Source organism: Styela clava, chromosome 9, assembly GCF_964204865.1.
Source record: "Styela clava chromosome 9, kaStyClav1.hap1.2, whole genome shotgun sequence".
In the NCBI taxonomy this organism is placed as follows: Eukaryota; Metazoa; Chordata; class Ascidiacea; order Stolidobranchia; family Styelidae; genus Styela; species Styela clava.
This window is the reverse complement of record NC_135258.1, coordinates 13,075,939-13,197,834: the sequence shown is the minus strand read 5'-3', so window position 1 is coordinate 13,197,834 and position 121,896 is coordinate 13,075,939. Positions and strand designations below refer to the sequence as shown.

Sequence of the window (121,896 nt, the reverse complement as noted above, 5' to 3'; positions counted from 1 at the left end):
GCCGATTGAGATTATCGTGTTTGATGTTTATCGATTTTACGGATTTTACGTCATACAATAACTCTGACTCTGACTTAGTGAACCCAAATTGACTATAGTCACTTTGAGTGAACCCGAGCAGGATAAATACGGAGAGGTGGAGCGTGCGCTACACCGCCCAGCCGGCGGCTAAGATAGATTTATTTCGTGCCTGAATAGTTGGACTCGATCCATTTTTGCGGCTTATTACCATACCGGTACAAAAATGGTCGAGGTCTTGAAAAATTGCACAGCCCGACTTGTAGGCACCGCAGGTTGAAGGCGAGGTACCGGTACCGGTACCGTACGAGGAAATGACTAAAAGTAAAAAGAAACTAAATCATTAACGGAAAATATTTGAGGAGGACTAATTAATCATGTACCGTACCGGTACCGTACGGTACGGTACCGGTACCAGTACGCAATATTGTGATATTCCGACGATGAGGCAAATTATATGACCAACGTGTTTTATTAGACTATGTACCGGTATACCTGTATTACGTTAATGTGATATTCAAATTAATTAATCAATGATATACCGGTAAACCGTAACTACGGGGTACCGGTACCGTGCATATAATGGTTATATACGGTACTGGTATAATTATATATATAAACAAATGTGCTGATGCAGTATTTTTCCTTCCTACAGTCATACGGTATGCTGGAATGTGATATATGGCATGTAACATATTGACATGGGACAATTAAAATAAAAATTGATTTGGTATACAAACAGAAAAGTACAAAAAATGCGAAAAAGTGGCGAACCCTGGCCTGTCTGCCTGTAGCAGCTCTAGAGTCTGTCGTTAAAGTGTTAGGTCTGTCAACTCATATGTCTGTATGTAATTCCAGAATTCTGAAATTTTGACAATATGCCTGAAAACTAGACCTAGTTTACCGGTATGTCATAGGAATTGTACCGGTATGGGTAAATGAATTTCAGTTGGGTCAAGTTCCAAATTTCTAGCTATTTATACTTGGTATTTTTGGGCGCATGTTCACTAAACGCCGTAAGTACTTCTATTTGGCGCGGCACAAACATTTTTGCATTTGTTATTCCTAATCCGAACCTGACTACAGCATCAAAAAATTATGTCATTACGGCGTCACAATCACGTCATAGAGCTTGACAAAAAAAGTTACGTTTGGAGGAAATGGCATCTCTGCCAGCAATATTGAACTCGCTAACGCCTGTGATCTCTCTCATATCGGGGTCGTTACAACGGGAAAACGAGAGAAATAGCTTGCTTGATTTCGGGTGATCGTTTGCGCGTTTTGGACGGCAAACCGTATACTTTGTCGGACCTTATTTCGTCACTGTGACATTGTAGTGACATAATATTTGGATGATGTAGTCAGGTGGCGGTTAAAAATGACATATGCGAAAATGGTTATACCACACCAACTAAGATGTACTTGACGACGTTTCAGTACGGCACACTATACAGATCGAGAGAAATTGTCTCGTTTCAGAGAAACCCATTTTACCGATGATCAGACACCCCTCCTTTGGGAGACGTCTGGACATTGTTGTCCCTCAATATCAGTAATAATACAGTATAATGAAGTTGCGCAAAATACTACAAAAAAGCGCAATCGAATAACATCATCATTGAATGCCTCAGGAAAAAATAATCCGATTTACCGAAGGAAAAAAATTTTTACCGTTGCATTCGAGAGTTTTTAGAAAAAAACGGCAAGTTTGGTCACGTGACGGCCGCGATTAATTTAGATTATTATTGAGACAAGCATGGCGCGATATGAAGCATCTGACGTGGGGACAGACACCCCTCGTTTGTGAGACACTTGGAGTGTTTGTTTTATTGAGCCAAATGGAGGGAAATTCTTGGAATTTGGTTAGTGTGCCATACTGCATTTAGTAAACTAGCCCCCATTTTTGTACTCAAATCATATATATTACTCAGTGTTTCTCAACTCTGAGGTCGCGAACAGGGGTCTCCTGAAGTATGCGCCGCAAGTACTCCTAGTTGGCCTGGCTCAACAATATTTGCATATGTAATTTCTAACCCCCACATGACTACGTCATCCAAAAATTACATCACTGCGAAGTCGCAATGACGTAATACCGCCCTCCAAAGTATACGGATGGTTGCACAGAAAATCATTCGAAGTCGAGCAAGCTATTTCTTGTCGTCAAAACAATACCGATACAGCGATAAGAGAGAGATCGCTGCACAGATGCCATTTCGGACGATCATAACTATACTTTAGCAAGCTCTATGACGCGATTGTGATGCAGTGATGTAATTTCTAGATGACGTATTCATGTGGGGGTTAGAAATTATATATGCAAATACATGCAAATATATGCAAATATGCGGCGCGTACTTCAGGAGACCCGCGAACACAAATGAGTTTTGGTTAAAACGCTAAATTACAGTGCATGGAACATCATGATATCTGACAAACAAATCATGTTATAATTTTCAAACTACTTTCCATTCGTACCTTAGGCTCTGGTTTCTCGTTGAGCATTAAGAAGGTCATTTGTCATTTGACTTAGCCCACTGCTCAAAGAATACTTGATCCACATTTTAACATTTATTTTAATAAATATGAACTAAAAATATATTGATTATATATAAGCAGTTGATCATTTTTCAAATTTTAAATTTGTATTATTCAGACCAATTCTGAAGATATGTTTTGTAATTTTTATTATTGATAATCGAGTATGTGCGATGCTACAAATTACCTTTCTTACTTCTAATTGTGTGTTCAAAAAAATTTTTTTCCAGATTAAAATGGATAAATTTACCATAGTTGAGTATTATGGCTATAATGAAAATTTCCATTGTGGTTATTGCAATGGTACCTCAGAAAAATATTCACATGGTATGTGGGCACATGCGATGACTTGTCTCGACTATCAAACGTTGATAGACAGAGGTTGGAGAAGAAGTGGTGTTTATTGTTATAAACCAGATCTAGAGAAATCGTGTTGCCCACAATATACCATCCGATGTCGAGCTCTTGATTATAAACTGACAAAGTCAAAAAAAAAAGTTCTGAATAAAATGAAACAATTTTTGGAATCTGAAGGTGATGATGAGATTGTAAATTGGAAGGCAAAGAATGCTGCCAGAAATGCAGAACCTGAAATGGAGGAATCTGTTGACAATAAACCAAGCGAAATAAAGGCTTCGAAAGTTCCTATGGTTTTGGTTGATGATTCACAATTGAAGAATCATCAAGAAGCATCTGATGAAACGAAAAAATCTATCAAAGCTGGTCTTGGTGCAGATCCATCTAAACCTATTTGTAGGAAAGCCAAAGTTTTGAGGCAACAGAAAAAACAAAAAAGGGATTTAGCCACCGCTTCAGGCGATGCATCTTTCACAACCACTCCGTCTTCTCAACAATCGAAGTCTAAAACACTTCAAGAATATGTTCCTCACTTACTTAACTCAACTGATTTCAAGAGAAAACTTGAAGTCCGAATGGTTCATGCAAAAATTGGCAACAGTGAATTTGAAGCAACAAGAAAAGAATCTTATTCTCTATATAAAAAATATCAACAAATTATACATGGCGACGATCCATCAGATTGCTCAGAAAAACAGTGGATTCGTTTTTTAGTAGATTGTCCCCTTCATCGGGACAAAGAAGGCCCAGGGCCAGGATATGGTAACTACCATCAACAATATGTCTTAGATGGTAAAATTATTGCTGTTGGTGTCGTTGATGTACTACCTAACTGTCTGTCATCAGTATATTTATACTATGATCCAGATTATGGTTTCCTCTCACTTGGTATCTATACAGCTCTTAGTGAAATAGCCTATACTCAAACACTGTATGAAGAATCAAATGATCTCGAGCATTATTATATGGGATTTTATATTCATTCATGTCAGAAAATGAAATACAAAGGTGGATATCAGCCATCTGATTTATTGTGTCCAGAGACGTATAAATGGGTACCATCAGAATTGTGCTTCCCACAACTTGATAAAGAAAAATACTGCAGACTTAACGAGTTGAACGGTGGCTCTGCTACCGATGTCGATCAGCATAGTGGTAGAGAAGATTTTGATATGAATGAAATTGGTATTCTACACAGAAGAAGTTTAATGAGGTATGGTTTATATACAAGTCTTAAATATAATGCTCTTGTTGAAGCTGAACAAAACCACTGTGATGATATGAATGAAGACCTTTTAGAATCTCAAAAACAAGCAAAGAATAACGAATTGGAAAACCTAAAAGGTTATGTTTCGGCTGTTGGCGCCGTTTGTGCAAAAAGAATGTTCGTTTATAGATCTTGATTTCATTGTTATATTTTTATACCACTGTAGTTATTTAGTGAATATTTTTAGTACACTAACAGTCAAACAATGGTGATTGGTGAATCTTTTCAATAGTCTAAATGTAGCAAAAATTTTACTGTATCATTTGATCATTTCTAATGTATTCATAATCTGATTTGGGTGAATAATTCTGGCTCCGATATTGCAAAATTGAATACCATATCTAAATGAAAGATTTTGTTAATAGACAGATTTCATTTGAAACTATCTATATCTGGATTGGAAATAATATCTGCCATATTTCCCAGCTTGTTGGCAAAATACATGCAGCCCGAACCCCTGAACCCACAAGAGTGCAGTGCGCAAGATTTATATGCTGCAATGAGTAATGGTTCTCTTCCGACTGACACAACATGTCATCAACCCTGTCGAGTCAGTAGCGGGATGTGTGTAATATCCAGAGTTCGAGTAGTTACTCAAAGAGTTTTTTTTTTTTAAAGAGAAATTTTTCAAGAAATAATAATTGAATGCTGGGGTCAACTCAACTGAATCCTAGCTCAAGTCAAAATATCATGAAAATGGTAAATGTAGCACTATTTGTGAAAGTAGTATTGTCGATTAAACATCAATAAATTTCCTGAATAACAGGAAAGGATTTTGTTGATGTTTTTTTATTATATTATTATACTTCCATCCTTCCAATGTCGTTTTTTTTACGCTTAGTTCCAATTCATTCTTCAATTTTGCAGAAGACTATTCATATTATTGTGTAAAAATTTCAAAGCTTATTTATTGAAATTCTGCAATCATGTTTTTTAGCCATATCACTTTGTCAGTTTGCGCAATTTATATCAAATCCAAATACCACACTTTAGAATTTATTTGACAATTATTGGACATCAAGTTAGGTACCAGTTGGATGGATTAAAATAAGATATTTGTCCTCGATTTTGTTCTATTTTCAATATTATTTATGGTTAGGGTAATAGGGTATTTACAAGGAGTTATTTGCATTGGAAGACAGGAGTTTTCAATTTTCTCAATACTCAATTTCTTAGATTTAGAAGCTCAAGATTGTAGGCTATCATGCTTTACCCCTAATATTTCTGGCTCGAAACAAATATGACAATTATTGAGTTACTGAGTACAAAATTATTTTTCCAGCTATGTCTGTTGTGCATAATGGTTGTTTTTCTCGAGAAGGTTCCAAAATTTTGTATTTGTGTGTGCACATTTAAAGCATATGCCTATATTTTTGAATCAGACTTTTGAGTCATGATTGACTTACTCAGGAGGGATAGAAATCTGATGCTGGTATAAAATTGGCACAACTCCATGTTGATGAAGTATTAAAATTTTCAAAATGTATTTTTTAGTGGATTTGATGACTAATATACTCGCACCTAATAATTGCTTGTTCATTGGCAACATTATTGGTAGTGCCAATCACTGACTGCAGTTGATCCTTTTTGAACTTTTTCTTATTCTACTATAAGACTGAGTTATAACAAAAAACACAATCCTAATACATGCTTTAAATCAGATAAATAACGCCCTATATGGAAAACACCTATTTGCAAATATTCAACCGATATTTGGATTTATAGATTTGGAATATTCTAAATAAATTAAATGGGGCAAAATTGTGATTTCAATACACAAACGGCGAATTTTACATAAAATAATGTCATTTCATCTTTTTCGAATTGTATTTATTTTCAAATTTTGTTTACGGTTTATTGAATTTTTGAGAATCCGTAATCTAGGCTATCCATTTTACTAGTAAAATATGACTTGGATCAATTTTACCGCAAAATTAGCAAATTTCTGAAAATGAAATGTCGTAGTCTCATAAAGCTTTTCCGGTCTTATTTACCATATTAATTTCTTTGCACAAATCTATCTGAAAACACGCTCTAGTAGTAGTTTATCCTAGTATTCAACTACATATTGGTTTTGGATTGATTGATTGATTTATATCGTTCACATGCGTAATAATCAGTTTATCAGGGGGGGGAATAAAAATCGGGCTTCTAATCAATCTTTGTGTTACAAATATCACTAAATACTTTGTTAGTCCAGCATTCAAAATGATCGTAACAAGTTTCAATTTTGATTAACCTGATTCTATGCATTGTGCATAAGAACCTTCGTATATACTGAATTACGGTATACATTGTAAGTCACTTTATCATGGGAGATTTTTTTATTCTATATTGTAGCAAAGGGGTTATGAAGGCCAATTTTTGCTCTGTCTATATGTGAATTGCAATTTTTTTTGCACAATTATCCCCTTTTGTCTGTATTCTTGTGTTCTAAATTATTTTTTCGAATTTCGTTTTTTTTTTGGTTTAGTTAAAAGTTAGTATTATTATTATACTCCATTGTATTTAACAAATGATGTAATTTGTATCTGTTATTGATTTTTTATACCATAATTAACAATATTCCAATGTATGTTAACTAACTTTGATTACAATTTAGTCAATATATTGATGCTAGGACTTATCAAAAATACTCTGTATTAAAAGATATAGTGACATGAATTATAAAACTAATGGATAACATTTCAAATGGCACAAGACGATAAACCTCTGAATGAATTTCTTGCGTATGTCAATGATCTGTATCAGATTGTTCCTCCAGGAAGAATTACAGGATTTGATGTTGATTTTCAGGTATGATTTATAAATTTACTTAGCAATAAAATACCGAAACCATCGGACTTGTTTTTCACAATGCATTTGTAGATATTGTTCTCCTTTGGACTGCTACTAAGTTTAATGATTGTGTCTGATACCGTAAGTGTATTTAGGGTAGCTGAATGAATTTATGTTGTTTGTCTGAAAAAATATCTTGCAGATACTGCTCGAATTATCTTTGAATGTAATAAAATGCCAAATTTGTTGTTCATAATGGTGGCTCATAATACCCCAATGAACTATCCAGAGCCTCTAGGAACCCCTGTGAAATAGTTTGATTGTCTGCATTGTATAAGTTATTAATATATATAAAAGTGAACCAAATACTGACGAAATAAAATGATCTTTGGAGTGTAGCAAAGTTCAATAATAGCATTATTTTTGATCGATACACATTTAATAATGTAGACTATCTAATGTAGATTTGAATGGAAACTAGCGGAACCCCTGGACTGCACTCACCTGGGGTGCCATGTAACATGTCCCGGTTGAAAACCACTGGAATAGACAATTCAACGGGTCCATCTATTACCGTAATTTTGAATCTAGTTTTTTAATATTAGCATTTTTTAATTTGCTCAGCTACAAATATTAATATTATGAGTTTTTAATTAAATATAACACCTTTTCTGTCTAAACATTATTTAATAATAACCTGTTGATAGTTTCAACATATGTCAATACTTATTGATAATGAATTTTTAATCGATAAGATTAAGCTTTGCGAACTTGCAACCTATAATCTTACCTATAATCTTACCTATTGAATATAATTTGAATGTAGTATCCCAAAACCATGATATTTTAATTATATATAACAATTTTGATTCTTCTTGGAAGAAAATGGTACAAGCCTATATATATATATATGGGGCAATATAGTGTCATTAGTGTGATAGCATATTGCTAAGTATTGATGTGGTTAATAGCGGAAGTTTTATCTATTGTCCCGCTACCTATTGTTTTGCTAAAGTGGAGATGCTATGCATCATATTATATTGCTACATATTATATATGAAAAAAGTAGAATTTTTATTTGGTCGAAGTACATGTCTCAAGCAATACATAGAATACGCAAAGAATGGAATATTACATTGCATATGAATTTCAGGTTTATTTTACTAATTTTATTTCACTACTTTCAGAAATTGAAGCAACTCAGTGCTGATTTGAAGCAAAGTCCTGATCATGAATCCCATGCTGGACAGATACCAGAAAACAAAAAGAAAAATCGATATAAGGATATCACACCATGTAAGATTGTTGTACAATATTGTATTATCTTTACGACTTTACGAATTGCGACTAATGAGCGAAGTTCTATGATTAATAAATTGTGGGGTTATGATTACGTAACAATTATGAAACAATGTAACAATTAGAATTATGCGTCGTTATCAGATTTGATCGGATAATATCCAATATGCAAAATCAAGTTTCGCAACTATAGTAAATTGCATGGGAATACATTGTTTCATTCTCGTATGTTAAAATCTCATTGTGGGTCGCATAGAAAAAAGTGGGTGAAGTGAAAAGTGGGTAAAAGTGGGTCACGAACGGTTGGGAAGCACTGATTGAAAGGCTAATTTAATTATCCAATGCCTAAATAGAAATATTATTGTTTAATAATAGAAGCATTGGACAATATCACAATGATTTTTTTCAATGAATTTACCTTGTAATTATTTTTTCATGAAAATATTTACCTAAATTTAGTTTTGCTATTATTTCTGGACAAGTTTGATAAATATATTTGAATTCTATTATCCCAAAACTCCATTTATCAATATAGCTTTATTAGTAAAATCCAAGCACCAGATAAGAAATCTATCCTGAAATTGCCAATATTTGTTTTTCAAGGACTTTCTGTTTTAAAATCTACCGGTATCCTATTTCTTCCTCTTAGTTAATAAATAACAGCCAGCTTATGAAATAGGCTGGTATGCCACTGATAATAGATCTTTAATATTTGCAAATTGCATTCTGTTTTCATCCACAGTAGATTTTATTCTAATTACAGAAATATTTCCCTCATTTTAGTTGATTTTTCAAGAGTGAAATTGACAAATACGAATGATGATGTCAACTCAGATTACATTAATGCAAGTTTTATTAAGGTTTGTAAGATTCCTGTTTTTACTCAATTTCTTCCCTTGCTATTTATATATAGCAGAATATAATGCATTATGCTGATTCTTTCATTGACAATGATAATAACACTATGTTTTAGTTATTGCAGTCTTACAATTCTTGACTTATTTATGATTAGGATCGTCCACGATTTGATGTTGTTCATATTTTAATTAATGATTGTTGTACATGCATATGACAGATTTCACCGATGTAGAAACATTTGAGGATTTGCTGATTGTGCTTTATATGGAATATTGTGAATGAATTGATTCAATTACTTTGTTATAATACTTCAAACATTATCTTGCTTTGTGCAATGAAAAACTAAAAGACTATAAATAAGGCAACCCAAATGAATTTAACATCCCATACCTATTGACATATATACAGGAAGGGATATTGCTTTTTATTTCATGCTATTCTTTTTTAACATAGCAATGGTGTTTTCATGTTGTGAAAATTATAACAGCAACTTATGATTTAGAGCAGGGGTGTGCAAGGTTTTTGGTACAGGGGCCTAAATTGTAAGTGTGAGGGAAAAGTTACATTTTATGAACAACATTTACTTTGTTACAAAAGCAAGAGTGGAAAACAATAAGCCTCTTGCCAAAACTAAATTTAATTGCAATCTCAACAAATTCTGTGAGCTATTTCGTTTTAGTTATGTTGTGGCAGGCAGGCAGGCCAGATAGAATTACCCAGCGGGCCTGATTTGGCCCGCGGCCCACAGTTTGCCTAGTCAGATTTAGAGGTTTAGATATTTTCAAATAATATTAAATTTCGAGTTTAGGTAATGAGTGCAGCTTGATTATAATATATTTGATTATAATTGTATTTCATATCTTTAATTTTTCATACACTTCTATAAATTCCTTATAACAAGATATTTTTTATATGTGCTCATGCTCATTACTATAATACATGCCGAGATCGTTTGTGATTATATTGGTAACATTGTTATATGGGATTAATAGCCTGACTTGACCTTACATTAGGTCGAATAGCTGGCGGCAATGACTTATTCATAAAATATTGTTTATATCGTGAAATAGGAACAATTGATGGGAGTGTACCCTGTTGGTACAAATTGCTGGCAGATTATACGGCCATGCATAGCAAAAAGACATGATTTGAAAATTGTCATTTTGAGCATTCAAGAGTCTCACAGTTACATCAAGAATGTCTTGTATGGTTTCATAAAATTGAATTGTAGGATATGGAGAACAACTATTGTTTATCTCGACATAACTCCATGAATGTGAATACACTTCCACATATTTTATGTTAAATAATGCCCCGTTTAGAATATATTCTATATTCGATCGTTGAAATTTGAAAATTATTGAGAATATATTTGAAATAGTGAATTATTCGATTTTGCTGATTTTTAGTAAGACTAATCATTTTTGGTTAATGAGTCTAATTATCAATGTTAGTAAAGTATCAACATAGTGGAATTGAATTTTTTCATGGTTTGCTTTGGGTTTATTTGTCAGGTTTCATAAAATAGCCCACCTTTTTGGACCAGGGGTCAAAAATTTTGCCTCTTTGACTGGAGTGCCATGTACGTGTGACGTAAAAACTTACATTTCATGAACAATATTTACAGTGTTACAAAAGTCAATGCGGAAAACAATAAGCCTCGTGCCAAAACTAAATTTCATCGCAATCTCAACGAATTCCTTGTGCAGTTTTTCAGCTTAAACATCGAAATTTGGTTTCAGTTGGGCTGTGACAACATCAGGCGGACCAGATTGATCTACCCAGCGGGCCGGATTTTTCCCGTGGGCCAAAGTTTGCCATGTCAGAAATAGTCTGTTATGCATTTCCAAACAGTGTTACCAAGCTTTCAACTTCATTGCTGTGCTAATCTGCTTACAATTATTTTCAATTTATCTTGCAAAACGTAGTTTTCTTTATTGGCCGTAGCACTGCCACACACATATATATTATATGTATTCTTTATTCACATTAAAGAGTTGCTTTAATAATGTGTATTTTGTTTCTTCTGTATAATGATTCATTTGTAATAGTAGCAAGTAGCAACCGTATATTCTCCTAAGACTGATTTTGCAAGGAAGTAGCAAGTCATGTCATTGTATTGAGTGGGAATATATCAAACGCTATTTCGTTATAACCTCATCAAAGTGTTTCCATTTTGAATATTCATTGGGAAATGATTCGTAATATCATGGAATACAAATTAGGTTAAAGTCTTGAAGATCAATAATGCATTGTTCATTCTTTTTAAAATTTGTCAGTTACCGGTATGTGTTGTTTGATTTCTACTAATAGCACTTTTATCCGTCTTATTAATGAATATTGCATTGACAATTGGCATTTTACCAAATATAGGCCTACTTAGGTTTAACTCAGGTTTCTTAGATGTTGGTTGGGAAATTCAAAGGCAATTGAATGACATATGTATAGGGATGGGCAATATAGAATACCGAATCCGGAGGATTCGAATCCCAAAGTATTCGAATCCAACGGGATCCTATAACAGGATTCGGTTTCCGCCTCTCCGGCGCCAAGCGTCAATTTTTGTATTTCGGGTTTCTAATTTATCAATTATAGACGAGCGTTTTTCTCGCGTGGAAATCTCTCTCGTTTAATTAAACTTGCGTCTGCTCGCAAAGAACCCGTAAATCGGTAAACATCAAACACTGTAATTTCAATCGGCATATTCAGGACAAGAAGTCGGTAATATAACCTCACGGCGAGGACGCGTTATTGCACCATTTTTGCGTTTTCCTCCTTTGCTATCTAGCTAGCGTTATTTGTGCCGACTTACTGGTGATATTCCGATAATCTGAATGCAACAATCTTTAATTGTTTACAGACGTGCCTTTCCTCATTTTAAATTAAATGATTTTTCGTGACCTACGAGTTTTCTCAAAAAAATGATGCACGTAAACCAAAAGCCAGGCGTTAAATGTTATAACATTACTCGCCATTAATTTAGATCAAATATTATTTACGAATAATTTTATTATACCATTTTCCGAAATACAAAGTTATATCGCAAAACGCGAACAACTGTCACATTTAAATTTCACTCTCAAAAGATTACATATTTTTCGGTCCGTTTCTATCGTTCAAGATAGACGCACGTTTGATCGAGTGTCTGTAGTATTTTAGTCGCCGATGAATTTTGAAAAAAGTTGCCGCATCAGGCGAAGATAGTGACGTATTGAATTTGAGTAGGGCTAAGTCTGGGTAGATAATGATTAATGATAACATTTCTATCGTTCAAGATAGACGCACGATTGATCGAGTGTCTGTAGTATTTTAGTCGCCGTTAATTTTGAAAAAAGTTGCCGCATTTGGCGAAGATAGTGACGTATTGAATTTGAGTAGGGCTTAAGTCTGGGTAGATAATGATTAATAATAACATTTCTATCGTTCAAGATAGACGCACGTTTGATCGAAAGTCTGTAGTATTTTAGTCGCCGATGAATTTTGAAAAAAGTTGCTGCATCTGGCGAAAATAGTGACGTATTGAATTTGAGTAGGGCCAAGTCTGGGTAGATAATGATATGTAACGATAATCATAGAAAAGGAGTTCGTCTTCAGATGTTATAACCTAATAACTAAGTACGAAATCGCGTTTAACTTTACGGGAACTTGGTTTTACGTGTCTTGCTCTCACAGAATAAAAGGTTGATTTTAATTAATAGTGGTTAAATTTAATATTTTACAACGGCGCACAGGTTGCTTGCAGTGGCCACATGCTGGTTCAGCATCTAATTAATTCTCAGCGGGTATGTTTTAGTATACTCGGCAGACTTGCATTAATAATGATTTAACGCCGTTTCATGTCTATTTTGTATTTAACCGCTTACTATTAAAGTGTGTAAAGCGTGTCTTAATTTAGCATATCAGTATTTATTAGTATTTAGGGATTACATACATTTGGAACAATTGAAGGCAAAAAATATTGTAATATTCCTAAATTTTATTGTCCTGGGAACTGCCTGTTTAGTATCAAATGAAATCCAATGTTCAGGACATTTCCAAATAGATAATACATTTATAGTAAGTAATACATTTACAATTTTTTACCATCTAAATCCAGCAATGTAGAAATTCCCACTATTTGAATAAGTATGAAAATAGAATAGGATTCGGTATTCTGGATTCGATTTAACTATTCTAGAATATTCTAGAATAGTAAATTATTCTACATTGCCCATCCCTACATATGTATTTGATTTAAAAAAAATTTTCAGTACACATAACATTATAAAATATTGTGATTTGTTCTCTATTAATTCGCTCCTCCCAATTTCGAAGAATAATATGATCTAATATTTAGAAATCCCTCCATCTATTTCCTTTTTTACGTAGTTCATCTTTCACAATAATTTACAAATTGATAAATAGACTAGTACGGCATATCCCACCATATGTTATCATGTTATTTATATTCTGTTCAGAGGGCCAAAATGATTCCTAAATTAAGGATTTTGCAATTACAGACATTCCTCTATTTTCAATGCATTTAAACATTCGATTCGTTTTGAATTCTGTTCATTTTGGTATTCAACTTCTTTTAACTAGCAGTTGTCCTAGCTAGCAGATGTCCGAACTGAATGTCTGATATTGTATTTCATAATTTATCTCCATTTTGCTTTTGGAAATTATTAAATGCAAATCCTGTATTTTCCACTTTCATAAATACCAATTTATAGTGTTTCCCAAGTCTATGAATCTGAAACATAACTTACCAACAATTCGTTCGTATACATGGACTGGTAACCAGACGAGAGGCCATGGTTTACCATAGAATTAAGCCGTCTAATCGTCATTCCTTTTCCTCGGAATAGAGAGGAAAATCCTATCCTAAATCCCAAGATCTAAATCTCTCAATTCGTAACGTTATGTTTGTTTATGTTTTTCAGGGTGCAGATGGTCATCAAAACTACATCGCTTCACAAGGACCTCTGCCTCACACTATTCTGGATTTTTGGCAAATGTTGTGGCAGTATAATATTAAAGTAATCGTGATGGTTTGTCGAGAAATTGAGCTTGGTAAAAAGAAATGTGAAAGGTTAGATTTATTAATAGTTTGGAACATGCGCTGGTTTTTGTTTTGGTTTTAGAGGATTTTAGAGCTTAAATCAATTATCATGCGAACATGCTTTTAAAGTTGTTATATTGTAAATATTATGGTCCTTTTATTTTACTTCATATGAATACTTTTTACGCAAAGTATTTTTTCCCAAGTCATTTCAGAATAAAGATACAGATGCTGTTTTGTTTGTTCATTTGTTTCTTACTGATCTAACTAATTGAATGTAAATAGAAAATTCTATATGCCATTATTTATGACCGAAAATATGTAAAAGATTAGCAAAATCCAATTCTCTGCAATTGTTTTTACAAGTTTGCTCAAAGCAAAGTGCCAAGCTGTCGAACAAAAGTTGTCACAAGTACTGCAAGCATACCCTGATACATTAAACGCTATAGATCAGGGGGGGGGGGAGCCGCAGAATTCGTAATTTTTTTTATTATCAAAATACCATGAACAGAAAAGAAATTCGCACAAGAGTCTAATAACAATAAATAGATAAACAAAGCACCTATGCTCAAATATATGCACAATTTAAGCTCATTTAATTTGTGTTTCCTTGTAGCTGATTTACGAGGGTAGTCTCGTAAGAAGTTTTCATGATTTGTTTCATGGTGCCGTTTAACATTGCTGACTTAGTAGCTTATGGCAGGTTAAACACAAAGGTTTATTCTTCTGACTGGTAAATGCGTATTCTTCTTCCCATTATGACTTGACAACTGTTTTTATCTTCGTACTTTCGTTTCTTAATTGATGACATATCGCACAGTAACTTAGACTAACTAACCGCAATCAAGCTGCAATACCGCCATCGCATCAATAAACATTGACCATTGTGACGAAAGAGTTGCTGACTTGACTGACTTAAATTCAAAATTCAACGCTACAGCGATTTTCATACTAAAACATAATTTGTCTTAATCATTGACGAAAACTTTATTACAACTTTTGAATAAATTAAAAAAGTTTACTTTAAAGTTTTTCTCATAGTTAAAATTTTGATAATAATTTATGTTAGCGAGAAGAGCCGCACAAAAAGTCTCGTGAGCCGCGGTGTGCCCACCCATGCTATAGATAATATTTCTGTATAGAGATCGTTGAATTAAGTTTCATTTCGAGTGCTTATTTCGTTATAGTAGTGTAAATATTTAACTCAGTTAAAGGTTTTGTGAAGTTTTTTTATTTAGACTATGATCCTTTCAGAGGCTTACTAAACATATACTCTTGCACGTGTCTGTGATTAGTTTATTTATTTTGTGTTTCAGGTACTGGGCAGATAGAGGAGAATCGAAAACATTTGGTGACATTGTCGTGTCTTTGGTAAGTTTCTCATTAGTCTCTTTATTAGAGTTATATAATTTGTTATCATACCAATCATAATTATTCAGTATTCGTTACTTGGTGGCTGGTTATGACTTGTTACATGCAAATGACTAGGAAGTTTTGTGTCATGCATTTCAATACAATTCTCAAACTACTTTATATTAATATGTATATAGGCTATAGCATTCACATTCAAAGTCAATGCTATATATAAATTACATTCTCATTATTTTGTATTTCAGTCTGCATATTTCATATAATAGTGTTAACTGTTAATAATTATGGTTACCATAATTACACATTATATCACTCCATTTGAACTCTTTTAAATTAGTATGTTCAAATATATTAAACTTACTTTAAGCTTATAATTCACTAGTTTTAAGATGGTTTTATTAAGTGGATTAGTGGCAAAATCATTGACACATTATCTTTCATATTGCTCTGCTAACCTAACCATAATCAAACCTAAAAATAAGTGGGATGATAATTATTATATATATTCATGTGTGGGTTAAGTTCAAATAGTCATGCACAAAGCGATGTATTACATATTCCTTTTGTTTATAGTTATAGTATATTGGATTGATATTTTGTCTATGTTTTGATGAAGTACCAGCCCATTTATATTTTTTGTAAAATTCAGTTCAACAAAATTCAATAATGATATTTTTGTTATTAATATCATTTTTAAAGGAAAAGATTTGCTTATAAAAAATGTGGTTCCATTAAATTTAAAAAGAATTTTTTTGTTGGTAATATTCATACATCGTTAAATTTCATACCAGTGTTAACTCTAAGCGAATTATGAGTGCGAAAGTGCTTCGCAGTCGAAAAAAAAAGTGCGAAAGTGCTTTTGCCGATTTTAACAAGTTAGGTGCTCTAGCTTTTCATATAACCCATTTAAAATGGCATAGATACTCGGAAATGCGCTCCTCCGGTCAATATTATGAATTAAAGAGAAGCCTTTCCGTTAACCGAGTTCCCGAGAATTCAACTTTTCGATTTATCCCTAAACCTAATCTGATAATTATTAATTTGTGATTTTGAACCACTTTGAGAGTCGCCACCCGCTGTTTTAAAAGGTAGGTTAACCTACGTTCTCTCCCAAATATTACGCAGGATACTCCCCTGTTTTAGGAGATAGGTTGACCTACTTTCCTTTCAAACTTTTTTCTCCGAAATATTACACAAGATCACTTTGAAAATCCTCCCTTTCGTGAGCTAGCGTGACCTAATTTCTCATTTACATTTATATTATACTATTTCAGAGCTTACCCAAAGACAAGTAATTTTTAAATGTCGACATGCCTTGGTTTGTGTGCGAGTTAGTTTAAATCAGGCAGAAAGCATCATATATTGGCAAAATGTTTAGTAATGCCATGTACTTTCAGCATTCATAAATAGCACTTTTGTAATGCTGCTGACCTAGTATCAAATATTCGCATCACAACGCAACTTGCGAGGTTTCCATATATTTCAATTACACTAATAGGAACGATGACGAAGAGTTTTCTTTTGCGAAGGTACACGAAATATAACGAGGGTGATTCTTGCAAAAAACATGAATATAAAAAATAAACGAATGATATGATAGTGGATCCCAAATAATTTTGAGAGTGTCTCGAAATACCAATCCATTTGATAAATAATTTTTATTCGACCACATGAACGCTGATATACGCATTCTCAGATATCGGACAGCCAGTCGCGATATTCAATCGTTCATATGCACAAATCTCACATTAATAGTAATTGCTACCCACCTTTGTAAAGTTTAGAAACCAACAAACAGAAAATAACTTATCCTAAAACGCAATCAAAATTCAGTCGGCAATAAATTCGTCGCCAAGACGATGCCATACAAAACAAAAAAGATTTGGTCGCGAGATTTACGTTAGACGACTGCAAAACGACATTGTTTTTTGAGCAGAATGTAAAACAATCAAATTAAAAAGCGGGAGTTACGACGCCATTAACACATTGTGTGTATTAAACTTCCCTGGTAAGTACTTTGGTAAGTACTATTATTATTGTACTTATACACCTGTTGGAGTATTTCGGACAATTTCGAATTTAAAATTAATGAAAACCCGGACATATAATAAAGACGCAAAAGTAAAATGAACATTTATTGAAGAGGTTATTATTTAAGAAAGACAACATGATCGTACAATTCCGCCCAAACTTCGATGTTCGCAAGTGAGATGATAAATAAATACTTCCCTGTATTCGATCAATTAACTTTAGCGTATCGTTGTTCTGCCAACAAACAGCCGGGTGCAAAATATTTCCGTGATATGCTCACAAATATTCTCGATATTAATATCATACCCTCGCGTATGTACTTTCTATTAGCTCTTTAGTGATCCCTTCCATCCTTGGCCAAGTCATGTTTCGAATATGTGAACATTTTATTCGACCATACATGGCCGGCGGGATGTTAAAATTGTAAACAAGAGAGAGGTAAAATCAATCGCGAATTTCGTTATAACGGCTCGTTTACGAATTGTTGCGCCTGTTATCGTCGAAAATGATTACATTTGTTGTATTTTGAGGTATTTAAGCAGTAATAATTAGGGCATGACATCATCAAAATCGTCAAGTGCGATCTTGAAATTGCAAATTCCGTAAATAAAATTGTGAATTACTCGGTAACGAATTCAGCTTCAATGACCTTCGGGGTATTGTTTTGTTGTAAATTATAATTATACCGATGCGACTGCAATTTATATGGCCGCACTTGGTGTGGCGGGTTTATTAATAGTGTAAAATAAATTAAACGAATATCAATTATAACCAAGCCTGTCAGAGTGTTTATTTTCTGTGGGCAAGAATCGTAAAATACCATCTTGAGACAAATTCACTTCCATTATAAAATCTAATTTTTCAGTTATTATCGTCATACAAATAACGTGTGGCAACTTTTTAATTTATCGTCGACCAAAAAACCGCCCCACACTCGTCCAAACGTATGTCAAGCTTGACCGACAGGAACAGATTCATCGACAACTTTAATTAGGGAAAATATGTATTTTATCGGGAATGCAAAATAAATGTAACAAAACGCATTTTTTTTGTGATATAACTTTGTATTTTCGGAAACGGATTGCCGTGAAAGGTAAAATTTGATCTAAATTAATCGCAAAAATGTTTTATTTTAAATGTAACAAAACACATTTTGCGATATAACCTTGTATTTTCGAAAACGGGTGTCCTGAAGAATAAAATATGATCTAAATTAATCGCAAAAATGTTTTATTTTAAATGTAACAAAACACATTTTTCGCAATACAACAGTATTTTCGGATACCGGGTGTCATGAAGAATAAAATATGATCTGAATTAACCGTAAATAATGTTTCAATCCAAATGTATCAAAACGCATTTTTTGCGATATAATTTTGTATTTTCGAAAACGGGGCGTCATGAAATATATTCATCTAATGTTTTATCTATCGTCTAACTAACGTCTGGTACACATCATTTTCGGGGAGAACTCTAGTCCGCGAAACGTCATTTAATTTAAAATAGAGAATGTTCAACGCATTCCAAAACGGAAAATCACCAGTAAGTCGACAGGGATTGAACCCTCCGGATTCAGTATTCTATATCCCTCCGTGTCAGAAATTTCTAAAGCTTGGAACAAAGAACAAGTCAAACCGCCGCAGAAGAAGGGGAGTATTTTTTGCACTAATAATTAGGGCGTGACATTATCAATATCGTCAAGAAACTGGTGAATTTTCAAATTCCATAAATAAAATTGTGAATTGCTCGGTAACATTTTAGCTATAATTATCGCCTGGGTATTGTTTTGTTGAAAACATGTTGAAACTTGAGGGAATCAGTTACAATTAGCGCCTGACCTCTGTCCTCTATTAGGCACTCGAGCACTCGAAAAAAAAAGCACTCGAGTCCAATCTTTTTAGCATTAAGTCGCTTACGTAAAATATCCCGTATAAGAAGTGCTGTTCATTAACGTCATCTCGGCTTATGACCACGCAGAAATGCCTTTATTGCCGAATTATTCAATCACTATTTTAAATAAACATTCAGGATTGGCACAATTTCAGATTTGTGAAGTTTATCACCATAGAAAAACATGAGAAAGTTAGTTATCGTCTTAAAATATCAGCATCACGGTATCGACAATAATATTACCATTCGCATAAAATTGGGACCGTAAATTTACAAATCTTGATAGGTAATATTAAAGCCAACGCAAATGTTAATTTGAGTCCTCAATGTCTTCAACAGCTGTTGCCGATGTGAACAAACGGGTAAACCTGAAATATAAAACTTCGATGTCCGCCGGCCCGCAAGAATTTATATTTCTAAAAAAGAGAGAGTGCGGGAATATAGATTAACAAAACCTGGATATCGCCGCCAAAGGGATCGGTGACAAGAACAATTAGCGATTGCAACGGAATTAATCAGTAAAAAGGCTTAGTTGCCGATTTTTTAATGTTTCCATCAACGTTCCAAAAATATTTGTTATTCGTTAAAAATATTCAATTCAATAAAATATTGAATTTTGCCCACCGGTACTCGCATATCAATGAAAAATAGTTGTGTAAATATCGCAAAATGTCTCATGCTTTCAACATTGTGATTACAATAAAATGGCACTTAATGGTATTTTGTGAATTCGGTGATTTTGCAAATCTGTGACATGCTGCTAAAAGTTTCGTCTGATTTGAAAATCGTGCACTTTGGTCACAATACATCCAAAGTGACTATAACACTTTACTAACACTTTTATAGTCGTTTTGAATTCAACGATATCATTGATAGTCACATGACCACTCTCCTTGAAAGAAACGCACTGTGTAGTATTCCAACATCTGGTTTCAAAGACGCGGAGCGTTTTTTGCGGGAGAAGCGGAATCGGTGTGCTTGTATAATAATCATATTATAAACAAGAATTTTGCCGTTAATGCAAAAGCTTTATCTACTATGTCTGCATCTCATAGGTTAGAATTCCGGTAAATATCGTTATGATATGCAGAATTGAGTTACAAAAGTACTAGTATGTTACTTATTTGTCACTTTAATACTCGAAAATATTTGTTAACTTTGAATTTTTATTCCATTCAAAATCGGAAAAAAGTGCTATTTCTCTTCAAAATCGGAAAAAAGTGCTATTTCGCAGTCCCTAAAAAAAGTTGCGAAAGTGCTTCGCAATTTTCGCAAAAAAGTGCGCTAATAGTGAACACTGTTTCATACCAAAATCTTGAATATATCACATATGCAAGGAATATTTCATTTTATACCTTAAATCAGTACATTTAAATATGTCTGTATAGATACAACATAAATTTGATTCCTCTTCAATAACTTCAATTTGTTTCAATTGGAAAAAAAAATTAATGATGCAAATGTCAGGCAATCTCCATTTTCATGCCATTAATAAATTTGATTATTTCACCATATTAACTGAAATAAATTTGAAGTTTTGTAAATTTTCCTAAAATGAAAATATGAGTGTATATAGTGACTGAATTCACTGAGTATAGTATACACTGAATGAATCTAATGCAGCCTACCAATTTCTTCAGATTGACTCACTTTATTATGTATTTATGTATATATATATATTCCACTTCATTTTATATATTATACTAAGTGTATAATATTTTAAGAATTAGTCATTTTGTTGCGGTGCTTTTTAGCATGAAATAAAATAACGAGATATATCCTGTGGTAATTTTATTCATTATAAAAATATGTTATTTTTTTGACATCACAGAGTCAAAAAGATGATCTTAAAGATGGATATTGTCTGCGAACCATTAAAGCTGAAAAAGGAAATGTATGTAATGTATTATCATCACTGTATTCATTATGATTGTATTCGGTTGGTTAATGGAAATGTAAATTTTTTTGATTCCTTCAAGAATTCCATTATTTGTGCGATTTATTTTAAATTTCTAAATATGATTGTATGTTTGCCTCGATTGTTTTCTCTACTGATTACTGTTTGTTTTAGCTGTCATCAAAAGAATGTCGACAATTATCTATGAAATTCTTCTACGTAATGCAGCAGATGCTATCTTGTTGACACAATCGTTTATGTGCCACAAATGGTTCATGTTGCAAAGCAGTGGTTCTCAAATGATGGGGCGCACCTCACAAGGGGGGTGTAGACAATTTTTTAAGGAAATATTTGTTAGATCAGATTTTAGATATTAACATCCCATCCACAGATTTTCAACGTCTTTTTTTTTAATGAAACATACTTTAGCCTCACGATCTGTTATTTGTAGCTAGGTATTTTTGGCACGAGACTTCTAAAAAAAATTCTAAAAAGGGAGCACGACTTAAGAAAAGTTTGAGAACCACTGTTGCAGTGGATTGGTAAAGTACTGTTCTATCTGTTTGTGCTATATTACCATTTACTGTACTTAAAATGAGCCATTTTTTGTTTGTTGTAACAATATGAAACTGTTAGTTTGCACAAGCGAGTGTACCGTGAGATAAAATTGATCGAAAGTAGTTTCTGTTGACTCAATTACGTAAAAATGCTGTTTTCTTAAAAATCACTATATATATAAATTGGGAATCATTCTATCATTCAGAGGTCCGAGACCTCCCCTCTAGGGGAATGTAAAAAAGTATTTTCCTGTATCATACATCAGCCCTCCAGAAGTATGTGTACCAATATGGAGGTAACTAATTTTGTTCGCCTACTTCACATCAAGTTGTGTAAAGGGACTTAAACCTATGGGTAGGGGGTATATTCACTTGATCATATTCACAGACAGTCCCAGACTCCTAATGGAACTATCGTAAAATAAGGAAAAAATTGTGGCCTAGCCCTAACCTGGTACACATAATACGGGAGTACCGTAATTTTTTCATAGCTTGACACGCTTTTTAGACCTTCAAGACTTGGAAACCCACGTTTTTCTGCCCCCGGTTTGACCCGCTACGGTTTTACTTGGCAATAAGAAATTTCAGAACCCCCCTTCGTAAATTTCAGGCTAAGTTCCTGGATATTGTGATATTTAATACATTTCTAAATTCTAATACACTGGTTGTTACTTATCGATCTTAAGATCGGTAAGTATATTGATAGGTATTTGTCTGTATGTCTGTCTGTCTGTGTGTGTGTCTGTTAGATGCAGGTGATATCTCACGAAAGCGAGATTGAATCTGCTCCAGATTTTGCATGTGCATTCATCTTATCTCGGACCAGAAGCCTATTGATTTTGGGCGAATTATGTCGTATAATTAGCGAGTTATCAATCAATTATTGATATAGTGATCTTGATTTTTGTAAAGCGAGAGAATTTTGAAACCCGCCGAGTGTGTGTGTGCGATGCGCAGTGCGCAAGTTACAAGAGCGGATGAATCGAAACTGCAGTTTCTGTTTTGGGGGATCCCCTAACTATCGATCGATAAGTCTTCGGTTTCCAACCGATATTCTCGTTTAGTTCTTGAGGCCATCTATCGTTTTTTATTATTTCATATTGCCGTAACCTATCCAATTTGTTGCCTTTTGTGTTTCAACACTCAAAATTGAACACTATAATTGACAATGGGATTTCAATATTTTCATTCATTCAGTAATCACAGGTTCCTTCCTTCGAATTTTGGATGAAGTTGATTTTTTTTTTTTAATTTTCAGGAGGTTCGCTATATTCATCAGTTCCATTATGTTAGCTGGCCTGATCACGGAGTTCCTAAAACTTGCCTCGAGATTCTTACTTTAATTAATCATGTTCGAGATGTGCAATCATACAGGTAGAGTTTTCTTGTTTATCAAATATATCACTGTGTAAAGTGTAATGATAATGGATTAGTGATATTTAGAATAGTTGAATAAAACTGAATTTATCCGATTGAAATGACAGTTCAAAAATCGTGGTTTGAGTTATTTTGAGTGACTTATTTGTCTTGCATCACACTTTTGGATCTCAGCTGTAGGGGACCCTCATTCTCGGTTGTTCTGTCTGTCTGTGTGTCGAAGCTTTAGCGTCTTGACGGCTTGACCGATATGGATGAAATTTCACACTTGTTCATTCTGTCACCCTAGTATTGTGCGCTTTATCGAAAGTCTGGATCAAAGTTTCATTCCCAGGGGAACAGCCAAAAGCGTGCCAATCGTGAATAAAGTCTGGTTTTGTGACCAGATAAAATGTTACATGATTTTATATGTGAAAGTGTAATGGAGACATTTGAGCTACTTGGTATATTTGTTTAATTTTTGCTATGGTATGCTTGCAGTCAGTGTATACGGATTCACTGGCGCAAAGACAGAGCGAAAGAAGAACTAGTCCATTCAACCACTTTAATTTTGTTTTACAACAAAGTTTGTATGAACTTCAAATTTTATGAAGTTTATACCTGTAATATATTTTTGTAATTTTGGATGTTGCTGTTGAGATCAGTTATTTGCACTTATTGTGACTGTTGTCCAAGTTCAAATTTGGTTATACAAATATTTTGCAGTCAAGATGAAAGCACTCCACTGTGTGTACATTGCAGTGCTGGTTGTGGAAGAACTGGAGCTGTATTAGCAGTTGATTATGTTCGGAACTTGTTAGAATATAAGGTAAGATGCTACTACTATTTATTGTATAAAAAAAATTGGCGCTCTAGAAGTGTGTATACCTATATGGAGATAGATAACTAATTCTGTTCGCCTACTTTACATTAAATTGTGTAAAGGGACTGAAACCTATGGGCAGGGGGTATATTCACTTGTCTAACACAGACAGTCCCCGAACGCATAATGGAACTAAAATGAGGAAAATCGGAATAAAATTATTGCCTAACCCTAACCTGGTATACGTACCAAAAAATTTGCAAAACTTTGCTATAATTGTGACAAAAGGCAGGACTCACAGTAGTACAAGAGCAACAAAAGTTTAACACCAAGATTTCCTTCTACTTATGAGTGGACATAATACGTTCTGTAACACGTTTTGCCTGTCCAGTCTAGCTGGCGACTAGTCAACACAAAATTCCCCTAAGTAGAAGATAATTGGGAGATTGAGCAAAACTGATTAGACAAAAAAGCATATGTCAATATTGTACAACAAGATTTTCCAACCACTTCGAATGTTTGAATATTGTTTCCAACTAAGTTTGGTGTTCACATATAACCGTAATTAATATACGTTTCAGAGGGTGCCAAGCGGACTGAAGGCATTTAATATTATATCAGATATGAGAAAACAAAGACCAGCAATTGTTCAGACAAAGGTATGCGTCTATATATGTATTAAATTTTTTGAAAGTCATAGCATGACATGATCAACATGAACATATGAACATCTCAGGTTCAATATTTGCTATTCAAGTTTTGACATACTGTTACACCCTTGTTATCACTTATACTGGGTTGTGATGAATTGGATAGGCTTAAAAAGTTTTTATTTGGTCCTGTGATGTTTATTAAATTGAATATTCAAATACAGGCGGAGTAGATTATATTAGGTTTAGTCAATTTTTAATTTTGGTAGTAATTCAGAAACTGACTCATTTAACTTTTATTAGAAAAAAATTAATAATAAAATCAGTGAGATGATCAAAACACTATTTTTGTCAACTTATAAACATATGATTGTATAACAAACAGGCCTTTCAAATAAGCGAACATTTAAAATATTCTTGATATTCCATATTTGATACTTTGTTCCAAATGTAATAGTACTTTATTCACTTTTGACTAATCTTTATTCCAACTACTCGATAGTCATATTTATTTACCGTATATTCCTGCATATAAGCCGACTCTACAAATCTTATCGTGAGAACTCAGCATGGTTCAAGTTGTTGCTGTTGGAATTAAGTTAACATAATGCCATTTCGTTGTAGTGCGATCAGAGTTATGCACGTATAAGCCGCCCCCTTAGCTTGTCAACTTTTTTTTAGTTTGAACTCGGATAGTTTGAGAGGATATACGGTACTTGAATCCATGTTTGAGGGTTTGTCAATTTAGGGATTGCTAACTTGTTGTGAAATGGAATTTGCAAGATTTCCATATATTATCAGTATTTCATGTTTGTTAATATGAGTGTTCATTTTTAATTCTATAATACAACCACAATCTATTTTGCAGGATCAGTATGAATTTGTCAATATGGCAATAGCTGAAATGTTTCGAGTCTATATGCAGATCAGGACAGTTTCATTTAAAGAATTTAACAATGGTTATCAACAGGTAATATTTGTTGTAATATTTTTTCCCATCATTGAAAATTGTTAAAAATAAATAATAAATTGTAGTATTGTACTTATCATCTACTTTTGAATCTGTTTTGGTGGTCCTTTAATGACATTTGTTATTTGTAACTGAGTGAATTTTTATCAAAAAATTAAATATAATAATTGACGATATCTGTATATTTTTAGGGCGACTATGTAAATGTCAACATTTCTTCAGCAACGTCAAATGGCATTGATAAGAAAAATGTAGCTGAATCTCAACGACCTACGGCACTGAGTTACGAAAACATTGATTTTCTCAGGAAACAACAAAACAAAATGAGAACCCTTGATAGGGGCCAAAAATTCAGCCATTCCCCAACAGAAGACGACACCCCCCCTGCCAAACCTAGTCGACCGGCTTTGGGTCGACCCATGTCGCAAATAACGGTCAATAATTCACAATCTACGTATACTAATCTCAACGACAGAAAACAAAGTGTTCCAGTCGTTAGCTCAAATCTAGCTAATGATCGGAAACCACCGTCACCCACAGTTACGCCAGTTACACCGAAACCAAGGGTGATGCAAAAAAATCAAAACTTGTTGAATAACTCGAATGTAAGAAGCCCAGCACATCCAAGAACTACGTCTGGTTCACAAATTCCAGGAAAAGAAATTGTTAAAGCTCCCCCACTGAGTACGAAACCCAAACCAGTAAAGTATGAATATTTTTTGTGTACTTTATACTGTCGTATGGTTACTAATTCACAAAAGAATATTTTTATATAAATAAATTGGATTTTTTGTATAATGAAGTAATTAACAATGCAAATAATGGATTTCTCGGAGCTGGAGATGAGCCAAAATATTCTCCAACCAAGCGTCAGAGTCAAAATTTTTGTCAATCAGAAAGTCTGGAGTGAGTCTGTAGCGGAGTGAGTCATTTTCGACTAGCTCAAAGTATGGTGCAGAATTCTTTCAACTCCACAGACCTATTGGCAATAAAGTAACTCTCAAACACAGACCAATTTGATCCACAATACATTATTTATTCCGATCGAACCTTGGTTACCTCTTTCTTCAACATTGTCCCTGATTCAAGCAATCTTCTCTATTTCAGACCTGAACCATCAGCTAGAAAGCCAAATGCGAGTCCACCCATAAAGCCACCAGGTAAACCGACATTACCCAGTCAAGTGCATGTAAAAACTTCGAATGATTCTTCTAGCACGAAATCAAATATTTCTTTTTCGTTGATTTTGCCTCAGAACAGTGATCAGAAATCACCAAAAAGTCCTCACCCTCAACCTCCGAAAAAACCGCCTTTGTTGAAAGCCCCCAAATCTCCCAAAAGCCCAATTTCTGATAAAGTACACCTTTTCGAAACAAAGGATATTAAAACTCCAAATGTTGCCCTGAAACCAGTCCCTAAAAAGCCTGCGATGAAAATTCAAGAAACTATACTGCACATCACAGAAGAGGGTGATGTTGACAATGATACAGACAAAAAATCTCCAATCTCAGATAAGGCCAAGTCTTCTCATCCTCTGACAAAAAAAACACCACCTGCTGTAATGCCAAAACCAAAAGCTACAAAGGTCATCATACAAGAGTTCGAAAATTCACAAGACCTGCCAAAGAAACCTATATTTAAGCAAACTAATCATGCCATGCGAAGCTCTTTGAAAGGCCGAACTGGATTACGACCCTACAGTCAGATTTTTGAGCAATCCGCAAAGGTTAATGAACAGAGTAAGTCTGGAATTTCAAAATCAGTTTTTGACTTGAACGAGACGAAAAAAACACGGTCAACTGTGCCACAAAAATCTACCATCGTTAGATCAGCCTCAGTAAGTGAAATGGATTCAAAAGTGCCAAAGTCATATGAAAATATTGGTCCGAATAGATCGAAAAATAACCCTAATCGTCACAACGAAGACGTTGGAATCAAAATGTTTCCAATCCAAGGTAAAAGCTACACTCAAGCTGATGCCAGTTACGGAGCGGTCTTTGTTGCAACAACAAAACCTGAAACAAAAGACTCGTCAGAATTTCCACCAACTAGAAGAGAGTCGGTTAACCTTAGAGTTGCGACTCCCAAGCCTTATATTAAGCAAAGTCTGTCTCCTCACAGAGGTGACTTCGCGAAAAATGTCGACTCATCTGCGAAAAAAGCATCAGAAAACAAAGTGACGGCGTTACCTCCTGCTTATGAGAATACAATCATTCTGCAACAAACTAACAAACAGATTTCAACAAATCATATTGTTTCTAATGACGCAGATCATAAATATGTTAATACTCAGTTCGGCGATACGGAAACTGACAATGACAGACAGTCACCAGAACAATTGAGTACTGTGATAAAAGTCCTGCCCCAAGCCCCTGATAAAAACCTTAAACCTGGTAGTACTTCATCTATAACTCCCCCCAATGCCCCAACTCAAAGTAACAAACCAACCAACGTGGCAACGTATGAAAACACTGAATTGCATGGTTGTGTTCATTCTACTGATAATGAAGGTCAGGTTTTATTTTGCTTTTTTTATTCTTATTTTGCTTGTTTGCTAGCCACCTTTGAAAAAAATTATACATGGTGACGCAAAAAAAAAGAATCCGTAAATTTCTGTGAAAATAGGTAAAATTTATTTAACATTTGCATACTTATGTGTGTGTATGATTGTACCCATAGATTTCAGTGATCTAGGACGCTTTGCATGAAAGTTATTTTCTCTCTAGAATATGTTCAAAATAACCTGTTTTGTTCTTTTGGGTCACCATGTATGTTTCCAAGCATAGGTAAGTAAGATGGATGTAGGGATTCAAATACATTCGAAACTAGTTAGATTAGATGTTGCTCAATTTTTTTGCATTTCGATTTAGAAAGATTTGTTTCTGAATTTGGTCATTTTGACTGTCAGTCAGACGACAAAAAAATAAACTTTGTTTTCTACACTGTAAAAAAAGACAATATTGATCCCAACAACATTCTTATCCCAATGATTCTGTATCACCAAAATTTAGTTTTCATGAATTTGTGTAAATGTGGCTTGTGTAAAATTCTACAGTGAATCACCCTGTTAAAGCAATCTCTAAATTAACATATATTATCGTATTTATATATGTAAGCTCTTGTTCTCATAAAACTCTTACTAAAGCATATACCGCCTTTGATTTACGGCAGTTTTTTTGTTAATGCTTAAATTTGCATGAAAAACTTTAAAATGCTTTTTTGAGTTGGTTGTTATGCAAGTAAAACTTTCTGACCTGAACTTCTTGATCTATCCACAAATAGCCTGTAAATAGATTTTTTTGTTTGCTTGGTTGTTTTTTTTTGAAACAATTTTGTATTGGTTATATTCTTGGATTGAAAATCATTCTACTTTTTTAAAGAAGTGATTGTGGGTTGGAAAAATACTAGCACATTCTGTCTTCTTAAGTCATTACCAATTTCTTGTTTTTTAAGTTTTAATCATAGTTACATATGATCCTATAGTAAGATATATAGCTAGGGAGCTGGAGGGAGAGCCTCTAGCCATGACATTTTGGTGGAGCCCAGCTCAGCCTCAGAGCAGGAACTGGAGCCGGGGCCACTGTGATTTTGACCCAGCTCTTCAGCCCTGAATATGACATACAGATACATGCCTTATTTTGTTTTGAAAGGCAATCTGAAACTGATTGATTGATTTTGTATGAGACCATTTTCTCTGAGCAAGTCTTTGTAAGGCGCTGGCTTTTGTGAGGGACATAATTTTTTTAGTACAACATTGCTGACCTAATTGACCTAATCTCGACCTAATTTTATGCTTGATCGGGGAAAATGTTAGGGGATGTTGACGAGGGCCACACTGAATGTTTTGCGGGCCGGGTCACCTGTTTAACCCCCCTGCTTTATCTTAACCAGTTAGGCTTATTCGGTGTAGCAATGTGTGGTATACCTGCTGGAAAACCCTTAATTTTACTTAATTCTTACCTATATATCAGGGGTGGGCACAATTTTTTAGTATAAGAGCCGCATGCTGCAAGTCAGAACTTTAAAAGAGCCGCAGAGTTTAAAAACAATAAATAGATAAACAAAGCAGCTATGCTCAAATATATGCCCAGTTTGAGCTCATTTAATTTGTGTTTCTGTATTGCCGATTTACGAGGGTAGTCTCGTAAGAAGTTTTCATGATTCGTTTCACGGTGCCGTTTAACATTGCTGACTTTATTCTAATTATTCTGACTTAGTAGCTTATGGCAGATTAACCACAAAAGTTTATTCTCCTGACTGGTAAATGCGTATTCTTCTTCCCATTCTGACTTGACAACTCTGTTTTCATCTCCGTACTTTCCTTTCGTAATTAAGAACATATCACAGAGTAACTCACACTAACTAACCGCAATCAAGCTGCAATACCGCCGGCGCCAACGCATCAATAAACATTGACCATTGTGACGAAAGATTTGCTGACTTGACTGACTTAAATTCAACGCTACAGCGATTTTCATACTAAAACATAATTTGTCTCAATCATTGACGAAAACTTCTTTACGACTTTTAATAAATTAAAAAAGTTCACATTAAAGTTTTTCTCTTAGTTGAAATTTGGATAATAATTTATGTTAGTGAGAAGAGCCGCACAAAAAGTCTGGCGAGCCGCGGTGTGCCCACCCCTGCTATATATTTACTACTATTTTTTTAAAGTCAATAATATTATATTATAATATTAATTTAATAATATAAATATACTCAGTTATCCTTTGTTAAAACTTTTTTTATCCAATTTTTATTCAATATATAGGGTCAAATTCGAAACCAGAAGAAACGAAGAAAAGAGCTCCACCTAAACCTCAACGCTCAATGAGGAGGCAGAACAATCCACATATTAAAAATGTTGTAAAAGGTGATAACTGTATCTTTAATTTAGATTTATGTTAAGGCCGAATAATATATTTTCCCAAAAAAGTTTATTTGAAAAATTATTAGAAAGAAATATGTGCTCCATAACATTTAAAAATTTACGTTTTCTTCACTGTCTTTAAACAGCTTTTTCAAGTTTAATAACCCTTTGGGTTAAAATCCTATATATAAGCTACTATGCATATTTTGTAGTGATGTGAGTATTTCACAATAAGCCCAATTTTAATTCACCCGCATACTTTCACTGGTGCCTAAAATGTGTAGCCCGCACTTTCAGGATGTGGGCCAAAATTATATATTTTCTATGATATAATTCAGGGCGATCCAAACCTCGGCTCGCCGACACCTTCCGTGCGGCCCGCAGAACAATTATAGCGTGCACTAAATTATTGGCCCTTTTCCTAATCCCGATGTCGGGATTCATGTTTGTTAAATTCACAGAATTTCAATGTTGTATCTATAAACGTCAAGGCCGTGCCAATATGGGAATGACATCCTGTGATCGGTACAAGGAGAATGGATTGTCTTGTGTAGACAGAACCAAGCCGATGGGATGGGTCGGGCTTTTTATCTAAACTTCGTACCTTAAGCTCGCGATACGATAGCACCAGGCCTGCTCACGCTACAAGTAATAAAATTAGTCAAATATAACAATTCATCATACAATGAGTGTAAAAAAAGGTGACAGAGGTAAACTGTGAGGAAACGTATTTCCTAACTCACAACAAGTGTTTTCAAGTAATATCCGTCACGAAAGAATATAATTTAAAATGACATTGCAAAACCAAACTCGAGAAAAGATACCGAAAATACCACAGAATTTCTTGGGAAGGAATATCAAAATAACTAAAGGATTTATATATCTTCCCTAAAAACTGATTAGAACTGCAAACTCTCATTTCTAAATATATGTAAAGTGAGTAAACTCGCGATGTTTTGATCACTTTTGGGTTCTCTTTGACTGCGGCCCGTGAGACATCCTCAAAAGTTTTTGCGGCCCGCCAACCTTGGACCGCCCTGATCTAATCCAAGTTGGGCTGTTATACTGATGATGCTTCAACCGAGGAAGTTGAAAGTTCTCAGTCTTAATGAAACAAACCGGTCATGTGAATATTTGGTATTTGAAAATTTCAATTGTTTTATAATTAACGTCTTAGTACATAATGTTGCTAAATTGATAAAAGCATTACAAATAGTACAACTCCCAAGGATATGAGTCTGATCCCAACTGAAACATCAATAAAAAACATGTGGAATTCTAATTCCACATCTCTGGATCTCTGTGTATTTCAACAGAAAACTTTTTTTGTGTTTTAGATGATCCACCATCGAAAAATACAGCGACTAAATTTCAAAAATACAACAAAACTAATTTGTATAATGAAGTTGTGTTGGGTGATTCTCCAAGTGAAGGTATGTGCATTGTAATTTTTTATGATTTTTTTTTTGATGAAACTGTTAGATAAAGATGTCTAGATTTAAATTACCCTCTGCAGTTATTTAAATTTATCTTTTTTTTAAAAGTTGTTTGAAACATTAAAGAAAGCATTTAAGGTTCTGATACAAGGAAGTACCAAAATAGAGTTATGTCAGTATTGAAGTGAAAATAAGTGTCAGTATACAATGGAATTTCATTACATTCCGGGAAATTTATATATATACCATACATTTACAGTTTGAATTTTTAAAAATAACCTCATTGCATATATATCATGTGCCCATAAAGTCTTTTCATAATTTAAAAAATTTATCATGATCAGATCAATTTTTTTTTTAAATTAAAAATTTTAAATCTTTAAATTGAAATAGACTTTATGGACACCTTATGTCGACGCATGAAATCCAAATTGGGCTAAGTCCATTTTTCTAGTTTTGAGAAAAACGCAAAAAACTTTTTTTATTTTTCCTTTTTTTTATTTCTCTAATACCTTACATCGAGGATGTCTAGTTTTTATGGTCCACCAAAGTTACAATGAAGGCCATATTTAGATGGTAGATGGTATATTTAGATGGACACCTTATGATTTTTGTAGCCTATATATAATTTCAATGTCCTTTAAGTTTAACATAATTCTATCCCGTCCAATGTCTGTTTTTCCATTGCAAAATGAATGGCAATGTCTATCTTTATCCTCATTCTTCAGTCTACATGGTATTTTCCTCATTTTTATTTACATGAAACATCATTATCTTCCTTCATTGTTGTCCGCCATGAAATTTGAATTTGGGTAATTTGTATGAGTCAAATCATTTGTCGCCTTCATGATTGAAGTGTTTACGATTTCATACAAACACGCAACCGCTTTATCATTAGTCTAATCTTTGGCAATAGGGTATACAAGAATATAGATAGGAAGGATTTGATAATTTTACCTCAGATCTCATTAAAATTAATTCTATTCAGAGAAATTTTTTGACAATTAAAATAATTATATAAAAATTTCATTCTTGCAGCAAAATCAATAGTTTATGTCTTATTGAAAATAAAATTTGAAAAAATAGGAAGTTAGTGACTCATTATAAGAAAAGTCAATTTAACCAACTGATTTGAAGTATGTCTGCTTTAACAAGTGCCTATTTATTAGGATCATTCTTGCTGTATTATATTTTCTGTAACAAGAGAGCAATGCTCAATTATATGGACATGAAGGCCAAAACGAAATACCTGTATAATTGATAATGAGAGAAAGAACTTGGATTCGAATCACCACCATCAACCACAATATAATAAGAAAACGACCCATAGGTCCACTTCGTGTCCAATGAAGTAGTATTAGAATCTAGATGTTGGCATTGTTATTATCTATCAAGCAGTAGGCAATTATTCATTTTCAGTTATTGCTGCCAGTAGTCAGTTTCGGTTTCCCATTACCATTTTTTACATGTTCTGACAAAATATCATTAACAGACAGCGTTGAATAGCCTGTATGTATGTAATTATGACTAATTTCAATTTCTGGAAGCTACCCCGACAAGATAGAAATTTTGATACCTACGGTAATTAATGTGTCATTATTAGTTGCATATGCCTTGTGAATAATACATTGGACAAGTGATCAGAATTAGAATAGTTCCAGTACTGAGAAACAGCAGAAAGCAAACAGTATATGAAGCATTGTTTTCTCAGATTAAACATGGTTTCAGAAAGTTGCCTATACTTAATTAAATGCTTTATATTATTCAGTATAATACATTACATACAGTACATAATAATACATCGTCATCATAGTAGATCTTGGTAGCTGTTTGTTGTGTATTTAGATCTATTTTAGTATTTGCAGATTAAAATTTCAACAGCAGGTGTCAAGGTTCTTACTGTCTGTATGCGGGTATTATAAGATTATATATTGTGAAATAGAAAGCAATGTAATGTGTTATCTAGGATTGTTTTTCATGGATTATATAAATGATATTTGAAGAAAAGGATTGTGAATTTTAGTAAATTGATAAGATATTTCATTATTTTTTAAAGCATTGCTGAAATTGTATTTTCAGTTGTTATTGTTCAATTCTTAACCCATTTTTTATACTACTTATTTATATACTTTTCTCCGAACAAGGCATGCACAAGCAGCCACTGCTAGTTTTTAAGTCACCCATTCTATAACACGCTGGGTTAATAAATTAACCCTTCAACCATGTTTAAATTCTAAATTGCTGAATCTATGAAGTTCATCTTCCTCATCTTAATTCAAGCACCAAACTGATTTAGTATTTTACAAGATAATTAAAAGTTTTCAATAATTGCGCTCCCATCGAAGAGTAATTACAGTTGCTTTTTACTTCCTTGTATTAAATTTGAATTTTTATTGCCAGTTATATTAAATTGTTTAAATATTACTGATTATTTTATTTCCATGATGCAGTGTTAGGCACCATACAAATATAGCAGTTATATAGAGATATAGATATAGAGAGTTTTATTTTATAGCTGTTTAATAATATGGATGTATATGCGCATGTAAACAAGAATCCTGTTCCAAAATATTATCAAATTATAGGTATGAACGTATGAAATATTTTATGAAATTTACAGTCGTTAATTTGGCATTTTACATTTCAGTAATGTTTGAATTATAAATTATTACTTTACGTGTGCATTCATCATATCTCGGGCCAGAAGCCTATTGATTTTGGGCGAATTATGTCGTATAATTGGCAAGTTATTAATTAATTAGTGATGGGACACAAGGTGTCCCTATGGAGTAAGAGCGCTGTTTTGGGGGATCCCCCAACTTTCGATCAATAAGTCTTCGGTCTCTGACCGATATTCTCGTTTTAATATTGATACTTATTTATGTCGCATAATTGGTTGCGTGCATGGGATTAAATTGTATGAGGCAAATTGAATTTCATTTTAACTAAAATATTGTGGGGAATTGATTGGTAAATCATGGTTTGTACAAAAACAGTGGATCAATTTTAGATACTGTCTGTATTTTTCCGTTTGTTCGTGACTTTATTCATATCTTGCAGAATATAGAAACTCAATATATCAAAATTTGATCAAATTGTTCGTTCATATACTGAGAATTATATCTTTCATGAAACATTTTCATGAACATTTTCATTTTTGTAACAACTAAAATATTGCAAAAATAAAATCAATTTTTCAGCATATACTGAATGAGATCTGACGTGACCATAGATAACACTTTTTAACATTTTTTGGGTCAGAATACCAAATTTGTGTAATTTTATTTCAACCCTATAATTTTCAAATTTTTAGTTCAAACTGTATTTATCGTTTTTTTTTTTTTAGAAAATTCTCAATTTATTGATGATGCATATGGAGAAATAAATGATGACGTTAGTGTGCAAAGATCTAACTCAAATACAAGTGGTAATGTACTTAATAATATTATATTACATTATATTTTGTTTGGTGTTAACAAATATCAAGATAAACTTATGGGAATAAGGATAGGTTATAGGTGTGGTCTAATGGTTGGCTGGACTTGAGACATATGACATATCCTACTGATCATGTCTATAGCTGTTGGAATATTACACACCAATACTAACTTGTGGTTGTTAGTGTTATTTGCTTTGAATCAAAAGATACTAATGATACCTATATAATTAATTAAGATAGACATCTTAGATTCAAACCGTCTCATGCCTGCCACATCACTCATGGTGTAACCAGAGAAATTTGAACAAAAATGCGGAACGTTGACATTTTCTTCATTCAATATGTTAATATATTTTATGATATGAAAGTGCTATTATGTTAAAAGTCGAAAGAAAATGTACCAGCATTTTCCCTGCACTATTTATGATTTTGTGTTTTTAAATTATTAAGGATCAAGTTGATATTTACATTTATAACTTCAGTCATTTTGTGAGGCACATTGAAGGATATCAACTCAACTAATACTATTAATACTAAATCTCTTCGATTGAATTCAAATAATCAGATACGATTGGCTTTCAAATATTTTTCAACTCGAATGAACTGTTTTCTCCTGCACTCTTGGAACCGGCTTCTCCTAAAACGTTTTTTCAATATGATACATGATGTAGAGCTCTCAAACATTTATTGTCAGAGTATCTATCAATTTTTTTTGCAAATCCTTTTTTTTCCAAGTTTTCCAGTTATGTGGAATTCACTAGGCTATTCAGTAGCTGTTTTCTTGATTGCGTTGACATGAGCTGCTATTGTACACTATAACTCCTTATCATCTCGGTATCTCTTGGCATTTTAGTGTTTACCCGTAACTTTGCTCAGAGATAAGTCCCCTTTGTATCTGAGCGGGTGCATGTGACCTTGTTATGAGTAAATTTCCTTAGAACAAATTGAGTCATCGATACTGATGAGTTTTCCTAATGAGGTTCCACACAATCAAGTGTGATAATGTCACAAGCAATCAGATAAGGATTTCTCATTGAATATTCTGTATGTTCACACACAGTGAAACTGAATAAGGGCCTGAATAAACATCTACTGATAATAAGTAAAAAGGTAATATATGTTTTGGAAGGACTGTAAGGGCGCCTCCTACCCAGCACTGCATACCCAATATATTACATTTTGGGTGTCTGGTAGGTGATTTCAACCAGTGTTGGTTAGTAGCCATGTCGAGTCACAGGTTGTCCAAGTCTGAGTTCAAAGTTGAGGTGATCACTGGGTTAAAACTCACTCGCAGTTAGTTGATGACTCTTCGCTAAGTGGGGTTTAGAGTCCAACTCGATTATTGTGGAGAACTGGCACCGTCTCAACACTGATTAAAACCCAATTCGAGTGGATAACTCACGCTGTCCCAAAAATGATCAAAATTCGATTCGAGTGGATAACTTGCGCCGTCTCAACACTGATTTACGTGAAATTTTCAGCTTGGAACACCAGTTTGGTTCGGCCCAACTTTCTCGCCTTTCAATAACTAAAATTATTTTATATTCAGCTGATATCAGTCCATCTCCGCAACATAGACGTTCTGCAACTCCACCAAGACTTCCTGTTAGAACAGCTGAATCTCAAATCGTTCTCACTGAAGCCGCTCGTAAGTTTATCTTAACTGGAAAACTAAATTGGATTATAGATGCTTTTCCATGAAATTTATTTAAATTTGAAAAACATACTTCTAGAGCCAAAATGACTATGAATTAAATGAAGTTTGATTTGTCTTGAATTGATTGTGAACAAATTTCAGTTGAAGAAAAATTTTGTCAGAATTCGGAATAACGAAAAATTTATCTCCAGTTATTCAACCTCCAATATATATTTTGCTCTTTAATTTCCTTATTAATAAACTGTAAGATATTAAAAGCTGTATGTGATATTACTCATTTGACTTTAATCAAATTGTCATCACACTACCATATTGTGCGTTCACATATCAAAGTATTTTAAGATCCTATATGCAACTTTCTCCTTTGTCATTGCTTGCATTGATATTGATTGTATGTATTTATTGTGGAACTTACGTCTTTATAATTATATTAGTAATGTATAAATTGAAAATTTATTGATTGAAATATGATATTAGGTTGGCCAAATTAATTTAAAGCATCCAGGTTTCCAGTGCATTTCATTTGTTACATGCTCAACTCGAATGAAGAAATGCCAAAATAATTGGCAGCTGGCAGGCAATGCTGAATTGGAAAGATTACAGTTTTCAAAATTTACCTAACAGTGCCTGCTTGTGCGGAGCCTTGTTTAGAGCTGCAAACTTGAAAATCAATTTAAATATGCAATTTAATACAATGCCCTATTTCCCCATGCTCAAAGCATACATGCTTGAATCATACCACTTGATATTATATTCAGCACAAAATTATGTTTAGCCTCAACAGTGTGGTGCATCACGCTAAACGATAGGAATACGCATACCCTGTGATGGTTGCAGCGTCGAATCACCTTGGGATAATTATTTGCGAGAGGATTTCTGGTCACCTCGCTCGCCGACCAGTGGTGATGACTTTACCTTACCCACCATCAAGTTCATGCATCTGAGACTAATAACTGGCCAACCAGTTCAATACCTGCCATGGGATGGCAACTGAACAAGAGGCCATGGTTCGCCATATGAATAATCCGTCTTATCTCCTTCCCTCTCCCCGACGATAAATATGTAAATTCGTCACTGACTGATGATCTTGTCTGGCATCAAAGACTTCTCTTTTGATATTGTTATTGTTAATGCTCCTATTATCATTATTTACAGCTGCTTTGCCAACAAGAACAGCAGATTCATATGTGACAATTGAAGGTGAGCTATGAAATAAGTATAATTCGTTATTGTTGTTGTATTGGACAGATCCTAAGTAAGAACATTAAGGAGTAAAAATTGTATTGTATGACATTCCATATTAAGTAAAGAATATAGTTTGAGAAAACTTTCCGCTTAATTCACACAAACTCTTGCTATCCTTTTCATTAACCACTTTCCAGAAGCAGAAAAAAATATGATTTGTTCAAAACTTTTTGCTCGTAGCAAAGTTTGCTGCGAAAGTTTAACATTCATGATAGTTACCTACTTTATGAACTTACAAACTTATTTAGATATTAGACGAAGGCGACTTCCACCGAGACCTTACTGGGGTACATGAGTGTGTTGACAATTTTCATTTGTGTGCATTTTATTGTTTTGTTGTAAATTTTTCTCATTAGCTTTAAATAAAATAAAGAGACACCTGCCTTTTATATTAGCTCAATTTTTCCACAATATGTCTCAATTAAATTAGTCCACATCATACTTTTTACAGAATCACTATTCGAAATCTTAAAAAAATTTAATATGCTAAGAAAGAAATATTCTTTTGATTGTTAAAGTTGAATGAAATAAATTAGGAAGGTTATATTGGAATAGTTTTTCACTGTTTCCAAAGATAAAATAGAATTTGGGCTTTCTGTTTGAGCATTTTTGTAAAAAATGATTGGTCAAGTTCAATTTGTTGATTCAAAGTTTTCAATGAACGTTGTGTGTACATTTTTGTTCTTGAAAATTGTTTCAAGTGTGGATATTTTGTAAAATTAAATTTTTTTCATCGCAAGTACAAAATGTATGTTACTGGCGTTATTTAAACCTATACATTTTTGTAGTTGGAATTATTGTACAATTCATTTCTTAGAAATATTCTTTACTTGTTTTGTAGTGCATGGGAGTTGAACTGTATATTTAATTTTTGGTTCTGAGTATGTAGATCATTGAATAGAACATATAAAGAAATTAGGATTATATAGAGAAAATAAATTTATCTACTTATTTTCTTACGTGAAAAAGTTTGCATGATGCAACACTCTTTAGCTGTTCACCCTTGTTGACATAAATCATGTAGCATACCTTTTGCAATTGTCCGATAACAAATGAAAAAATTTATACATAAATAAAAGAAATATACAGTATTTTACAGTTAATTTGAAATAATTAGGTATTATAGAAATATTCAGCCTTGTCCTCTTGCATTTATCACTTAATACTTCTGAAGTGCAACTTTCAGATCATTCAGTCCCTGATTATCTTATGGTCACTCCAACCTCCACCTGGCCCGGATATAAAAAATTAGTTTTCCTGTTCAGCCTATCTTGGGTAATTTTCCTATACATATTTCAAATTCGAATTTTAATAACATACTTCTTATAGATTCTGAGGAACAGCAGACTTATGAAGCTGTTGAGCAATCAAGTTTATCTTCACCAAGTCCTAAAGCTCCTCAAGCTGAGTGAGTATTTTTTTGCATTTCAATTTTTCATACCACTGGACCTTTAAAAAGTAGTTTCGATTGCTTCATTTATTTTGAGGGAATAGAACTTTCATTACACGAATTCATACTTATTTTTTTCGATTTCAGTTGTATTTGATTAAATTTGAACGAGCAAATAAAACAAGAGGTATAGAAAACAAAGTTTGATACCACGTATCTATCGGTTTTTGTATATTAAATACTTGTGGAGATTTCATTTGAATGTACACATGGAGCTTCTGGAAACAGTGTTCTTTTTTTTAATTTAGTTCGGGAAGACGACCCAGTGCTAATGTAGCTTTAGGAACCAATATCATAGCAGCCAAAGCAAAAGGATTAATGGAAAAGGTAGGTTGGGAAATTATTTTGGTTTTTGTTATTTTTTGCGTTCAATAACACTTATCAGAGATATTTTTTGAATTTGATGCGATTCTGTCACGCTAAACTTGAAGCATTATCACATGCTGGAATCTCAAAATACCAAAAAAACTCCTAATTTCAGAATATTATTGGATACATTGCATGCCCGGTGTTGTTGCCTGTGTTTAATACAAATTGTTAGCTAATAATGGTCGGTGATAACTGTACTAACTAATATATCCATATATTTTGTAAGAAATCTTGTAGTCCATTGTCATTTACAATGAGTAGATGTGCTGATTCAGCGATACTTATTGAGCATTGATCATGTGGTCCTGTGTTTAATACTTCAATAAATTCAATTCATAACAGTATGTAGAATCCCGAGCATTTGTTGTAGGTGCGAAAATGGTGATTTGTTATATAGTGAATGTGCTGACTGACACAACTTTAGAGTTAAGATGATTTTTTCGAATTTCACTATAATAATCTGCGCTGAAGCGTAATCAATTATTTTAGTATGAGGAAAATCTATATAGACCCAATCACAATTTTAACGGAGTGCCTAATAGAGTTAAAATGTATACACTTTGGCCTCAATGCTATCCTCCTCAAAACCCTTTTTGTAACCTATGATTACTGATTGATTCAAATGAAACTAATAAGTAACATCTCTCACACATGCATGTAGACGAGCAACGCTTTTTCAAAAGTTGGTGCAACAATAGGGAAATCAAAAGAAGGTGAGATAACAACTTACTGAATTGTAACAGATAATTTTTAAAATTGTGAAATTATGATTTTTTATAATGGTAGTAGTAGTCATTGAATGTACTAATTTGCATGAATTTGTTGTCTCATGGCATGAAGTTGTGTATTTTGTCTGAATTCAACAAATGAATTCAATCAAGTGATTGGAGCGCCAGACTCAACTGTGTTGCGTCGCAGGTTAACACATTTCGAGTAGAAATCTCTTGCCCTTGTTTGATGCCAAAACATAAGTGCTGAATAAAAAATATATATTTTTCAAGCGAATGCATATTAATAAACTTTCGAAGTATATTTTCATTAGTCTTCCCAGTAGTGAACTTGTATCAGCTCACATCACCCTTCTTTAACCATTTATTAGAGTATGACCCCCACCTGTCCCACGCTCTGGGGATAAAATTCAGTGACCTTTAAGATTTCTGCCATTAATTCAGATTACTAGTTGCTAGTCTCATTTCATTAACACCACATTTTGTATTTTATATGTCATATTTATTTCTTCACTTTATTTTGTATTCATATGTTCGCTACCATATTTCCTACATTTTACAGAAGTGAATTCTTTATTTCCATGTTGGAATCTGATTCTAGGAACTCCTTCTTTTACTGCAATTCTGTCATCTCGATCTAGATCTGTGCTACTGTCGTCTTTTTTGAATGATACTTTCTTCTTTTCCTTCCCACTTTTTTGTCTGAAAAACAGATCGCTCAGTTATTCAAGTGGGGCAGCCTGGTGTTCAAGGGTGGTGGCCTGCTTGTTGAGAGCTTGGTTCGGAGCGAAACAAGTACAAATATGTTGTTTAAATATGTTGTGAACTCAATTACTATGTGAACCATTGCCATGAAATATATAATATTTTACTGTTGTTAAGTAACCTGGCATTTGATCACAACAATATAGTCAATCTGATAGATTATGATATATTTCTTCGAGCTTGAATAATAGGCTATACTGTTCTATCCCTATTATATAGAAAAATCTTCTGTCACTGGGGGAGGCAGCATTTAGGGGGATATGTTCTTTTAATAACCTCTAATGTACATCTATAAGCAATATATATAGGGTAATTTGAATGAAAGCTTATATAAAACTTAGAATTGCAAATTTAATAAGCATGTTCTCACTTATCAGCAACTGAATATCTTGTGTTTTCTCTATCTTTTGTTGGATTGCTTTTCAAGATTCCTTTCTTTGCCATCCATTTCAAAGCATCATTCAATTCTCTGGATAGAAATATGATTCATATTGAAATTGATTCATTTGTTTGTTACGTAATTTGCTGATGCCAAGACATTTTTTTTCTATAAATTTTCACATCTCGTTCAAGCGTCCTTGCAACATGGCTCAGATATAGATTCAGATTTGAGAATTGTGAAATCTTGTTGTCTTTTGTTATTTTTTTTAGTTTTGCGTAGACTTCTCTCAGCGCTTTATTGAAGAGCCTCATTATGACAACACATTGTGCCTTCATTCAGATAGCTGTTCAAGTTGTGTGTGTATTCAATTATACAAAAATTATGATCAATTAATGTGGTTATCTGCACTCCATCAGATGTTAACAAGCACACTTTTACACAAAATACCTTATTCTCATATTATAATATTGGACAATTTGGGAAAAATCTTACACTAATGTCAGTTCTTTTTGTCCCCATTTCTCTTTTACGGTCTTCAGTATCGCAAGTGGATATGGTATACCCTTTTCCTCTAGTAGTTTTATGGATTGTAAAATTGCCCATGCTAAAGATGGCTTCTCTGTAGAAAAAAAATATGTGAATTTAATTTGGTAATGAAACAAGCCACAGAACTGACAAATGACAATATACATCTTGATTGTTGTGTGTTAGTGTTGATATTGAATTCAGACTTTGGAGCATTCCTAGATTCAGTTATAACCGATTCCAGACACCTATCTGGGACACTTAAAAAATTTAGTTTACAATGACTCACAATAAAAATGCTATCGCTCAGCCTCACAGTAATAAAGGCACTGGTCAAAAAGGCGAACGATTTAAAGCAGCGATAAGAGCAAAAATATTTATGGATTTTTACCTGTGTCTGCGTCTTTTTAAAAAAAGACTGTTGGATTGGGATTTGATGCTTGGTGGAAAAAAACTTGAGTGTTAACAAGGGCCACACTGAATGGCTCGGCGAGCCGGGTTGTGGCCCGTTGCTCACCCCTGCTCTAAAATACTTGTTATTGCAAAAATTTCAATATTTGTATGAGCTTTCCGCAATGTACTTACTTTTTTCTCTACTGATGAAAAGCCCCGGTCTATGTTTTCTTACATAAATCTTTTTTGAAAGATTGCACTTCGGCCTGTTTTTGGTTTTTTCTTTCATCCAGTGACGTATTTTCTTCAATTTTCTGTCAGTTTTCTTGCTTCTTTTCTCTAGTTTGCGGAATGAGCTTTTCCAACGACTAACACGATTTTTTTTCATTGTCTGCTTTTGTCGACGTTTTTCCTCGGATCGTGTCTGGACTATATTGTCAGCTCGTAGTTGTAATGACTTATAACCGAGATTAGTTAAGCTTTGTTCGTGAGCTTTATGTGCTTCATCCACCATCCACATTTTATATTTTTGGCTTCGTTTAGGCATTAGTTTTCCTTTGTTGTTAGTTTCATGATCTCGGTTTTTCGTTTTGCTGCATTTTTTCGCTTTGTGATGTCTGACTGGTTGTGACCATACCTTTCGTACTACTTGCGCTGCTTTTCTTCTCATTTCATACGAATCTTCCGAGCAACTGTTCGACAATGTCCTTCGATTTAATTTTTCCACGTCAAATTTTCCAGCGCTTGCTGCAGGATTGACTTTCTGCAGAATGCTTTTCCTTTGTCTCTTATGTTTTCTTTGATTTTTCTGGACATGGTTTTTTAGCATGTTCATTTTTTTCTGCATTATCCGCTTCATAAGAAGCGATCGTTGAGATGATTTTTCCGTCAAACGGTGCCTGCTTTTTTTCTTTTTGTGTCTTTGTGAAGGCACAGCAGCTTGTTTTTTCGAAGTCATATTGACCATGTCATGACCGGATAAGGTGTGTTCCCTCACCCATGTACTTGAAGGTGGAATATTTCGGACCCATTGTTTGCATCTGTAAATAGGTATTTATCTTTATTAACATAACCTAGTGTATACAAATCTCATTAAAACCTAGTAAAACTTAAATGATTCATGATGGTGAACTGATTTTTTGAATTATAATGGTTAATAAAATAATATATCATCTTTATATTTCATTTACATAATTTATTTATCACTTTTTTACGCTTTTAAATTTGCCTTTTTTGTGTGATATGAATGTTATTTTGATTCAGTCTAGATAAAAGTCGCAAAAAAAACTTAATATTACTAGATTTTAACCACGTGAATTTTGATAGAACCGAAAAAAATTCTTGTCACATGCCATTTACGCAAAAATTATGTCTCGGGGGAACTAATAATTGTTATTTACACAAAATAATTTTGTCGGAATTCACTTGCCTTGTACTTGGTGAATCTCTTGCTTTAATTTTAAACTTCTTCAATAAAGTATCTTTCTTATCATGAAGTTTTCTTCTATCTATGATTGCTTGTTGACTTGGTGTCCTCATTCGACCATTGCAGATATTTTTTCTGGACTTTTTTGCCAACCTGGATCTACTTTCGTATGTTGCCCTAGTAGTCCTTCCTGTTGATTTAACGTTGTATGAACATCGTTGTCCTGGCCATCTTGCATTGAACCGTTTAGCCATCATGCGCTGTTATTTGAAAAATTTGTGAATAGCTAGAAATAGAAGCAAAGGAAATTTTGCTGACAAAGTTAATGTCACAATACTTCATAAACAAGAAAGCAATGCAATATGAACACGGTGGTCTCACACGGTGAGGTCTGAGAGCACAGAGTTTGCAAAAAAGTTCTGTGGCCAAGCAATAGGAAGACAGTCGAGCTGTTTGAAATGAAAAATGTTCCTCTTAAATTGTAGTAATTCAGTAAAAAATAAAAATAATGGCTCCAGTACTTTACTGAGTAAATTCAAAAACTAAAGTTATGGCCTTCTAGAAACCATCCGAATCCGAATCCATTTTCGATTGAACCAGTGTTTAATATATATTAAACCACGTGAGAAATCTGATTTAAAATTGAAACAATCATGATCTTGCATTATTGCTTATCTTTTGTTTTAGATTTTCAAAACTATAAACATGTTATTAATTTTACCACACACTCATAAATAACAACACCCTAGCAAACCCGTTGTGAATTTGTGTACACTGATTTGTCCATTGCAAAAATTAAAATAAAGAAAACATAAATAAACGGTTTATAATGCTCAAAAGCACATTTTTTCCTATGATCAACCAAAAAATGTTTCTCAAAAACCTATCTTTTTAATATTCAAAGTATTGTACCTTTTGCGAATTTGATCTTGTTCTTCCAGATCCTCTTGATTCCCAAGCTTGTACTGCTCGTCTCATGTTTACGGATTTCGAAACACCTGCTTGTCTTGTTTTGTAGTAGTTAAACACTGTAAAAAAATAAACATATGTATATAAAATATTGATATAATAATATACTCAACCAAAATATTTCGTTCATATCTTCTCACCAGGAATATTACATATCTTGCGATAAATGCAGAACAAAAAATTTCAGATTTTCTATCTATGTTTATTTTAAGCATTGTATGTGAGAATACTTATGTCTTTAAAAAAGTGCAGATTTTCTATCTATGTTTATTTTAAGCATTGTATGTGAGAATACTTATGTCTTTAAAAAAGTATCAGCAAAAAAATCTAAACTAAAAATCAAACAGAATTTTGACTTTAATTGCACTACTGAATGTTCCACATACCTGGTGACAATGATTTAGTTGTTTTGCAAAGTTGAATAGTATTGACAATATTTCCCATCTATAGAGCTCTCTAACATTGCAGCCTACTTATCACATCTATTACCTATCCCTCCAAATATTAATTTTATTGACCTAAACTTTTTAACTCCCACTTCTTATGCTAGCATTTTGTTAACTGATTTTTCTTTTTTTTTGCAATTTGCAAAAATGTGATTATGATGTCATAGATGCAGTTTAATATTTGTGATGTAATAATTGTCATCTTGTGCATGCAGCATTTTGTGATTAACACTGTTTTTGCGATATTTCTCATTGAAAATTAAAATCAAACTTGGTGTATTTTGTTATGTATGATGTAATAATTGATTTTCATGCATGCTTCATTAATTCATTATATTATCAGTGTGATTTATTTGAGACTAACATTTTATGAGTCATAATGTTTGATTATTATTTGTGTGTTAAAATTGACTACATTTTGGTTACAATATTTCTTATTGGCTTTGATTTCCATCTTTCTTGTCTATGCTTTAAATAAATTCTTGACTTTCACAAATTGTGTATGGATAAATAATACATGTATAATATCATCCAACCGATGTAATTGAAGGTTTTCAACAATTACAGGTATGGTCAATGGCCATCACATAAAAAATCATGCTAGCAAAGTCATTCGATTTTTGCTGTGACTGAATGTTCTATCTACCTTCATTTATTCACCTTATACAATCTTTCAATTGAATTACATCTCTGGTCTGGAACTATATTAAATAGCTAGGATCATATCATTCAAACTTTAAATTCAGAGGATAGCCACGGATCTCCTCCCACCACAATGACAGACAGAACACCAACTTATGTTGCTACACCTGTGATTCATGGTGGCCAAGATATTAGTGAGTAGTAGTGTTTTTCTTTTTATATTCATTTGCTAAATCACCAAATTAGAACTTTGAATTGTGCAGGAACTCGTGCTGAGACTAAAAATTAACACTTTGGGGCAATTTTTCTGTAAATAAAGTAGGCAAGATCTCGACAGAACATTGCCTTATAAGTTGTTAATTGACCCACTGCATTATCAACATTATATCTCAACGATTTCACATATTTGTTGAATATTACGTCTATTATCATGAGTTACCGACAACTCCTATATTTGAATTGATAACGTTAGTTTATTTTGTGACTCCTTCCAGCATAAGATGAAATGTATTTTTTTATTATTGCGTTTTTTAAACATTTTCTCTGAGCGAGCTTCCGTATGCAAGCTGGATAAATAAAGTAGAGTGGTTCTTAGTTAGAAACAACTGCAACATTTTTGTTCGGTATTTTCCGAATCTAATTTATTATCCCTGGGTTAGGTAGTGGGCTGAAATCTTTACAGAGGCACCCAATGTGTCAATCACTGGATCATAATTTCCAAGTTCAAGTTAACTCTTTTTTATCTTCTACACATTATTTGATTCCAGGTTTTGGAAAACGTCTAAAAAGAAAAATCAAAGGAGCAAGAAATCAGAAATAAAGCATCCTAATGTTTCAAGGAGTGTTATTCCCAATAATTCGCTGTTTTTATTTTATTTTTTGTTTTGTTTTTATTTACATTTCACATTCTAAATCTATTCACATATTGTTAGCTTCGTTTTCTTTTGTTATATATTTGACCAGTAACAGATATCATGTACTAATTTATCGCCAGCCTCTTTCTTGAGGTTTTGTCCAGAGGTTCCATAGTTACTCATAAATCTAATTCAAGTGATCTTTCAATATCCATATTTCATATATCTTACTTAAGAATCAAGTGGAAGCAAGGGATATATAAAACAGTGAAATTAAAACTTATTGACCAAACTAAAACGACTCAAAGTATGTATGGATATAAATTTACCTGTTTGTGTTTTTATTTGTATTTTCACTCTGACATCTTCCACTTTTTAAAATTTCATCTTATGGTGATAAGCCAGTCGAACTTGTAAAACATCTTGCCATCTGGATTATTTTTTTGACCTGTAACTTGCCCATAACTTCATTTCTGGTCTTGTGTTAGGTCTAGTAAAATGAATTTGGTTTGTAATCGTTCTTCCACTATGTATTTTTTCTTGAATGACTATTTGATATGTACCTAATTATTTTTTTCTTGCGTCTCTGAGTGATCACTGATGTATATGAGTAATCAGCTGTATAAAAAATAGCTGCTATAGCTGAATCGCATTTAATAATTTTGACTCTACTGCAAGAATGTCAGCGTTCATTTATTTTGAATATCCTACACATAATCATAGGTGAAGTGTTCCTTGTTTTCTCAAAACAACTTTTTAAGTTTTGTCTATTTGGTTAAAACATATGGAAAAAATAAAATAGGATCAGACAATGTTGTCTGATGAATAATGTTCTGTTAGGGCATTCTTACATTGACTTAGTGTTTGTTTTTTGAAATACTAGTATTCAATATAAAATTATCAATTCTATATTGTTTGTAAAAAGCTTGTGGTTATAGTTCCTATATATAGCTAAAGAAAATTAGATAGTCTATATCATTTTTGCGTACTGCTGTCTTTTAAATTTTATCATTTTTTTTTTATTTACTTGAAAATTATTATTTCATAATGCTTTTACTTTAATTAGAATGTTTTACTTATAAAATAAGTTTATATTAACACTCAAGTCAAAATATAAAAAATAAATACAATTTACTAACATTTTACCATTATATACATAGGATATGGTGTCTCCAACCACTGCTCGTTTCTCACTGTTTATGTCTCAGTGAATGCGTATGCACCAACTGCAGGGATACTGCAACAAGAATCAAAACAGCTATATTGTTCAAATATCTTGCATTATATTTCTGCAAATTTATTCTGTAAAATTCCATCTTACCAAAGTCTGACTTTCTCGGACAATAAGATTACATAAATGACAAAATGAGTCTGACCTTGGTAAGGCAGAACAGGGCAGAATAAAATTTGTGAAAGTTTGATGCCAGATATTTGAACCACTAAGTATTCTTCTATATTTCTCCAAGTCTTGAAATGAAAAAAATCCTCCTTATTCATGTAATTTCATATTAAAGGGTGCTAATGTCGCTCATGTTATTACCAGGACACTGTACAACCTACAATAACAAATTTTGTTGAGTTGCAATAAAAATCAATCTCAAAGCGCAAATTGTGCTCGTCTCATTCTCAGCAAAGTTACAGTTCCTAATTGGGTTTATTACAAAATCATCAACTGCTATATTATTGCTATATATCATTGGCTTTTGTGCATTTATTCTAATTTGTTCAGTCCTATTTTGCTGTACTTTTTTTAATTTCAATTTACTATTTAATAATCCAGATATAAAGCTATATATATGTATGAATTTAACTATTGTATTATTGAAATAAGACATGCTCAGTGCAAATGGTATCCATTTAAAGATTTTTTCCCAAAGACTCGTATACTGTATTTAGGAAGTACTAGACTGCGCTACCTGTAACCTTTTTCTTATTATTTCGACCCCCAGTCCTAGTGATGTATAGAGTCCGATGAAAAATACTATACTAGTATTATTTTCTGGTTATGATAACTTCAAATGTTCACAATAGTTTAACTGTAAATTACATGTTATTAATATTTTCTATATAATAAATTTCTATATTGTATTGCTTGAATATGCATATTTTTCACTTTATTAGTCATCAAGTGGAACATTGTCGCATTGCATTTGAGCAAATTTATTTTCATTTTATATATGCTGTATGAAAATGCCAATTCATTTTATAGTTTTTTTAACTCCATTTTTGACTACTGGCCCACTTAAAGTTATAATTGTGTTCGAATTTCTAGAAAATGGAAAGCTTTTTTGTGGGTACTCCCGTAGTATGTGAGCCAAGATGGTGGACACCGTAACATGGTATGTGTACCAGGTTAGGGTTAGGCCATAATTTCAGTTACAAATACTACGGGAGTCATTTGGCTAGTCCCAAAACTCGTAATAGAACTTGAAGAGGGAAAATTGAAATAAAATTATGGCCTGATCCTAACCTGGTACGCATTCTACGATCCGGTGTCCGCCATCTTGGTGCACATACTACAGGTGCGCCTATTTGGGACTAGAAATAATCAAATATGTAACTTTCTCATTACATTGGATTCATATAGTTGGCAAATTTCGTATAATAATCGTCGTCTTCAAGTTTGTGAAACTATTTTTCCGCTTGGAATTTCTCTAAAAAAGAGCACGCACTGTTCCATATTTGGCAAGGATGATTTTACAAGAAAATTTCTTTTTGCCATAGATGTTTTAAGAGAATATAAACTACTTTTAAATTGAAAATTGCTGTAAATTTACAATAAACTCTCATTTCTGGTTAAATGAAAAAATCATTAGGCTTCATTATGCATTTCTTGGCTTTTTTGTACAATCATTGACTTATTAGTCTATGGTTCTCTATTTTATGGATGATGGTTTCACATGAACTGAAGATATAGTGTTTTATATTTCTAATATTCTTTTCTACTTTTCAAATAGTTTCTGGACCAAGATCTTGTTGATCTTTTGAAATATTCCTCTAATGTGTTTCTGCTTTATCATGAACACGACTTGATTCCACTGAAAAAATTATATTGTTTTGTCGAGTGTTAAAGATTTGTTCTGTAATGTATTGATATTTTAATTAATTAATAGATAATATTTGTTTCATAGAGGAGATATAGATAATTTGAATATTGTTTTATGCTAATATTGTGCAGTAACATGACATGCAATACTATGGTAAATTTTGTTTGGTTTTTGCTAGACCAGTTTATAGGAACGATGAAGGATAGATTTGAGGCATTATTCGAAGGCTCTTTCACTGCACTAATAATTGTATATGGAACTTGAAATCTTGATTTGCTATCTGTTTTTTTTTTCAATTCTGTCCTGTGGTATGAAGTTGGAAAACACATTCTTGTTGTTAGGTATGAACATTTCATTTATTTTTTTAGTCAATTCATGAATATCAGACCCATTGCACTACCACTCCTATACACAACACGGGTCTTTAACCTTCATTAATCCCTCCTCTACACCCTTTGGCAATTATAGGGTAAAATTGACCCCCTCATTCTCTGTGTGGAAACTGTGGAGGGGCACTAGGCTAGGCGGTTCCATCACAGCAGAAGCATGATAAACATTAATTGTGCAATAGAGTTTTGGCAATCTTGTCAACTACAATATTCGGCCATGTACATTCTGGCTCGCAAAATTCACCTGCGATGCGGGTCAAAATTATACACAAGGAGCAAATTTACCCCCCTTCGAATTCGGCCAGTTTTCTAGAATTATTTGTAACCCTAATCAAACAAAGAGTTCATTTTGTTAATTTTATTGAATATGTCTAAAAGTCATCAAATATTACTAAAAGCAGAATGAGGGATCATCGCAAAACAACACAGTGACAAATTACAAACAAGGTTAAAAACGATTGAAGCAAAAATTATATTTCTGCTTCTAAAACATTGAAGATATTCCTAAATTAAAGCATGCATACAAGGGCTGGGAAAGCTTGGCATTCAAAATAATATCATTAAATGGATTAGATCGCAAGTGCTTTTAAGTTTGTTTGTTTTTTGCAAGGTAAAATACAATTTTACAGTAGGTAGTACTAACTTTTAAGTGGGTCAATTAACTAGGAAAGTTGAGATTTATCCAACTGACTGATCATACTTCTTGTTATTTTCGAGTGGAGTACCATTTCATGTATTGTGACAAGGAGTTATATATCTCTCTCCTTCACATTAAAGTGGTTGGGAAAGTTGACAATTTGCTCTTTTACATATTCTTGATGATGGCACAAGCGTGGTTTTTTTTTTGGAGGCAATATTATTATTAAAAAATTTCTAGCAATGATGGCAAATGTGTAATTTCAGTTAGGGGATACAATTGTAAACATTAACAAAAAAGCAAATGAACAAATATAGTGGAATTGAATGACGCTACCAGCAGTGGAAAATCTGTGTGTGGTGGTGCATTAGTTGAAAATAAGAGTAATTTGGGGTGGAACAAATGAGGAGTGCCAGAAAGCAACATTGGTAGTTTGCCAAGAATAGATAATTTGTATTCTAATACATGTGTTTTTTTGCTCCAAGAGTGATATAACAAAACATGAGAAGTGCCCTTGTTTCCATTTTTCATAAACTGATATGAACATTTCAAAAATTATCTACTCTCGACACAATCAAAAAGTGGAAAATTGTAAACCTCAAGAATAAAAATACTATTAAACCAAGATATATACGGTAGATTAAATAATACAGTGGAGAAATAATCACTCACAATACATGATTAATGGAATATTTTAAAAATAAATCATATACACAGAGTTGGTATATTTTCGGTGCTCCCAAAGTATGTGCACAAAGATGACGCACAACCTGAACATGGTATGTGTGGTATGTGTTCCAGGTTGGAGTTATCAGGTAGTGCGCCATCTTGTGCACATACTTCTGGAGCGCCTATTTTTCTACAAACAAAATACTTCGATGTAAAAAAGCGTTGTATAGGTTTTTGCAAAACATGGATTATATCTATTGGTTTCTAAGAATTATACCATTTCTGGATATCAATTCTATGCGAAGTGCTATTGAGTAATCGCCAAAATCGTGTGGATGGAGATTCACGCAAGCTCTCTAGATCTGGATGAACGACTACTTTTACTTGAAACTGATGAAGTTTCAGATGAGGTTCCTTTCCGCGATGTTCGATGTGTCCGATGTTGCTGTTGCATCAAATTTGCTGCTTGAGCAGAGGTTTGACATAGTTCTTGCTCTTGTGAGCGCAGCTTCTGTTTCAGCGTCTGTAGTGAAAATGTTCAAATTGAAACAACTTCACTACATTGTCTTGATCTTAATATACTCATAGGTAGCCTTAAAATTTCGTAAGATTGATGAATGCATATTTAAAATATTAATAATTCGTATTTGACACTGAAACAATTATTTTGCGATAGCCATCACTAAAGTTGCGAGCTATTCATGTAGACTCCATCATTTTATACAGCATGTTGTTACCTGTATTTCATATTCCTTTTTCATCATGTTTGATTTATCTTTCTTTCGGCGAACTCGTAATGCTTCATCTTCAAATTCTGAAGTTATACATTCTAAAAATATTTTTTGTGAGTTTTAATGTTTCGTAGGCGATACTGACACAAGCATACCCAGTATTATTATATTAGCTCATTATAAGAATATATGGGGATAGCTGAGGTTCAAGATAAGTGTATGTTGTATGTGTAAAATATACAATAAAAAGCTTATGGCAGTTTGAGTGGTCTCAAGTGGATGCTTGGGAGTACTTTGCTTTATTCCATTTCAGCTAACAGTTTACAAATGAGTTTAGCTGGTCAAAAAGTGTTATTCTATCGCTTTTTCATCGGTAAGTATTTGAGTAAATTTGGATACAGAAACTTATGTATAGAAATACTGACAATATGCGAAACAAAAAGAATACCCAATCCATCTGAAGCTTAGGAAAATGTAAGATAAAATCTGATGAAGCGATGAAAGTAAAATCACATTGAAAAGTAATGAAAGTGGCCATGTGATGCAACAGAAATACGAAAAGTTTGGTAAACAACTGAAAGAAACAAAGCAGATTTGGGTCATGAACACATTTTAAGAATATTAACTGATCAACGAGCATCCATGTGTTCAGAGTTTAGTGGGCTTGGTACTGCAACTGCAGTGCTGGGACAATGCTCATTAACCATCAAGGTAGCTCATGGATTTCACACTGTGTTGCATTGGATATATTTTTATAAAAATAACTATAATATATGCTTAAATACCAATAGTAGTAATAGTTAAATTGAGCTTAATTAAAACGCCTAGACAGAAGCTCCACTTTTTTGTGTTGTTATTACCCTTATCTTTATGTTTCATTGGTGGATATCTTTGATCTAAATTCTCGAGATGATAAGTTTTCTTCTGTTTAATTGCTGTATTTAATCTTTTTTCCTGGTTAAGTCTTTCCTCTGTTCTCCTCAAAGCTTCTCTTAAATGTGCATTTTCTTCATTCTTCCCAGTTATTTCATCAAGTAGCACGCTTACCTGAGGAATGTATAAATAAACTGGAATTTTTCTTACTGCTTGATAAATAGTAACCTATATACCATACAAAACACATGATTGTGAACTTTGAGGTACATTATTACAATTTTTATAAAAAGAGACACCTATTCATGTTTCATAAAAATTTAATTTCTTCAGAACTGCTTTTTCTATATTTTGTCATATTTCGTTACATATCTGATAATTGCTTTATATGCATCTTTAAATTTACGAATTTTTTGAAATCTATTTACAAATTTGGGTCATTAGTAAAGTTCATTATTAGATTTTTGTTATCAGGGACATACCATAATACAATACTTTCTTTGTTACACAACGAGATGAAAGCGCACTATAAAGTAAACAAACAAAAATTACCCATCATTGTCATCGCAGAGAACACAGTTTTATGATATTGAATTATGGTCAATATTTACAAAATATTAAACTCGTACAGACTCGTCTTAAAGACGCCTATGATGCTATCATTATTTGGTCAAAGTTATAAAACAGCTTACACAAATATAATTTACTGCTATTGTGCAGGATATCGCATCATACTCAAACTTGCATCAATTATTTAAAAAATCATTCATAATGTATAAACTCGTTTCAGTGATCCTCGCCCTCAAGGTCAGTTTGCATGTGGCTTTTTACCAAGTTTTATATATGGACAATGCAAATGTAAAAAGATCAATAATTCATCATAATCATAATTTCTGGATCAATATGTAGGCATGTGATTCTGTTCTGAAGTCAGTTTGTAATCTGGGAAGACAGATTTAGTATATTTTACCTTACTTTTTCAAGTGGAAATAGTGTCATAAAAATACATTGAAAATTTTTATTACCTTCGCTGTTTTTTGTGTTGCTTTTTCTTCAGCTTCTCTTAACTTAGCCAAATCTTTATCGTAATTTTGTAACAAATTATCTTTCCGTTCCAGGCGATTCGAGATGGATTTAATGTGCTGACTGATAGATTCAAGATCTTGTCTACGTTCATCCAGAAGTTTTTGACGCTCATCAACTGGAAGATGATTTGCAGATCTCATGCCAGACATGTTACTGATGTTGAGTAAACCACCAACTACATTGCACATGTCCATGTACGATTGTTCACTCATGTTAAGTGTATCTTCTAACTGCATGCGAGCTGTTCTCTCTATTTCTGCATCAATTGGTTTGAGGTGAGTAGGAGCCATATCTCTTGCACTTGCATCACCACTGTGTGAAAAAGACAACTGATCTCGGAAAGCAGAGTCGTTTTCCATAACCTGACGTGCTCTGATTTCTGCCAATTCCTTTTTCAGCAGCATGACCTGTTGGACAAGTTCCTCATTACCAGGGCTGATAGGTTGTACACTGTTGAGAGCTTTGACTCGAGCTCTCAATTCTGCTAGAGCTTCTCTTTGTCTATTTATAACCTCTGTGTGTCGATCTCCTTTGCATTCTGCGCCCAAGGATGTAAGTTCTGCATTGATTTTACCAATGCGGCTATCTTGTGTGCCTGTTTCAACAGTTGCAATTTTAGGAATTGTAATAGGTGGGCTTGGTGATCGCCTTTGTCTTTCTTGTTCATCTTCTCTTGGGACAACAGCCTGTCTCAGCTCTTTCAATTCTCTCTTTGAAGCATGAATTTCTGCTTTTTGTTTGTCAACGACCTTAGATAGTTTGTTGACGCTTTCTCGTAGCTTTGCATTTTCTAATTCCTTTTCTCGAATAATCCTGTTTCCACTTTCAAGTTGTTCTTTCAGTGGTTCACTTAGTTCTCCTTTCATGTCTGATATACGAGCCTGAGAACTTGCTAGATCTCGTCGCAATGCCAATATTTCAGTTTGTTGTACATGGAGTTGAGTTTGCGCTCCGACCAACTCAGACCTAAGAGCTGCCATTGTTTGCTCATATCCATTTATGTCAAAAACTAGTGGTGGGACAACCAGAGGTGGACTTGGAGCTAGTCTATGTTTTGCTTGATCAGATTCGCGTAATTCAGCGCGGAGTCTCTCTGTTTCTTTCTTTGCATGCTCCAGTTGCTTCATAATGCCTTGTATTCGTTCTTCCATTTTGACGATTGTTATGGAATGCTGTTTAATTTCTTCTTTATATTGCTGAATTTCGTTTTCAAATTCTTTCTTTGTGGACGATGCTTCCTCGTTAAGCGCTTGCTTGTTTTCTTTTTGTTGCAAAAGAACTGTTTTTAATTCTTCGTTGACTGCATTTTCATTTTGTTTGCTTCTTTCTAATTCGTCTTTGGTATTTTGTAATTGAGCATTTAATTCTTCTATCTCCGCTTGCCCCGTTGCCAGTTCTGCTTTAAGACTTTCAATGGTTTGATTAGCTTCTGTACATTTGTCAAAAGCTTCTTGTAATTTAACACCATGATCAGATTCTAATTGGTTTGTCAATTCAGAAATGATGGCTTCTCTCTCTTCTTTTTCTTGCTCTCTTACTTTATCAATTTCGTTTGAAATGTTGGCTTGGATTTCATGCACCTTATCTTCTATTTCCTTATTATGTTTGTCCTCAGTCTCTTGTAGTGCATTTTCCATATCTTTGATTTGATTTTGTTTGTCTACGAGATTTTGATGAAGTTGTGAAACGAAATATCCTGGGGTTTTATCCGTTACTTCTACATTGTAACCGGCTTTTTGTAGAGATGAATATATCTCTGAAACCCACTGCTCTTCACTTTTTATGTAACCAATTAGTGTTCTTCTCATTTGTAATAAAGATTTATCTAATTCCAAACCAGACAACTCCTCCCTCTTGGTTCTTAATATGTCAGTATGATGGCCATTCTCTGTTAATGTTGACAATATATCTTCCATTGTTTCAGTGAGGACCTGCAAAGATGCTTCTTTTTCTTCTCCTTGTTTTCTTATCGAGTTTAACTCTGAATTTAATCCTCGTATATCTTCCATATCTTTTTCTCTCTGATCAATTATTGTTTCCAAATCGACGATAAGTCGACTGTCTTCTGCATCATCTGGATGATCAGGTGCTCTGACACCCGAAGCAGAATACAATATTTTTGTTATTTTGCCTCTGAAGCGCTTCAACCTACTTTTCGCTTGTTCTACATCGACACGTAACAATCTTTCTGCTCGCTGTAACTCTAAAAATTTCCCCTTTTGTTGTTCCATGTTTTTGATTGATGTCTCTTTTTCATTTTCTTGCTTTTTTATCATTTCATTCAATTGTGTTATCTCATTTTTGTACCTTTGTATTAGGCTTGTATGATCACCTGAACGAGATTCCAATCTTCTTATCTTTTGTCTAAGTGTTTTCATATCTTCATTCACTGTGTTTATCGCTTCATCTTTGGTTCGACAGTCATGAACTCTTACAAATTTTGCCGAAAGAGATTGAAACTGGATATCTTTGTCTCTAAGATTTTTCTGAAGCAAGGACATTTCGCTTGTTTTTCTTTTGATCTCAGCTTCTTTCACTGAGAGTTCTCTTTGAAGAGATTGGACCAAACCATGTGACATGGAATACTCCTTTTTTGCCTTGTCTAAATCATGCCGTAGTTCGTGTATTAATTTGTCTTTTTCTGCCAGTTGAGTTGTCATGGTCGGAGATGATTGCATCACAGAATCCAATTGTTGTCGTAATAAAGATATTTCAAGTCGTTTGTCTTCTAATTCTCTTTCTATATGATACAATTCGTGTGCTAAATTTTGATTGGCTGCGATTTTATTCTCATCCATTTGTTGGCAAATTTCTGTTATTTGCTCTCTTAAACCACTTAAAATGCTGTCTTTTCGGTTATATTGATCATCAATTTTTTCAAGTGAATTCATTTCATTTACCATATGTAAAAGATTTTGTAACTTGGGTTTAAGAAGTGCATCAAAATGTTGATTTTCACCCCATGCTTGTCGTGAAGGAATTTTGCCAGTTGTTTTATATTCCGCTGGTATTGTTTGTAATCTATCCATTTCACAAGCTGATCTTGGTCGCATTGGTGGTCGAGGAAACGCAAATGATTTAATGTTTTGTCTTTTAGAGTGAATCTCAGGTAAGGAACCTGTAAAAGTTGTATTTTCTAACAATGTATGTGCTGACATGGGTCGTTTTAAGCCACCAATTGTCGCCATTTCACTGCTTTGAGTGCTGTTGAAACCAGCAAATTTCAATTCATATGGTTTACCACCTTGTCCAAATCTTATGGTATCACCATTGGTAACATATACTGCATTGTTTTGAACTTTGCAATCATTGACGTAAGTCCCACTAGGCGTGTTTAGGTCTCTTATGACGTAACATTGTTTGTCTTGGTTATATTCAACCACAGCATGACAAGATTCTACGCGGGGGTCATCTATATTAATATCGCAGTCCTGGCGTCCTATGGTCATAGAATTTCTGCTGAGAGCGATAGATCCATCATGACTACATAAATATCCTTTCATCTTCATAACAGCATGAACCGCTCGACTCTCTCTCACGATTGTTCCAACAAAAACCTGCGCATATAGATAGGGTTGTACTCACTAATCGCGTCCAAACAGAGACTATTGAACGTATCAAGGCGCTTCTGATATAGCTATGGATACCGCGCCGATGTGAGTAAACATTGCCGTTCAAGCATAAAATGAAAGCGCCATCTATTGTCAATGAAACAATATGCTGAACAATATACACATTTTAAACGGAGGTATACATGATTGTTTATTTTTATTTATTTTTTAATTGAGGATGCTACATTATTTCCAGTGGTGTCCCAAAAACAAGAATACTCGCAACATAAAATGAAATATTCAATATATTTCCGTATGGTCCATCGTTTTTCTGAGACCGATGTGGATACAATAGAGGTATAACGGATGTAATAACATAAAGCTTTGAATGGCACAAAAACAACAATTTCGAGGATTAGCTCCACTTGACCCCGGAGATTTATGAGCCGAATCGGGCTTCGTAATAACCACTCAGAAATCGTTGTCATTCTACCTTGAAAATGGTTAGGTGTTGCGACTCCAGTCTTAGGATAGAAATTTGATATTTTTCCCGAAGGGGAGAAAAGTCGAAAAGGTGGCTTGATCATATGCAACTTTTCTATCGTCGAGTCTTAATTTTTTTTCCAGATGATATGTGATAGATTGATTGATTCGAAACTTTTGGCTGGTTGAATCTGCTTTGAGTAGTCATATTGCTTCTGCACGTTCTGCGATAAAACGCTTGTCATGAATTGCTTCAAATAACAACAATGATTTAATATCGTGGACGATCGATTTGAATAGCTCTCTTGTCGATGCGTTGTGATAAAATTATTCTTACGAGATTTTTGCACTTCATACTAATACGAAGGGTTAGAAATTGTATTAGAAATATCAAAATCATTGAGACAACATTACTTTTTATATTATAGCATTTTACTTCCGCTACAAAAAAATGTTGACAAGCATGTTTTCAATCGTTACACACGCCATAATAAAATTGTGGAAACTCTTTAAACTAATTCCAAATCCTAATCATAGAATTTGAACCAGGGGAGGGCGGCAATGAGCCTATCTTAACATCTAAACCTGAATCCTTTCTCCGTGACTCACTCGAAGCCAAGGTTCTCAGCTGAGGGTTAATTTGATATACATTGAGTACATTTTGCAAGCAAAAAACTGCATGGACAAATGTGGCCATTGACCACGTAACGCAATTGATGCTTATTGAGCTCCCACCGCGGAGAAAATGTCTAGCCATGCAACCCTTTCCCTATTTCACTCTGTCACACGGGAATAGGAAGTCTACGCAGTTGAGGAGGTAAATTTTGTTTTTGAAATTTACCGTGAGTTAAACTAAAGGATCAGGGTTGAAATTCCCCTCCCTTGCGCCAAGCTAGGTTTTAAATTTGGTCTTCCTTTTCGATATAATATGTACTTCATTTATTCTCATCAGTAGTATAGCGTCACGCTAATAACCAAATTGCGTAAGTCATTTTTGGCGACTTTGAGTTTTTTATAAAATAGGTATTTATGTAATGCTGCGCACCTGTCTGTTAACTCAGATTTTATTTTAAGAATTCCGAAACCCATAAAAATGAAGATTTAGTATGACATGCACATTTGTGCAATTGTTTCGTCATAATGAATTATCATCGTTACCACATTGTTAGTTACATTGTGGTAACTACATTGACTATTGTGACGTCACAAAGGCAAAATAACCTCTGCGAAGTATTTTCGAGTTTTTGCGGATTCTAGCTTAGCGGGTATTAATTTGAATTTATACTACAGTATAGGAAGGCGTGCACTTGTGATATTCACTGTCCGAGTCCAATTCACCTTGGTTGGCTTTTATGTTGGGTGTATTGCTGTTTTATTCTTTATATATATTTAATCTTAGTCTTATTTCGGTGGGTGTACAGAACGTGTTATATTATTGAAATATATATTTTTAAACATAAAAAATAATGTAATTGAAACTGATTATCTATTTTGGGGATTAGACATTGTATTTCCTAAAAATTACATTCGTTTTTAGAATGTTTAGTTTTCAGGACTGGTGCATATAGTAAAGTTGCAAAATTGCGTATGTCCCCAAGTCATAGACACATTTCTGCTCAAGTCACAGTGCGTCATTATGACGTCACTCAACTGCGTCATACAAATTAACTTAAATCCGGCTACGATCAAAAAATTGAACCATGGCGAATTATTGACTCTCAATGGCATAACAATATCATTAGGAAGTTTTTTACGTTTTTCTCAAAACTGCTAAAAATGACTTACGCAATTCGGTTATTAGCGTGACGATAGGCTACATCGAGAGCCCGCGCCGTAAAGCTTTTTCGTACAATGGCTTTCTGCACAGGTGGTCCGGAAGCATATAATTCGAACATAATGCTATGTTGTGTATCTGCCGATATCCAAGAATACAGTCTTTATTCAAAAGTTTATTTTCTACATATTCATCGTGACAAGCGGAAAATTAAAATTTCAGTAAACTTGAACTAGCGATTTCCAACTTAACCTTTGTTGACTTTGAACATATTTTTACGTTCTCATTTGACGTGATTGACTTGATTCGGCCAAGTTCATTATTTGATCGTCACTAGATGGATGGGCCGCGTCTGATTGGTATATTCCCAAATGAACTTATTTCGAACGGAGTACAATGTATTTCTACACGCTGTTTCGTTTTTTAGAACACTGTAAAGCTTGAACAGGACGTGGCATGCTCCCTAACACTTATTGTCCGATACATTTCGGCTTATAATAATATGGTAATAAAAAAAAAACATATGTCTATCTGAATTAAATATAAGTGGAAAGCGTTTACAATACGGTGATATTACGCAATATTCGTTTCATGATTGGCTTATTTTTAAAACCCCGTTTACTGAAAAATTGGTTTAAATGAAAACAGAAGATAGCAGACTGAGTGCACGACTTGAACACGTACTGGATACTAAGTCAGCAGGCTCTAAAAGACACTATGCTGTAAAGCAGCGGTTCCCTACCCGTGGCGGCTGGAGAGGCCACACTGCTAGGCGCAAAGTCGATTTCACATTTTCCTTTACAAGAAAACTTCGTTTCTCCTAATTTCATTGCTTGATAAGATTATTTTATGGCGTATTTTCACTTTGTTGAGCATGAATTATTTGAACATAATGGGGTTTTCGAATCTACTAATCATAATATGATGATCAAAACTAAGTGAGTGCTAAACGCCTCCGGGAGGGGGCCACGAGCCGTAAAAGGTTGGGAACGACTGCTGTGAGGAGTAATAATATGACGAAGTGAGTTCTAATAAAATCTCTCTTCATAATTACAGAATAAGTTGCCACGGTAGTCTCTGCAATACATTTAAGCAACTGTAAACTGATCAAACTGTAAGTCTCATCTCTAGTGTCTCATGCTATGATTTTTTCTCGCATAGTTTTCTAGAAGAGATATTTGATATATTTTGTGGCGTTAGTCTAATTTGTTCAAATTACTTCATGGACGAGATAGTTTGTTATACATGGTATTGATATCTACTCCAATTCAGGGCGATGTGCAGAGAATTGCTTTCGCCCGGACCACGAAAAAGCTGGGTGGGACGAGTATCGTCCTCCGCGCGATATGATTTCTCTCAAATTCATTTCTGATGTGTATGATGACATCTTTTTGCAGATAACACCATCTTTTTCATATCCCGGAAGACAGTTGCAGACATAAGATCCGGGTGTGTTTAAGCAATATGCGTTTCGTCCACATAAGTGTTCTCCTGTGAAGCATTCATTGACGTCTGCAAAAAATGAACTCAATTGATTCCGATAACTTCGTCTGAGCCTTATATGAAAATTCATTGAATGTTATCGATGTCAGCCTTAACTGTGTATCTCTTTAAGAGTGTGCAGGAGTTTTCCGTGCATATGGTATGTTAGGCTCATCAGTGTAATACATCACTCAGTGACGAAAAAAAATAAAATTTCAGTTGATATAGCTGTATATATAATATTCTGGAAACTTGACAACGAGTATTCACAATTACTGTGTTGAAATGTTGCTGAATCCCTTGGATGATATTCAAAATATAGGAAAATTCAAGTGTAGTTGCCTATTTGCATTAAACTCGAGCTAAGCAATATACGACTTGTCGAAATATATTTTATACCTTTACTTCCAATTTAAATTCTTCTAAGATAACAGTCAAAGATACCCCCACACTAACCAAGTAGATAAATTAATACCGCTCGCTTTTCACTATAAATTTCGAAAACCATTTACCTCTGCACGATTTTCCAGTAAGTCCGTGACTTATAATGTAACCTGGTTGGCATTTACAGACGTAACCCCCGTACGTGTTTCTGCATTCTTGATTAGCTGGGCATACAGATTTAGTGCTGTCGGAACATTCATTATAATCTGAAAAACACACACCATTTTTTACATTCAAACAGTGCACAGCTATGTACTACTATCTGCTTTAATAGTAATTCATTTACAGCGACCGCTGTAAAACAGTAAGTTGGAACATTTCTTCCCTTGAATAAAAATTTTCCACTACTACCTATACAAGAAATTCCATCCGCTGCTATTGTTAACCCACGTGGGCAAATGCATCTCTCAACACCATTTTCTGAGACACATTGGTATCTGCAGCTTTTCTTGCATTCACCTACAACAAATAACATTGTTCAGAAAAACAAGTATTTAGTCTCAAAGCATATTCCTTCGACTCAATGTGAAATAGTTTGCCTTATGTAAGCGGTAAGCATTTCAACCGGTGAATATCTTCAACCGACTCCGGATTAATGGAAATTTCGACTCCAGGTCCGAACTCGGGCATAAATCAAATTTTGATAATAAAAACAAAGCAAAAAGGCTGCTTAATCAAATTGATTTCATTTTTTGAGTTTCTGTAAGACACCAGGAAAGTGTGAAATTTTGATTCTAGGCATTCTCCATTTTGACTCCCAAGTGTAATATACGACTCCTATGAAAGAATGCAAAAGTCTCGTCACAGCTCTGAATTTGGCGGCGATTTGCACGTTTTCAATTCGTGTTGACGACTGTCTAGTTTTCTGCACAGAATTATATTCGGAAACAATGAACCTAGATTTTTGAAATGTTTAATGGTCTGGTGCATTGCCCTATGGCCTATAATGAATCTAATAATGAAAAAATTGATCTTTTATGAAATAAGTAGTTTTAATAAATTTGTGTTCTAATGAGATGATATTCTAATCTGTATTAGAGATGTACCGATACCACTTTTGTCGCCGATACCGATCCGATACCAGCTAAAAACGCCGATACCAATACCGATACGCCGATACTACAAAAAGGCCGATATTACCGATATTCCGATACCGATACTATGTAATTATTACTTAATTAGGTGTGCTGTGTAGGGCAGACGGGTTAAAACAATGGTCTTTGAGCGTTGTTCATAGTACACATTATTTCAGATCGGAAAAAAAGATATATATATATATCACATAATATGAAATTAATGTTTGGTGTTTGCTTCAACTGATTAAGATACATTGTACAGTAACGCTAGTAATCTCGGTGTTCAATTAATAAACTCATAAGCCCGGATGTCCCATTTGAACTTAATATGAATATCGCGACCTTCGAATATCGTTATTCGTGTTTAAAAGAATATCGAATATCACCCACACATTCTTGCGCCGCCGTCCTACGTTCAAATTAAAAGCATTTTACAAATATAATATTTCGTGGCTAATCGTAATCGTCGACGCAATAAGTCAAAGCCGAAATGAAAGAATATCAATCAGCACCGACAAAAAGAAGTCCTACCTATAACCGTCGAGGATGTTTTTTTACTTTACTATTTTATAATATAAAATATTTTACAATTGCTATCATATATTTTGAATTTCGGAATTTAGTTTATCGATGTCGACGGACTAAATGACACTCGTACTTGACGACAAACAGTCAGAATTTATACCCGTGCTAAAAGTCCATGTGCCGTTGATAAGGACCCCAATTCCACTGTATGATTTGAAACTGGGCGCCTAGTTGCTTTTTGTTATGTGCTGTGTTGATATATTTCTTCATAATTACTATAATAATATTAAAAATGTCAATATTAAAATTTGACAGCGAAAAAAGCCAAATTAGTTGAGCTAGTTTGGCTGATGAATAGCTAAAAACACGTGAATCCTATTCTCTCGCGGGGGGGGGGGGCATGTATGGCTCATAGCTCACGATCTCTCCAGACAAAAAATAAATTAAAAAGTAGTATTCCAACTTATCTTTTAAAACTTTCTGGACCATATCAAAAAGATAAATATATCGGAAATATCGGCCTTGATTTAACCGATGCCGATACCGAAAAAATTACCGATATTGCCGATACCGATACATCGGTACATCTCTAATCTGTATATACCAAAAAGCATTGCCGTTTGTTACCAGCGACAAATATTACGGATACTCATAATGCGATAAAAGTTTGTACAAACTATTAGGTCGTCGTTTTTATGTATTCGTTCGTTCTTAGTGTTATTTCTTTAAAAACCCATGTAGCCACATAAACCCGATGAATTGAGTTAGTTTATATAGCACCGGGCGAGTGTTGTAGTCCTATCCTTTATACACTAATATTAGATTGATTTTTTTTATATAGTTGAAGCCGTCAGTACATAATTTTAAGAAAGTCAGCAACAGGCGATGGATGCCAACAAAATTACATTTCTCCAAACTTACGTTTCACTTTGGCAGATAGGTACCATCTAGATAGAACAGGATAACGAAGAATGGGTTCTTTGATAGATGGTACGACAACTGGTTTCCTGGAGAGTACAAAAATATAAATATTTCAAAGTTTAGTAATTTGCATAAATAGGGCAAACATACATTGATGAGAGAGAGACCCCCGAAAGGGTAGAAAGATCGCAAATTTGGATACCGAATTCCGTTCCTGAATATTATTATGATTTGATGATAAATTAATCTGATTTTTTACCACTTTGAAATGCTCATAATACTTTTTGTACCATGGTATCTTTCTAGTTCAAGATAGAACCAAACAATTTATTAACGCCGAACTGTTTTTTGTTATTATGGAACTCAATTTCCTCAAAATTTTGCTGTTTCATTTTATTAAAAGAAAAATATTTTTCATCCATTATTTCCGTTCCTTTGGACTTCATGTTCATATATTTGAGCATTTTTTTTTTTGTTAACAAATGAGATTTCTTTGAACTAACTTTTTACCTATCTTAGTAGTTTTCCTGAAATCGCTGTAGTATAAATGCGGGAGTTCGGCGTAATCTGTGGTTGTTGAAATATATCGCAAAATAACGGAAATGTAGGTTTATTGTTCTTGGCAAAGCGTTGGAAGATTTTATAGCATGACGCCTTTATATCAAATGGTGTTGTTTATAAATTTACAATTGCGATTTCACGATTCATGGATTTTAAACCGATAAACCCAATTAAAACGTGGCTGATAATTATCAGTGTTATTAACATGACGTTTAAGATAGCCAGACAAGGTAGGGTTATCAGTATATATATATAATACTTGATCATTAATAAAATGAGATGTCGTGAAAGCGATTCATACCTGTTTTGAATATCAACGTCGTTGTTGTTCGAAGCCACATATTTGAGACCAATCGGAGGGTTTGGCAAATTCACGTGACCTTCTTCGCGGATGACAAATTCCTCTACCAAACAAGACTTTCCGTTTGAGTGCAATTGGTAACCTGGTCTACACGCACAACGATGGCTTCCCAGTGTGTTTATACAAAGTTGTCCACAAAAATGGAAATTCTTCGCACATTCATCAATGTCTTTCAACATGAGAAGAAAAGAATTTTTTTTTTTTAAAAACACTTTAAGATCAAAACATACAACATAACTATACCAGTACTTATTGTTTTACAAAAGCACTTCAAGGACAATCAACCCTTGAGCTGACATACCCACGCAAATGTACCGATAACACGCCTAAGAAAGCACAACAATAGGCTATTTTTGACAGGTCTTGTGATATTCAAGCCTCCTTAATCCATTAATGAAAGTTGTGAAAACTGGTCGTAAACATGAACGCAAATATTTATATATATTTCAAACGCGGCTCGCTGATAAGCCAAGTTGTAGCCCATTTGTTTACCAATTTCTGAGTATCCTATAGCATTCACAGGTTCTTTTTGCTGCCCCAGAAACTCAAATCATAGTTAATTTAAAAAGATGGAGTTATATATATATATTTCAAACGCGGCTCACTGATAAGCCAAGTTGTAGCCTATTTGTTTACCAATTTAGGAGCATCCAATTAGCTGCCTCAGAATCTCAAATTATAATTAATTTGAAAATATGTAGTTTGACTGTGTATATTATTTTGGATCTCGGTAAACTTATTTGAGTGAGAAAAGTTGTTTTTATGTGCATAAATAATCGATTTGATTTTAGAATATGTTGATCTTTCCTTGTCGAAATTTCAAATATATATATATATATTTATAAAATTATTGAAGTACCCATTGATAGTTGCAATAACAATTTTCTGATTTTGCTATGTACGTTCACCCAAACGAATTTTTAAAAGGTATAACATAAGACCTATTGTTGTCTGTCGTGGATTATCGGTATCACGACACCTGAATGCACAAAACATTCTCACGCGCTGTGCCGGAAGTCTACCACGTAACCCTAAATCACTATGAATAACAACAGAAGGTCAATATTACAATAGCTTCTCTTCTTTACTTCATGATTTTTTGCGAATTTGCAGGTAGACAATAAATAAAAAAAAATAGTAAAATTTTATAGATAATACTTTGTTCTACACATTGTAGATTTTATCAATCGTAGCCATATGATAAAGCGTTTTCCTTGTGAGAGCACAGCATGTGGGGTGTATGTCATAAATTGAATTACAATGGGATGCCATTATCTGTCATGTATCATAACTTTGTGTTTATTTATCGTTTTTTGAATTTTACATGTGAATTCAAAATATTACTCAACTTGATACTTTTATTATTTTGTCGTATATTTTTGTGAATCCGCTTTCATTTCAATAAAGTAGCCAAAATGCGGGATTGTTAATCGTAAGGAATGTTTACCTATTTTTAGCCTTTCCCGTAATACAAATACATCAAGCCACAAAAGTTAATCTCGTATAAAAAAATTTGTGTCCATTTTTGTAATTACCTGTGACTAATGTTGATAGGATTAAAATGACTTCATTAAACTTTACGCCCACGCAAGTAAAAATGATAAAACTAGACTCAATCGGTCAAATATGAAGTATGTTATGTAAACTAGTAGTACCGTATTTGTGTATAGTTAGTTCATAATTGTTTGCTTGTGTTTTTACGTGAGTACAATATATTAGCAACCTCCGTTTTTTTGCCAGAAGAAGGCCTCGCGTTCGCCAATCGCCACTATCATCAATGCCATAGAACATCATTTCCAGGTGCCCGTTTTTTCTCATCAAATTTGCATTAAATGATATATATTGTGTGGGGTGATTTCTCTGCTTGGCATATGATTGGTAGATTACATTATTTGTAATAATTATAGTCATTTTGCCAGGTTTAAGACTCACCCTCTGTACAACTCTTTCCCGTCCATCCTTTGTTGCATACACATTTGTTAGAGATACATTTCCCGTTTGCGCAGTTGCGGGCCGTACACACCTCTGAAATAAGAGCAACATGAATTATATAAAGCCCATTTGTTCCAACCTGGTAATTTTGCGAGTTCGGGTTTTGCATTTATATATGCATTTATGTATGCATTTATACCACATTTTACCCAAGGCCCTATCCTAAGAAAAGCAAATTTCGATATTGGATCATGTTCGAAAGTTATTTTTATTTTATTTTTAACTTCGATTAAGTCACAATCACACTCCAAAGTTGGGTAAAAAATTAACCCAAGAGATAATATTGGTCGGCGTTTCGGTTATATATAAATAAATCTCACGTGTGAGAGTAATGAGTAGCTTTTGGTGAATACGAGACCTATTCAGAACTCACTTTCTACATCGCTCACAATACAACTCCTCTACTTAAAAAAAACTATCGCTTACTCTATAGAAAATTATGTGAATATAATCTATATATATAGGCTACATACCGGTAACTAAATATAGAATGTGTGTAATCAATTGACTTGAAGCGAGATGGATTAAACTAAAATGTTTTGTGTATCAATAAAATCAATCCGTTACCTTTTGATATTGTCTTTGATCTGGCTTTCTGAATGGTTTCTGACTTGGTGCCCTTTATTTTATTCCGTCGGCATATTGCGAGTTTTGCTCCGCGCCTGCAATACCAGTACATTCGTCTTCCGTCGACAATTGCACGATTTCCAAGTCTATTGAAATATCGAGATACCAGCCGACGGGCCCTGGAAAATATTGAATTGAAAAAAAAACTTTACCTTAGAAATATTACTCAAATTTTTTTTGTGACAGTTATTTGGTCAAATATTCAAGAGCTTTGGATAATCGGTTTCCGTAATAGTTAGAGAAGCTCCGAAACGTCGTCGCGAATGATTTGTAATTTTTATATATTATTTACCGTGTATATATATATATCAAACGAAGACCACCCAAATACGATATTTCAAAAAATAAATGTATAGAAAATATGTACGCCGCAATTCTTTATAAATCTGCGAATATGTCAGTGGCTCATTGCGTATCTGAAAACCCTATCAAAACCTCAAATATATAATTTTAGAGGGAAGTTAGCTTTTCACTTAGAGTGGCATTATCAAACAATAATACTTAAAGAACAACAGGAATTAGTATAAATAAAATGTATGCGGTATGAGCTATGTATAACCGTACTGATTGTTCACACACCCCTTCAGTGAAGACGTCCATCTCTTGCGAAATGTTCTAGACATAGAGCACAATTTTAGTTGTTTGTTCGAACAAATTTAATTGAAAAACAACAACAATGAATTGCGGGTTTTACAGCGAACATTGAGCAACTAATCATGCAAAGAAGACTCACCTCGACCTTGAAGCTGGGGTGTATCCTCGCACAGCAATACATGCTATGCACAATAGAAAAACAAGATGTAATACAAAACTTCTACAGATCATATTTAGATTTTGGAAGATTTCTATGTAATTTTTCCTGAGTAGATAAATATTATTTAAATCGATATCATAACCGAGCATTATCATAAATAAATTATCGAAAATGCGAATGAAAATACCGGTAATGAAAAAATAAACTATTATATAGACGACCCCACGTAAAAATATACACTTCACGTCGAAAATTTCAAAAGCACAAACTATCGAAAACTCTTTTTAAAAATCTTCTGACAAACCTCTAACAAACTCGAATGAAATTGTAAATATCTGATTCTAAGCAGTCATTTAAACTTGTGCTATACACAAAGTCACCAAATGAGTTTGCTAATTTGATACTTGAAGCTGACGTCCTCTACTTCGTACTTGAACTGAATAATAATACTTCATTCTTGCTTTGCTCCGAGCGGCAACAATAGCGGAGAGGGCCGTTATAAATATCGTTCGTTAGATTTTTTTCGAAAAAAAAATGCTTGAAAAAGAGAAAAATGTGGATTATTTTATATCTATATCACAAAGCTAACGAAAATGTCATGGTTTACTATACAGAACCAGTATACGTTAACTCTCTCGCCGCTCGTTAGTCCATATGGGATTCTCAACGCGATTAAGTCTAGCACATGGTAACCTACTGTTAATATCGCTCTTAACTGTTTATTGACGTAATGCCCTGATATGAGAGAAGCGATAAAACCTTCCAGCCGTGACGCAAAGTGCGAATCGTATAAATAGCGTGGATTTCAAAATCGCCTGTCAGACGTCTGAAAATGTCGACTCAGCTCAGACAGAAAATACTCCTTTATAACGACTTATTATTGCTTTAGCATGTATTTTCAGTCATACTAACTATCCCTGATCATTCCTGGCGCTGTGTTGTTTTGATAAATATGATTTCGACTGCTCCATAGTTGGCAGAGGTATGGAGATTTTTTGTATGTAAAAAAAACGTAAAATTATTGGTAATTTTAACGCGTGAATGCGCGTATGAGATTGTTTACGTCGTTCTACGCGCATTTCCGTCGAAAAAATTTAATTTTTTTGCATTGGGGGTGGTCTGTGCAGTAATAATAAGAGCTGTGACGTCATAAGTATCGGTAATTTGACCTTGAACTTGACAATACTGTAAATACAATTGTGAATTTCAGAGTAATAACCATTTATGCTATAATAGTCGTTTCGGTATTGTTATGTTAGGAAAAACTTGACGAAAACGTTGAAGAAAAAACTAATTAATTAGGAATTAATTATTAACCCTCTACTGTACACAGAATATCTCAAAGTCCAATTTTTTTTTTAGAAATTTTTGAAATTTTTTTGCAAAATTTTTTTTTCGAGGAGTGTGTTTTAAAGATATATTGCTGAATAGTACTCTAGCAGACGCTTTTAAAAAGCCATGATTGAAGCTTAAGGGCTTAATGGTTGACAAAAAAAATAAGTTTGAAAATACCCATAAAATGGTCAGGGATTGGAGCGGTCGGAAGGTTAAACATGTCTCGATTCGCTTGTTTTCTGATATAAAGTATTACATTTAATTTTTCTAAAATTTACAAGTTTACTCGCACACAAGTTTTGATATCAACATTTTTCTAAATCCATCTGTAACTTATGCCATCATCCGCAAATAACTTGTGGCTATGTAAAACTATAAATATTTACGGTAGCTAAACTAATGAGAGGTAGCAGAATATCATTTTCAAATTCCTGATTAAAGCTTGAGGCGTCTATGGTAAATGTCGACCAAAATAACAATAAGCCTGTGACCTTGTGTCACATTTTAACGCTAGTTTACATGGAATACTTTCTGAGTTGAGGGACGAATCAAAGGTGCATTTTCCTGTTCTACACATTTTATACTTCCATAATATGAATTATAAATAAGATCTTTACCTAGTTACTAGCTTTTTTAATTTCATTGCGTGTTGTGAATTGCTTCATTGACATAGGGATAGGGATTTCTAGCTAATGATGCAAAGCGGATGTTTGAAAACATTTGAAACATCTCAACTCAACTAATGTTCAAACACCAATGATTCTATTGCCAATTATAGAGGAATTTGTATGTTTGTGCTTATGCGACTGGAATGGATAATATTTTGTTTCGAGTAATTCAAGAATTTCAAACTATTTAGAAATTGGAAGATTCCATCTTTTAATAGCACATTAAAAAAAATTCATATTGCCTTCAATAGCTTAACAATTTGTGTAATTCACGGAAAAAAAATAATTGCATCGTATATTTACGTTAGTGGGGCGGAGGTGTGACCGAGAAAAAAAAATCTGTCAAAATCTTAGGCGATTTCCTCCTAGGAACTTTGTAAGTTTATTTGCTTTCGGACTCTTGTAGATATTATACATTATCAGTATTATGCGTTTAATCATATCGAAAAAGCTTCGGAATATTGCTTGAATAAATACGTAATTATGAACGGGTTTCAGTTAGTTTTCTTCCTTTCCTTTCCTCGTCATTTTTCTCTTATGAAGTTGTCCATATATATATACCTTCATTTAAAGTGCTAGTAATAAAACAACCATAGTGATTCATATATTTATTTATTAGTAATCATAACAAGATTAATGATATTGCAATTGCCACGTACGACAGTTGATATTTTGAAGCCCTGTGAGAGTTTTGTTATTACCAGTCTATATTTTTCCGAGAGCATGCAACTACCGAAATAAATCACGCTCTGTTGTACAAGATGGTTCATAGTTGAAAGCAAAGTAATACTATATAGAAATAGCACGAAGAAGACTACATGTAAAGTTATTACAATAAAAATGACAATAAAGGTCAGTCTTGAAAAACTTGGTAGTAAAATGGGAATATCAAATTCATCTACCTCGTCCTCACGGTTCAAGTGATAGTTGCCTACTTAGTCGCTCTATTTCCGAGTATGATTTCTCGTATATATTTTTCAAATTAATAAATTAAAAAGAACAACTCTTTCAGTTTTTGTTGAGTTTCTATTTATGGAAATGATTATGAATTATTCCAATAATTCTGCATTCGTTCCTATGGAACGTGTATCATGAATTTTGTTCAATTCCTTGTTTTGCCGTTTGCTGTTTAATGCAGTAGTATTTAAATCAGTCTTATGTCTTTTATAATCTGGATTAACCATCAATATGGCAACCATCGAAACCACGAGAAAGCCAACTGTCGCTAAAGTAGCAGTTGGAACTCCACGTTTTGTCATCAACAGTCTGGTAATGGACGTGAAAATAACAATGAAGGTATTCGAAATCGACGTATATAGTGACATCAGAAGCAATTTGTTAGCTGGATAAGTAGTTTCAACTAATAATTCAATAGCGGAAGGTAAATACACTCCACCTGCTGTGTTAATTGTTGTGTATAATATATAAAGAAGAGTCATTTTACGACGAGAATGTGCAAAGAACAGTCCAACACATGAGAGTATCATGATAATTACACCTGAAAAAGATATAAAATGTAAATAATACAATTTCATCTATAGTAAATGGTTTGTACTTTCTTCCTAACGAGTGGACGTTAGATACACACATGGCGTACTTTAGGTTTTAGAGTTGTACTCTGTGGGTTTAGAACTTTAAAGTGATAACATTTTATTCAGCAACTCAACGCAGTATTTATTTTAAGAGAACCAACATCTCTAGAACTTTTTGACGAGATGAAAAGTATACACAGTACTTCCAACGAAGTCGGTCATTGTCCCATATCCGGACAAGAATGCTTTCTTGAAAATTACATGGATCAGATGGGGTAGGTCATTAGTAAACCTCCTTTCAAACACCCTCTGTACGTTGTTATATCGGACTAAAATGAATAGAAGTATTAAAATCCAAGATGTATATATAACAAAATGTTTTCAATGTACTGAGCTGGGGTCCTCTAGAACAGGGCTACTCAACTGGCGGACCGCGGTCCGAATCCGGACCTTCCGAGTATTGGATTTGGACTGCACCTAATTATTTATTTTGGATCATTAGCCCCACTTTTTGAATTTCCTATTATAAAATGACTTTCATAGTTTTGAATATATACAAAAAGAACTATAACACCATAATAAACAATTTTGATTTGCTACTAATCATTAGTAGGTCGAGGAAGTTCTCGTTTGAAGATGCCGAAATATCATTTCTGGAAAGCCGGACCCAAATAATTTTGAAGTTTTGTTTGCGGACCTTCGATAAAAATAGTTGAGTAGTCCTGCTCTAGAAAACTCTGCATAGACTCAAGTAACTTACTTAATAAAACTGCTTTCTTGAAGGTCTTAAATCGATCAAGCAATTTGCCGGCTACTGCAACACCTGCTACTTGTCCAATGGTCGATATGAGGAATATTTTTCCAGGAACAATATTCTCAATCTCAGGAAACGTGATTATTATACAAGATGGCATCAAAATTATCCCATATACCAAGTAAGACTGAAAAAACGACGTCGCCATGGTGATCAGAACGAACTGACGTTTGCCAATAATGCTCCAAATGCTTTTCAGGCGATCAATACAACGTCTCCGTTCTTCCTTTTTCATTAAAATATCATGCTGCGCTCGGCTTGGAAGAGAGGGAGGATTGTTTTTGCAGTAAATTAATGCTAATATTAATGATAATAACGAGGAAATACACATGCTACCAAATGTCGTGCTGAACACTACTGTTACTCTGTGAGAACCTTCCCATTCCGAATTATTTATATTTTTGGTGAAGTTAAGCGTTGGAATGGCGAGAGGGTAAATTACGGATGATGCAATTGAGCCACCCATAGCTGTCATCAAAGGGAAACTAAATGCCATTGCTGTCTCATTAGAAGGAAACCAGCCTGCTGCCAACAAAACCTGTGTTGTAAACATTATGCCGAATGTGGATGTCATTACGAGTCGACCGATTGCAGTGACGTAGAACAAATCTCTGAATGAAACAGATAATGTAAATCAGTATTGTATATTTTGTAAATCTTTTCGTATCGCTTCCTATTTGACATTATTCATTATGTCTAGTTTCAATACTTAAAACAGCACTCTTAGTTTACACATTCTATTGATATTTGTGTAGCAATATTACTCACCCTGACAGAAACCCAATCATGCAGACAAACGAACCGCCCAAAAGTGCCAAAATGAGACCTAACATCATCGCACGAAGGGATAAGACATCGCTGTAATAAGCAGAAAGCAGCCCAACTGGTAAGCCAATGAGATTTCCTATTACAGCCAGCAAATCAGTTGCATACGGCGAAGTTTGGTAGAACATCGTTACAGCATTGTTCAGAATGATGAAACCGGTAGTTGAATACATTTGCCAAAATGTTACGAAACAGAGAATCGCAAGGAGAAAATATCGTTTAAGATATGCTTTGTATACTATCTCCGCCATAGCTGCTGAGGACTAACTGCACTGCAGACTTAGGTAAACCTTTGAGAGATTGTAGAACGCATATACTTAAGACTGACAGGTGCTTCAAAGAACGTGATAATACAATAAACAAAAAGAAGAGTACGCTTACGTTATATGTGATACTTCAGCCACGAAATACGATCGATCAATTTTGCTTTGACTTTTGCATTAAGCTTTATAGTTTGTAATGTATTCAAATTCTAAAGTCTCCTCAAGATATAGTTAAACGTATATAATCTGAGACACATACCGAGTAAATAGAAATTCATTCAGCTGTTATAGGTGCAAATAACAGGCTTTAACTCAACAGCATATCTTCGTCCACTTAAACTATTTGGTTATGCCGATAGAATAATAACAATTTCGTGTTGATATTTATCGCGGTATATGAAACTATGGGTTGTGAACATCAGGGCTGTTAAATCGTGTATATAATCCTTGAAGTATATATTCGATGCCAATTGCCGAATTCGTATCATTCAGAAACAAACTGACGGCTTCGGGTTGACATAAATTTTGTGCTCGGCTCCTGGTTCAAAACTAATTCGACTGCGACTGATGCCACACACTTCAGAAACATTTTGACCACGGAAACTTTAGCGTGTGCAATCTTTTTCGCTTCTTTTGAAAATTTCGGAGTTTCATTTTGATTATTTTAGTAATCTTTTGACTCTGACTGCACCGTTTAGATGTTTGAAACTGGCCTAAAATATGTGCCAAACCTCAGATCCACGGTTCTGAAAACTTATGTTAGAAAGGCTTTGTAATTTTGAAGTGTTAGATCGCGATTTTTTGCAAAGGGGTGCTTGCAGCAAAATTATAGACTAGAACTAGATAATAAATACTAAATAGTACCGTGAAATTAGAAAAAAAAAATAGGAAAATGGAAACCTATAGTATGTTTGGCGCCATTTAAACATAAACTCAAAAGAGTATACTTGAAAACAAAAACGTAGTGGTTCACAAATTGTCGAGTGCCGTATTGATAGATGGTATATTCCAGCAAATCAATTAAATAGTATTATAAAAATTGATATCCAGTTGGCCACATATTTCTATCACTATCCAAATGTAATTATAATTTCATTTTTAAGCAATATAAAGAGGGGACCAGGATACTGGAAGTTTAATACGGAACTTAATGATTTGGAATATTTTGCGATGGGAATTAAATCTATATTGAAGGCTTGGAATTTCAAACTTTCTAACATAGATGATGCCGAAAAATGGTTCTTCTTGGACTCCTGCAAGTCAAAAATAAGAATTTTGGCATTTCACTTTAGTAAATTAAAAAGGATCCAAGATGATTAAAAGGAAAACAAATTACTAACACAATACAGAGACGCTTATATTGAGATGCAAATGAAATGAGAGAAACTTGAAATAGTAGAAAATACAGAAGTAGAAATTAAAGATTATTATAAACAAGGAGCAAAAGGTCCTGCAAGTCAAAAATAAGAATTTTGGCATTTCACTTTAGTAAATTAAAAAGGATCCAAGATGATTAAAAGGAAAACAAATTACTAACACAATACAGAGACGCTTATATTGAGATGCAAATGAAATGAGAGAAACTTGAAATAGTAGAAAATACAGAAGTAGAAATTAAAGATTATTATAAACAAGGAGCAAAAGGTCCCATAATTGGAGCCAGAGTTAAATGGACAGAAGAAGGGGGAAAATCGAGCAAATATTTTCTGAATTTAGGGAAATCTAGAGGAAGAACAAACATTTTTAAATCAATACGAAGATCCGATGGCAATTTAGTTTTTTCATGCACGGAAATTCAACAAGAACAAGTCAAGTATTATCATAACCTTTACCAAGAAGTGAAAATTTAGACATAGTATCCCAAGATACACTTATAAATAACTTGCAACAAAGATTATCGAAAAAACTAGATTTCGATTGTCATGTAACAGAAGAACAGTTAGACAGTGCTTTAAAATTAATTAAATTGAATAAGTCGCCCGGCTAAGATGGCTTCACATGTGAATTTTATTTCAAGTTTTTCAAACATTTACGTCCGATTCTAATATTGCTGTATATATAATAGTTACCATAAACAGTTACTATTGTCTCACTACACAAATCAAGGCCTAATAACGTTAATATGTAAGAGTGGGGACAAAAAAATTTTTTAAAATGGGAGACCAATCACATTACTAAAGTTTGAATATAAACTAATCGCAAAAGTTCTAGCCATAAGAATAAAAAAAAGTACTACCCCATATAGGAGGAAGAATTATTTATGAAAACTTGTTCACTATTCGGGATGATATTTTTGGGCTAACAAATAAAACCAACCTTTGATCATATTTGGCATTGACCATGAAAAAGCATATGATACAGTAGACCGATCTTTATTATTCAAATTAATAAAAAAACTTAATTTTGGAACATATTTTAGAAAATGGGTTTATGTGCTGCTTAACAATACAACGTCAAAAATTAAAACAAAGTTCAAAGAACAACAAGCTCAACTACTTGATAAACTGCCAAGTGACAGAGACTCTTCTACCTCCAAGCCAATTTTGGATTATAACACCGTCACCTCAGCATAAGATGTTAATTTTCGACACTCAACTTCAGTGAGTCAGAACCTAATTGGAAAATACAGGTATAAGTTTTTACCTGAATTCGTCTGTTAATGTTTTACAACCATCATATTGCCCTTTGTCCACTGTTCACGCGATTCAGTCTTCAACCCCATGCAGTTTTGTGGATTCTAATCAATTTACTAATGCAAATGTTTTACAGTTACCAAACAGTGCACCTAATTTTGTTGACAATAGTTTTTCTGCTATTATACCTACGAGTGTACGACCGTGATTAGCACAGCAGCTATCACTGTTCTCGATAGATTTACAGGGCCGGTGTATTCACAACCTATGATTTCTGTCCCACAGCGGCTTTATGCTGATGCCATGTCTTTTGCAAATAATAGGCCAGACGTATTTTCTCATGTTAATGTGACTTTGCCTATTGTATCACAGGCCCATACTAGTTCTTATTTTCCACCATTGTGTAGTAGTTTTCCACAGGCTGGGCCAAATACTTTTACAACTGTTAGTAGCTTGCCTCCAAACCCTGTTTATACAAATTCGTTTCAGCAGCTAACATCAGTTTTACCTCCCTTATCAAATCCTGTAAGACCATCTTTTACTCAGCCAACTATTTCAAATGCCCTGTACACGAATACTTTCACAATTCCATCCTCATCTTATATGTTGAGCTCACAATTGCATCACTCTATTGTCACGAGACAACCTCCGTTACCTCCCCCTAACGTTATCCATCACCAAGCTGCTAGGAAAGATGTTTGTACCTTCTGGGAAGAAATATTCAACAAGAATTCCGCTTGCCTGTATTGGATAAAGTTGAATTTGCTGGCGATCCATTGGAATATTACGCATTTATATGATCATTCTATACCACAATTGGACGTCTTACATCTGGTCATTCTACGTTATTGGCACTATTGTTTGCTTACTGCAAAGGTGAGGCACATGAAGTAATTAAGCACTTGCGAATGGCTGATGACACATTTTATGGTCGGCAAAATTACAACAAATTTGATAACTCTGCCAAGAATGGTTCATTTTGCTATCTTTGCAAAGGCAATCACATTCTGATGCGCTGTAACAAATTCATAGAAGAATGTATTTCTGATAGACAACAATTTGTAAAGAACCAGTCTATTTGCTGCAATTGCATGCCATCCAAGAAACATTATTCCACTAGTTGTTCATCAGAGAAGAGGTGTCTAAAGCAGGCACATGGCGGAACTCATTGGCTTGGGCCGCAAACGTTTTTACCAAACTTAAATACCAAATCAATTCCGATTTACGTTAGAATTTGAGCGTCGCTAAATCAAACGCCTGGATTGCACAACACTTTTGCGGATTTCTGAACACAAGATGCACACAAAGACCATGAACCATGAAATTCAACTTAACTTTTATGCAAAATGGACATACATAGGCGTAAAAAATGAAGGAAAAAAATAAAGTCAGCATTTTTTCTAGTGCGAAACTTGCCTTCGATTGTCATTGGTCAACTGTTTAATATCAAAGGGTAGTTTTGATACCGCACAATGTAACTGGCTTGTCAAAATTTTGTTCGTCATCGTACTCCTATGCTTCGACTTCATAATTTTCAAATTATAACAAAGCTCGAAACGTATTTACGGCATCATAGGCATACATCGTTGTATTACAACTCTTCCCAATCCTTTTCCGATTTTCATCCTCAAGCTTCATCATTTTTGTTCCAGACATACCGGTGGATTTGTTTTTGTGGTTCAACAACCATCAATAAAACAAGTACCGATATGTGACTTCAACCTTGATAACTTCACAATGGATAGCAAACTCATTGTATCGCCACAGATGTTACCCTTTGCGTGGCCCTCTGTAAAATCATGTTCTATGGCGCTTAACAACGGTTTTCTTATGGCGAAGTCGCGTGGCATTATAGCCTAAATTCTAGTAAGATTTGATATCATACCAGGTAATTTTTATGTTAAATATGTTTATATGTTCGTATTTACACAAAAACTTCAAGTGGGCCGCACGAATTCTTTCTGTGGGCCGCATGCGGCCCGCGGGTTGGTCATCCATGGTCTAAAGCAGGGGTCTCAAACTCGCGGCCCGCGGGCCAATTGCGGCCCGCAGGACGAGAGTTTGCGGCCCTCGCCTTGGTATGAAAGCTTAATGTTAGTGCGGCCCGCAAATCAGCACATGCGGTAACTTGGGATGTCCCTACCGTTTTCGTTTCCGTTTAGAGCTGTATTTCAATAGCTTTTTCCAATTTCGGTTAATCGTAATTTAAAGTGTGCAAAACTTAGACATCGCCGCGACATTTTTTTCGGCACGTCGTTAAGTGGAAGTGCTGAATCGTCCGACGAATAAGCTCTGCGTACTGGTACTACTGCGTACTGGTAACCCCCATCGAGACCAACAATCATGGGTGAAATTCACAATTAAAGTAAGTATTAGGATTGCATATAAGTTACGAAATTCATTTTCACCTCCGTTGGCAAATTTGGAATTTTCACAGCGCTAATTTTGTTATTAGAATCGCCGATTGTTTTCGTCAGTGTGACGTGTTATTTAGGCCTTAATGATTTCTATTTCTCCATAAATCACAGATTTCCGACGACATATGTCCTGTGCCACGAAAAAGATGAAAATTCCCTTTCTTTTTTTCGCACTGGACTGTGACTCCATAGAGAAAAAAGAGTTATTCATTTTATATAATCATCGGCGATAAGATGCTAAAGATAAATATGAGTCCGTAAATATAAGGAGCGAATCCACAACTCCAATTTTCTAGATTGAAAAGCGACAATATAAAATAACGAAAATAAAACGGAAAACACCATAACTTGTGTTTTGAGAGGCCCGCGACAGATTAAAACGCTTTGCTAGACATTGTAAATCGCAAAATTTCACTTTGTCAGACATGCAGTCATTGTGAGCGAGAGGCACTTTTTTCTTTCTAAAAGTGCCGACGGTGTCTGGCGTGATTTGTTTCCAGATTATGGCGATATATAACAAAATTTTTGTAAAGTATATTCAATAAATTTTTAGAAATAAATTTTACTCAGTGAAATTTTATCACACACTCAGCGATTTTTCTAACGGCGCTTTTATTTTGTTGACGCTATACCGCATCTCACATTATTATGTCCAGAGATGGCCGTGGTATTTTAGATTAGGACGGCAAACTTTTATTTTGTCCTTGATCGACGCAGCCATGAGTTACCTTGAACACAATTAAATTAATATAGAAAGACAATAAAATTTTTTGTAGTTGTCTGAATTGAATATTTTACACCGCAGAAAAGTCAATGAACGCTGAAAAGGTCGACTGTTTTAACAAACGCATAAGCACGGCGACCGTTTCAGAATTCGCTGCATGGGAATTTCCGATCGCAATCGGCCATTTTAGTAACAAAATTATTGCTGTGAAAATTGCAGTCGATGTTACGAAAATTTCAAAAGAGGGCGTTTCGAACCCGACTTATGTTGCTACGACACTGCTTTTAATACGATTGCAAATAGTTAGGTTAGTTTAATAGTTATTACTTATCGATCTTTAGATCGGTAAGTATGTTGATAGGTATTTGTCTGTCTGTTTGTCTGTTAGATGCACGCGATATCTCACGAAGGCGTGGTTGAATCTGCTCCAAATTGCATGTACATTCATCATATCTCGGACCAGAAGCCTATTGATTTTGGATGAATTATGTCGTATAATTAGCGAGTTGTTAATTAATAAGTGATGGGACACGCGGTGTCACTATAGAGTCATGAATCGAAACCGCAGTTTCGATCGATAGTCTTCGGTCTCCGACCGATATTCTCGTTTTAATTTTGTGGAAAACCTGATGCGGCCCGGACTCACTCAGACTCTGCTCCAGCGGCCCCTGGGTAAATTGAGTTTGAGACCCCTGGTCTAAGGAAGGGTGTGGCGGACTTTCACCACATTCTGTTACATTTGGAGCAGGTAGCATGTATTGATTGCATCAGTCGCGTTCTAAGGAACCATTACATGCACCTAACCTGAAACAACTTCTGTGAATTCTATGTCTGTACTCAACACTTTGTACCCTGTTCGACTCAGGCTGTTGCTATTGAAATACATTTACCTGATGCAAGTGAAGAGAAGAAAACAATTGCTTTCTCGGATTTAGGATCTTAAAGATCATTTTGCTCTACTCGACTAGTGAAATTTATTGGGCTTTCTGGTAAACCACAGCGTTGCATGATACGCACTACAAATGGCGTTGCTGTTCATACTGGAGAAAGAGTATCATTTTGTCTAAAAGGCGTGAACAATACTAACATCGTGGAGGAACATAAAGCTTTAACTTTTGACAAAATTCCTGACGTCAGAGATTTATTGACAAAGCCAGATATAATTGACAAATACACATTTGAATAGTTTGAAGGTCCCAAATATTGATGGCGATGTTGAACTATTAATTGGGATACCCAAGGTATCTGCCCTCTGCCATTTACTGATTCCTGGCTCTCCAGGTGCCTTGGTTACATGCCTCGGATTGTGTCTTTTCGGCAAAGATTCATCGATGAAATCTGATAATAAGTCTCTGAATTATATAAATACTTCTGTACCCATGATATCTGATGTACAGAGTTCTAGTGATGTAGCTGTGAATTTTATTTCTACTCCCCTTCCATTGCTATCATTCAATGACACTACTTGCGACACCTCATCAAAGTCTTTCAGAAAAAGATCACAATTTGCGGGAAAAAGAAATTGCATTTGATATTTCACAGACATCTACAATTGACAACCATAAACTATACTGCAAAACCATTACAGATTAGGAAGTGGCACATTGTCAGATGACCGTGAGCAGCAAACTGAATAGCTGTGGTTTTTCTCTTTATTTGTACCACCTTGCATGATGATATTCAAGCTCAGGGGTCACCACACTACGGCCCGCGGCGTCATTTTATCTGGCCCGCAAAAACACGCAAAAATGGCGAATTTTTTTTCCAAAGGAAATTTCCCCCGAGCATCGCCTTCCTTGTTTATTTCGTAACATTGGCCAATCAGCAAGATGCAAAAAAGTGACGTAATAATAGGCCTTTTCGCATCTGCTTAGATACTTTTGTTTTGTCACCCTGACAGATTTTCAGTCTTGGTTGTAAACAATACTTTCTTTTTTGCGATTTTGAATGCTATTCGTTAGTTTTTGGTTGTGTTTGGGAAATTCAAATATGGATCAAATACGTCAATTATCATTTGCCTCCTTAGGAGTTGTAGTTTTAATAGTAGGCCTAGTAATAAAAAATAAGTGTAGAAATAGCTGTGACAAAATAGGCTAAAATTCTCTACCGGTACGCAACGTTTTCTGCGAAAGATGCACTCGTGGCGCGTGCTTTCGACGAAACTGTTTACGTTTCTTGTGCTAAAATGAACGTCGAATGTGCATGATGCGCTTACAGTACTGTAATCCCTCGCGTACTGCTCCAATTTCACAAGTCACACTAACTTTTGTACTGCTTAAATGCGGATATTCATGTAGGTATGTTACAAAAAAATTAAAGTATATCCGATTTAAATAAAAACTGCGCCAGTGGATCTGAGTGAAAATAGGAAAACAATACCAAGTTTATAAAAAACGATCAAGGAATAACGAAGATATCGGAATTTTTGTACCACCAGACAGGCCAATTTTTTCCAAGAGGATTGTATTACTTTTTTCATAAGAACTGTAATAAATATGATAAAGGAACACATATCAATCACTAGTCTTTCGATCTGCGTCACATCTATGGAATATTGAGACTCTTTCAAGATTTTATTCTGGCAAAGATTTTGATACCGCCGAAAGATCGTCGCAAATAAACGCTGGAGCTGTGCACGTTAGTTTGACAGTGATTCATTGTCGGTAATTATTAACGATGTTCTGATTGTACAAATTTCATAAAAATTGGTAAGTATCAAGTTAGGAAAGAAATACACTCGTCCACATAAATTTTATTGGTGTCCATAGACTACGTATAAATAGAGCGTAATTTTTAAATGCTCCGAATGTTGGGAAATTTATGCGCTAATGAAAAAAATCAAATACCAGATAATAGTTGTTTATTTATGTCAAAATTTCATGGAATTCCATGCTACAGTAGGCAGTCCGTAGTCGTTTTTATGAGCGGTAATCCGACACGGCGTAACGGTACTTAGCAGACGTGATGCGTACATTTTTTGAAGCGATAAAGCGGATTTTGTAACATTCCTAATTCATGACTACAACGTTTTGATAACAGCTAAACTCAGGTTAATTGTCTAGATATAGAAATCTAACAAATCTTGTATTATTGTTTTCCTAGTATGTTCTCGATATATATTCTGCGATACCGGTATAGATAGAATTTAATATTCGAGTCTTCAGAAATATAGCATATATATTGTTGGATAAATTGAATGGATTTCCCAACTTTTGTGAATTTATTGTATTGCATTGACAAAAATATTTGTCCGGCCCGTTTCAACACAGTTTGAGTCATGTCCGGCCCGCGGTCGAAAAAGTTTGGTGACCCCTGTTCTAGCTAGTTAAGAATGATATTAATCGTGAAATAGCTGTCTGTCAAACTTGTGGAAATGATTTTTCTGCCATGAATGCAGATCCATTAGTAACACAACGTCACAGATTACGTCGTCGACGACTAATTTAATCCTGAGACGGATTGTTTGAAATTCCCTCTGGTCTCAGATGACGCTGCAACTGGGTTGAAGGTGATCGATATTTATGAGGAAGACCAAGTGAAATGCGCTTCAAAGGAAGGAGCCATTGAATTATGGAAAGCATGCCAATGAAAAAAATCTCCAATGTCAAACGAACTGCGTCTAGGCTACTATCAAAGGTTGGTTCAACATACGTCTGCGAATCTGTGTTTTCTACTCTAAAACACTTGAAATCAAAGCATTGATGTGTTCTGACTGACACCCATGTGAAAAAACCGCAGGCCACATTTAAAAAGAATAAATGTCAATTGTAAATTTTTTATAATCGTGTTGGTTAGTAATATTTACAATGAACAATGAACTAGCAAGTCTGGATAAAGGTATATATATCTGATGTTCTTGTTTATAATGTGGCTCTTCGCCGTAATAAAGTACTTTGAGAAATTGGATGAATATGTAAAGAATGGATATGCTGAACAGATACCAGTAGATGAATTGGCACCTACAGGGAGAACCTGGTTTATTCCGCACCATGCAACAAGACAATCGAAGTTTCGTGTTGTCTTTGACAGTTCAGCATAGTTTGAAGGAAAATCACTGAACAATAAAATAATTCGTCATATGTTTCACAGAATGTTGGTGAATTCGGAAGATACACAATCTCGTTTTCTATTGGTTCCTACACATGATCTTCTAACAAAACCTGTATCTCAATTTAGAATGCTATCGCATGCCTTTGGTACCCCTGTTCATCATCTGTTGCAACATTTGCTTTGGGAAAGATGGCAGAAGATAATTTATCTAATGCTGATCCGACTGCTGTTCAATGTAATTGTTATAATTTTATGTATATGATGACTTATTTTCCGAAGATACTGTGGAAGAGGCTTCTACATTAGTTCGGCAGACTATTGATTTATTGGCAACAGGAGTTCTTGGGTAATGTACCAGAAGTTTTACAATGCATTGCTGATGAAGACAAAGCTCCGGTGGCTCATGCTCTGGAATTAGGCGATGATACAGTGAGTCGTACTTTAGGCTTGAATTGAAATGTAGCAACTGACCAATTTGTTGTTATCGCCAGAACTCAGGAACGCCCTCCTACTCGGCGTGGAATATTATCCACGGTGTAACAAATATTTGACCCTCTTGGGTATGTTGATCTAGTTCCGGGGTCGGCAACCTTTTGTCGCTCGCGGGCCAAAATATTGGTTGCAAGTCATTGGCGGGCCGCACATATTTTTACAAAGTTGAAAATCAAACGGATGATACTTTTTATAATAAAAATGAAGCAGTGATACATCTCTCGAATAGAATATAGATTTATTCCCTCATTGCATTGCATTTTTTGCGCCATTGAACCTTTTGCACTTAGCATCAACTTTTCAGCGTTTTGTTGCCAATCGTCTAATTATAATTAAATTATAGGTTTATTAAACGAGTAATTGTGAATTTTATACTTGTTAGATTATAATATAATGAATTGTGTAACGTGAAAAATATAATCGTCAAAACAACTGTTTTCTTACTATAATTCAGGGAAGCGTCGCGGGCCGGATTATGTTACTCCGCAGGCCGGATCCGGCCGTAGGTTGCCGACCCCTGGTAGCAGATCTAGTTGATAGCAAGAATTTTTTTTATTTCGGGGAAACACGATATATATACATAGAAATAGGGGGGGAAACTACATGTAACGCTATTGCACTATAAATGACAATAAAAGTCAGTGTTGAAGAACTTGAGAATGAGAATATCAAATTTCAGAAATTATCTACATTACTGGTTCAAGTGATAGTTGCTTACTTTGTCGCTCTATTTTCTAGTATGTTTGCCCGTATATATTTTTACAATTAATAAATTAAGAAGAACAACTATTTCAATTTTTGTTTCTATTCATGGAAATGATTATAAACTATTCAAATAATTTCTGCATTCGTTCATATGAAACGCGTATCATTCATTTCGTTCAATTCCTCGTTGCGACCTTTACCGTTCAATGTAGTGGTATCAATCTTATGTCTTTTATAATCAGGATTAATCATTAGTATGGCAACCATCGAAATCATGAGAAAGCCAGCTGTCGCTAAGGTAGCAGTTGGAACTCCCAGTTTTGTCATCATTAGTCTGGTAATGGACGTGAAAATGACAATGAAGGTATTCGAAATCGACGTATATAATGACATCAGAAGCAATTTGTCAGCTGGATAAGTATTTTCAACCAATAATTCAATAGCGGAAGGTATGTACACTCCACCTGCCGTGTTAATTGTTGTGTATAATATATAAAGAAGGGTCATATTTCGGCGGGAATGTGCAAAGAACAGTCCAACACATGAGAGTACCATGATGATTACACCTGGAAAAGTTATAAAAGGTAAAGATTCCAATCCCAGCTACTGAAAATGGTTTTTTACTGTACGCTTAAAATGCAGTTTCAGCTTCGAGTGGACGTTAAATTCACATATGAGGTACTTTAGGTTTCAGAGTTGTGCTTTTAGGGTCTAGAATAATTAGCTTTTATTCAGCAACTCAACGCAGTATTTATTTTAACAGAACAAAAGTTTTAAGTCAGTCACTATCCCATACCCAGACAAAAATGAGTTCCAAATATAAATATTGCATGAAACAGATGGGGTCAGTCATTAGTAAACCTATTCTGAATACCCTCTTCTCGTTACTATACCGGACTAAAATGAATAGACGTAATAAATTCGAAGATATATATTACAAAAAAGCTTCCAATGTAACGAGCAGGAGTCACATAAAAAACTCACTGCATGGAAACAACATTGAAACTTATTTCGGAATGTATGAACAGATTCCCCTGTAGATTATTTATTTGCTATTCCAGACTCAAGTAACTTACTTATTAAAACTGTTTTCTTGAAGGTCTTAAATCTATCAAGCAATTTGCCGGCCACTGTAACACCTGCTACTTGCCCAATGGTCGATATGAGAAATATTTTCCCAGGAACAATATTCTCTATTTCAGGAAACGTAGTTAATATACAAGACGGCATCAAAATCATCCCATACACCAAGTAAGAGTGAAAAAACGACGTCGCCACAGTGATTAAAACAAACTGACGTTTTCCAACAATGCTCCGAATGCTTTTCAGTCGGTCAATACAACATTTCCGACTCCGTTTTTCAGTTTCCAATAAAATTTCATGTTGCGCCCGGCTTGGAGGAGATGGAGGATTGTTTTTGCAGTAAATTATTGCTAATATCAATGATAATAACGAGGAAATACACATGCTACCGAATGTCGTGCTGAACACTACTGTTACTCTGTGAGAACCTTCCCATTCCGAATTATTTGTTGTTTTGGTGAAGTTAAGTGTTGGGATGGCGAGGGGGTAAATAACGGATGATGCTATTGAGCCTCCAATAGTCGACCGATTGCAGTAACGTAGAACAAATCTCTGAATGAACAAATAATACGAATCAGTGTTGTATATTTTGTAAATCTTTTCGTATAGCTTTCTATTTGACATTATTTTTAATACTTGAGACAGCACTCTGAATTTGACATATTCTAATGACATAGTACATTGGCGTAGCAATATTACTCACCCTGAAAGAAATCCAATCATGCAGACAAGCGAACCGCCCAAAAGTGCTAAAATGAGACCTAACATCATTGCACGGAGGGATAATGCATCGCTGTGATAAGCAGAAAGCAGCCCCACTGGTAAGCCAATAAGATGTCCAATAACAGCCAGCAAATCTGTTACATACGGTGTAATTTGGTAGAACATCGTTACAGCATTGTTCAGAATGATGAAACCGTTAGTTGAATATATTTGCCAAAATGTTACAAAACAGAGAATCGCAAGGAGAAGATATCGTTTGAGATATGCTTTGTATACTATCTCCGCCATAGCTGCCGAGAACGGTACCAACTGTAACGCAGAATAAGGTTTAGGTAAACCTTCGAGAGATGCCAATACTTATGACTGACGCGTGCTTCAAAGAACGTGATATCACAGTAAACAAAAAGAAGAGTACGTTATATGTGATATATACTTCTGACACGGAAATACGATGGATCAATTTTGACTCTCACAATAAGCTTTATAGTTTGTAATATATTTGAATTCTAAATTCCCCCCGAGATATAGATAAAAGTATATAATCTGAGATACATACTGAATAAATAGTGAATTTATTCGAATGCTATAAGCGAAATAGCAGGCTTGAACTCAACAGCTCATATTTGTCCACTAAAACTATTGGGTTATGTCGGTAGAATAATAACCATGCATGTATCGTGTTAATATTTATCGCGGTTTATGAAACTGGGGTTTATGAACATCAGGACTGTAGAATCGGAGTAGCTATTCGATGTCGATTACCGAATCCGTATCATTCAAAAACCAATTGACGACTTATGATTGACATAAATTTTGTGCTCGACTCCAGGTTCAAAAATAGTTCGACTGCGGCTACATACTCCAGAAACATTTTGACCGCGAACACTTTAGCGTGTGCAATCGTTTTCGTTTCTTCCGAAAATTTCGGCGTTCACATATAGATTATTTTAGTAATCGTTCGACTATGACTGCCACTTTTAGAAGTTACAAACTAGATTTGAATCCAACAAATAGTACCAAACTCTCGTCCACGGTTCTGAAATTTTACGTAAAGCGTTTATATATTGAAGCTTTAGATGGCGTTTTGCAACGTGTCGTTTGCAGCAGGTGGTCATATTCCAGATTCAGATGACCAGCTGACGTCAATGTAAACAATAGTCTAAAATAGTGTATCTACGTGCACAATAACAAATTCACAAAGCATGCAGAGTGAAGACTTTTATTATAAGCAAAATTTATTATAAAGTTAATTACATTTCTAACAAAAGTATGCAGTATGCACAACTGTGGAGATTAAATTCATTTGCGCAATTTTAATTAGATTGCCCGAAAAGTCATTGGTATCAGCAAACGTTTGTACATAAGTTGGTGTGACATTCATCTGTATCTAAAAGACTTGATGATTTTTGTCCAATATTCCGTGACGATAACCCTTCCATTACCATCTGCAACGATTGACCATGGACTTCGAAGTCCATTCTGTTCAGTTGCAACAAATCTGTATAGAATATTACGCAAATAGTGATTGAAAGTGGTTCAGAAAAATTGAAGATTTGTATTCCTGGCCCTTCGTATAACCTATTATCACTACAGCAGTAAGCGGCCGATATATATATTGGCTATATATAACAGGTAAAAAACCTAAAATGTTCGTCATAGTTGTTTTATTCACTGTTGGTTGTGATTATTTTTAATGAATAATACCCTCATGTCGTTTATTGTTTTTATAATGAAATTACACATTAGGGGGCACTAAAGCCTCAGTGCTTAGGGCACCAAGGGGCATAATCTGCCCCTGGGGGCACATAATGGTTGTTCAGTATATTGTTCCGAATATCACATTGTGAACATGAAAGTAAAGCCGATTTCTACAAATATTTCACAGTTTAAGGTTAAGATGCTTATTTCCAATATACACGATTCATGTTATATCGAGAGCAGCATTCACGATTTTCAACGTCCCACATTTCTCAAGATCAAAAACATGACCCGTCGATTGGTCGCGCGGAACTGATATAATAATACGCAATTGAAAACAGTTTTATTCATTTAACTTCTACCAACCTTTGAAATTCCCAATTGTCATTGAACATAGCGATCCTGTTATGACCATGGTCAGCCACAAACACGTTACCGTCCGCGTCTACACAGACACCAGCCGGGTTTAAAAACTTTTGCCTTGAACTGATTTGACTCATTTGGGGAACTATGCAGGATGTTATGCACGCGAGACAATTTCCCTTTTTGTCAAAAATCTGAAAAATTACATGTTGTTTTTATATTTTTGTATATAATTGCTTATAAATTATCAATTAAAAAAATCATTACTTTGATATCGTGATTCGCCCAATCTGATACTAATATATTTCCATTTCTTTGATCTACTGCAACGAAATATGGTGTATGAAGACGTAGAGTTTCCAATTCTTCTCCAGCTTCTGTATGTCTCATTTGAATTCCAGTACCACCTCGGAAGAGCTTTTCTAATCCGCCATCCGAAGCATGGATCGAGGCACAGCTTGAAATTGAAAAGCGAATAAGTATATTTATAAGGTAATTTATAAGTATAAGTTCATTTTTGTCCGTGTTAGTCACTTATATATCGAGAACAATTCACGGATTAGCAATCAATTACAGCTTGAATTGTAGTTCCGAAAAGTTTATATTCAAAATATATTCTCACCTCTTTTCAATGTCTGTGATTACAATTTTATTCGTCTTTTTATCTACAGCTACTCCACATGATTTACCAAAGAACGTCATTCCAAATTTTCTAAACAATAGGAAAATAGATAAATTCAAGAAAATTACTATACTGATTTTGTGTTTGCTAATTTCTTTTTATCGGTAGTGACCAATGATGCGTGTTAAAATGTCGTTTATAGTATGTATCCTTGCGCATCCTATTTAAATTTATTTATTTTTACTTTGTATTGAAATTGAATATTCTGAATGTTTTTGAAAAGTGTTTTACTTACTTGCTTGACTTTCCTGTGACTCCAAAGACACGAACGGTTTCACCGCAAGTTACAACTATTTTTCCTTTTTTAGTAGTTGAAATTCCAATTGGATTTAATCCTCTTCCACCAGCAATAAGTTTGAAACTATTGATGAAGTTACCACCCGCCGTGAAACGGAAAATACGCTGTGCCTATATATGATTTACAAATACGTCAAAAGTTACTATCTAATTTCCACGCTTACGTGGAACATAACGATATTATATAAGCAATGCATGTAACAACTGTGTAATCACCTTGTAATCCGATGCGACTATATTTCCATTGGTTAATAGTGCGACTTTCGGTGCAGAAGTAAACGTACATGGTTGTCCATGAATTTCGAAGGTACTCACGATTACCGTACCGACGTCAACGTCTGGTCTGCTTCTACGGTTGCAAAGATTCTCTGTGGATCGAATTCTTATTGGCTGCCTTATCATTACGTCATCAAGTAGAGAATTCGGGCGTGACATAATATCACCACTGTCTGTAGCATTCAGCATTTCCACTGAAGAGGCCATGAGGACTTTTCTCGGTTTAGGCGTGGGTCTTCGAATACCATTGATTTGATCTGATAATAAAGCTAGAGACTGAGATCGCCTCACGGAAGAATCGTCCCTCCGCGGGGTTATATTTTGCAATGCATGACTTCCATTATTCTCCACAAGACTGTTCAGAGACCATCCATCGTGTGAATCTGGATTGTGTATAAAGTAAGATATTATGGTAAGTGTGTGCTTTAGGTTTATGAGCGTATTTCTGCACAATAACAAATGAGCTATTTAAAAAGCGTGGTTGTATATACGAGGTGCCTTTATATAACATACATATTACTAGGTAGTTTAGATACAAACCCGATGTAGCCCACAATACAAACTTTATCTAAGCTAAATATACAATATAGTTTATTACCTTCAGCGCTGAATATTGTCGATTCGCTGGCATCAAAACTACTTGTTGAACACATTACTGTATCGTTCATGAGGATCGGCTCTTCATCAGTGTGATATAATTTCCGTCTAAGGTTCATACTCGGTGAATTTGTTACATCATCTGATAAAGTTTGAGGTCTTCGTATTGCTTTTGCTGCAATCAATACGACAAACTCTATTGTATATTCATACTGCTTAAAAACTTAGTTCATAATTAATGAAAACGCGTAAGAATGTATAGAGTTTGCATGCATCATAAACAAAGTATAAATAGTACTCTATAAAATAAAACATTTTAACGAAAGTTGAACGCACACATCATCTAAAAACTGCAACTTATAAATAGTTTAATGTTTATTTCACCTGACCAACGGCTGGATAACTTGAACGTGATAAAGTCGCATTAGAAATCACAAATGGAAATAGAAAATGCTGGTGCAAAAAACAAAACAAAAAACGTTTAATTTAATTAAATACCTCTCTTGTTCCTGCGGGGAATTTTTGCGTACAAAGCGTCCTGGTTTGGATCAGTATTATCTTGAGTTGCGTTTGTGGCATTTGTATCACCGTTTTCAGCTTCAAGGTCTGTAAAAATCAATTTTCAGGGTTATAAATCCAACATAACCTGGAAGAATTTCAGTTTTATGTTACTAAATTACATATTATATACATATTACGATAATTATATGCATTGATATAACGTATATATTGTTTTAAACTATTATACTTAAATACGTACGATGAAAAATTACCGATTACCGCAGTTAGTGTCGAGGTGAAACTGTTGCTAATATTTAGAGTGATGCTAATGTATAGAGTAGGCCTACTTTTACCTCAAAAATTTGGCCAATTTTCGATAAAGTTGAGATCTATATTTTCTGAAGATATTTTCTATTTTTTTTTTGTTAAACCCAAATAACATATATATTTTTATGTGAGTTTTACCATTAATTTCACAATATTGTGGATCCTCATTTTCTTCAGGTATATTATTGTTAGTAGAATCTTCGGTTTCTCCAAAGGATATAAGTCCTTTCTCCAAATAAGATGTTGTATTAGGAGAATCTTTCTGCAACACGTCTGCAATGTGATAACATGCAAAATAATAATACTAAAAAAATATTCATTAAAAGGCACGATACCGCATTAGATTTACGAATCAATGTGACAGACTAAAGACTGTTTTTCCATATATACTATTCAGTTACCTTTACACATTAGTTTCCCCATACAGTGCGAAATTTTCATCTTTCTATTTTCTTCGTTGTTTGATGGTGTCGTCAATTTCACAAGTGGATCCTGACATCTTAAAATTTCTTTCAATTCTATGTCATCTGGAAATTATCAATACAAAAGAGTGTAACAGTCAGCAAGCCCCGTCTTCGTGATGTCAGTGTACCACTTCATCATAAATTAATATGTTGAACATATAATTTTGAGATTGTTCTGCCTAATCATCAACTTTACCGAGCATAAATTATCAATTTTATATTGAACAACTAGAGGTCTAAGTAATATTTACTGGGCATGAAATGAACCTGTGTTTTATGTGTCGTTATTGTAAAAGTGTGAGGATTTTTCTAAATTTCTATTCTTTATTCAGGACTCATATTCGACAACATACCGACACATTCTCTCGAGTTTGATTGAACAATCCCTTCCATTTCTTCAACTGTGCTCAACAAATTCAAAATATCTGTTGGACTTCCAGATGATAAAGTAGTTTGATGTTTGATTTGAAAACCATTGAACGTCTTTTCAATTTCATTTAATTTTTTTGTTTCAAGTTGTTCATATTTACCGAGATATTTGTTGTGATCGTTTAGAAGTTGCTTCAATGCCTAAGATAAAACACGAATAACAAAATTACAAATTTAGCAGAGTTATCTGAACAGACTGACTATGGGGTCGAGGATGTTTGCATGCGGGACAGAAGGTATATAAAGATAATATAATTACACACTAGGTCACATTATGCTTTCCAACTTTTAAAACTGCTGTTATGCTGTTGGTGAATTTTCTGATTACTTGGTTATGTGCTTATGTTACATGGTTAAAACAGACCTGCATTTTCGTAACCAGGTATTTTAACAATGCAAAACAAATTACTGGTTTTTACGGTATTCCTGAAGATTTACACTGAGACGTGGCTACAGTTCAAAAAAGCCTTCATGTTACGAAGAAGTAAAGATTCAGGTTGTTCACCTCATTCAAGGCTTTCCCTCTTTTTTTCACAGACGCTATAATAGATTTTGTATGTTTTTCAATGTCACGCAAGATGATTTCCTTTTCATTTTTACGTTTTGTTTTTGTTTCCGATATTGAATCAACCAACGCTTTTGAGTCTGAAATCTCCTTCCCTATTGAGATAACAAGTTCACTGGAACGTCTTTTGACATCTTCAACTGCGGCTAAAAAAAAATACCAAAATGTTCAAATAATAAATAATGCTTCTTATACGCAAATTTGCTTCTCAATTATGTTTCTATATTTTCTTTTGTACTATATCCTACTTGGATAAAAGAACGATTGGTATTCAGAAATATCTTATTTAGAACAGGTCTTATAAAGCAATTGTGCTCCTGAAATTCGCAATGTCTAATTTGCTTACAATTGCTTTTATGATTATAAATATTACCTTTAACTTGTATTAATGGATGTTGTCCACAAGTTTCTTGTATACAATCATGACAAACGGGAATTTTACAACATTGACAAAACATTCGACAAATCTGTCGTGGAAATAAAATGAACTTGTATTAGCCAAGCGATTACAAAGTTTTAATAGAACTCATTGAAAACCACTAAAAGGAAATACCTCATCCTCGTGGCGAGAACAAAATATCTTTGCTCGAGCTTGAATTTCCGAGCTGTATTTTCCGGTCTTTAGACTACCAAGCGTCACTATCTGTAACAAAGAATGTCGTCAAAGTTAGTGCATGAAAATGGACTAATTGGGGTATAAAAATAACTTCAAATACAATAGAAAATAACTTTATTCCGAGATGGAAGAAATCATGAAATTTACCTAACCTAAATGATTACAAATTTGGGTCCTGGACCTCAGGCAGTCGCGAAGCACCAGAACTCAATAATAAGTCATTGAAATCAAAATTGATTATGATTAAATTAGAAATCAGAAACGAATTTTCCAAAATATTCTAAGAATATGAAAAGAAATCTTATTATGAAAAAATTGTCTATGTCGTGTCAGCGTAATTAGTTTTGTTTAATAAACATTTCGAAATAAGATTGGTAAATATTAAAATCAAAATGTTTCTTTTGAAGTTACATTCTAACAAATAAAGATTTTAAAACCCACATTGAGGCACAGTCATAGCTTACCTTATGATTCCTTGTAAACTTTGTCTGACAATGAACAAGGTGACAATCTCCACATAAATAATCTGAACAATCCAAACATCTCATCATTGCTTTTACTTCATCATCACATATATCACATAAAGGATGACGTCTAAATTATGTAATGAAGTTTTTCATCGATTTTTTAAGGTCAACCAATTATTTAAATAATCCTATGCCAGATACAATGCTTTTTCAGTGAAAAAGTAAATATATTTGGTACAACAATATTTTGTTTGCAATGCACTGACCTTCTGATTATTTTTGATTCTCCTGATCCAATTTCTTCCCATATTAAAGATATTGTAGATGCATTGGACTCTCTGCGACCTTTAATAGTGTCTATTAGACTCTGAAGAAAAAAAAAATTACAGATAAAGGCGTTCATACTGTATAGTTTTTCGTTGTCATTGTTCCAGCAATTAATGGGGAGACAACAAGTTGTTTTTGAATATTAACATAAATCAGAAAACAACAATAATTTTTCGGACAAAGTATTTACTCTATTGCATTTACTCTATTTAAATACACATATTGTGTACAAAACTTTATTTATAGATTGGCCGTTTGAAATAGCGGATACCTGGACAAAAAAATTCTTCTTCAAATTCGACAATCCACTTTTTCTCGGTAATAGAGTCCGTTGTCTACAAACTGGGCAATGTATTCCACCTGAAATCATAGTCACGCATTGATCCACACAATTTCTGCAAAACGAATGTTGACAATCCAACAAAACCGGGTCTTCGTATGTATTTAGACATATTTGACAAGTCAGAAATTCTTCATTCAACTTGTGTCTCAAAGCTTTTGCTCCGGCCATTTTTGCTTTTACTTCGTCAACAAGCAGTATATCTTGTACTGTTCCATTCGGAAGATACTGAGTTTTATATCGCATCGAAAAAGAATTTTTAAATTTCATTTCCGTACCACAACACAAGATGAAAATGATTTTACCTGACGTACAGGTAATTAAATGTAAAACAATTTCCAAAAACTTTAAAATGAACTTCAATACTGTAAAAAAGAATGCGTGAAATGATTTTGCATTTCAACCTAAATATTTAGTGCTATGTTGTAATAATCGTGTTATAACTGGCCAGGAATGCGAAATGTATTCTTACCCATTAATCACGATGGTTTTAAACTTTAATCATGTTAAGCTCAACCGAGCGTAAAATATCGGTAACGTTCAGGAAACTATCCGTGTCGTTGACGTTTCCTCGACTAATCTTACAATGTTACGTCACTCGAGTGTTGTTTTCCGCAAATATCGTTTATTTAAAGAAGTTTAACCGCATTAAATAAGTAAAAATAAACTTTGCATTTAATCTGCTTGTAAACGGCATTTTGGTAACTTATTTGCAGATATGTTTGATGGTTAAAAAAATAAGTGGCAAGAAACTCTAAATAGACACATGATACTTAACCTTAGACGATTACATCATTTTTATTTAAGGAGAACGAAATAAATGTATGCACATAATCATGTGTAATTCTGCAAACGCATAAATAAATGTCATAAATTGGGTTTCTGTGGAACTAAATTATATCCTTTCTTCCTTCATGCTTTGTGCGAACGAAGCCGGCATACTGTAGCAATTGTGAAGACAACTCTTTTAGGTGATTAAAGAGTCTTGCTGTATATGATAGTACTAATATTTCTGTAAAAACTTGAATCTCTTAGAAATGTTCTGAAAAATCTTTTATGGTAATTACCTATTGGTCGTATGCTTTATTCAACATAAACAATAATTTATTTAGTTGTAAACAAACATGCATACTTTTTAACACATTAGTTTGTATTCACATACATACATAATGTTCCATTTTTAATAATTGAACAATAATGTTCTTTTTTCATTGATGGAACAGTAAAGTATAACATCACTTCATTCCAGACTCGAAGTCATTATAATAATATCATTCTTATTCATTATGATTACATCATTAACAATTACGTTTATTCCAATCCACTCCTTATAAGGAGACATATAAAAATATCGCAACCACGACTTGTAATATAAACCTTTCCACAAGCGGTCACGGTTGGATGCGTTTCAACAAAAACAATAAATAGACGAGGTAATATAGAAATTACCAATAGTATTTTACTCTCTCAGTGACGATTAATTGCTTGACAACCATTATTTCGTTGCCCGGGATAAATCAACGCTCAGGTTAATACAAAGTCAAGTTATTTTTAACACCATAGTTACGTTCGCTAAATTATTATTCTAATTCTTGACCATATTGAAGTTTCATGCGAATAACTTTATTTAAGATTCATTTATTACCGCGTGAAGGTGCGTGTAATCTGGGACTATACTTGAGAATTTTTAAGATCAAATTCCTAAAAACTGTTTTAGTGAGTTTTTGACATTCATAAACTTCACGTATAATTGAGATTAATTTGTAGTCATAACCTTTTTGTACACCTTGCTTATCGTTATATATCAATAAAATATATAGTTAGTCGATGCAAATTGGCGAATTTCGCCTTTGCAAATTTTCCCCATTTTGCCATTCAACAACAGCAGTTAGTTACATTTTGCAAAGTGCCCATAGTTTTGATATAATAAAACGAGAAAGCGCAATTCTCTATCTATATCATTTTTTATTATATAGTTGAATTTTTCAGTGTTTCACTCGTATATCTGCAACGCCAAATAATTATTAAAAACCTCTGGAGTTAAAATCATGGAGTCACATAGTGATACAGATGTGGCAACAGCCAAAAGATTGGCTCAGATGTTTCTTGCGGACACTGAAAACAAACTGCCGAGATCGTCATCAAAAGCGGAAATATATTCAGATAAACCTGAGAAACCAAGCATTGATACCATCGGAGTGAGTCGATAAAATTGAAATTTATTTTTTGCCGGGGACATTTTTTGACATATTCGAGCTGGTACGTTAAATCAGTATCATGCCACAGGATTAAAAAAGGCTAGCGTAGACACAAGTAACAGCACCACCCATACAATTATATTGTGTATTGACAAACAGCAAACAGTGTGTGCTTTCCAATCAATGATCAAAAATGTTGTTTGCCAGAAAAATCTTGCTAAGGATCCGGTGACAAGAAGAAAATCTTTTGCCGGTGAGCTTCCTGGATATACACCTCAAAAAAATTCTACGATGCCCCCAATGGAAGGCATGGCGTACTCTTTCCATCAAGCAACGCTGAACTTGACATCTCAGGAATTTAATCTGGAGCGGATAAAAGGTATGTTGGAACATTTATAATCCGTCGAAGTAATAATTGCAAAAATGATCAAGGATAACAGTTTTTGCAATATTTTATTTGATTTTATTTTGACCAAAAATATTCCCGATTTTCTTTTGTACAGATCGAGGGGGAATTCAAAAAGTGCCTGATTCTCGTGAACGACCTAACATCCAATTCAACATGGATACTATAGTTCGGCAAATACGAGATGATATTATTGATCGATGCCGAAAAATTTGTGAAAAAGCAGCTCTGATGAAATACGACGAACGACAAGGTGAAATACAGTCCACGAGGTTACCCGAAACCGCTAACAGAAGTTTTACTTTATATTGTAAAAATAAGAGGACTAATATGGCACATTCGGTTGGAAATATCTTCAAATATTTCATTTAATTTTGCTTTTTATTTTCCTTTGCGCAGAAGCTGGACTCATTCCTGATGAACTTCGTGCAGATCTTGAGAAGAGATTGGCAGATTTGATTATAGTTGGTGAACGGAGCGGTCTCGGAAAACATACTCTGTGCGTTTACGAATTGGAATGCCATTTCCACATCAAAATTGCAATGGTTCACATAGAAGGTCCAACGGAATCAATCGGTAAAGTTTAGTAATTGTTGCTATTAGTTTGACATTAGGTAATTAGTTGATTCTAAATTTTTTAATTTCAATATTTTATGGATCAAGTTTTGTTTCAATTTCGTTATTAGTAGAGGTACGTATATAATTAATTTTAAGATAGTATAGCACAGGGGTGTCAAACTCGTGGGTTCTCGTGGACCGCATTGCATTTTTGGAATTGTTCAAAGGGCCGCAAACATTTTCTGGTAAATATTTAATAATGTATACTTGAAGTATATTTTTAGACAGGTCTAGTTTGTGACATATATTGTGATGCAATTAAACAGCCGAATAAAGTTTTGTTATTTTTTTGAATTTTAAATGCCATTTACATATTAATTTTTCCATTTCACTATTACTTCAATTTACTGTATTTATTACATAAAATCATAAATTTTTATGTACAACTATCCAAATCATTTTTGAACAAAGTTTTGATATAGGAAGAATAATACCTACACTAAAAATGACCTAATCTAAATACTAACTAAAGAATAAACTCAGTGTTTTTTTTTATTACACATGTCCCGACGTTTGGCATCTCTTGTGTGCCACCAGCTTACTAATATCAGGCTGAAATGATTTTACAGTAGCAACTCTAATTAACGAGGTCACATGATCATCGGTTACTCTGGATCGTTGAGAATGTTTGATTAATTTCAGTAAAGCAAAAATATTACGTTTATCATTTCATGTATAGATCAGTGAACAAGCAAATGACTGACTTTTCGGACCAGACATTTCCCACCACATTTCGCGACATTTCCTACCATTACGTGGCATCAATTTCACTTTGAAAAATTTAATATATATATATATTTAGATAAAAAAAATATTACAATAATTGTTAAGCGTTCGAGGGCCGCGAGTTTGACACCCCTGGACTATAGCATAAACCAATATTCCAGAAGTAGGCTGAACGCGCCTCAATGAGTTAAGTAATATAAAACCGTTTCGATCAACCGTTATCAGGAAACTTAAAAACTGCATATTTCACACAATTAATTCATTTCATAGACAAAGCTGTTCAACTCTATCGAATGGGCCAGTTTGCTGAAGCATTACCTATGCTTGAACTTCAACTTGAGAAAACTAACTGTTATATGCATGAGTTAGTTGCTGGTTGTCTGTTTAACTTGGGAAGGATAGAAGAAGCAGGATTTCATTTCCAACAGGTCGGTTGAAATGAGTTTTTACAATGTGTTATATTGCAACAGTGTACGTTCGAAATCTACCAAAATTACAATTTGAATGCAGGCACATGATCTTTTTATTCAAACTTTTTTTCTTTGAACTGACTCGTAAGATATATATAATATATATATAAAGACAAATATGATATAAGCAAATTACCACGTGTGTGTTGTTTTTATTTGATATATATATTATTTTCAGGCAATAAGTAACATGACGAATCGAGATATCAGTGACAGAACAGTGAAAACAGAAAAACAGCAATCTAATCTTCTCGCTACAGCAAAGAACGCTAAAGCAAAAGCTGGGGAAAGTATGAAGAACCATCAATTTGAAGATGCAATCAGATATTACTACATGTCAAATGTACTCTTTTCAGGTATATATGACTTAATACATTATAATATTACTGAGCGGGCGTCCCTTTTTTTTAACCCAAACCCATAATATACTTTATTTTCAATCTAGAATCTTTTTATTTTAAATTTGAAATGAATTAGTTAATCTGAGAAACTGAGCGTGACCAAACCCGGGTTGGAAGAAGCCGCTGACTTAAACACTGAATATGGCATTCCAAGTCCTGCTTGTAATTTCTTTTTCATTTTTGGCCCTCTAAGGACACAAGATATTGACAGATTATTAAATGACTCTATCTATTGCATCTTGCATGAATACCTGTAATAAAAACAGTTAAGATAAAACTGTTAAATTTGTTCAAAAACATCTAGGGATCGAGAATAGGCAGGAGGGGATTGACGGTATGATTCTATGCATGGGCGGACTCAATGACGTCATACAAGCACTGATGAAAGTAGATCCGGTGGAAGGGGGTTCACCAACAACGCGAGATGCTTTGACGTCGTTGTTGGAAATGCATGATTTGTTTAATGATATCATCACCAACTGTGATGTTGACGTCGGGTATAGAGATCACTGCAAAGCACTATGTATGAATGTTGTCGGTCTAGCGTTTGAATGTACAGGAAGGTAATTGAAACGAGTAGTCGATGATAAATCAATTTTGGTAAACCGTACAATATTCTATATTTTTTATGAGGTGTTTTACATCGCTCTCTACTAGGCTCTAGACAGGAAACCACTGGTGAATATTACTATGTATGTAATAATATTAGCCAACTACCTTATTGGAAGGGATCAAATCTTTCCGATTCAGCACTGTCAATCCCCTTTCAGTGTATCCGGGGCAATGTGGTTGACATTATATTGAACGCCAAATTTCCAACCCGCGACACCACAAATTTGACCGAGCGGTCAATTTTACCCAAGATCCCCGTTGACACAGTTGTTGGATGGAGCCTAATCCAGTAGCATACATTGTAACATAACTCGTTTCAGAGTTGCTTAGTAGCACTTATTTTGTAGTACATAAATTCCATCGTGTCTTACTCTCTATAATACCACTTTCTGATTGTTTTATAGATATATGTCAGCTCTTAATCGTTATAAAGAAGCACAAAATTGCTACAGCCGAATCACTGATGACAGACAAAAGTTACTTCGCATGCGTGACTGCATCTTGAAAGCACGACATTCTGTGCGTTCATTGGCCAAACAAGTTGGTGGGGCATATTCTGACGGTGAAATCCCTTTACAAGTGAGGAAGTGTTTTTCTCCTTTACCATTCGCACAAAATATTGTAAATAGCCAGCAATGCTAACAGGTAATATTGCGTTTTATTTTATGATTTAGGTGCGACAAGCGATGTCTATTGTTCTTCAAATGCACTCATCTTTCATGTCGATCAGCGAAAGAGTTCATGTCGACCCAGAATTTAGAGCTGAAAATCAAGCGGAGGTTCTGAACAGCGTCGGTATTGGGTATTATGAATTGAGACAATTTGAACAAGCGGAAGCAATGCTTAAAGCAGGAATTGATCTACTAAAGAAAAAGATCGGACCTGATTGCAGGTAGGAATAGAACTATCTACGATTCACGGGGGTTTGTAGTGAAAAATAGCGTAAGGCATGGATGTTTCGTTAACAGTAACCCATTTTTTTTTTCAGAATTATCACTCTCGCCCAGTTAACCTACAACATCGGGCTTTTGTACCAGGATATTGGACAATTATCGAAAGCGAAAGCATGTTACCAGGAAGCTAGGATTCTTTATCAGAAGATCGATGATGAACAAACCAGAGACGAAGGAATGAGGAAAGCAGAAGAAGCTTTGGATGACATTGAATAATGAATGGGAACGACTTCATTGCAATCAGGACATTATCGAAATGCCTTTATATATATATATATATATATATGTTTATTTTTTTCACTTCGATAACTCATTGCAGCGTGGACGTCTGCGTATGCGAAAGCTGACTTGAGATGCGACGTTCATGAAATGTAATTACTGACCAAGCTCTTTTGGTACAGTCATTGCCATTCTATTTCGCTATATTTAACGTTTACTTGTTGATTTGGGACAATGATTTCATTTAACATCGGTGGTAAAAGACCTAATTCGTGAATATTCACATCCCAAATCCAAAGTACTTCCAAAATAGAATATTTCAACTAAAAACTCGACAACTCCAAAAGGTTTATATTGTTCTACATATATGTAAGATCTACGTCATCTATAAATTTGTTTCGCTCGTAGTCTTCTACCATGTATTGTAGTTTAATTAGCATTTTTTAAATATGTAGATCGACCCATGTTGCCGATTCAGTAGCGCATTATAAAAGTCTTTTCGGTGCCTTCCATTGTTGCGACCCTTGCTCTCGGACAAATGTACTTAATAATTAGCATCTGCGAACTACATGTTTGGTCTGACCATGTGACGTCACTTATAATACCTGTGGTAGTTTCTCGTTCACCATACATAATAGGCGACGAAATAAAACTTGGCTAGGCACATTTTCCTACGAGTAGACTGGGTTGGCAAACTTAATTTAATAAAATAAACTTCAGAGGGATAGGAACGCTTTGGTTTTATAACAGGTAGGAAACAACCTCTTCCGAAATTTCCGCAATTCCATAGTCACCCTTGTTTGATGTGCTTAGATTTTAGGTTTTCATATTTTAAAACAGTCTCGGATTAAGACAAATTTTCCCTAGTTATCACAATAAACAAAACAATGTAATCAGAATTGCTTCGCTATATTTATTGACCATCAAATTTTTTTAAATTGTCAATGTATATAAATAACATGAAATTTGTTCAAGAAAGATTGCAATATTATTAGAGCAATTAATACAGCTTTAAATTTTTATAGCAAAATGGAATATTCTAGCATAGGAGACAAGAGTAACAACAAAGTATGGGTCATCAATATACATAGTAAATACCTGTGCCATTTATAATCAAGACAGACAAAAATGTTTAGATAAACCAAAATAGTGTGAAGACTTGCCACCTGGTAGAAAAACTTTGAATGTCTACATATACCAGACATCTTTCACCGCCAAAGTTGTATGTTCAACTACTGATAAACCAATATAAATAAAAAATCAAAACTAGAACATGGTTTTGACATTTGAGGCAGAATTGAATTCTTTCACAACCTAAAACCCGTGCTTTCGAGGAGACAATAATAAACCAGAGAAAAATTATTATGGCAGGTTAGACTAACTTGAATTAACTATGAATCAACACAGTATGCAATTGGAACATTAAATAAAACGTGATGAACTTGAGAATAACTTTGAACAGGAAAAACAAAAAAAATTTACAACATAATTAACATGAAAACGGTTTTTCAAAGAAATACCTCTTCTGATCTATCTCAGTTATTTCTCTACCGATGCTGTATATAACTGAATAAAGTCAGCTCTTTTGTTCTAGTCAGGCACTGATGGACAAAATATACGCTAAATGGGAAATGTATGGGGAAAAATGTAACGACTGAAAAATCACCAAATCAATGGCTCTATGCCTAAATGACAGAACACTGAACAGTTTACACATACAAGAACGAACAAACAGAGAAATGGCAGTTAAGCTTCCTTCTCAGAATGTTTTCCGTTGCAAAAAGCAATTTGAGAAAACACTCGTCATAATGGGAGCAAATGGAAATAAATTACAGTCACAAAGCACTCACTCACTCAGAAGTGAAGAATACTCAAACACGTGCAAATAACATAACACTAGTTCTATCATGACCGTAAATTAGAACAAAGTTCCCAGAAGCATAGAATGCCATAAAACACAAAATACCAGTAACCCCGCCACAAACCAACCATCTAATATAAGCAAAAGCAAAACGAACAAGATTCAAGATTTTTGAGTAAATATATTGGGTAAGGTGATTAGTTGAAATGGTAGTGGAATAACATAATTATCAGTATTACTGATCAGACTTGGGTCAAATTCAGTCAGTCAAATTCAGTAAAATCAAAAGCACCCAAATTTGATTTTTTTTTTATATTTCATTCTATTCTATTGTATCCCTAATAAATTTTACTGGGGGAAAATCCTGTCTCAATTTGCTTTTTACTTATAAATAATGATTGGAATTACTGTAGCAGGGTTTAACCTCAGCAGCCATTTGCTTTAATTGACTCTCCAGATCTTTTTGTGATGTTGAGCGTCGTAAATGTCTGAAAAGTGGGAGGTTTGTAAGATACATTTAATACTAAAATGAAATTAAGCGAAAAAAGATTTGAAAATAAGGCAGAGAGGTTATAGAGTTGCACATATTTACACAAACATATTTCATTCTATCAACAATAATCTAATAAATGAGCAGATGACTTACAAACCGAACATGGTTGAAAAAAATAGGAAATCTGACGCCCATGACAATCATAAAAAGTGTAAACAAACTCAGCTATATTCAGGAATAGATATCAATTTTGTATTCATTTTATCGTAAAAACTTGTTCAGAATAAACTACAACAAAATTAGGTTGGTATTTCAAAATATTAACTTTTAAAAATAAACAGAATTGAAATAGAATTTTAGGAAATTTTTACCATTTGTATCCAATCGATTAAAAATGCTTCAAATGTAAATGATAAATATGTTAATTATCCTTTTTTAAAAAAATGAAAAGTTATACATACTTCTGCTGTTGTAGGATGTATTCCAATGGTTTGATCAAGTTGAGCTTTTGTCATTCCACACTTCATTGCTGCTGCATAACCCTGCATAACTTCGCCTGCGTTTGGTCCCATATAATGCATACCTGAAAATTTAGGAGACATTATTAATTTTGAGAAGATATTATTAAGTCAAAAAACTATCATGAGCAAGTGCAAAGTAGTCGAACAGAAATTGAACTTATGTTGAGTATGTGGAATAGGAAGGTATGCTAGTCATTAGGAAAGATAATTTAAATTGTTCATTCAGAATATTTTCTTACAAAGAGATATATTGCATTATGAATGACTTGTAATGCACTATTAAATAAGTACTCACCAATAACCCTTTCATTTTCTTGCAGATTAGTAATTATTTTAGCATAGCAGTCTTCATTTCCACGGCCAGCAACAGTCCATTCAAGAGGCCAAAAATCAGAATGATAAACCTAGAAAAAGATCAGTTAAAATTACTATGATTTGAAAGCATAAGCATATAAACATTACAAGTCCATGACATATCTAGGGCTATTTCCATCATGAAAAATGTAAATCAAGCTTTTTGGACCACTTTACCCAATGCCCATTAGGCTTTTAAAATAAGATACCTACTTCAATATTGTCTTCTCCGTATTTCTCTATTGCTTTCTCTTCAGACAATCCACAAGCGCTGTATTCAAGAGGTGTGAAGACAGTTGTTGGAACGTTGTCGTAATCACACTTAAATAGACAAAAATACATATTAAAGACTAATTCACATAATTACAATGGTTATCCATTGAATAAATTATAAACAGCAAAGGAATCAAGTTGAAATTACCAAGTTATATTAGCTTGGCATCACAATTTTTTTTCATACAATTCCTTATTGTTTCAAACCTTGTTAATAATAGTTAAAAAAAAGCAACATACTTTGATTTCCTTAGAGTAAAATCCTTTTTAAATAGCTTAGGCCTAAAATATTACTCCAACAATGTTATCTGGCATTTTTAGCTACAAAGAACTTTTAAACTACCTTAATTTTTGAGCCAGCGAACAATCTTTTTGAAAGCAGAACGCCAGCTTGTATAGCTACAGGTGTAAGCTCAGGTCGGCCTTCAGCATTATCCCCGATACTATAGATGTGAGAAACATTCGTCTGATCATAGTCATTTGTTGGAATTTTCCCATTTCTGTAACAAAAACATACATTATAAAAATGATATTAAATAACATACTTGCAATAATGAAAAACAGGTAGCTGGAAACTAAGAGAAGTTTATAAGTTAATAACTATACCAACATAGTGAAAAGCATTACATACTTCTTGGAAACGACGCCAGCATTATCAAGACCTATTGTTTTAGTGCAGGATTCTCTTCCTATTGCGACAAGTACCTAAAAATAAACAATGAAAATACTATGAAAACATGATCAAATAATGGTTTAAGAGCAATCATGAAAGTTTACAATATTACTTTAGCAAGAAAATAAGTGCTTGGTAATTCTCAGAAAATCACAGGTCGGCATCGAAGATTCCTACTTGTCACTAATCCATGGGACCATGGCAAAAACACTTTAAATTCGAAACAAGCAAGCACAGTATTACACTAAAATTCCCTCTATATATCATGCCAACCAATACCTTGTAACTTTGCTTTGACAAAACCATGCCAGTTAAAAATTATCATTTTTGATGTGGTACCGAATACAGCGCAAAATACCTAACAGGCTGACATACACAATTTTGGTAATAACAACTTACAGTGTTAAATTCCTCTGTTTTGATATCATCTGAATCGGTACATTTACAAGATACTCTGATTTTTCCTGGAGCTCCATCTTCAATTTTTTCAATTGCAGTGGGAACAAACCTAATCGAAAATATATATGGCTTTATAATTATTAAGCACGGCAATCATTAAGTTAATTGCAAATGTGTGAAAGCAAAACTAGGTTTTTTTATAAAAGAGCAGATGAAGCCAGAATTGGTATCTTCGAAAAGGAACCATGGATGATGAAAGTTTGAAAATCACCCTTCCAAGATGGTTATATAATTATATTTGAATCTATTCAGATTTAATTATATTTGTTATTTCATATTCTTGAGCAAAGTTTGATTTGGATTATTATCATTTAAAAAATTAAAATCTCTCGTTAAGATTACTTCATTTATTTGAAAACTAAAAAATAGAGAACCAATCAAATCATCCTTTATATTAATACCTTTTCCTGCATTTCTAAATTTAAAGTCAATAAATAAATTGACTTATATGTTTTCTATGATCCAATTTAGATATATTCAATATTCCATAATCAAAATTTTATCTGAGAATGTATTAGGAATAGTAGATCATTCTTCTTCGGCCAACTCTTAATAGATTATATTATGCAACATTTATCAAAGACTTAATGTGAAACCAATCAATAATGAAATCAATCTTCATTTTAATATCTTAAAATTTCAGATTTGCAGTTCATTTTCATCATGTGTTAAAACAAAAAAATATTTTACACATGATTAGTAAGTGTACAAACCTCCTCCAGACCCGAATGCCTTCTTTTTCTAAGTAATTTCCGGCCCTTTCTGCCATGTCTTGGTCAAATCCTGTATAAAGAATTTGAAAACATATTTATAGAAAATGATTATTTCAAAAGTATTGGAGATAAAGCAATAAAAATTTCACAAAAATGTGTTCAGAACAGTTAAACAGCACTTTGTTTGAAAATGAAACTTCACTTTATAAATAGGGAGTTGGAAAATATACTTTGGTTACATATTACATTACAGGCATATAATATATATTGATAACTAATACATATAAATTGATACACCAAACGAAGGTGTGCTTAAGGAATTTCAATCAAGTAGAATTCGATAAAACAATCGAATTTTAATATGTTATCTTAACATAAATTTCTTTCATTGAAATTGTAATCTATAAATTTACTATTATTCAATTTGATAAATTATGCGAATTGATAATACCACAGTTTATAATATTCTAAATTATTAAAATATGTACAAAATAGTTGGATACTAGGACCTAATTATAAGAACAGCAAAACAATAATTTTTCAAGTATAACCTCAAAATTTCTAATATTGATGTGATTATCCTAAAATACCTTATAGTTAAATAAAAACATGGTCATGACATGAATACTACTCAATAAACTGCATTTCATTATTACAGTACAACTTTTATGTGCCATATAGAACACAGAACAATGAAACAGCATAAAAATTTTTTCAAATCATTGCCTATGATTCATTTATATAACGCTCATGTCATAAACAATGACTAAGTTTGTCCTGTCGTGACTGATTATTAACCCATAAATTTTGAAGTTTACCACAAATATTGACAAAGTTTGCTTAGTCATGACTGATCGGCAACCATGTTACATCATCTATGGATCATGTTTAAATCTATTTTAAGCGAATTTTAATGATGGCATACTGTTTTATCATTCTGATACTCCAGAAGTGCTATTAATAAAAATAAAACTTGACGTTATAATACACTATATTATTTTCATGAAAACTTCAGCATTTTGAGTGTTGGCCAATTTAAAATTTTTTCACCATTGGTTTTATGAAACCTTCAATGATTAATCAGTAGGGATGGGCCGGGATTCGGATCCGGACTCGGATTCGAGTCGAATCCAGGCATTTTTTGGACTCGGATTCGATTTCGAGTCCACGTCATTTTTACCGAGTCCATAATCAATTCTGTTTTCACTAATTTACGCCTATGTTTGTACTTTTACCCCTATAAATCTCACTACATACCTTAACTAGTAAAATTCAAGGTTAGATCTGTAACAATATCCTTCGTGTGCAATATAAACACTCCTAATAAAACGAAGACAGATATCCGGATAATATAATGATAGTTAAAAACTATTGATCGCTCATAACAATGATGTTGCGCCAGTCGCCTTCAAACTATCTATTCTGTTTGGTATACATGTGGTACACAATAAAACATGTGTTATTGCAATATTTTTGAGTTTTTAATTTGCGTAAAAATGAAACATGTTCTGGATCAACCCAATGGGGAATCTCATCAATACCTATTTTAAATCGAGTTTATTGCGTGGAATCCTTTCGCTAAAAAGGCAATGGAAAGGATGGATAGTTTTAGAACGTTTACATGAACTACTAAATTGCAAGTAGATGTACTACATTGTATTGACGACGAGAGGCATTTCTCTACCATATGCGCACATGACATAGTAAATTTACGGCTAGAAATATTTGGAATTATGGGAAAGCATTGTAGTCGAAAGCTTTTTATTGTTCATGTTGACATGTAAGAATTTCTGAATAGCCGCCCAGAATTGACGCAAGGTGGGCTGGAAATCCAGTTCACAGCCAAGGCGCACATTGACCACGTTTACGTTTGTATTATGGCCGCCAAAAAAAGAGAAAAAATTTATATTTAAAATGACTCAACAGCTATCTCCGAACCATTAGGCAAAAAATATGAGCTACGACGTATGTTTGTGAGAGCACGATGCTGTAGCATGGTCAAAAACACGTTTCTGTGCTTTTCCATTATGACGTCACGGACTCGGCAGATTCGATTCGAGTCCTTGACCTATTACTCGGATTCGTCGAATCTTTGTAATGCCGGACTCGTCCCATCCCTATTAATCAGTAGCAAAATGTGTAAGTTTTGTTAGAAACAAGTGATCTCAAGGTATTTTCAGTGACAAAATGTTACTTTTTGATTTTTTAGCTTCCAATTGAAGTTTAGTATACATTCTCCTAACACGACTTCAACTGGTAGGTATTGGTAAAACTACTTTTGTGATTAGAACTAGAATTCTAAATACTCGACAAAGAACAGTGACTGCGTATGCATATTCATTACAATTATATTTTTAAAAGCAATTACATCCAGAAGTGCACATTGGTCCAATTAATATGTTCTCTTCTTTCGATGCTGTCTGAAAATCATTTTTGCATAAAATTTGTGTATTTGATTATTACTTATTATACCTAAATCTAACCTTCAAAAACTCTATTTAATTTAGTTCTGAGGCATCATTTTGATCTAGTAATTTATTATACAAAAATTTATTTGCAAATAATAGATTGTTACCTCTTAGAAAAATAGATCGCACCATTACTGTAACATCAAGTCCAAGACCACTGAGAAATCCGGCACATTCTAAAGCAACATATGAAGCTCCGATAACCAATGTCTTTCCAGGACAATGTTGCAAAGAAAACAAATCATCACTGTAAACAGGAGAGCAATGCTCAAATTTGAAATCAAAAAGGTCGAATTACGAACTGCAGCGAAGCAGTAGCCTATGCGGTCTACACAGAAATGATTTCTGATCAATCAAATGGTTTAAATCAAGTCCTACTATCATAACAATTCATATCAGTAACAATAGGGACTCAGACAATCACCGAATTTACGGAAAAGATGGCAAACTAGTTTGATTAAATGCCACATGTTAGTATATACACAAATGACGAAATAGCAATCCCCATACCACACAGAGAAAATTAGGGCAATGAAAGAAATAACCTTCTAATGGCTGAAAATTCGATAGGACCAACAGTTGCAGATAAAAATGATTTTTACACAATAACAACAATCACCCCAAAGCAGCAATATGATCACTTTGTGCCCCGATAACAAAAATATAAATTACATTTGTGGACTACCTCATTATTCTGCTAAACAAATTATTTGTTTCAAAAAGCTTACGTCAAATATTTCTTTACTATTCACAGTAAATCATGAGCCTACAATAATAAACTACCTTGTGATACAAAGTTCTTTTGCATTAGGTAAATCAGGATACTTTGGTCTTTCTCCAACAGCTACTATGACATTGTTTGCAGTGATGACTTTTTCTACGCCTCGTTTATTTTTTGTCTGTATAAAAATAAGAATGGAATGTTTGAACCATAAAAGAAAGGCAAAATTTTCGGCATTTGATTTGAAATTCTGCAACTGACACATCACCATACTTTTCTACAACATAGCTTTACAGAACGCAAGACTACAAGCATTTATCGGAAGCCAGATTAAAGTGTTACATCATGTTTAGTCATAATGGCATAATCTTTACATATCACAGTCATTGTTACTTTTCTAACATTTAGTGTACTAAAGAAGATTCCACAAAATTAAAAAAATAAAATAAAATGAATAGAGGTACGATTTATACTTAAAATTAGCAATGTGAAATGCCCTATTGTGAATACAATAAATGAAATCACTATGATTCAAATACATTGAGTTGAATGACTTCCCATGTTTCGGGTTAATTGAGAAAACTTGAAAAAAAAAATGAGTACGTTAAATATGTCAAACTATTGGGACATGAAATCTAAAATCAACATTGCTAACTGCTAATAATTATTTCAAATAATAAATTTCTTTTTATCACAAAGCACACACTAGACAATCCCCATTACCGGACAAATTTAGATGGTGTGTCTTGCGGCTCTACAGTCTAAATATTAATCTAAGAATAAAGCTAATAGTCGCACACCTTAAATATTTGAATACGATATGTAACCAAAACGTTATAAAAATATACTTTGAATTTTTTTTACATACTGTCAAGTGTCAATATTTATACAAATTCAATTTCATTGAATTACACAAAGCTTATTGGGGATTTAAAAAGGGTATTATATAGTTTCCTTTATATTACTGGTAGTCGAATTCCATTCTGATAACCTTAAAAACGATTTAAATTTTTTATTTTATTTCCAAAAGTACTGCAGACAGTTTATATAATTAAATCAGTCCTGGTAAAACTTGAAATGATGGATTTTCAAGGATGCATTTTGTAATTTATAAATCAACAATTATACTGGTTTCTCAATGGATAGGCCTGTTATTGAGTACATAAATACTATCACTTACAAAAAAAATTTACTACTACCGCCATTTAGTTTTACTTTGTTAATTAAAATATAGCATATTCAAAGTTGAAACTGCTTATTAATAACAAATAAGAGAAATGAAAGCAAAATTAGTTTTATATTTTTTAATTTCGTTGTATCATTTAATATTGTTATTGTAGCTTTACCTTGATAGTATGTTGATCAACAAACTCAGCATAGGCATTCAAATATGCCACACTTTTCTCCCTCAATGCTACTCTATATCCCCAGTTCAGAGATCCAATATAGTTTTGTACTCCTTCGACTAAATTTGCCCAATCGTGTTGTACTGTAGAAGAAAATGGAGAATTAATAACGCAAATTATGATTTTTTCAATCAAGTTCTACAAATCATCCCATAAGCATAAAAAGAAAAAACATTGTGTAATTGATTTACATAACTCGAAGTACATCAAAGTCTCATTTTTAGTAATATGACAATAATGTAATTCAAAATAAAAAGATAAATGAATGTACTAGAACACCGGTTTTTAACCAGTGGGCCATGGCCCACTTCTGGGCCACGGAACATCTTCAGATGGGCCACAAACCTATTAAAAAAGGATGGAGTTATTGATAAATTAGTTGAATTTTATTGTAATAGCAATGAATGATGATGCTGTCTTCTTGCTACTACATGATAATTTTCATTCTCATGATTAAAGCGAGAGTGTCATTTTTGCAGAAATGAATGTTTTCTTCCAATTTTTTCCTTGCATGAGAAAGTTAATGGGCCACAGAATTTTTTGTGCAAAAGAAGTGGGCCACAAAAAAAAAAAGGTTGAGAACCACTGTAACTAGACATTAGGAACAGATTTGTAAATAGTGAATATGTGCTATAGACCCCAAAACAGCAGTCAACGCGTGTACTGGAATAGTTTAAATTTAATACTAGAGGATAAGAATAATTGAACAACTGTATCAAAGAGCCAGCATTGTGTAAATTTGCAGAAACGCACATCAGTAGCCAAAGCATACATAATAGCTAGCCTAATGCTTTTCACTTTTGCCCTCTACATTCAGGAAGTGACACTTGACAACCAAAGGTTCCAATCAAAAGCGTCAGAAATTCATCAGGAATTTCACAACAATTGAAGGATATGATTCAGGTCATTTTAAATCAATAAATTTTTCCCCATCAACTATTGTGCCTTGTGACATTAAAAAGCAATTTCACAATATTGTTCAGAATTGGCTCAAATAATAATTTCATCCGTTTAATCTGAGCCTTATTGAAATGATTCATTTACATGAAGATGACAATTCAATTCCCTTTTAAAATCACTATACAAACATTTTTTTTTTTCAAAATGGCTTCTTTTGATTTAACATTTTCATTTACCGGTAAGTGAAAATAAAAATATTCAAAAAAAGTGAACAGACTTCAACCTCTGTGACATGTCATTGTTATTCAAATTTGAAAATCCTAGATTATCAAAACTATACCTGTTTCTGCATTAACGTTCCAACCAAATGCTTGAGCATCTTTTAGACTGTTTCCAAGCAACGCAGTTTGATGCATCAGCTTCTTTGGTATACATCCCACATTTACGCATGTTCCACCGAGACCCCAAGCAGTTCCCAAGGGGCTAGGCTTCACAAAATCACATAGCGCAACCTAAATATTGAAGTATAAATATGATTTTAAAGAACTGAAAGATTGATCCATTTATCAAACATAATATAGATGTGGAACTATGCTTACTTATTTCCCTATCCCATACTTAATAATTTAAATTCTTATTTTCTAGTATCTAGAAGAGAAAAAAAAGCAAATGCAATGTATTTTTATCCTATGGTAAATAATTTTTCCATAGGCTATACCAGGGGTGGGCACAATTTTTTAGTATAAGAGCCGCATGCTGCAAGTCAGAACTTTAAAAGAGCCGCAGAATTTGTGAATTTATTAATATTATCGAAATACCATGAACAGAAAAGAAATTCACACAAGAGGCTAATAACAATAAATGGATAAACAAGGCAGCTATACTCAAATATATGCACAGTTTGAGCTCATTTAATTTGTGCTCCTTATAGCTGATTTACGAGGGTAGTCTCGTAAGAGGTTTTCATGGTTCGTTTCATGGTGCCGTTTAACATTGCTGACTTTATTCTGACTTAGTAGCTTATGACAGATTAAGCACAAAGGTTTATTCTCCTGACTGGTAAATGCGTATTCTTCTTCCCATTCTGACTTGACAACTCTGTTTTCATCTTCGTACTTTTTAATTGAGGACATATCGCACAGTAACTTAGATAGACTAACTAACCACAATCAAGCTGCAATACCGCCGACGCATCAATAAACATTGACCATTGTGACGAAAGATTTGCTGACTTGACTGACTTAAATTCAAAATTCAACGCTACAGCGATTTTCATACTAAAACATAATTTGTCCTAATCATTGACGAAAACTTCTTTACGACTTTTAATAAATTAAAAGAGTTCACATTAAAGTTTTTAGTAAAAAGTTAGTTAAAATTAGGATAATAATTTATGTTAGCGAGAAGAGCCACACAAAAAGTCTGGCGAGCCGCGGTGTGCCCACCCCTGGGCTATACTAAATAATAACATTTCTAATTATTGTTAACTCGGTAATCTGTCTCAATACTTTTTCATAGATTGGTTGCGATCTTGCATTGAATAGCAAAATAAATATAAACCATGCAAAATCATTTTAAGAGCACAAAAATGATATAAAATGACCAATAACCTTCTTTCCTAGTCTTCCTGCTTCTTTTGCAGCAGCAAGCCCACCAGATCCCCCTCCGATGACAACAAGATCATAATCATATTCTGAAGATGAACTTAACATAGACAGTAATCTTCCTTCAGAATGTGCCTGAATTTAAAGAAATAATGCTTTAATTAAAAATACCTAAGTAAAAAGTATTTAGAGGCATTGGTTGAGATAAGAATACCTATCAAAGAAATTCAAAATTACATTTTGTATGAATTATATTATGTCCGCTATTCAGATTCTTGAGCATTTTCACAGGACTTTAACAACAATTCAATGTAGGTGATTAACTACTGATCCCAACTTATAAAGAAAATATTTAACTAGGGTTTAATTCCATATCCTAAAATGCAAGGTAGAACGAATTTTTTCCCTCCTAGTGTAGAAGCATTTTTATTCAGGTTTATGTGAAATAAAGAACAGATACAATGTCATCATGACCAATTACAAAGAACATTCATACCGATTTTGTTGCATCTGCACCTCCGAGATGTACACCATTTATATATGTGTTTGGGACTGTTTTTTGACCAGACAATTCCAATAATGCCATCTGCAATGCTTCTCCATTTTCTGAAACCAAAAAATGTAAAGGTTATACATTATTAGTGTTTACAAACTTTAAACGACATGTAACCAAATAAACGTCTGAAGGTGATTCATACAACAAATTTGTTAATTATATCAGATTTAACAGTCCACCTAATATTATTGTGTATAATATAAAATTGTTGCAAATTCACAATTTTCAAGGTAATTTTTTTAAATAGGCCTACTATTGATGATAAACTTTATTTTAATTGCTGTCAAATGGTTCGTTCGAGAGCGAACAAGAGTGAAAATTCTTATGGTGTATCAGTCAAAATTTTGTCAGTCATTTTTTAATTGACAGTAAATCCTGCAGATGGAGTATAATAGGCATTTACCTTCAAGATCCAGTTCTAAAGCATGAAAACTAATTCCCAACGAATTGAATAATTTCTTTATCTAAAGGTATAAATAATAATTTAAAATAAATAAAATATACAAAATCAATATGGATAAAAAGAATTCAAAAAATTGGTTTTATATTATTGTAAAAAACGAGACAAGATTTGATCTCTAACAAAATTATTTTCAATTTTGTAGTACAAAAATAAACATTATTAATCAATAACCATAACCTACGATAATGAAATTTATATTCGAGATGTATTAAAAACACAAATATCGTTAGTAAAACTATAAGCATTTAACAGTAATAAAGCTGATTCTCTTCAGTGCTTTCCAGACTAGTAGCTATGATATGTAAAGATTTAAAAAAAAAAGAGAAATACATAGCTCATACACATCTTAAAAACGTTCCAAGATAGACCGATACCGTAATACTCAATCGGGTCTCATGTAGTTTCGTACCTAACATACTTCTAGTGAGCGAAGCGTAACAATTTTTTGATATATCAATCCTAACCCCCATCTGACTACGCCATCCAAAAATTAAAACACTGCGACATCACAATCACGTTATAGAGCTTGCCAAATATACGCACGATCGACCGAAGTGGCATTGGCGCCGACGATAAGGAACTGACTGACGATACCGATCTCTCTCCCATTGGAATCGTTGCGACGAGAAAACGAGAGAAATAACTGTTTGATTTCGGGTGCTCGTTTGCACGTCTTGGATGGCAGTTCGTATAGTTTGAAGGGCTCTATTACGTCACTGTGACGTCGTAATGACGTAATTTTTGGAAGGTGTAGTCAGGTGGGGGTTAGGATGGATACGTGAAAAAATTGTCATGCTACGCCCACTAAAAGTATGTTAGGTACGAAACTACATGAGACCCACTCAATCTTTATTAGCAATGCTTTTGAAAAAATAGCTTATTACAGTATTAAAATACACAAACTGACCTCTTTACAATAAGGACAGTACGATTTGCTAAATAGCATAACCACATTCTCTTTAATTAGCTTTTGAACTCTTTCCTGCACATCTGGTATAGGAGCCATGTTCTCTGGCTCAACTTTAGTGACTTTGGCAGCCGGTTCTTTTTGTTCAGAATCCAGATTCAGAGATTAGAATTGAAATTAACAATAATTACAGAATACTGAATAGGGTACGACTGAAAAGTGAATGAAAAAGATGAACATACAGACATAAGTACGGAAAGTGATATGAAAACAATATGATATTTGGGCACAGGTAAATACTCTTAACAATCTGACAATGCAATCACAGAATGGCTCTAGTTTATATGCTGTATATGTGAAGCATATTTGATTGTCTAATTAGCTGGACTACCGGCACAGAACTACTGAACTAGTACCTGGATATCCAACTCTATAATAATAATAATATATAATAATAAGTTTATTTCGACTCCATAATCAGCATAACAATAAAATGATTGGTAAAAAAAAATAAATAAAAACTGATTATGAAATCAGGAGAGCAAACAAAACCTTAGAAAAGGTTCAAAACGTACAGAATGTATAAAAGATGGAAGGTTTTGCCAAGAAGAAGTGGTACGTGTTCACTCACCTAAAATAATGGAAATAATTCGCACACGCTCACACAACCATACAGAAGTTATAAATTACATACGGGTAGTTAAAAAAAAATGAATGAATAAAAATTACTTGCCACACCATATTAATAAATTTATAACGTTTGCCACTGCCGAATTGATAGATTTTATCTACTCTCTCTACTTACTGACATTAAACACAGAAACAACAGCAATGCTTACTAGACTTATTGCAGTATTGGGACTACCAGACTACCGCAATCTTGATGTCCTGAAGTCTGCCAGTACGGTAGTGATTAAATGAGCACGCCTGTACAAAATAGCAAAACGTGATACTAAATGACGACGCTACATGCAGACATACCGGTAGAAAGTTAACCAGATTACGAACAAACGAACAAACACTCTTGAATATAAAGTTAAGCTCGAAGCTTAAATCCATAGAGAAGTGCACACAGACAGTGACTAAGCAAACAAACCAACTCCCAGACCGAATACTTGACTGACACTTGATGATACATGACTGAATACTTGACGATACATCACGTTGGCGCGTAAATATGGAGAAATAGAAATTACCAATCGCCAGAAACATTCTCTGCAGGAATCAAGTCAGCATTTCTTTTGTGATTATTATCCTCACGTAGGGTGGTTTTTCGCGCCAGCCGCCCAGACAGTTTAGGATAGGGATAGATGTTCCCAATTCTTATTTTTCCTAATCTTTGCCATTTAAAGTTTATTTGCGAAGATTATCATAGGCCGCGAGACGAGGCCGTTCATCTTTCAGTTTCGTAGCGCACATAAGGGAACTACCTGAAAATGATTTCAAAATGCTCAAAATAAATTTAGTAACAAATAATACTTTGTTCCCATTTCCAAAAGTTGCACGTTTTACGAAAAAGACGCTTTCACTACAAGAAATATGTGTTACCATAACATAATATCCTACTATTCTCTGATTTTCTGGTAACAGTGGTCGTCAATGAAGGCAGACTTCTGCAACACGTAACAATTAAAATTTGATCAGCTGTAGGTAGATTCCCGTGGTCGGGTGAATCTCGTATGTACTGCTCGCTTTCACGTTGAGTTGAGTAGCCTTTCCATCGTCTTTTTCAGTTATTATTAGTTAAGTCATTCTAAGAAGGTGTTAAAAATATGAGTAAGCTATTAAACACTTGTAAATTCTTACCATGAATAGAAGGTTAGACCTAGAAAGATATGTCACAAACAACGATATTTTCATTCATGTATGGGAAGTTTATAATTAATTTAATGACGATTCTTGACTATTCAGCAAACTTATACTACTATATAGAACACAGCATACTTGATACATTTAGGCCGTTTGTGTGAAAGAGGGAAAGTAACCAATTTTACTGATGTCAGTTGGTCCAAATAGAGTCGACAAGAACAAGGGCAGCAATGAAAGGTTATTTAGGAGTTGAAAGAAATGTAGCCTTGGAAGCGATTGAGAGGTGAGAAATCAAGTTGTAGACCGACAGTTAATGTTTTAAAATATAGAGGGCATTTAAGACTGTGTGATTTATAGAGATTCAGTGTAGATGTAGTCTAGTTATGTATTAGAAATATTAGTCAGTATGTAGTGGTGTTTTCATTTATCGTACACTCATGTTGTTCCTATATGATTTTCTCCCTCCTTTTAGATACTGTACTACAGTAGAAATTAATGTTATGGTAATGTTCCACCTAACGCAGATTACCATTGCTGTTGCATTTTTTTCTCGGATATCTTTTAGTGTCGAAGGTACTGTTTCTATAAATAATGTTGCCTTTGTTTCAAATACACAACCACATAATTTGAAAAAAGACCAATTGTAATAATTCTGTTACCTATGTTATGTACATACTGTTTTTATTTAATTTCTTGACTTTTCCGTGTAAATTTCTCAGTGCGGAATACCCGATTTATTAGTGTTTTTGTGCTCACAATGTTGATTTGTAAAAAACTTGCATTGCATAAAATTGATGCATTTTGATACTGTTAACAAGCGTCAGTGGTTAAATGTTCAAGAAGCATTTCGTCGTAACTCCAATAGGGTTCAAATATATTAAATTCAATTTTTTACTTCTATATCAAAATTTATTGGTAAAAAGTATTACAGAATTGAAAGTGAGAACTTGTGGCTGCTTGTTATTTACAAGAATCGAGATCCGTGGGGTCAAGTCACTAATATTGATCCTCATTTCTACACTATCGTCCAAATGCATGTTTCTTACTAATTCAAGCACTAATCTAGCAGGTGCTCTTTCGTTTATTTCAGTTTATCCAACAGCATATGAAAGGAGCAGCAATTTTAATGAAATGTACTTATTTAATATAATTAGCACTTTATCTGAGTATCCCTGGGGTCTACCTGGAACACGTTGGGAAGCCCTGCTCCAGAAGTATCTATCAATTTTATTCTGTAGTGTGAATGAAATCTTCAAGCATGTGTAAAGTTTATTAACCATGAAACTTATTTGAATCAGAAGTCCATGACCGTGGCCAAAAATGTCTGAGTTGATCGATTTATATCTGAATTTAAGAAACATAAATAAAATGTTAAGTGTTAATTAACTTTTGAACCAATAAAAATGAAAAACAAAATATGGTAAAAGTATGAAACAAATTTTCTAACACAGTGTAAATTTTAAATACAAATGCATTCTGGCCGTTGACACCAAGTCTGTCCAATGCCAATATTACTAAGAAATGTATAGCAGCATGTTGCCTGTTTGCTGGTAAAGGTTTCAACAGTAAAACACATAATAATATTGGCACAGAGAGACTCGGAAACCATCTGAGGAATCCACCAATAATAAATACACTTATTTCGAAATTTAGTTTTAGGTTGGATGATTGTTTGTTTTTTATTTTTTTTCGTGGAGTGGATTTCATTGATTGGCATTGGATCATTAAATTTGGATGCATGATTTTGTAAAGTATTTGAAGTTGACAGTTCTTTCTCACTCGTCAAATTACTTGAGTTCGATTTGATTCTCCTGAGCTGGCTCAGAGCTTGGTCTAAGTAATTCTCTCATTCGCTCTTCTGATTTCAATAAAGTTTCCTTTTCTTCTCCGTATTTCCGCTTTTGTGCGCTGCCGTTTATCATCCATTTTTGGTCTTTAAATATTGTGCTAAATTCTGAAATTATCGGGTTGGATTTATTGTGGTCGAGATTCCGTCTCTCTCTGGTCAGGAGTAATGCTACCGATCCCTGGTTCGTCTCTGATTTATTCTTTTCGAACTTTACTCTTGCCCAGTGTGGCATATACCTCCATCCTTAAGATCTTCTATTTTGTAAATAACCCGGACAATATCACAATAAAGATTCAGAACCTTCTGTCTATGGATAAACTGTTTCAGAATCGGAGTTTGTTCAGAAATCTTAGATGCTATTCAAAAACTAATCTGCAAAAACAGACCACTGGCGGGACTGCAAATCAAGTCATGTTGACAAGGCGCAACGTACGATGATTTGAATGGAATATTCCGCTATGAAAAAAGGGTTTATGTGTAAAGTTGGTTTTGGGCAATTTTTGACTTAACTAGATTTATTTTTCTTAACTAGATTTTCTTTATTCGATTTGATAATGTTTTTGTTGATTGAAACGATTCAAGTTTATTATTATTTTATTCACCAAAATCTGTATGGTTCACATTTTTGCTGAAAAGCCATATTCTATCAAAGACTCTACTATCACCCTTGAGTGAAACGTACTATATATGCACCACACATTTACCTTTCATACTTTGCCCATTCATATTATATGGTCTCACCACTCAAAGGTATAAGTTTATTTCGACTCCATATTCAGCAATAGACGATAATGATAGATAAAAACAAGAATAAAAGTAACTGATTATAGAATCGGGAAAGCGAACAAAACCTCGAGTAAGGTTCGAAACGTAGAGATTTTAGATGGAAAGGTATTGATAAAAGAAGTAGTACGTGTTCGCTCAGGTGCTGTATTTACGTCTAAATTTTGATTTCATCGTTATGCATATGTGTATTTGGTGTTGTCTCTATTCATATATGTTGTCTTGTCTTATAAACTCCTCTGTATAAACAGTTTTGTATATTCCTCCCTTACCACTTTCACCACACCAACCCATCACCCCACTTTGCACAACTGTCTATATAAGTGACCATATTATACATATTTAATCTAATGTTTTTTGTTTTATATTTGTCAAAAGGAGTGCATGCCGCACATTTGTGTTTTAGGCCAGTAGGTCTTGTGCATGCATCCCGTCCTAAATAATAATAATTGTCAATTTATTTATTTGTCACTATGGACCTCTCCCCGAGCATCTAATTCCTCGTTTACTTCGTGACATTGGACAATCAGCAAGATGCAGAAAGTGACGTAACAGTGCTCCCTTTTCGCATCCGCTCAGACAATTTTCTCACTCAGACAGATTTTCAAGCGTGGTCGTAAACATTATCTCGTTTTTGAACTCTATTCGTTAGTTTTCTGTTGTGTTTCGGAAACTTAAATATAAATCGAATAATTCAATGATCACTCTGTCTTCCTAGGAGTTTTAATTTAATTGCAGTAATAAAAAATTTGTGTAGAAATAGCTGTGATAGTCTAGGCTAAAATTCTTTACCGGTACTTTTGAAAAAATAGATTGTTGTATGCGATAAATTATAATAATGTTTTGAAACACATACTCCATTTTACTGGGCCAACTTGCAAAAACACTCTTAAAATAGCCCCGAAATATTTGCAATGGTAAAGTATAAAAATAATTTTTCGGGGGCCAAAGGTCGGGAAAGGTCCATAAGAGACGAATAAAAATACATCC

The 121,896-nt window shown here is 33.9% G+C and overlaps 10 protein-coding genes across 14 annotated transcripts in view; 4 read left to right on the top strand and 6 right to left on the bottom strand.

Annotated features, from left to right (window-relative positions):
• The first annotated feature begins 2,787 nt into the window (after positions 1 to 2,787).
• On the top strand, positions 2,788 to 6,310 carry LOC120339342 (arginyl-tRNA--protein transferase 1-like). The gene has a single exon (XM_039407446.2). The coding sequence runs from the start codon at positions 2,790 to 2,792 to the stop codon at positions 4,311 to 4,313; it is 1,524 nt and encodes a 507-aa protein (XP_039263380.2). The 5' UTR covers positions 2,788 to 2,789; the 3' UTR covers positions 4,314 to 6,310.
• Positions 6,311 to 6,779: 469 nt separating this feature from the next.
• Positions 6,780 to 50,499, top strand: LOC120339340 (uncharacterized). Of its 4 annotated transcripts, none has more exons than XM_078116093.1 (23): positions 6,780 to 6,973; positions 8,143 to 8,251; positions 9,038 to 9,114; positions 14,035 to 14,183; positions 15,470 to 15,524; positions 21,277 to 21,339; positions 23,158 to 23,273; positions 23,982 to 24,084; positions 24,660 to 24,737; positions 25,597 to 25,698; positions 25,890 to 26,404; positions 26,806 to 26,858; positions 30,470 to 30,571; positions 31,906 to 32,001; positions 35,351 to 35,431; positions 36,993 to 37,091; positions 38,256 to 38,300; positions 38,594 to 38,632; positions 39,675 to 39,753; positions 40,044 to 40,122; positions 40,826 to 40,877; positions 46,545 to 46,634; positions 47,208 to 50,499. In XM_078116093.1, the coding sequence occupies exons 1-23, from the start codon at positions 6,869 to 6,871 to the stop codon at positions 47,258 to 47,260; spliced, it is 2,340 nt and encodes a 779-aa protein (XP_077972219.1). In that variant the 5' UTR covers positions 6,780 to 6,868; the 3' UTR covers positions 47,261 to 50,499. The 4 variants fall into 4 exon arrangements, 3 of the variants coding, with proteins under 3 accessions (XP_077972219.1, XP_077972217.1, XP_077972218.1); XM_078116091.1 differs by having other exon boundaries at positions 26,806 to 28,208; XR_013477822.1 differs by lacking the exon at positions 40,826 to 40,877 and having other exon boundaries at positions 26,806 to 28,208.
• Positions 41,373 to 45,996, bottom strand: LOC120339341 (uncharacterized). 2 transcript variants are annotated; one of them, XM_039407444.2, is made up of 7 exons: positions 45,739 to 45,996; positions 45,296 to 45,411; positions 44,387 to 44,643; positions 43,150 to 43,997; positions 42,532 to 42,658; positions 42,028 to 42,126; positions 41,373 to 41,594 (listed from the first exon to the last, which is right to left on the bottom strand). In XM_039407444.2, the coding sequence occupies exons 1-7, from the start codon at positions 45,794 to 45,796 to the stop codon at positions 41,408 to 41,410; spliced, it is 1,692 nt and encodes a 563-aa protein (XP_039263378.2). In that variant the 5' UTR covers positions 45,797 to 45,996; the 3' UTR covers positions 41,373 to 41,407. The 2 variants fall into 2 exon arrangements, with proteins under 2 accessions (XP_039263378.2, XP_077972220.1); XM_078116094.1 differs by lacking the exon at positions 45,739 to 45,996 and having other exon boundaries at positions 44,387 to 44,669.
• Positions 50,500 to 51,056: 557 nt separating the features above from the next.
• On the bottom strand, positions 51,057 to 58,625 carry LOC120339357 (forkhead-associated domain-containing protein 1-like). The gene is made up of 4 exons (XM_039407465.2): positions 54,666 to 58,625; positions 53,628 to 53,814; positions 52,774 to 52,865; positions 51,057 to 52,559 (listed from the first exon to the last, which is right to left on the bottom strand). Exons 1-4 carry the CDS (start codon positions 58,233 to 58,235, stop codon positions 52,380 to 52,382), a joined length of 4,029 nt encoding a protein of 1,342 aa, XP_039263399.2. The 5' UTR covers positions 58,236 to 58,625; the 3' UTR covers positions 51,057 to 52,379.
• A 2,066-nt stretch (positions 58,626 to 60,691) lies between these two features.
• On the bottom strand, positions 60,692 to 69,383 carry LOC120339358 (uncharacterized). Its single transcript, XM_039407466.2, has 8 exons — positions 69,257 to 69,383; positions 68,464 to 68,642; positions 67,837 to 67,929; positions 65,845 to 66,073; positions 64,983 to 65,068; positions 62,812 to 62,919; positions 62,529 to 62,666; positions 60,692 to 62,046 (listed from the first exon to the last, which is right to left on the bottom strand). Exons 1-8 carry the CDS (start codon positions 69,346 to 69,348, stop codon positions 61,793 to 61,795), a joined length of 1,179 nt encoding a protein of 392 aa, XP_039263400.2. The 5' UTR covers positions 69,349 to 69,383; the 3' UTR covers positions 60,692 to 61,792.
• Positions 69,384 to 71,944: 2,561 nt separating this feature from the next.
• On the bottom strand, positions 71,945 to 74,739 carry LOC120339695 (choline/ethanolamine transporter FLVCR2-like). Its single transcript, XM_039407877.2, has 3 exons — positions 74,395 to 74,739; positions 73,573 to 74,237; positions 71,945 to 72,778 (listed from the first exon to the last, which is right to left on the bottom strand). The coding sequence occupies exons 1-3, from the start codon at positions 74,700 to 74,702 to the stop codon at positions 72,330 to 72,332; spliced, it is 1,422 nt and encodes a 473-aa protein (XP_039263811.2). The 5' UTR covers positions 74,703 to 74,739; the 3' UTR covers positions 71,945 to 72,329.
• A 14,036-nt stretch (positions 74,740 to 88,775) lies between these two features.
• LOC120339475 (uncharacterized) lies at positions 88,776 to 95,769 on the bottom strand. Its single transcript, XM_039407611.2, has 17 exons — positions 95,422 to 95,769; positions 95,090 to 95,190; positions 94,821 to 94,950; positions 94,294 to 94,383; positions 94,114 to 94,207; positions 93,681 to 93,886; positions 93,100 to 93,316; positions 92,684 to 92,809; positions 92,421 to 92,555; positions 91,953 to 92,060; positions 91,456 to 91,629; positions 90,798 to 91,240; positions 90,520 to 90,692; positions 90,225 to 90,314; positions 89,870 to 90,059; positions 89,606 to 89,796; positions 88,776 to 89,039 (listed from the first exon to the last, which is right to left on the bottom strand). Exons 1-17 carry the CDS (start codon positions 95,758 to 95,760, stop codon positions 88,919 to 88,921), a joined length of 2,928 nt encoding a protein of 975 aa, XP_039263545.2. The 5' UTR covers positions 95,761 to 95,769; the 3' UTR covers positions 88,776 to 88,918.
• Positions 95,770 to 97,506: 1,737 nt separating this feature from the next.
• Positions 97,507 to 102,926, top strand: LOC120339377 (uncharacterized). Its single transcript, XM_039407483.2, has 10 exons — positions 97,507 to 97,688; positions 97,896 to 98,067; positions 98,192 to 98,347; positions 98,494 to 98,670; positions 99,709 to 99,866; positions 100,087 to 100,264; positions 100,614 to 100,872; positions 101,326 to 101,500; positions 101,596 to 101,813; positions 101,910 to 102,926. The coding sequence occupies exons 1-10, from the start codon at positions 97,539 to 97,541 to the stop codon at positions 102,088 to 102,090; spliced, it is 1,824 nt and encodes a 607-aa protein (XP_039263417.2). The 5' UTR covers positions 97,507 to 97,538; the 3' UTR covers positions 102,091 to 102,926.
• Positions 102,927 to 102,986: 60 nt separating this feature from the next.
• LOC120339378 (thioredoxin reductase 1, cytoplasmic-like) lies at positions 102,987 to 116,677 on the bottom strand. The gene is made up of 16 exons (XM_039407484.2): positions 116,466 to 116,677; positions 115,499 to 115,559; positions 115,036 to 115,145; positions 114,546 to 114,674; positions 113,276 to 113,447; positions 111,976 to 112,118; positions 110,692 to 110,807; positions 110,016 to 110,155; positions 107,441 to 107,510; positions 106,668 to 106,776; positions 106,227 to 106,300; positions 105,939 to 106,095; positions 105,536 to 105,643; positions 105,264 to 105,372; positions 104,909 to 105,030; positions 102,987 to 104,442 (listed from the first exon to the last, which is right to left on the bottom strand). The coding sequence occupies exons 1-16, from the start codon at positions 116,562 to 116,564 to the stop codon at positions 104,380 to 104,382; spliced, it is 1,782 nt and encodes a 593-aa protein (XP_039263418.2). The 5' UTR covers positions 116,565 to 116,677; the 3' UTR covers positions 102,987 to 104,379.
• A 5,188-nt stretch (positions 116,678 to 121,865) lies between these two features.
• Positions 121,866 to 121,896, top strand: part of LOC120339545 (glutamyl-tRNA(Gln) amidotransferase subunit C, mitochondrial-like) — a 4,578-nt gene continuing 4,547 nt past the window's right edge. Inside the window, exon 1 of the mRNA XM_078116279.1 lies at positions 121,866 to 121,896. This exon is cut by the window's right edge and continues 205 nt beyond it. The gene's annotated coding sequence lies outside the window, so the exon portion shown is untranslated.

Coding starts and splice junctions, on each gene's coding strand:
- LOC120339342 (XM_039407446.2), top strand. CDS start 2,790: ATGGATAAATTTACCATAGTTGAGTATTATGGCTATAATGAAAATTTC.
- LOC120339378 (XM_039407484.2), bottom strand. CDS start 116,564: ATGGCTCCTATACCAGATGTGCAGGAAAGAGTTCAAAAGCTAATTAAA. Junction 107,511..110,015: donor GCGATCTATTTTTCTAAGAG/GTAACAATCTAT, acceptor TTCTTTATACAG/GATTTGACCAAGACATGGCA. Junction 106,096..106,226: donor GCTGGCGTCGTTTCCAAGAA/GTATGTAATGCT, acceptor TTTTTGTTACAG/AAATGGGAAAATTCCAACAA.
- LOC120339341 (XM_039407444.2), bottom strand. CDS start 45,796: ATGGGAAATATTGTCAATACTATTCAACTTTGCAAAACAACTAAATCA. Junction 45,412..45,738: donor AACTAAATCATTGTCACCAG/GTATGTGGAACA, acceptor ATTTTTTTACAG/TGTTTAACTACTACAAAACA. Junction 44,644..45,295: donor CAAGATCAAATTCGCAAAAG/GTACAATACTTT, acceptor TTCAAATAACAG/CGCATGATGGCTAAACGGTT.
- LOC120339475 (XM_039407611.2), bottom strand. CDS start 95,760: ATGAAATTTAAAAATTCTTTTTCGATGCGATATAAAACTCAGTATCTT. Junction 94,951..95,089: donor GAATCAAAAATAATCAGAAG/GTCAGTGCATTG, acceptor TACATAATTTAG/ACGTCATCCTTTATGTGATA. Junction 91,630..91,952: donor TCCCCGCAGGAACAAGAGAG/GTATTTAATTAA, acceptor TATTGATTGCAG/CAAAAGCAATACGAAGACCT.
- LOC120339695 (XM_039407877.2), bottom strand. CDS start 74,702: ATGGCGGAGATAGTATACAAAGCATATCTTAAACGATATTTTCTCCTT. Junction 74,238..74,394: donor ATGATTGGGTTTCTGTCAGG/GTGAGTAATATT, acceptor TGTTTCATTCAG/AGATTTGTTCTACGTCACTG. Junction 72,779..73,572: donor CAAGAAAGCAGTTTTATTAA/GTAAGTTACTTG, acceptor TATCTTTTTCAG/GTGTAATTATCATGATACTC.
- LOC120339357 (XM_039407465.2), bottom strand. CDS start 58,235: ATGAAGATGAAAGGATATTTATGTAGTCATGATGGATCTATCGCTCTC. Junction 53,815..54,665: donor CAACACAAAAAACAGCGAAG/GTAATAAAAATT, acceptor TACATTCCTCAG/GTAAGCGTGCTACTTGATGA. Junction 52,866..53,627: donor AATGAAACATAAAGATAAGG/GTAATAACAACA, acceptor AAATATTTTTAG/AATGTATAACTTCAGAATTT.
- LOC120339340 (XM_078116091.1), top strand. CDS start 6,869: ATGGCACAAGACGATAAACCTCTGAATGAATTTCTTGCGTATGTCAAT. Junction 32,002..35,350: donor GGGTGATTCTCCAAGTGAAG/GTATGTGCATTG, acceptor TTTTTTTTTTAG/AAAATTCTCAATTTATTGAT. Junction 46,635..47,207: donor TCATGGTGGCCAAGATATTA/GTGAGTAGTAGT, acceptor ATTTGATTCCAG/GTTTTGGAAAACGTCTAAAA.
- LOC120339377 (XM_039407483.2), top strand. CDS start 97,539: ATGGAGTCACATAGTGATACAGATGTGGCAACAGCCAAAAGATTGGCT. Junction 98,068..98,191: donor TAATCTGGAGCGGATAAAAG/GTATGTTGGAAC, acceptor TCTTTTGTACAG/ATCGAGGGGGAATTCAAAAA. Junction 101,814..101,909: donor AAGATCGGACCTGATTGCAG/GTAGGAATAGAA, acceptor TTTTTTTTTCAG/AATTATCACTCTCGCCCAGT.
- LOC120339358 (XM_039407466.2), bottom strand. CDS start 69,348: ATGATCTGTAGAAGTTTTGTATTACATCTTGTTTTTCTATTGTGCATA. Junction 66,074..67,836: donor GGGAAAGAGTTGTACAGAGG/GTGAGTCTTAAA, acceptor TCATGTTGAAAG/ACATTGATGAATGTGCGAAG. Junction 65,069..65,844: donor GACGTTGATATTCAAAACAG/GTATGAATCGCT, acceptor TGTACTCTCCAG/GAAACCAGTTGTCGTACCAT.